At 39.7% G+C, this 137,620-nt stretch overlaps 2 protein-coding genes and 1 long non-coding RNA gene across 6 annotated transcripts; 2 read left to right on the top strand and 1 right to left on the bottom strand.

Annotated features, from left to right (window-relative positions):
• Positions 1-22,966: 22,966 nt before the first annotated feature.
• SCAF4 (SR-related CTD associated factor 4) lies at positions 22,967-79,574 on the top strand. 3 transcript variants are annotated; one of them, XM_068546964.1, is made up of 20 exons: positions 22,967-23,435; positions 44,065-44,148; positions 45,055-45,099; positions 46,627-46,788; positions 47,954-48,089; positions 48,417-48,556; positions 49,194-49,364; positions 53,742-53,956; positions 54,311-54,419; positions 56,227-56,391; positions 56,922-57,007; positions 57,682-57,872; positions 58,806-58,906; positions 59,358-59,471; positions 60,325-60,481; positions 62,062-62,219; positions 63,579-63,744; positions 63,834-63,920; positions 64,079-64,270; positions 78,102-79,574. In XM_068546964.1, the coding sequence occupies exons 1-20, from the start codon at positions 23,406-23,408 to the stop codon at positions 79,025-79,027; spliced, it is 3,435 nt and encodes a 1,144-aa protein (XP_068403065.1). In that variant the 5' UTR covers positions 22,967-23,405; the 3' UTR covers positions 79,028-79,574. The 3 variants fall into 3 exon arrangements, with proteins under 3 accessions (XP_068403065.1, XP_068403066.1, XP_068403064.1); XM_068546965.1 differs by having other exon boundaries at positions 49,188-49,364; positions 64,145-64,270; positions 78,102-79,573; XM_068546963.1 differs by having other exon boundaries at positions 49,188-49,364; positions 78,102-79,573.
• Positions 79,575-81,834: 2,260 nt separating this feature from the next.
• On the bottom strand, positions 81,835-89,287 carry SOD1 (superoxide dismutase 1). The gene is made up of 5 exons (XM_068546966.1): positions 89,131-89,287; positions 85,898-85,991; positions 84,097-84,166; positions 83,153-83,270; positions 81,835-82,045 (listed from the first exon to the last, which is right to left on the bottom strand). Exons 1-5 carry the CDS (start codon positions 89,200-89,202, stop codon positions 81,938-81,940), a joined length of 462 nt encoding a protein of 153 aa, XP_068403067.1. The 5' UTR covers positions 89,203-89,287; the 3' UTR covers positions 81,835-81,937.
• A 191-nt stretch (positions 89,288-89,478) lies between these two features.
• On the top strand, positions 89,479-98,453 carry LOC137766047 (uncharacterized). 2 transcript variants are annotated; one of them, XR_011074264.1, is made up of 3 exons: positions 89,479-89,567; positions 91,528-91,616; positions 98,136-98,453. It is a non-coding gene; the product is annotated as an uncharacterized lncRNA (long non-coding RNA). The 2 variants fall into 2 exon arrangements; XR_011074265.1 differs by having other exon boundaries at positions 91,524-91,616.
• The last annotated feature ends 39,167 nt before the right edge of the window (positions 98,454-137,620 follow it).

Here is a 137,620-nt window from a genome sequence, read left to right as displayed (position 1 = left end):
GTTTTCAGAGCCTGGAAAAGACAGGAAGCTTATCTAATCATTTTATAGATTCCATACTTGGATACACCCTCACTTCCACATATATGTGTAGATGGTATATATATATATGGTGTATACATATGGTAGAAATACACACACACACACACATATATATATACACCTCACTTCAGACAAAAATACAAAATTCCACATCCAGCAGTGTATTAAAGGAATCATAAAAAAGGGTCATTCTAGGAATGTAAAGATGTTTCAGTATTAAGAATCTCTCAAAGAGGGACTTCCCTGGTGGTGCAGTGGTTAAGAATCTGCCTGCCAATACAGGGGACACGGGTTCGATCCCTGGTCCAGGAAGATCCCACATGCCACGGAGCAACTAAGCCCATGTGCCACGACTACTGAGCCCACGTGCCACAACTACTGAAGCCCGCGCACCTAGAGTCCGTGCTCTGCAACAAGAGAAGCCACTGCAATGAGAAGCCCGCGCACCACAACAAAGAGTAGCCCCCGCTCGCTGCAACTAGAGAAAGGCTGCGTGCAGCAACAAAGATGTAATGCAGCCAAAAATAATAAATAAATAAATTTATTTAAAAAAAAGGAATCTATCAAAGAGATGAAAGTAGAAAAACCATATATATTAACAGATGTTTTAGAGGCATTTGCTAAAATTCACCACCCATTTGAGATAGCAAACCAGGAGAAGAAATGTCTTAAACCTGATAAAGTGTATTAGTAACCTAAGCAAGTTCCATTTTATGGGTCAAATATCATAAATCCTTCCCATAAAAGTCAGAGATAAGACAAGATTCCTATTCAACATTGTTCTGCAGGTACTAAATACATCAAGACCAGGCAAAGCGAATACTATTCATTGACAAGTCTTTTCTTTGGGTCAATGGAACCAATCGTCTATAACTGTTTAAATTTTACAGTTTATAAAGAGTTCCATATGCACTATCTCCTGCAACCTTCACAGTGTCCAGGAGAGATGAGGACAAGGATTGTCATCCCAGCTTTGAGGATGAGGAACCTGAGGGACATGGCATTTTTAGATTTCCCTAAAGACACAGGGCCGGTAAGCAGTGATGGAGGAATAGACCCCAGGTTTTCTTATTCTTAATCATGTTCTTCCTCGATGCCAGGGAGCCTCAGTTAAAACACAATACACCTCGTTGCTACCAATGACTGACACTGGCTAGGCCACTGTCTCTCTGAACAAGTTGGGGCCCCAGGAGCAAACTGGGGTGAAGAAGGGGGGACACTGCACGGTGACTAAGATGGAAAGAAGAGAGAGGGTGCTGAGGACAAACGTTCTTGGTGCCACGGCATATAACCCTAGACGCTGTTTGACAGATGATGCTGGCCAACGCTCAAGGGTGCACCAGGCACTCTCCCAGGCACCTGTCTATGTCAATCATTTAATCGTCAGAGCTCTCATGAGGTTGGCACTATTAATATTACTCCCATTTCACAGATAACCAAGCTGAGCAACGCACCCCAGCTTATGGATTTAGCAAGGGTATTACCAGGATTTGAACCCAGGCAGCCTGGCTCCAGGGTCTTTGCTCAAAATCACCACAGTATAGTGTCTTTAAGGCAGTACCCTGGTTCCAGGGGTGAGACCAGAAACCAACCTGCCATGTGTGTGTTTTAGATATAAAAAAAAAATCATCAAAGCATCAATTTGCTCACTCCAGTTTTCTGATATTGCTGAAGCCAGGAGGAGGGAAAATGTTCTAACATACACACAATCTGCTTAGAAACATCTGTTTTTATTAAGTATCAGTTTTGCTGCCTCCTAAAATTAGACTTAGCCCAGAGAAAGGAAACAGTGTTCCCCTCAGCTTGCTCCCTTCACACTATAGACCTGTGCACTGAATCTTACTCAATAAGAACAATAAAACAAAATCAGAAAAAAAATATGATTGCCCTGTTAGGACCCTAGATAGGGACTATAAAGTGTTATTTTAAAGAATTACAAAACAAAAAGAAAGAAACAAACAAAGGAAAAGAGGGTGGGGATATGGGGGGAACAAAAGAAAAAAACAGAATTACCCACATAATTATAATTCATCGCTCAAAACTTCTGCACCTTTCCGCAGGGAAAGGCAATCCCTGTTGAGGCATAGCCAACTAGGGAAGAATGCTGTTGCCTTAAAAAACAAAAACAGAAACTTTTTTTTTAATGAAAAAAAACCTTTTTTAAAATTAAAGTATAATTGATTTACAATGTTGTGTTAGTTTCTGGTGTACAGCAAAGTGATTCAGTTATACATACATATATATATATATATATATATATATATATATATATATATATATACACACGCACACACACATACACACACATATATTCTTTTTCAGATTCTTTTCCTTTATAGGTTATTACAAGATACTGAATATAGTTCCCAACTCAAAACTTCTTTTGTCTGCAGCTATAGTCATTTCTTATGTCAAAGGTCCTTGACGCCTTTCCCATACCCCCAACCTGTCTCTAGACCTTGTTGAATTTCCCAGAGAGAGCCTGTTAACCCTAGGCTTTAGTCTAGTTTTTCCCTTAGCACGTATGTTTATAAGCATAGTTAGATAATCTCAACTCTATGTTCACATGGACCTGCTGGATAATATCCAAACAGAATTACTTTACTTTGTACAACCTGTTCCTTCATCCTGGAAGAGCTTTCCCAACCCAGGGATATCCTGTGCTTCCTTTAAGACCTAGTTCACCTCTTCCAGGAAGTCCTCCCTAATGACACCATCACATGGGCTCCAGTAAAACCCATACAATACACCCACAACGGTAGTTCCCTTAGCACTTCCCACGTTATATTTTTTTTTAACTTGTCGGACTCTCACCTGAAATTGCAATCTCCATGAGGGCAGGGACACTGTTCAGATCTATGTCTATTCAGATCTGTGTCTCCACTGCCTTTGGATTAAGAAATAAATTAGTATTTCAAGTTTATCGATTTGTCCTGAAAATTGAAGATCAATGCTTTCAAAGATATTAAATATATATTATAATATTTTTAATAAATAGGCTTTAAAGTTTTAAATTTTCATAAGTAGTCAATTCTAGGTAGAAGCAATTTAGAAACAATTTATAATTTTTCTAATAAGGATATTATAAATAATGTTTATAAGGACGTAATGAAACAAGGGTCCTTTGTCATTAGCAATATATTTGTACACTTCCTTAGGAATTTTGTATAAAAAGCCCATAAACTATCTCAATAAATCAGAATGCAGACAAGGACTGGGACAGCTACTGTCCTTTAGGTGATAATATTTCTTTACCAAAGTAATAATTAGAGAAAAATATCCAAGGAAATAGGATAAAAAGAAAAATCTTTGCATTTATACTTTGCGTAGGGGGAGGGGGAAAAAAAGAGGGAGTTATGAATGATTTTGATAAATAGATGGAAGGAAGATCAGGTATTAAATCTTACCCAGGCTGGGATGGCAATAATGTCACTTTGTGAGAGAAGTCAATGAAAATGTCGTAGATAATAAGTACAGAATCTGTCAACCTGAATAGTAACATACATTAAAGATTTATGAAGCGATGTCCTTGCATTATAGAATGATAGGAGTTATGTCTAGAGGAGACAGATTCTTAGAGTGGCAGGTATTACAGGAGAATACTGGGATAATTTTAAGAAGCTTTAAAGACAAATTGCCAAAAATGATCCGTGAAAAACAATTCCACTGAAAGAACCAGATGTGAGATAACTCTCACGCAGCCACTAATAGATCATTTTAAAACGTAAAACATCAGGACCTTAAAAATGCACAACAGTATAACCCCACTCCAGGCACATAAACTGGATCTGTTTATGCAGGAAACATATGTCGTGGGCCCTAAACTATTTTCCCAAGGGAGAAGTCATAATGAATTTGATCTGATCCATCCCAATTCTTCTCCTTGAATCTCTTATAAGCACAGATGTAGAAGACGAATACCTGAGATTAAAAGGGTGACAGGCAATCTCGAAAGAGTGGAAAGCTAGCTGTTATAACACGGGATCAAACTTGGGAACTGCTCTGTTTCAGGAAGTGTATGTGAGGTAGGGGGTGGGGACAGCACAAGACCTAGGCCCCCATACCACTTTGATCTGATCTCAGGGGGAGGTGAATCACTCCTTTGATCTAAAGGATCATAAGACACGTTTTGAGGAGGAAAATGAGCCTCCTTAAATACAGAAGAGCCAAATCCACAACTTCTTGGCAGGCATTGGGTAGGCAATGACAATCTGCACTTGATGTAATAATAACTGTCCCTTATTTGTGATATAGGTAAGGTGGGCGAACCGTTTTATATTCATAATCCAATAGAAACAAGAAGGAAATATTTACCTTTTTTGATCTAAAAAGTGTGAGATTTCCTCTCTCTTAAAGACCTTAAAACCCAAGTATTTCTCTAAAAAAGATGTATCTAAATAGAGGAGTCAGCAAACGTTTTGTGTAAAGGGTCAGATAATAAATGTTTTAAGCTTTTCGGGCCATAGCTTCTCTGCTATAACTACATGACTGCCACTGATGAAAGCAGCCATAGGCGATATGCAAATGAATGGGCATAGCTGTGTTCCAATAAAACTTTATTTCTAAAAATAAGCAGTGGGCCAGATTTGGCCCATAGTATGCCTACCCCAATCTAAAACACTGTTCAAAAAGTAACAAATAACGGGCTTTTACATAAAACATTCTTTCATGTATAGTAGGCAAAGACAAACCAGATCAAAATGACACTAGTATTTGAGGAGAGATACTTGAAGGTGACAATTAATGGTGGTGATGATGGCAAGTAACAGGGAAGAAAAAAAGCATGTTTATTTATTACTTAACAAATGCTTACACAGTGCTTACTAAGTTCCAGGCTCTAGTCCAAATGCTTTATAAATATTAGCTCATTTAGTTCCCAAAACAACCCTATCGTAAACCATTATTATCCCCATCTTACAGATAAGGAAACTAAGACATGAAGAGGCTGTCACTTGCCCATCATCAAAAAGCTAGTAATGATGGGAAGACAAGAGAGTCAAATTAGGAGAGACTCTCATAGAAATATTATCGGAAGACTAAATTAAAATTCTCCCTCCACAACTAACTAGCTAGATCATGTAACTAGCTGGTATGCACTCCTCTCTAAGTACCTCAGAAAGCTGTGATCATAATGCTGCCCTCCCTTTTGACTGCACAGAGTCCCTGCATCTCTCAAACGTGATTATGCATTCGAAAGGGGTTCATTACTTCTGTTTGCTTCCACAACATGTTAGTTAATATCAATACTCAGTTGTGAAGCACTGGGAGATAAACACCAATAGATCTGTTACTTTTTCGGATATGAAAATCAACAACCGAAATAGGAAATGTAGCATTTATACTAGAACCAAAATTCATGAATGATCAGTGTGACCATCTCAGCCTTGCAGAATTCAAACATAAAACTTGCCTCTTGGACTTCCCTGGTGGTGCAGTGGTTAAGAATCCGCCTGCCAGTGCAGGGGACACGGGTTCAAGCCCTGGTCCGGGAAGATCCCACATGCCGTGGAGCAACTAAGCCCGTGTGCCACAACTATTGAGCCTGCGCTCTAGAGCCCACGAGCCACAACTACTGAAGCCCGTGTGCCTAGAGCCAGTGCTCTGCAACGAGAGAAAACACTGCAATGAGAAGCCCACGCACCGCAGCGAAGAGTAGCAGCCCCTGCTCGCTGCAACTAGAGAAAGCCCACGCGCAGCAAGGAAGACCCAACGCAGCCAAAAATAAAATAAAATTTAAAAAAATTTTAAAAAAAGAAATATAAATGCTTCTATATATGAAAAATAAATTAGAATTTAGCTGACAACTTCTAATAAAAAATTTTTTAAATAAAAACATAAATAAAACCTGCCTCGTCACTGCCCTGGGCTCTAAAATGATTTTTCACATATATGAATTAATTTGACGCTAACAACAATTGTTTTACATACTAGAAATCTAAGATTCAGAGAATCAAGTTCACCTGCCTAAGATCGTATTAAAAACCAATTCCCTGGACTCTGCCCAAGGCTTCATAATAGTAAAGTAGCTCAATGTGAGGGACATGGTACAGTGAGGCATAAGTAGGTTTATTATTTTACTTGTATAAGTATTTTCTAAATGCTTAATAGTGCCCATTTATTTGTATTACTTGGAATTGAGTTGTCAACATAAAATTTTTGGTAATTAAAGTGTATTTCTTTCATTATAAAACTATACATTTCAATCTTTCTTTTTTGTAATAAATTTATTTATTTATTTATTTATTTTTGGCTGCGTTGGGTCTTTGTTGCATAGAGCAGACTTTCTCTAGTTGTGGCGAGCGGGTGGTACACGGGTTTCTCATTGTGGTGGCTTCTCTTTGTCACGGAGCACGGGCTCTAGGCATGAGGGCTTCAGTAGTTGTGGCACGCAGGCTCAGTAGTTGTGGCCCACGGGCCTAGCTGCTCCCCAGCATGTGGGATCTTCCTGGACCAGGGATCAAACCTGTGTCCCCTGCATTGGCAGGCAGATTCTTAACCTCTGTGCCACCAGGGAAGTCCCTCAATCATTCTTTAATCAATATTTATTTCCTTTCATGTCAATATTCACACATGTTATATTGCCATCTTAGTCCAGATTCTAGCCACTCCCATCTTGCAGGACAGTAGTGATTATTATAAAGGAATACCAGTTCTGGAGGATGCTATTAGGAGCTATAAATGCACAAGATTTTATATTGAATCAATTAGGATACTGTCAATCACGAATAACAGAATTCCCAGCATAAACTGGCTTCAACAATAAGGAAATGTATTGGATTTCATAATTCTAAGTCCAGAAGTAGAGCAGGCTTCAGGGTTGGTTTAATCCAGCAGATCCAGTTCAGTTTTTCTAGGATTCTGTTGGTTCTGCTCACCATCCTGTGGCAGCTTCATTCTCAGGCTGGTATCAAGATGGTTGCAGGCATCACATACAGAAGATGGTATTGTCTTCCTTTCTGTCAGTCTCTGGAACATGAGAAACTTTTCCCCAGAATCCCCCAGAACACGTCATCTTGCATCTCATTGGACTAAATGTGTCAGATGCCTATTCTTGAACCAACCTTTGAGGTCAGAGGAACACCCTGTGCTAAGTGGCTAATATCCGCATTTCTGAACAAATCACTAGCAAGCGGGATTACATTATTACACTTGTCTTGGATAAAGCATGCACTACCTTTGGAGTTGGGATTAATCTTCTAAACTTCACAGTTGTTAGACAACAAAGGGATGAAATGGATCAGGGGAGGCATTTGTCATTGTTTTTGGCTGAGTAGCCTCTGAACCTCCTTCTTATGTTTGGGATAAGAATCTGGATTTATTTCCCCAGATTATAAATTCTGGTGGAAAGCAAACTCTAATTACCTATGATTGAAACTGAAAAACAGATTTGTCAGTCCCCAGGAGCTTTTGTAGCTAGGGTGTGGGCAAATGACCTAGACTTGGTCAACTGGACACCTCTCCTTCCCTCAGCCATCCCCAGAGATGAATCAGTAGCAAGTGACCCAAGGAAGCAGGGTCAGAATAGAATCTGAATGGTCTGCCTGGAAGGGATCTTTCACCATGGTTAATTGACCATGGACTTTCTAGGACCAAAATCATAAGGAGCCCATAAACAGAGGCATGGTCTGAGACACTTCAATAGAGATTCTCAAATGCTAGACCTGAATTAGTTTACAGACCCAGAGCCTCTTGAATGAAGGAAAGGTCAGGAACTCTTGATGAAGAACGCTACAATATGATCACAAATATGTATTGAAAATCCTCATTCTGATCTTCCTCCAAAACAGTTACCATCATTAATCAGAATAAATGTGTACTAGAGAAGGGAAAATACCTAGATCTTCAGAGCATTGTTAGAAATTGGGTCTGTTACTAATGCTAATTCCTATGGAAGCAGAATACCACTGTTTTCTACCAGTCAGAGAGAAGATTTATGGGGAGTAAGGTAATAAATTGAGTTTTGACTTAAGTTTGTCTTCATTAGGCTCAAAGAGCCCCCAAATCTGTATTTATTTCCTCAGCTTACAAAGGTATAGGAACCGATACATACAACAGAGTAATTCTCCACTTTGGCTCTCTAGTCCATGAAATAAGGGTCATTATGACAGGAATGGCCCAGTGCAAAGTGATGGAGCTCTCCCTACATAAAATAGCACATCATAAGCAATATCACATCCCTAGGAGAATTTCAGAGATTAAAAGACCTGGAAGATCCAGAGGTGATGATTGCTACCACATTCCCATTTAACTTTCTAGTTTGGCCAGTGAAGAAAACCAGATTGGTCTTGGAGAGTAACAATAGATTATTATAATCTTAATCAGTTACATCTGCTGTTCCAGCAGGCTTCATTTGACAAAAGCAAAAATACAGAGACCCTGGCACTTGGTATGCATCTATGAATTTGCCAAAAGCGTGTTTTCTCTATCCCAACACACAAAGAACACCAGAAGCAGGTTGTTTGTTTGTTTGTTTGTTTGTTTGTTGTTTTACCTGGCAAGGATGATAGTACACCTTTACTATCTTACTTCAGTATTATGTTACTTCTCTGGTACTGTGCCACAGTTTGGTCTGCAGGAACCTCAATTGTCCAAAGGACATCAAGTTGACAGAATCTAGGGAGCTGAAGTAGCAGACACCCAGGATGACTGGGTTAGACAATTCACATCAAAGCGTGGAAGCTAAGTCTCATAAAACTACACCAGATTTGGGGTAGTGGATTTGAGGAAGAGGTGGGGGAAGGGGTCCAATAATGGAGGACATGTAGGGATCTCTCCCCAAGAGTACGTTGTTGTACCCTGCAAGCCCTATCACTGGGAATCGGGTGCCATGTGTGTGGACTTTAGATTGTATAATACATTGGGTGTGCCATCTGACTCCATGGGTGACTCAACCCTCAGTTTGGAGAGGAAGAAGGTCCAGAGCTGGTCCAGGCTGTAGTATCAGCAACTCTGCCATTTAGCACTTGTGATCCAGCTAAACCAATGAGGCCTGACATGTTTCTGGCCATTTGGGATACAATAGAGTCTGTGGCAGGCTCTGATAGGAGAACCAAACAGATGACCCTATGGTTCTAGCAAATAACAAACAAACCTCTCAGCAAATAACAAACCTTTAGAGAACCAGCTCTTGGGTTGCTATGCTACCAGGCAGCATGACATAGTGATTGGGAGCTCGGGCTGGCTTTAGGCTGCCTGAGGTTGAATCTCATCTCTACCACTTACTAATTGTGAGACTGTGGACCACGGCTTATCCTTCCTTTGTCTTGGTTCCCTACCCATAGAGCTGGCTTAACAGTAGAGACTTGATGGGAGGATTAAATGTGCTCACGCATGAGAAGTGCCTGGCATGGCGTCTGGCACATGTGAATGCTCCATAAATATTAGTTATCATATCCCATACGTTGAACAAGCATGAATTGTGCCACAAACAAAACCTTAGTTCTGTGTTTCCCCTCACCCCTTCAACCTCTCCTCAGTGAAATTAGTCTTCTCATGAGCCTAGATGAAACTCTAGGAGGCCCTAGAGCTTTTCTACTCATTTCTAGGTAATAAATGAGTCACATTAAGTCACAGTTTCAATTTACTGGTTAGAAGGTCAGAAAACTCAACTTGACAGCATTAAATCCTCACCCTTCCTTGACTTTTTGGCTGGAAGCTTCTGCTCCTCCTCTCCCCCTGCTCATGTCCTCCCCAACTTGCCAGTTGTTCGTTTGGTGCCACCAGGGTGAAGCAGGAGTGGGGAAGGAGGAGAGAAGGGGTCTAGACCAGCTCTCGTTTGGCTGGTGGCTTCATGTTGAGTCTCAGGGCTGACAGATGGTTAGTGCCGGATATCTCTCATGGGTGTTTTGGTGGGTTCTTTAGAGGTTTTTTCTGGATCCTTTTCTTCCCCTCTTCCTTTGACCATGAAGGATGTACCTCTTCTGTGTGGTCTCTTGCAATTCCTTATTTAATCTCTGGGCATGCAATACCTGGTCAACTCTAGCATCTTTCTGTCAAGGTCTCCAGGTAGCCTATCCAATAAGACCCAAAATGAACCACGTCACTGCTTTCCGTCTCCCACTCAATCCTGAGTGGTCCTCAGGAAACAGAGTCACTTCCCCTACCCACCTTGGATCCAGGCATCACAACCCTGGTTCTGCCACCAGGAAAGATCTTACCCTCTAGATTCCTTAGGAGTCAGACCCCCAGACCATGGGCTACGTTAGTTGCCTTAGACGTGGTTTATACCTGTCTCTCACCCTCCATAGAACACATTTCAAAACTCTCCCAGTGACCCCTGAAGTCTTCCTCATGAAGCATGAGATTAGAAGTCAGCAAACTTTGCTTGAAGAGAGCTGGGTAGTATATTTTAGGCTTTGTGGGCTCCAGATCTGTGTCATAACTACTCAGTTCTGTGTTGTAGCTTGAAACACAATATATGGACAATATAGACAATACGTAACCCAGTCAGCATGGTTGTGTCTCAGTAAAACTTTATTTATTTATTTATTGTAACATATTCTTGTTTAAAAAAACTCCAAGTGTTTTTATTTTTTAAATTATTTATCTATTTTTTGGCTGCGTTGGGTCTTCATTGCTGCACGCAGGCTTTCTCTAGTTGTGGAGAATGGGGGCTACTCTTCGTTGCCGTGCACGGGCTTCTCAGAGCTCACGGCGCAGGTTCAGTAGTTGTGGCGAACGGGCTTATTTGCTCCTCAGCACGTGGGATCTTCCCGGACCAGGACTCGAACCCGTGTCCCCTGCATTGGCAGGCGGATTCTTAACCACTGCGCCACCAGGGAAGTCCCAAAACTTCATTTATGAAAAGGTGATGACCAAACCAAAAGTTTGCTGAATGGGAGTGTCGTATTCCTCCACCCCTCATCTCACTTCCCAATTATGTGGGTTGGAAGCTGGAGAAAGACAGCCACTTTCTCATTACCAGTCTCCTTACACCAATTCCTCTCTCTTTGTAACCTGACCACTTTTATCATCTCAAAGTGGGGAAGGATGTTTAAGAGTTTAAGAAACACTTTCTCAGACATTTCCCTTGAAAATGTTCACACATGGACTTGCCTCACCATCACTTTTGTAACTGATAACAAATTGTCCACTTATGTGGCACCTTAATTGAAAATGAGGCAGGAAATGTTTTAAATGCGTTAGCCTGGAGATGGCTGCAGACTCCAGCTGGTGCATCCAGTAGAGAACTGAAGGCTGTGCCTTGAAAGTCACAGAGTGAACTGAGTTCCTTTCTCAAAAAAGGCATAGCTGTCGTCCTCCATTCTATCATATGCTGTCTTGCTTTCTTAAAGAATGTGGCACACACCCTCAGTTTCCTTGTTAACTGGGGTGTGACATTACAGCAGCCTTGTTGTGACTTGCTGTAAAACGGATGTCACTGGGGGTTACGGAGGTGACTAGAACCAGTTTCCTTTAAAAAGAATGGCCCTGACAGCTTTGCCTTGATGAGTTCTTGTGTCTGCTTTCTACAGATTTTTCTGTCTCCTTCCTCACTGTCAGCCTGTCAGCAGCCACTTCACATTGCTGTCAGTTTGCCTATCCCTAGCAGCCTCCTTCCCTGTTTTGCTACCTTTAATGTGCTTGGACTTAAAAATCAAAGACTCAAGGTGTTAGAATTGTTGGATAATTGTAGTAGGAGTGAGGGCTGAGTGATTGTCCAGTTGGTGGCATATATGATCTTAATATGTGGACAATAAGACATCTATTTTGGCTGCTTACAGACTTGTTTTTATTTGTCTGTTTACATGGAACATTTATTGTGGCTGCTTACAGATATTATTCATTCACTCATCCCTCATTTATTTATCTTTTGCTTGAACGCAAGTGCTCAGCCATGCTGCTAATATTTTGCCCCCAGAAATGACCTTTGTTTTGGATGGGGTTAGAATCGCTTTTTTAATCGTCTGATTGATTTATGTACTCACAAATGAACAGAATTTTATATAAATGCATACATGTGATCTATGTATTTTTCAGACACATTTTTTTTTTTTTTTGCTTTCACCCTCTCCTGCCTTCATCCACATATCCACATTAGGGCTCCTTTCCCAACTGTGAGGTAGCATGTGCCAACAACTGGGTTTATATCCTTCCATATTTTCTGCATGCATGTACAGTCACACAACACACACTCACACATGGAGCGTCTTTTGTTTAGATGGCAGTCAATCTTTGCTGTCCACTCAACAGCCATACTTTAGGGCCCTTCCTCCCACTTGTTCTTTGTTAACAGAATTTATTTGTACGGATAGTAAGCAAAGATCTCTTGGTATGAAGAAAGTCACCCATATTCTAGCTCTAATAAATGAATCTGGATGGGTTTTAAATAGGGAATCTCATTCTTCTTTTCATTTGTTTAGGGATGAGCATATAGCTCAGTTCTGGTAAATAAGAGGTAAGGAGAACTGTGTAAAAAAGTTCCTTTTTTTTATATAAGGAAATGTACTATGCCTGCTGGATTTCACAATGGGGCCACTTGAGATTCATGGCCATCAGTATTACCTGAGAATCAGATATCTCAATCAAAATACCAATAGAATTTGTTTTTTCTCCAAAATTGACAAGCTTTAGCTAAAATATATAAGGAAATGCAAAAGAACTAGCATATCCAGGATAATCTTGAAGAACAACAAAATTGGAAGACTTACTGATTTCAAAACTTTAACCGTAAACTATAGTAATCAATACAGTGTGTTATTAGTGACCGAAGGAATAGAATAATAAGTTAGGTCATAAATACACCCACACATATGCAGCCATTTTTTCACAAAAATGCCAATGCAATTCATTGGGGGGGCGGGGGAGAAGGCTTTTCAATAAATGGGGATGGAACAACTTCTTAAAAAATGAAACTTGAATCCTATCTCACACATACACAAAAATTAATTTGAGGTGAACCATAGGCCTAATACGAGCTTTAAAACTATAAAGCTTCTAGAAGAAAACAAGGCAGATATCTTCATGACCTCGGGACAGGCAAAGATTTCTTAGCCAGAATACAAAAAGGATTTAAATATAAAAGAAAAAATTAATACATTTTACTACATAATAATCAAAAGCTTCTGGAGACTTCAGCTTCTAGTGACGAGGTAGTAACAAGGTTCAGATCTACGCTTCTGCTGTAAAAAAATATTTGAAAACTGGAAAATTTATAGGAAACAACAATTTTCAGAAAATGGACAGAAGACAAATTACTGACAGGGGAACAAATATAAGAATTATCAAAGACTTCTCATGAGAAACTATGCAAAGAAGAAAACAATGAGATAACACACATACAATGCTGGGGGGAAATCCTGTAAATGTAGTATTCCATACCCACTAAAAATATCAAAAATAAAAATGAAATATAGGCTTTTTCAGGTAAACAAAAGCAGAGAGATTTTCAGTGATAGTAGACATGCACTAAAAGAAATACTAAAGGAACTTTTTCAGGAAGAAAGAAATCAATACCAGATGGAAACTTGGATCTATATAAATGAATGAAGAGCACTGGAAATGTTAAATATGTGGGAAAGTATAAAAAGGATTATCTTGTTTTTTAAATGTCCTTAAAAGAAAAAAGACTGGGAATTCCCTTGTGGTCCAGTGGTTAGGACTCAGCACTTTAACAGCCGTGGCCCGGGTTTGATCCTTGGTCAGGGAACTAAGATCCCGCAGACCATGCAGCACGGCCAGAAAAAAAGAAAAAGAAAAAAAAAGAAAAGAAAAGAAAAGAAAAATGACTGTCTAAAGCAAAAACAATACTAATGTGTTGTGGACATATGTAGGAATAAAATATAGGACAACTGAGCACAAGGGTTGGAGAGAACACAGATAGGTTAAAAGTAAAACCGTGAAAAATATATATCATGAAAATACTGATCATAAGAAAGCTAGGGAGGGCTTCCCTGGTGGCGCAGTGGTTGAGAATCCGCCTGCCAATGCAGGGGACACGGGTTAGAGCCCTGGTCCGGGAAGATCCCACATGCCGCGGAGCAACTAGGCCCATGCGCTACAACTACTGAGCCTGCGCTCTAGAGCCCGCGCACCACAACTACTGAGCCCGTGCACCACAACTACTGAAGCCCGCACACCTAGAGCCCATGCTCTGTAACAAGAGAAGCCACTGCAATGAGAAGCCCGCGCACTGCAATGAAGAGCAGCCCCCGCTCACCACAACTAGAGAAAGCCCGCACACAGCAATGAAGACCCAACACAGCCAAAAATAAATAAAATAAAATAAATTAATTAAAAAAAAAGAAATTGCATGGTATTAAAAAAATTTTTTTAAAAGAAAGCTAGAGTGGCTATATCAATATCAGACAAAATAGATTTCAGTCTCAATAAATTTAAAAGGACTGAAATTACACAAAGTATGACCTCTGACCACAATGAAATTAAATTATAAACCAATACCAGAAAGATATTTGAAAAATTCCCAAATATTTTGTATTGTATTCCCAAATGTATTATATGTAAATAATACATTTCTAAATAACTCATGGATAAAAGAAGAAATCACAAGGGAAATTACAAATACTTTAAACAGAAATGGAAACACAACACATCAAAAAAATTTTTTTTTCAACACATCAAAATTTTGAGAGGGAAATTTCCTATTTCTTTTCCGGCCACGCTGTGCGGCATGGAGGATCTTAGTTCCGGGACCAGGGATCAAACCCATGCCCCCTTCAGTGGAAGCACAGTGTCTTAACCACTGGACCACCAGGGAATTCCCTAGAGGGAAACTGAAAGTTTTAAATGCTTATACTACAAAAAAAAAAAATGTCTCAAATCAGTGATCTAAGCTCCCACTTTAAGAAGCTAGAAGAGCAAATTAAATACAAAGCTAGCAGAATAAAGAAAATAATAAAGATAAGAGTGAAAATCAATGAACCAGAAAGTACACAAACAATAGAGCTAATCAGTAAAACCAAAGAAGCTCTTTCTTCAAAAAGATCAACAAGATAAGTAAACCTCAAACTACACTGAACAAGAAAATTCTAAAAAGAACATTCAAATGACCAACATCAGGATTGAAAGAGGCAATATCACCACAGACATAAAAAGGATAAGAGAATATTATGAAAAACTTTATGCCAATAGATCACCAACCTTTAAATAGACACATTTCTCAAAAAATACAAATTATCAAAACTGGCTCAAAAAAATAGAGCACCCAAAGAGCCCTATATCAATTTTTAAAATTGAATCATTAATATAAAACCTTCCCATAAAGAAGACTTTAGGCCCAGATGGTTTCACTGGTGAATTCTAACAAAATCTTCAGGAAGAAATAATAGCAATTCTATACAAACTCTTTCAGAAAATAGAGAAGGAAGGAACTACTTCTCAACGCATTTGATGAGAACAGACTATTCGGACACCAAAACCATTACAAGAAAAAGAAACTACAAACCAATATCACTCATAAACATAGAAGTTAATATTCTTGACAGAATATTTGCAGACTGAATCCAGCAATGTATAAAAAAGGGTAATACCCCGTGACCAGTGTTACGTGTTCAGGAATGCCAGGTTGGTTTAACATTCAAAAACCAATCAATGTAATTCACCATTAAAACAGAATAAAATAGAAAAACCATACGAGCCTCTCAGTAGACATGGAAACAGCATCTGACAAAATATAACACCCACTCATGATTTAAAAGATTTTTTAAAAACTCTCAAGAAACTAATAGAAAGGAACTTCCTCAACCTGTTACAGGGCATCTATGAAAAACCTACAGCTAACAATGTAATGGTGAAAGAATGTTTACCCCTGAGATAAGACACAGGATAAAGATGTCCACCTTTCCCTTCTTTCATTTAAAATTGCCTAGAGGGGTGGGATAGGGAGGGTGGGAGGAAGGTTCAAGAGGGAGGGGATATGGGGATATATGTGTACATATAGCTGTTTCACTTTTTTGTACAGCAGAAACTAACACAACATTGTAAAGCAATTATACTCCAATAAAGATGAAAAATAAAATAAAATAAAATTGTACTGGAGGACTAAGTGCAAACAAGAAAAATAAATAAAAGACATACAGAGTGGCTAGAAAAACATAAAACTGTCTTCCTGCAAGACATGATCATGTATAAATGGCCAATATGCATATGAAAAAATGCTCAACATCAGGGCCAGGTATTAGACTCTGGGGAAGTAGTCCATGAGGAAGGAATCTATCTGTTTGTGCACAGGCTTTCTCTAGTTACGGCGAGCGGGGGCTACGCTTCGTTGCGGTGCACAGGCTTCTCATTGTGGTGGCTTCTCTTGTTGCAGAACACGGGCTCTAGGCGCGCAGGCTTCAGTAGTTGTGGCACACGGGCTCAGTGGTTGTAGCTTGCAGGCTCAGTAGTTGTGGCACGCAGGCTCTACAGAGCAGGCTCAGTAGTTGTGGCGCACAGGCTTAGTTGCTCCGAGGCATGTGGGATCCTTCCAGACCAGGGATTGAACCCGTGTCCCCTGCATTGGCAGGCGGATTCTTAACCACTGCGCCACCAGAGTAGTCCTGGAATGTATCTGTTTTTGCTTACTGCAATATCCTAAATACCCAGTGCAGTGTCCATAGTAGGTGTTTGCCTTTATTCTGTGAATGAATGAATAAAAGGGCAAATGTTAGATTCGGGTAGTTTAGTACTGAGAGGTGACATTTCCCTTCAGTCAAGACAATTTTAATATTTCAATTTTGGAAAAAGAATCTTAGATCCCTATTCTTAAGTAAGACAGAATATGGCTAAGAGAAACTGTTTTCCTTTAGCAGTTACTTTTGATGGTTAATTTTCTGTGTCATCTGGCCTGGGCCACCAAATACCGAGATAAGTTATTTCTGGGTGTGTCTGTGAGGGTGTTTTGGATGAGATTAGCGTCTGAACTGATGGAACCACAAAAATAGAATGCCCTCTCCAATGCAGGTGGGCATCAGCCAATCCACTGAGGGTCTGAATAGAAGAGGTGGAAAATGGAGGAATTAGCTCTTTTTTTTCCGGCCTCACTGCAAGAGCTGGGACATCGCATCTTCTCCTGCCCTTGCGCTGGTTTTCAGGCCGTGGCCTAGGACTGCCCACCAGTTTCCTTTCCTTTTTTTAAAAAAAAATAGTATTTTGTGTTTTTAAGGGCCTTAAGTTTTGTGTTTTTTTTTTTTTTTTTTACAAATTTATTTATTTTTGGCTGTGTTGGGTCTTCGTTGTTGCACGTGGGCTTCCTCTAGTTGCGGCGAGCAGGGGCTACTCTTCATTGCGGTGCACGGGCTTCTCATTGTGGTGGCTTCTCTTGTTGCGGAGCACGGGCTCTAGGCAGGCGGGCTTCAGAAGTTGTGGCACGCAGGCTCAGTAGTTGTGGCACACAGGCTTAGTTGCTCCACGGCATGGGGGATCTTCCCGGACCAGGGTTTGAACCCGTGTCCCCTGCATTGGCAGGCGGATTCTTAACCACTGCGCCACCAGGGAAGTTCCCCACCAGCTTTCTTGATACTCTAGCTTGCAGATGGCAGATTTTATGTATATATGTATCTCCATATACAGTCATCCCTTGGTGTCTGAGGGGGATTAGTTCCAGGACCTGTTGTGGATACCAATACCTAGGGATGCTCAAGTCCCATAGTCTGCCCTCTGTATTCACCGGTTCTGCATCCACGGATTCTACCAACTGTGGATCATGTTTTAAGTTTGCTATCCACATTTCGTTGAATTTGTGAATGCAGAACCTGAGGATATGTAGGGCTAACTATATATTTACTGAAAAAGATCTGCATATAAGGGGACCCACATAGTTCAAACCTGTATTTTTCAAGGATCAACTCTATATAAAATATATATGGAGAAAAATATATATATATTAATGGTATATATATGAGAATATATACATATATATATTTATTCTAATGGTCTGTTTCTCTGGAGAACACTAACTAATACATTACTCATATGCTCATATGTTTACTATCATAACTAAGATTGTCTATCCAAAACACTTTAGGGTTGCTACACACTTATCTGTATGATTTCTTTTTGTAAGGAGATTACTCTTTATGATTACAAAGGTAATACATGCCTTCTGTACAGAGTCTAGAAAGTGCTGAAAAATTAAGAAGAAAGTGAAAATTCCCTAAAATCCCATCACCCCAACTGACATTGAGCCCTTCCTTCTTCCACTTCCTGTTTTCCTCATAGTTTGTTCCACTATTTTGGCAATAACAACATAAAGGGCATGGAGATAGAGATTGACACAAAAAGGAATCAGGTGGGTCCCTTGGGGACAGAGGGGGACGGACGTCCATGTGGAATTTTCTAGTGGGTAGTTGGAAATGCGGTTGTAAACCAGGAGAGATTTCAGATCTCTAAGTGGGGAGGGACAGGGGTCACAGAGGTGTCAGGTGAAATATCAGGAAGGGGAGGAAGCTGGCCAGAGAAGGAAAGCAGACCAAGAAGAAAGGAAGAATCTTGTACAGTATCATTTGTTTATACTTGCTCCAGAAAGTATATGGGGTAACGCATTAGAAAGAATCTGTTTTCTCTTGAATTCTTATCTATGAATGTTCTTCTGGGCTCTTCAGGAGTGAGATGCTTTCTTTCTGTATTCTCCACACCTGCAGACTGTAGCCAGCATGCCTTTCAAGAGAATGAGTTGACATGTGAAGGGCACAGAATTAACCAGAATACTACTTTCTGAATGCCATCTTTTCTTTCCTCTGAATATTGATTTCATCTACTCTTTTTGAAAACAAGTTTGTTTGGAATGGCTTTTCAGAACTATTTCCACACCCACATTATGAATACAAGAATCTGTTTAAATCTATGTTCTTTGAGAGAAGGCAAGTTTGCAAGTGGATAAAATGTCTTGCTGATTCTTGTCACATGCATTTATGATCCTCCAGCCATCTTTTTAATAGGCTGCATTCCTACCGCTTCAAGGTGTGCTCACAAAGGACAGATCTCATGAGTTTTTGTTATTAGCCCCTAATTTCCTATTGTACGATTTGACTTGTGTGCCTGGAGAGACAGAGATGGAAGCCCAGCAGTAGTTCTGCAAGTGGTTGCCAGACGTCCCAAAGCAGATAGAGGTGCTGCCTCTATCTTCTGAAAAGAAAAATGGTAGAAAATGCTGCCAAGGCACCCAAAGCCTTGTCGATAACACATATTCCCCAAACAACTTGTTTAAAAGACCTCCCAAACACTATAACATATAAACCAAACAACTCTAAATAGAAAAGAACCCCCTAAATCTAAATTATCTACCTCAAACACAACATCTAAAATATTAGATGTCAAATCTTGTTCCTTGTACGTTCAAATCTCAGTAGAATGGTGCACAGGAAATGTTCTCCTTCTGGCCATCATTCCCTCAGTTCAGCAGCCATTACAGAGCTCAGTAGCTATCATGCATTGAGTCCCAAATGCAAAATGTCTGAAGCTGAACTCACCACCTTCCCCCCAGCTCAAGACTTCAAACTTCCTTAGGCTAATCCATTTCCCTGACTCACAGGAGGAAACAAGATTGCAGATATGAGCTGGGGGAGAAGGAATTCCATTACGCTTTGTGGGCCCATTTTTAAGATCTGCCACTGTTCACAGAAAGAGGGAGGGGAAGGGCAAGGGCGCAGCAGACTTTTTCGGATAATAACAAGACAAGGTAAGATGTGCTATAGCCGGGTCATGGAAGCATATGGTGGGAGACGTTGAGTCTCACTAGGAGGAGAGTGGGGAAGCTTTTCAGCACAGTGCCTGACACAAAGTAGGTGCCTGAAAAGTGATTAATGATTGAAAGGAGGTAATGTCTGAATATCAACCTGATGCTAAATGGGCCTGCCTACATGGAGGAGAAGGGAGAGGTTTTACATGAGAGCAAAAAGGCAAGCTGTGTCAATTCCCAGACGTGTCCAGGAAATGACAAAACTTGGGTTGTGCCCTGGCAGTAGGCTGGCAACATGGTATGGGGGTCTTGGACAGGATTTGGTAGACAATGGAGATCCAGAAAAGCCAAGGGGTAGATCTACTAAAAACTATATTTTCTTTTTTATTGGCCACACCACATAGCACTCGGGATCAAACCCGTGCCCCCTACAGTGGAAGCGCGGAGTCTTAACCACTGGACCGCCAGGGAAGTCCCCAAGAACTATATTTTCTAATGCAATGTTGGTGGTCCTATGTATGACTACTCCGAGAGAAGCAAAATGGGCTTAAAAAAATATAATCGTAGTTCAGCTGAGAGATAAAAAGGAAGTGAAATGAAGTAGATGATAGATGGGCCCCCAAAGAATACTTTTTGTTCCTTCAACAAATAATTAAGAGCACACATCTCACATCCTAAAAGAAACAAGTACACTCTTCCTTCATCCTGCAGCTTTTCCCTGGGGCCCTCACAAACTTGCCTTCACAGTCAAGGCTGTAAAATATCTCCTGCTGCCTTCCCTTCTTTTTTTTTCTTAATATTTATTTACTTATTTGGTTGCACTGGGTCCTTTTTTTTTTTTGGCTGCGTTGGTTCTTTGTTGCCGCATGCAGGCTTTCTCTAGTTGCAGAGAGCGGGGGCTACTCTTTGTTGCGGTGGGTGTGCTTCTCATTGCGGTGGCTTCTCTTGTTGCAGAGCACAGGCTCTAGGCATGCAGACTTCAGTAGTTGTGGCTCGCAGGCTCAGTAGTTGTGCCGCACAGGCTTAGTTGCTCCGTGGCATGTGGGATCTTCCCAGACTAGGGATCAGACCCGTGTCCCCTGCATTGGCAGGCGGGTTCTTAACCACTGCACCACCAGCGAAGTCCCTGCACTGGGTCTTAATTGTGGCAAGGGGGCTCCTCAGTTGCGGCTCCAGGGCTCCTTAGTTGTGGCATGAGAACTCTTAGTTGTGGCATGCATGTGGGATCTAGTTCCCAGACCAGGGATCGAATCTGGGCTCCCTGCATTGGGAGTGCGGAGTCTTATCCACTGTGCCACCAAGGAAGTCCCTGCATTCCCTTCTTGAGGGCACATCAGTTTGGCTTCGGCCCTCTCCACTCCTGCCAACGTTCCTCCTGAGGTCCCAGTTGCTAGCAGGTACTTTCTAACCTTTACCTTGCTGACTTCTACCTTCAGCACCGGACCAGGCTGACCAATTCTCTCATGCTCTTTCTCCGCCTCTTCTCACTCTAGCTTCTTACCCCTCACATAGTTGAGTTTCCAGTCTCGTGTCCCTTGTCAGTTTCAGCTCCTCCCAGCATGCTTTGCACTACTGACTCCCAGATCTCCATCTCCTCTCAGCCATCTCTCCTGACTCCACATGTGTTTACCCAACTGCCTCTTAGACACCTTCACTTATTTGCGCCAGGGGCAGCTCAAACTCCACAGGCCCCAGAAGGAGATCATCTGGCCTTGGGCATGTTAGTTAACTGAATTGGGTCTCACTTCCTCAACTATAAAACAGGGGCATTACCGATAGCCGTGTCATACAGAAGCCCGTTAAGATTAAACGAAATAACACAGAATAGCATGTCAGATAGACCCTGGCACATGGTAAACGATCTACATGTGTTAAACCATTACTGTGCCTTCACTCAAACCCATTCCTTCCTACCCATATATTCCCTAACTTGTAAACCCACCACCCATGTCCTTCATCAGGCCAATACCTAGAGCATCCTCCTTGATACTTCCCTCTTCCTTAACCTCATAGTTGTTCTGTCCCAACCCATCCATTCCCCTTCTTAAGTATCTGACCTTGTCTCTCCTCTACTCCATTGCCTTAAGCTCTCAGCATCTCCTGGGCTGAGGGCTAGGGCTATTCTTTCCCTGACCCCACTCTTGCTACTCTACACATTAGTCGTGAAAGAGCATATTGCATGACACCACTCCCCTCTTAAAAGCTTTCAATGGCTTGCCACTGCCTTGGGGACAAAATCCAAACTCCTTGGAAGGACACAGAGGCTCTTCAGGACCTGGTCTCAGTCCTCCTCCTTACTCCCTGAGCTCCAGCTAGGCCTCCTTGGGTAATGCCACAGTACTCGTCAAGCTCAGTCAGGCCACAGTGCCTTCTCCAACCTCTCTTGCTGCTTCTTCCAGACATAGATCGGGTGCCACTTCCTCTAAAAAGCTTTCCTGGACTTCCAGTCAGATGAATATCTTTGTCCTTTGTTCCACAGAGTCTCTGCCCTAACACTTACCATGCTTTAGTTATTACCCACTCATTTGCCTGTCCTCTCCCACTAAATCGAGCTGCCTGCGGGGAAAGAAAATTATCTTTTAATTTCCATATTCCCAGAACCCAGCACAGTGCCCCGCAGGCAGTAGGTTGCAAGGGAAGTTAATCAGAACAGTCTTTCCACCTAAAAGGAAACAACGTGGTTTGGGGAATCGATATTAGTGTTTAGCGAATCCACTCCTCTCGCGGCACAAGGCTGCACAGGGGTTCCTTTAGGCCTGCGTGGATATCCAGTGCCTGCATGTCCTTCTCGGGGCTTCAGCTCAGGCAGATTTAACCCTCACGATTAGGGCAGACACAGGACTGCATCGGCAGAGCCTGCACGGGAGCCTGCAAATACACGCCCAGGGGGCTGAGGTCAAATCCTGAGCCCTTTGTTCCAGGCAGCGGAGGGCAAGTGGCTCCGAGCCCGCCAGCCCTGACGGGTGCAGGGCCTGCCTGGGCAGAATGGCACACAAAAACGCACCGGGGAGCGCCGTGTCGGGCAGGGGCGCGCGTGTGCACTGGCCCTCTCCGTGCCAGACTCCTGGCCCTGGGATCCCGCGCTCTCCGGCGCCCCTCTCAGGGTCCCAATCTCTGGGCTAGGCAGACTTCTCAGCCCGCGGCCGCAGCGGGCGGGAAAGCGGTCGGTGGCCCAGCGTCACGCGCTAGCGGCTGGGCGGGCGGCGCGCGCGCACGCGCGGGGCGGGGCGGGGCCAGCGTGGGCGGGGCGGGGCGGGGCGGGGCTGGGCTGGAGCCGGGCACAGGAAGAGCTGGGAGGCCCGAGCCGTCCCAGGGTGCCCTGCGCGGCGTGGACTCGGGCAGCTGCCGCCATCCCGCTGGCGAGGGGGAGAGAGAGGCCCGCCCGCTTGCCGGTCGGGCCAGTGTGGGCCAGTGCGTGAGGGCGCGGGGGGCCGTGTCAGCGAGACGCAGAGCGCAGCCGCCACCACCAAACGGACATGTTGGAGCCCAGGGCCGCCGCCGCCTCTTTTTCCTCATTCTCCGAACGGGACTGAGACGGGGCCCGCCACCCCGCCGCCTCTGCCTCTGCCTCTGCCTCGGCCGCCCGCCCCGCCGCCTCGGCCGCAGCCTCTTCCTGCCCGGCCTGCAGCTCCGCAGCTCATCGTCTCCTCCGGCCGCTCAGGCCCGGCCGGTTCCCCGGCCCCGCTCCGCCGCGGCGCGAGGTCTATGTGACCGGCGGGCCCGGAGCAGCCGCCGCCGCAGCGCGAACATGGACGCCGTCAACGCCTTCAACCAAGAGGTGAGGGGTGCTTGGAACAGGAGGGTGCCGGGCCTGCCGGGGAGTCGGGGCGTCGCTTCTCCTGCCGCCGGAGGTTTAAAGCTTAGGTCGGGGTGGGGACGCTTCCTGCCCCGGTTCCGGGGCGGCGGGGCCTGCGCGGAGCGGCCTGTGGCCCGGGGAGGTCGCGGCGGCCGCGGGAGCCGACCCCACACCCCTCCCCCACCTCCCACTCCCGGGCGGCGACCTCGGGCTGCCCCTCTCGCCCCCTTCCGGCCTCCTCCAGCCCGCGTCGGCGCCGGTGCCTCTAACTTCGCTCCCTTTCAGGTCCGGGCGCTCTCGCTCTCTGCTCCCAGCCTCGTTATTGGCTTCGCGGTACCGGGAGCCCGCAAGGGGCTAAGAAAGAAGCGCGGGCGGGCGTAGGGGGCGGGGGGAGCCGGAGCATCTGCTGGTCGCAGGGCTGACGGAGCGGCGGCCTCGGCTCTCCTGTTGCTTGGGCCGCGGCGCGACAGCGGCTGGACTCTGATCCCGGGTCGGGGAGGAGTTGGAGAGGGTGTTCATCCCCCTCCCCCGGGATTCCTACACTTGGGAAATGGGCTTAATAAACGGGGCTCCTTATCCTACCGAGTCGTGAACCCAACTCTCTTATGGGCTCTGTGGCCCCAACGTGACACCTAAAAAGTTGAATGGGAGAGAAGAGTATTCGCTCCGCCTTAGACCGCTAGAATGCCGGCTTTGGCCTCCAGTCCCCAACCCTCGCACCCTTCTCGCGGTAGTTAATCCTCGGCTCCCTTCTTTGGGAACATTTACATGTGAAAACCTCCCAAAACCGGGAACAAAGCTGCCTGCCGCCCTAAAGCTCTCTGGTTGTATCTCCAAACATTCCAGGTGCTGTTTTTGAAGCGTAGAGCCCGCACATTTCTATTTTTCAGAATCGATTTGAGGGGAGAGGTCTTGACCATTGATGATTTAAAATGTAGTTACAGAATGGAAACAATTGTCATGTGTTGAGTCGGATTATCTTCCTTTTCCAAATACTGAAGATAAACCCAGCACTGAAGAAGTCAGATGTAGTAGTGTAGTGCTAGAAGTCTTGGGATAGCGTTAAAAACTTGCTGCATCTCACAGTGAGATTTTTGTAGTTTCACTTGTGACAGAATTAGGGTGCAGTAACTTTCACTTTGCAGTGCTATAATATCATAGCCTCCACTAACACTGCAGTTAGCACCGTTTATTGCTTTATCAATTATCCTAGAAATGATTTGTCTTCAACTGATGGATACATAACATGTCTTAACTGCAGAAGTTGGGCAGTGTCTTGTAAAGTTCAGTATTGATTATTTTCAAAATGACGAAATAGTATTTTCTGATTTTTGATGGCTAGAGAATTTGTGATAGTGCCCCAAAGATTTCAGGGTTGGAAGTTGACTTTGTTTCCTTAAGGCAAAATGCACTGGAATGTTGGCTTCATGAGGGCAGGGAGTTTCTGTTCTTTGCTTCCTCCCCCCCAGCATAGCACATGGTTGGCAAATACTTGTTGAATGAATGAGAATTTATTTTTTAGAAGATAAGTACATTTCTTTTTCAAGATAAAAACTTTCTGAATGGTTTTAACGAACAAAGAGGAGGGGTTTTAGCGTATTCTTAAGATCAGAAGAATTTAATTCTGATTGAGACATTATGGAAGTTCACATTAAGCACATTATTAAGCAGTGCCTTACGTTAATTTTGGGAAAATGTCATCAGTAGTTTTTACTTTGAAAACCAAAATTAGGAATGATACTGACTCCTTGAAAAAGGAAAATGGTATTTTAACCTTTTAAAATGTACAAAGTGAGAATTTTCTTATCATTGATCATTTTCCTCTTTAAATAATTTCTATTTCCATTCCTAGTCTTTATCACTGCAAATTGCATTATGTTAGGTGTATGTTACCAATTCCAACTCTCTTCTGCCAGACTTTCTTCCCAAAACACTTTTTTCTGGAGAAAATAGTCTGACTTTAAAATCCATCTCCTTGTGCCTGCCTGATTGTAGTGCTTCTCAGTTAATTCCCCCCATTCATAAAATGTTATTGATTCGTTCAAATCTGTAACTTCAAATCTCCCAAATCTTCATTTTACAAACTTTTGAGAACCTGCTTAGCTGTAAAGCTGTGTCCTTAATACGATGGCACTACTACTGAGGATCTCTGTCCCATAGGAGCCTAAACTAATAGAGGACACAAAACTTAGGCAAGTAGCTTTAATATGGGATAGAATGGCTTCCTTAGGGGCCCTAGTAGAGTACTGTGGGATGGCCGTGGGGGTTTAGACTTGGGCGGAGAAGAAAGTGTCAGTCTCAGGATTTCCGAAGGTGTAGGAAAAGTAATTCAGAGGCTACAGTGGTGAGAAATAAGGAACAGTAGTTTGACTCCTGAGACTACTGGAAAGTAAGAATCATTAAGGTATCAATAATTTGGGGTCTGACAAGTTTCACATCTCTAATGTGTTTGAATTCCTTTTTTTTTTTTTCCAGGCCGTGGATAAATTGAAGGTTTTAAGTAGTGGAGTGATAATCAAAATACTGCTTGATTTGTAGTATATATTGTAGAAGGCAGAGGTTTGGAGAAATTTGGTGAGTTGGAGACTGAGGTAGGAGAAGCAAGTAGAATCTGAACTTGGCATATCTGTAGAGGGAGTAGAGAGGAGGGGAAGGATGTGGACCAGAAGAATCCATGGACTTGACATCTGGTAGGTTTAGAAGCACCTTTTGCCCACACATTCTGAGTGCTGGGATAGGGGGGATGCTGTTAACACGACAGGCAGTCATCAAAAGTATATTTAGTGGAGGGGAAAATATGCTCGATTTTGAACAGTTTGAGTGGAACAGTCATGTAGAAATTTTGGGCAGGCAGTTGCTCATGTAAGACTCAAACTTGGAAGCAAGAGTTAGAAGGAGACATCAGGGAGTCACTCTCAGATGTGCCCTAGAGAAAATTGAGAGGGGGAGACAAAGGAATTAATATTTAATAAGGATCTATATAGCATGTCCGTCACTTTATATATACATATCTAAGTTAATACTCCTACAACCTTGCGTAGACATCCATTTATAGGTGAGGAAACTGATTTTCAAAGAAGTTGAATAATTCTCAAGGGCATACTACTAGTTAATGGTAGAGCTGAGATTTGAATACAGATGGTCCCCTCTTAATTGCTGCCTGAAGATAATATTTCATATAATACCAGGGGAGTGGTCACAGGTTAAGACTTAAGTAAGAAAAAGGCCACAAAATTTTTTGAGGGTAACGGAATCTGTAGTTTAAAGTTGAATGGTGATGGGAGAGATAGGGAAATAAGAGGTAGCAAATGTAAAGTAGTTGGGGGTTTTTGTTTGTTTTTGTTGTTGTTGTTTTAGAATTTTGGTTGTGAGGTATTCCCAGGGAAAAGTTGCTTCAAGGATGAAGGGAAGGAAGAATAATTAACAGTGTAGTAGACACTGGTGCTAGCCCTTTGGTGTGTTTATATAGTGTATATATAAAGTCTTAACCTAAGTAAGTGGTGTTCAAGCCCTGGTCTCTATTAGATGGGCATAGAAGTTAAAGCATGTTGAGGGAGGGGATGTGCAAAAAAAAAAGCATAGTTTAAAGCAGCTAGAGGGATTAGTTAACTTAGAGCAAAATTGTGGATGAGAGGAAGGGGACAGATCTGAGGCACAGGTAAAAGAGGTCAGTATATCTGTGATAAGAGAGGAAGGAAGATAAAAAAGACAAGGTTATTAAAGACATTTTGACAGGACTTTTATGGCAAGACACCGTGTTAAGTGTTGTAAAAGATGGAAAGATGAGTAAAAAAAATCAGTGATACTTAATTGTGTTCTACTATGTTTATATACACTCCTTAATACGAAGGGTTTGGTAGTTCATAAGTTTGTTGAATGGATAAAGGTTATAGATAGGATTTTTTAAATCCGTAGATTGCATTTTTAGCCTTTAATCAGTCTTCTCTAAATCCAAAAGAATAGCTCTTCCCTCTCCCTCACTTTTTTTCTTTTTTGGCAGCATCTGTGATTTTAAGATGTTTAAAGTACAAAAAAAGTGCAGAGAATATAACAAGCATCGAGAGTTGTTATTACTTTATGTGTTTTTAATTTTAAAATAAAGTATTATAAAGTCCTTCTTTCCTCCCATCCCCTCTATCCCCCCCCCGCGTCAGAAGCAATCAATAAATGAATTTAGTATAATATCAATCTCTGTGGTCCTTAAACAATATAATAGTCTGTATTTTGATATACATGAGTAGTATACTGAACATATTCTGCAGTGTTTTTTTGCTTAAACATTATTAATACTGTATATTAAGATTTAGTTCTTTCTAACTGCTGTGTAGTATGCTGTTATTTGAATAGACCGTATTTTATTTATCTGGTTCCCCAGTTGATGAACATTTGTTTCTCATTTGTTACTGACAAACACTGCAATGAACTTTCTGAAACATGTCTGTTTGTGGAAGAGTTTCTCTAGGACAGCTGTTCTCAAACTTTGGAGTTTGGCTCCTTTAAACTCTTAAAAGTTGAGGACCACAGAGAGCTTTTGTATCTGTGGGTTATATCTTGATATTTACCATATCAGAAATTTAAGCCAAGAAACACATTTATTAAAAATAATGTACCTATTACATGTTAACATAAATAACATTTCTAGTGAAAAATAACATTTCCAAAACAAAAAAAATTAGTGAGAAGAGTGACATGGTTTTATATTTTTGCAAATCTCATTTAAACTTACATTTAATAAAACTTGAATTCTTGTATCTACTTTTTCATTCAGTCTCTTCCATCAGGTAGCCTCTGGAAAACTGCTGTATACTTGTGAGAAAATGAATGAAAAGGGCAAGAAATGTCTTAGTATTGATATGAAAACAGTTTTTACCTCACAGACCACTGAAAGGAACTCAGACACCCTCTTCCCCACACCGCCGCCCCCAACCCCCAGGATCCTGGAATTACTTTGTGAGAACTACCGTATCGAGGTGGTATGCATATAATGCTACTTTGAAGTGCAGGAAGAAAATATGAGTGTTTTTATATTTGTGTTTATCTTTAAAATCAGACAAATTAAACTTCATGAGTAATTTTAATACATGAACTGACATTGCTGCTCTTATTCGCTTGGGCTGTCAGTCTTGAATCATGTTACTCTAAAGGAAGAATTGAGTTCCACATCTCATTGGGGAGCTTGCCACTCTTCCTATTCCTACTGGAAATTGTTCTGTATGAACTATTGTATATTTTACCTATTGATTACTAGGCATGATTGTCTTCTAGAATTTAGGTCATATGATGAGTATGGTATGTTAAGCATTTTTTTTAACCTGTAATGTCAGTCTGGTTGCTTTTTGATCATTCCTTTCTTCTTTGAGAGGTCTATCTAAAGAAGTGGACAAAGATTTGAAACACGGTTCTTACTGTGTGGAAGAGATGTAGAGGACCAGGGCAACAGAAGTAAAATTGGAGGTTTCTCTTGACTCATTTGACAATGTCATGCGGTTAATCACAGGAGTTGGGATATTAAAAGTTATAGTTTTGTTCCTCTGCTCTTTCTTGACTCAGAGAATTGCTTATCTCTGACAACAGTAGAGGTCTGGCTTTATGGTGAGTGGAATAAAGCTGGCTCTTCAGAGCTTTCTGTAGCAGTATTTATCACTGATGTTCTTGTTGAAAATATTCCTCTCCCTAGTCTCTCATTTTGTTTAGTATTTTGTTTCAGAAAAATGTGTGGACATACGATAAGGAACTGATTCAGAGAAAAATTGGAGTAATGGAAAAGTTGGCTTGTAAATCTTGTGAAACAGAATTCAGGAGATAAAAGTACCTAATAAAAAGTTGACAAAATGGTAGTTGGTTTTTGTATGTGTATGTTTTGTTTGTTTTGTGTTTTGTTTTGTTTTTGGCTGCGTTGGGTGTTTGTTGCTGTGCACGGGCTTCTCTTGTTGTGGAACACGGGCTCTAGGCGCGCGGGCTTCAGTAGTTGTGGCGCACGGGCTTAGGTGCTCTGTGGCATGTGGGATCTTCCTGCACCAGGGCTCGAACCCGTGTCCCCTGCATTAGCAGGTGGAATCTTAACCACTGTGCCACCAGGGAAGTCCCTGTTTGTGTATGTTTTTGTGGGAGTGTTTTTTTGTTTCCCAGGTACAAATCGTAGGTTGCTCTCCTCTGACATGGATCCCAAGTGAATATAATTCGCTTAATCATTACAGGAAACTTTTTTTTTTGAGGCATAGTCGATTAACAATATTGTGTTAGTTTCAGGTGTGCAGCATAATTCCGGTTTTTTTGCAGATTATATTCCATTACATGTTATTATATTATTACAAGATATTGGGTATCTCTGTGCTATACAGTAAATCCTTGTTGCTTATCTATTTTATATATAGTAATTTGTATCTGTTAATCCCATATGCCCCCCCCCCCCTTTGGTAACCATAAGCTTGTTTTCTGTGTCTGGGAGTCTGTTTCTGTTTTGTACATAGATTCATTGTATTTTTTTTTTAATTAATTAATTTATTTTTGGCTGTGTTGGGTCTTCGTTTCTGTGCGAGGGCTTTCTCTAGTTGTGGCAAGCGGGGGCCACTCTTCATCGCGGTGCGCGGCCCTCTCTTGTTGCGGAGCACAGGCTCCAGACGCACAGGCTCAGTAGTTGTGGCTCACGGGCCTAGTTGCTCCGCGGCATGTGGGATCTTCCCAGACCAGGGCTTGAACCCGTGTCCCCTGCATTAGCAGGCAGATTCTCAACCACTGTGCCACCAGGGAAGCCCCCCATTTTATTATTTTTTAGATTCCATATATAAGTGATATCATATGGTACTTGTCTTTCTCTGACTTATTTCACTAGACATTCTCTAGGTTCATCCACGTTGCTGCAAATGGTAATATGTCAGTTTTTATGGCTGAGTAATATTCAGTTGTGTATATATACCACATTTTCTTTATCCATGCACCTGTTGATGGGCACTTAAGTTGCTTCCGCGTCTTGGCTGTTGTAGATAGTGCTGGTGTCGAACGCTGGGGTGCATGTATCTTTTCGAATTAGAATTTTTGTTTTTTCTGGATATACACCCCGGAATAGAATTGCTGAATTATGTGGTAGTTCTAATTTAGTTTTTTAGGGAACTTCCGAACTGTTTTCCATAGTGGCTGCACCAATTTACATTCCCACCAACAGTGTAGGAGGATTCCCTTTTCCCCATACCCTCTCCAGCATTCATTATTTGTAGACTTTGATGATGGCCATTCCGACCCATGTGAGGTGATACCTCATTGTCATTTTGATTTGCATTTCTCTAGTAATTAGCGATGTTGAGCATCTTTTCGTGTGCCTGTTAGCCATCTGTGTGTCTTTGGAAAAATGTCTATTTAAGTCTTCTGCCCATTTTTGGTTTGGGTTTGGTTTTGGTTTTTTTGATATTGAGTTGTATGACAGGTAACTTTTCTATAGCTGTCTGTCTGCATTTAAAACTCATTTCAGATACACCTTGATAACATGATAGGAAAAAAGTTGTTACATAAATGATGAACTTTTAGTGTTATTGATAACATTTGTTGAGATAATATGCGGAATCTTTTTTTTTTTTTTTTTAGCACACTTCAGAGCAACAGCATGCAAATTTAATAAGCCTAAAACAAGGTATGCTATGTTATCAGGTAGTATATAGGATAAGCAGCTTAGATATTAACAGTTGAAATTTTGGTAGAGTTGGTAATAGTTAAATTTGTATTAGGCCTTACCAAGATCTGTTGAGAGCTTAATCTTGAAGAGACATGTCTACATTTCTGTGTTAATAGTAAGTGTAATTAAAATGTACTGTCATGATTTTTTTTTGAGAACGAGAAGATTGCTCAAACAGTATTGTAATTTATTATGCTGCAATCACCTTGATCCTTTTCAATATTTGCATGGTTTGTCGATTACTTTTTATTGTGTTGTAGTTAGAGTTCTTTATTGGTGCTTGTGAATTCATGGATAAATACATAGAAACTTTGATAATACTGACGAAGCATTGTACAGGTTAGTAGTGAATTCAACAAGAAATCCAGTGAAACTCTGGAGTTAAGAATTAGAAGCCAAGCCACTATGGAGAACAGTATGGAGGTTCCTTAAAAAACTAAAAATAGAACTATACGACCCAGCAACCCCACTACTGGGCATATACCCTGAGAAAACCATAATTCAAAAAGAGTCATGTACCACAGTGTTCATTGCAGCTCTGTTTACAATATCCAGGACATGGAAGCAACCTAAGTGTCCATCGACAGATGAATGGATAAAGAAGATGTGGCACATATATACAATGGAATATTACTCAGCCATAAAAAAAAATGAAACTGAGTTATTTGTAGTGAGGTGGATGGACCTAGAGTCTGTCATATAGAGTGAAGTAAGTCAGAAAGAAAAAAATAAATACCGTATGCTAACACATATATATGGAGTCTAAAAAAAAAAAAAGGTTATGAAGAACCTAGGGGCAGGACAGGAATAAAGATACAGACGTAGAGAATGGGCTTGAGGACACAGGGAGGGGGAAGGGTAAGCTGGGACGAAGTGAGAGAGTGGCAAGGACATATACACACTACCAATGTAAAATAGATAGCTAGTGGGAAGCAGCCGCATAGCACAGGAAGATCAGCTCAGTGCTTTGTGACCACCTAGAGGGGTGGGATAGGGAGGGTGGGAGGGAGACGCAAGAAGGTGGAGATATGGGGATATATGTATATGTATAGCTGATTCACTTTGTTATAAAGCAGAAACTAACACACCATTGTAAAGCAATTATACTCCAATAAAGATGTTTTAAAAAAAAAAAGAATTAGAAGCGAAGTTTTGGATTGGGGGGCGGTTGGGAGATAGCAGGGCTCAGTGAAAAGTGGAGGGCCATCCAAGTACCCCTTGAAAGTTATAATTGGTGTTTGGATAATTTGTGATTTTTGGTGTAAATCCATGTGGGTCACTTGGAAGAGATCGTAGAGCGGTAGTGTACCTAGCATATTTGACATCCAGAGCAGAACTTTCTTTTTCTTTCTTCTTTTTTTTTTTTCTTTTAACACAATCCTCTTCTACAACAAAACTGTTCTCAGAAATAATCATGAAATTGGCCAGGAAAGAAATTTGAACTTCATGCCGGTTACAAATAAATATTACAACAGAGAGAAGTAATTGATTAATATTTTTAAATTTCATTAATACTTTTTTGATAAAAGTAGAAAATTTTATCTACATCCTGCTCTGTCACAGTAATGAATAATAATATTCCAGTTTCTTTTTAAGCCTTAACTTCTGCATATTTGTCAATGATTGTCAGTTGATTTTCACAATATTTGAGTTCAGTAGACAGTTATAGTCAGATTTAGCAATGTTATCTTCACCTGTAAGTGACTGAAAAAACACTTCTCATTAATTCTAATTACTAAAGGTTGTATGTGAAGCAGCACATATACAGTAGTTGGGACGTCTTAAACATAAGGTTTCCTTTAGCAGAAATTTAGAAAAAGCTCACTTCACAGTAAATTCTAGAAATCACAGTACTGTCCATGTCTTTTTTTGGCATCGATTCTAGTGACTTACAAGTGTCCTCTCAGTCAAAAAAATTTCACTAAAATATTTTCACCCAGAGTTTCAATGTAAGTCTCTATTAAGATTGGTGAAATCTTTGAAGTTATGTGTAATGGCATTCTCCGTAATTTTTGTTCATGGATCACCAAGCTTTGTGTTTCTTTGTTCAAGACTAATTCTGGCTGTTTTTAAGTATTTACACCAGAAAAAAAGATATATCAGGAAAGAAGAATTGCAAACAGCTATCATACTTTAAACGTACCATTTAAACATAACGAATACATATACATAGGAACTGCAGAATTGGAGATGTAAACTGACCCTGAGGAGAGTGCAGGCTGTCCTGAACCTCTTTGTAGTCATTCTCCAAATGAACAGGTGTAGCGAATCTGCATGTTCTATGCACTGATCATATAACTGGAAGGTTTCCTAATGAAATTCCACGTAGAATAGATTGCTTATTAAAGGATACATAATAAAAATGTACAGATTTGATGCTTATGTATTAAAAACTTATCAGTTACCACAGCAATAGTTTAAAACAAGAATCTCAGTCAACAAAATGTTTTAGGGGAAGGAATATTTTATCCCTGATATTATTTAGAATTGCTAGTATTTGGTGATAAATAAAACAATTCTCAGACAGTTTTATTATTTTATTTAGATATAGACAATTCACCCACTTTTTGCCTTCCCCTGGGTGGACTTTTCCCACTGCCCCTCTCTAGGTGTGTTATTACTCTGGAGAGCAATAGTTGACTAACCCTATAGTCTGTAAATCTTTTTCTGCAATATCCCCTAAATATCTTTATGCACTTTACCATGAGTATGCCACTTTATTCCTCCTTTTGTCAGAGCTTAGTTTTAGCTGATGTAGAATTATAATACCCTGCTTAAAGGAAACCTATAATAAGGAAATTTATGGTAATATTGCTTTTAAGCTTTTAGGAAACAAAATACTCTTTTAAACTTTAATGGTCATATATTATCTAGTTTACTGTAATTAAGAGTTGCTGGATGATATATCACTTTAGAAAGGACAGCCACATTTGGGATTCAGAGATACGTTCAAATCTTTGTAAAGGCCTTAACCATTTCTGAGTAAATATAAGAGCATATTTTATAAAGTTAGGGGTTTTTTAAATATATGAAATAATCCAAAATGGGCAAATCCATAGAGATAGAAAGTAGATTATTGGTGTTGGTATGGGGGAGGAATGGGGAGTGACTGCTAATGGGTATGGAATTTCTTTGGGGTGTAATGAAATATTCTGAAATTAAATAGCGTTGATGGTTGTATAGCTCTGAATATAGCAAAAACTACTGAACTGTACACTTTAAAGGGGTAAGTTTTATGGTATATTAATTATATCTCAAAGCTGTTTAAAGAAAAACACCAAAAAGTCAGGTTTTAACACCATTTTCATTGTTTTGTTGCTTGATCTGATTTTCCATCAGGTTGAAAACAATATCTCTTAGCTACTGAGTGGCTCTGGAAGTTATTTTGTTGATCCTGAATCCTAAGTTTGTTCAAAGGATATCTTTAGTTTTTACATGCTATTTTAAGAAGTAATCCAGTGGAGCCAGTTCAAGGGAAGGACAGGAAATGAATCCTGCATTTGCTCATTAAATACCAACCAGATGCCAGCATACCGGTTAGGTGTTTTATATATGCCTTTACCTTCCTTCCATTTTAGAGGTAAGGAAACTGGAGGGGTGGTGTGATTTGACAGAGTGCTGTAAGAGGCTGCCTGAGCCCAGTCCACAGCCCCACATGGCTACTCTGAAGTTTTCTGAGCAGCTGATCTTTGTCTACTGTATTGTTTATGAAGGGAGAGGGCTCCCTAAACAACTTTTGTATATTTGAAGCAAGGTAGCAAGGCACTGTAATGTATATTTGTGGAAGGATTCGCCAAAGTTTAAGAATGATGAAGTTTGGGAGTTTTTAAGTCATCCACAGTAATGCAATAGATACAATCAATGTTTAAAACTTAAGATATGCTTTTAGATGTTTATGTTTCATTTACTAATTTATACTCACAATTAAAATTTTAAATTAGGGATTTTATAAATGTTAACATTTTCAGTTTTAATCCCATGCTTTTGTATAGATCTAGTCATTACAACTTTGTGGGGAGAAAAATAGGTATAGATAAAATATATAATATATGAGATAATTTTTTTTCTTCTAATCAGATGATTTTATATCCTGGAACAAATTTTTATTTCTTTGATTGACGTCTGGAAGGAACTATTTAATTCATAAAAATGTTTTATGGGGGCTTCCCTGATGGCGCAGTGGTTGAGAATCTGCCTGCTAATGCAGGGGACACGGGTTCGAACCCTGGTCTGGGAAGATCCCACATGCCATGGAGCAACTAGGCCCGTGAGCCACAACTACTGAGCCTGCGCGTCTGGAGCCTGTGCTCCGCAACAAAAGAGGCCGCGATAGTGAAGAGGCCCGCGCACCGCGATGGAGAGTGGCCCCTGCTTGCCACAACTAGAGAAAGCCCTCGCACAGAAACGAAGACCCAACACAGCCAAAAATAAAAATATAAATAAATAAAAGATTACTATTAAAAAAAATGTTTTATGGCCAACTTTGGTTGGACACAAAGTTTAGTGAGGCATAGTAAAAGTGATTTTGAAACCTGGCATCTGTGCTAGTAGAGTAATGGCATGGATAAAATATTTGGCATTTCCTAAAATCACATCCTGACCTATTTCTCGAACAAGTGAAAAGGAAGGAGTTGAGGATTGATTGCAGTTCAGTGAATCAAAATGGAGGTAAGGAATAAAAAATGACGTGTTGTAGTAAGTGGAGCTGAAGGAGTTAAAAGCCCTGATTCGGGGGAGGCAGCCTTGGTTCTAAAGTAAAAAGTTTGAGTGAAGGGTAGACCCTTGGAAATTGTAAGGGAGTTAGTCTTAGATGAAGAATAAATTAGGGCATACTTTGTGAAGCAAGGTAGCAAGTGAGTTTTCAGAAATTAACTACTTAGAAAACTAGTCCTGCCAGCAGCAAATGGTAATAGAATTAGGGGCTGGTGATATAATTAAAAAGTGATGAAGTTTAAACTCCTGTTTGCTATATTACTATATTCTATTTTTGTAAAGCACGTAGAAATGTAAGTAGTTAACTTGAAAGTGGTTTCATATTTAATATTAACAGTATATATTTGAACTTTGTGTATTCTGTAAAGCATTTCTCTAAATTCTGGAACCAGTAGAAAAGTTTTATGTGTTTGTGGGAAAGTGTAGTAAGGTAAAGAAATGTAGACCGAAGTATGAAAAAATTTTTAAACTCTTTAAACTTGAGAATATTATTTGCAGCTTTGTTGTTTGTGAAAATATCTGGTTTGGAAGCTTTAGAAGTCTGAAAAGTGAATTTTATGGAGAAATAAATAGAACTATTTTGTAGTGTTTAAGTCTAAAGACCCCGCTCTGTAGGAGCAGGAGAACAGTACAGTTTCTTTTTCTCATCTCTGTTTTAAAGAGCCATGTAAATTTGCTCTGTTGTTAGGTATATTTTGTATTAATGCCAGACCTGTCTTGTCTCCAGACATTCCTCTAAGCAAGTGGAAAATTGGTTAATTATTTGCGTTTCAAAGGATTTGACTCTCTGGAAAGTAAATACAGTTTACATGGGAGTAAATCATATATCAGTAATTAAAGGGGATGCTTTCTTTAATGCACAGATGTCAAAAATATATTTAAGAAATTTTTCAGATTTGGGTTTTATATGCACAAAGGCTTCAGTTATAAAGATTTAAAATGGCAAATTTTATTTTTATTTTTAAAATTTTGTTTTAGCAATTTTGAAAAGTTGTATTAAAGGTTTACAAGGCATTGATTTAAACATAACTGTTAACTTCAAAGACACGATTTACTCCACAGACAAGTTGTACCTGATAATGATGATTCTGTATATTTATTTACAGTCAAGTTGGAGAAATGCATTTTTGTGTCTCAGACACAAAGTTTTTCATTGTTAATCCATGAATTTTAATTTTTTCATTTTAAAATTAATGCAAATTTTGGGACTTCCCTGGTGGTCCAGTGGTAAAGAATCCGCCTTCCAATGCAGGGGACGCGAGTTCGACCCCCGGTCGGGGAACTAGTATCCCACATGCTGTGGGGCAACTCAGCCTGCGCACCACAACGAAAATCCGAAGTGCTGCAACTAAGACCCGAAGCAGCCAAAAAAAATAAAGAAAATAAATAAATTAAATAAATATTTTTTAAAAAAGAATGAGAAATCACAACAAAATAAAAAAAACTTTAAAAATAAAGTTTATAAAAACAAAAAAATAAAATTAATGTGAATTAGGTAAATTTAAGCTAGAAAATAAGAAAGTATTCTACCAAATACCATTAACATTTTAGAGTATTTCAGTATTTTTTTCCCTTCCACTTGTGTTTGGAAACTTTATATATGGTTACCAGATCTTTTTAATAACATGAATTATTTTCTAATTTTAAAAGTCATCTTGGGAAATTTGGGAACATCTGATTATTGTAGATTTCTAAAAGTGGATGGAATTGTTGGTTTAAAAGATATAGACTTTTTTAGTTCTTTGCTTCATGCTAATCTACACTCATGCCAGTTAGATAATTGAAGAACTGTATCTCATTGTCTTAATTTATACCTTTTTGACTATTGATAAGACTGAACATTTTTTTTTCTATATTTATTAATTAGTTTGGGGTTCTCTTTGTTAATTGAGTTACTCTGTGCAGTTTTCAGTTTTATTTTATCTCTTACTGTTTGTATGTGCTATTGATTAACTCATATGCAATATTCTGCTTTCAGGTAGAGTGGCATAATGATACTTGTCTAGCATGTGCTTGGCTTGCAGCTCCCCTTTCCCTGCGTGCCCCATCTCTCTCTCTCCCTCTCCCTCTCCCTCTCCCTCTCCCTCTCCCTCTCCCTCTCCCTCTCCCTCTCTCTCTCTCTCTCTCTCTCTCTCTCTCTCTCTCTCTCTCTCACACACACACACACACACACACACACACCTGTTCCCCCCCATCACATTAAATGCCCAGTATTAAGAAAGTATTAGCTTTGGTAAAGGCATAAAATGAAATGCCAGATAAGAAGGGACTGTAAACTATCCCTTACCTAATTGTTCTAGCAGTAAGTATTTTACGGAGCTATCTTCAGGCTATAATTAGATGGACAAAAAAGCATCTCTGCGGAGATGATGATTTTAAAAGATTTTTCCACTAAGTTTTCTTCTGTTAAATTTAATGTGTACTTTTATAAAATATATTTTACAAGCAAACATTTAAGTTATGTTGGCTTTAACTCTTGATTTGGTTGAAGCCAGTGTATCAGATTTGATGAGTCAAATGAACGAAAGATGAGAGAAGACTGTAGACTTGAACACTTTGATATCTTCATCTGTCAGAAGGGAGATTTGAGTACCAGCCTGTTACTGTGAGTGTATGTATTTCTTTTTGGAAGCATTCAGATTTTTTTCTTAAATTGAACTTTGTAATTAATTAATAACAGGAGCTTAAGCCAGAATTTGTCATCTTGGAGGTCATAATAGCAAAGGAAGGAATACTAGATATAATCAGTATAATTCATTATAAAAGAAAGTTAAGGAAAGCAAATACTTAAAAGTTTAAGGGAGGGGGGATGGTAAGAGTAAGTATCCCATTGAAAGAGATTCTATCTAGAGATATCTAGTCACTAGGAGCCAGAACAGATTCTCACAGGCCAAATTAAACATTTTTCTTTTGTAAAGTTTGTTTGTCTAGTGATGACTCTAAACCAAATATTTCAGAAAGATATTTGTCATGATTTCATCATGAATAAATTTTAAAAATACATAGATAGGATGAGAGTATTGTTAAGTGAATTTTAGCTGACTGGCAGGGCCCAAGGAATATCAGATAAGGTCATCCTACAAGTAGGTCCTGTTCTTTTTAGTTTTTAAAAAACCATGGTGTTTGAGGAATGCCATATAAAGTAGGTTCATGAAATTTACAAACTGATTGGAATAGCTGCTACAATGAAAACAGAAAATCATTTCCAGACTACGGAAGTAGATTGAAAGGACTGTCAGAAACCAACATAAAGTCAACATGAAGATCTAGTTTTGATAAAGATTCCAGTGAAAACAGTCTGAGGGTTTCAGTTGATTATAAATATGAGTTAATAATGAATTAAGCACTATTTTTAAAAAATAATAAATGATCTTCCCTACCCCATGATGTCCATGTTCTGAATCCTAGAACCTGTGAATATGTTTCCTTACCTGGCAGAAGAGACTTTGCAGATGTGATTAAGGGTTTGAGTTGAGATAATTATCCTGCATTATCTGGATGAACCCAGTGTAACCCCAAGGGTCCTTCCTTGAGAGAGGCAGGAAAGTCAGGCAGAGAAAGTGCTCTGACAGTGGAAGCAGAGGTTAGGGAAGAGAGAAGATGCTATGCTGCCAGCTTTGAAGATGGAAGAAGCAGCTATGAGCCAAAGGAATTTAGGCACCCTTTGGCTAGAAAAGGCAAGAAATAGATTTTGACCTAGAGCGCCCAGAACGAAGGCAGCCCTGCCAACACCTTGGTTTCAGACTAGTGAGATTCTTTTTTTTAAACAAGGTACAGTTTTATTTATTTTTAAATTTATTTATTTATTTATTTATTTTTGGCTGTGTTGGGTCTTTGTTGCTCCGCGCAGGCTTTCTCTAGTTGCGGCGAGCGGGGGCTACTCTTCCTTGCGGTGCACGGGCTTCTCATTGCGGTGGTTTCTCTTGTGGCGGAGCACTGGCTCTAGGCGTGCAGGCTTCAGTAGTTTTGGCACACAGGCTTAGTTGCTCCACGGCATGTGGGATCTTCCCGGACCAAGGCTCGAACCCATGTCCCCTGCATTGGCAGGCCAGATGCTTAAACACCACGCCACCAGGGAAGTCTGGAGATTCTGACTTCTGGAAGTGTTGTTTTAAGCTAATGTGTTACTGCAGGAATAGGAAACTAATACAAAAGACAATCCACTAGATTCTACAGGAATATATCTGGGCCCTGTTTATTTTGGTTTATCATACTTAAAAGGAATTAGCCAGGATAGTCGGATCTAGAAATCACATCATTTGGCTAATAGTTGAAGAAGATAAGAGAAAGGGAAACATGCTTGGTTATATTTATTTTATCACATGAGAAAGATCACTGTTGTTCTGTGCTCCAGAGGCAAAACTGGAACAGGAGAGGGAGGGAAGGTTATCAGAAGGGAGATTTGCGGTCAGTACAAAGAAGACTGCTGTAACCATTGGGGCAGGTTAGTTATGAGTTATTAAGCCTGTGGACTAATATGGGACCTGCCAGGTGTATTGTGAAAGCAGTTCTGAATTTGGTATGAGTACTGGATTACGTACTAAGGTGCTATACAGCTTTAAAACTCTTTGATACTACTGTATTTTCAGTATAGAGAAAATTTCTCTAAATTCAGTTAGCACTTGAATAGTAGATGTAATACAAAAAAGGTATTATGGTAAGCCATAACAAAAAATTAAACTCGAGGTGTGTGTCAAGATTCCCAGGGCGTTATATACCTCTCTTTACTGAGCCATTTATATGTCAGGTACTAGGCTAAGAGATTTATATACATTATCTCATTTAATCCTAACAGTCTTATGAGGTGAAATGAGTACTACTAATCCTTTTTTTCAGATTTCAGAAATCCTTGAAATTTAGAAAAGGTTAACTAAACTTGTCAAAGTTTATACTGTTAATAAATAGCAGAGTATCATGTTACTTTGACTAACCCCCAAACACTATGAATTCTACAGGTGTCATGGGCCAAATATGCTCCTTCCTTATCTTCTTTTGAAACTGTTCTTTATTGATATAAGGGATCATTGTGCGTGATTCTTCATAATTTTTAGAATACTTTGTAAATCAGGCACCCAACAGAACAGTGTTCATATTTAGTATTTTCTAATAGTTATTTAGCTGGTGACAGCAAAAAGACAAACTCATATCTGTTGCTGACAAGTATTTTTTTCTTACTAAGGCTTTCTAAGGAGGTTTTGTACCTTTTGGGTCCTGCTGCTATTATTTTATATAAGAGAATTGCATGGTTTTCTCTGGCTGCTTTGACACATTTGTTTTCTTTGACAGATTACATTAATTCTGAATGCAGATCTGTAATAACAGGGAGAACACTGCACCTAGTGATGTTTATTGAGCACTTGCCCTGTTGCAGATGATATACTAGTCGTTCCATACACAAAAACTAATTTATAGCATTTGACCTTGCCAAATACCTTTAATTTCTGTTTTTCCTGGTGTTCCTTTGTGCAACCCCCTTCTCTGTACCACACTGAAATACTTGGTATACCCTAGTTAATTATATCATCTTTGTTCTCGTCTTACTCATCCTCATGGCTTTGATTCTGTGACCTTTCAATTTCTAGCAGGACCTCTTCTTTGTTCAAGATGCATTTTCCAGTCTGCTGAAATCTCTACCTGAATATTCAGTAGGCATGCCAAATTAAATTCAGTATGTCTCATCATTATCCCTGAATCAATACAATATACGTATAGACAGGCACAGATGCCTACTTGATATTTTGTCTGTATTCCCCATTATAGTTAATGGTCTCTGCATGTATTTAGTCAATAAGCAGCATTGTATAAGGAGATGACTGTGCTATTAAGGATTGTAAGCTTTAAAATCAACAAATTCTAGGCCAGACCCATTCCCTGGGCATCATCTCAAAATAAGTGTAACAGTCTATGTTAATTGTTAATATAATTAAATAAGATAACGTACCACCAAAGGTAATTCCTCCTTATACATAAGCACTCAGTGTTGGTTCCCTCCTCTTTTCCTGAGTTGTGCCTTCTTTAGTGGAATAAACACCCTTCCTCTGTCTCTTAGATGGTAGCACTTGAATGCTCTCTTGCTGTTCTGTTGCCTGTAGCCTGTATTTTAATTTTTTTAAGTAAATTATGATTTAAGTATAGACTGGAGCGTTTCATCAGAAGATAACAGTGGTCTGTCTTCTGTGCTCAGTTGTCTGTTTTGTTTTGTTTAATATGGGGAGTTCCCTACTGCGGAAATAATCAAGAAGTGCTATTTGGGACATTAAATGAATATTAGCTCTGGCTTAGGCTTCATTGAAATATGATTCTCTAAGCTTTTAATGGCCAGAGAAGTAGTTCTCACTGTTGCTTATTCTTTTTTTTTTTTGGCTGTGTTGGGTCTTTGTTGCTGCACGTGGGCTTTTTCTTGTTGCGGCGAGCGGGGGCTACTCTTCGTTGTGGTGCTCGGGCTTCTCACTGCGGTGGTTTCTCTTGTTGTGGAGCACAGGCTCTAGGCGCATGGGCTTCAGTAGTTGTGGCACGTGGGCTCAGTAGTTGTGGCTCGCAGGCTCAGTAGTTGTGGTGCATGGGCTTATTAGCTGCTCTGCGGCATGTGGGATCTTCCCAGACCAGGGATTGAACCCATGTCCCCTGCACTGTCAGGCGGATTCTTAACCACTGTGCCACCAGGGAAGTCCCACTGTTGCTTATTCTTAAGACCCATGTGTAAACTTTTTTGTATCCCCTTTCTCTGCTTTAAGGTCCAGAGAAGGAAATAGAACCACGGTAATAAACAACTGTCTTAATAACTTTTATAACTTAGAAATGGGCAGAACATGCCCTTTTATAAAATGTGTGCTGTATATTTCATGCAGTGTTGATATTTTTCAGTTTGTGTTGAAGTTGAAATATTTTAAATCATTTTGTATTTTCTCATTGGTTTTTATAGTTTCAAAGATTACCATCTCCTTTCTAATTGTTTTTCAATTAGTGAGCCTTTATTCTCAAGGAGAATTTTAATTATGTTGGTAAATAAAATGATAAAGAATGACCTTATTTACTTAATCCCTTTTTAAAAAATGAATTTCTCTGTTAATATCTTTGTGTTTTTCCCATTTTCTGTATCTTAGTATTATTTATGGAAAAATTCTACCTTTCTCTGCTTAGGCAGAGTATGTATCTGGTTCTTATATTGATTATATCTTTCATTGCATACTTTTTCTAAAAATTACTGTTACCGTTGTCTGTAGTCCATTGTGTCTGTAGTTTTGAAAAGCTGTGAAAATTCTGTTGCCAGGGAATTTAAGGTATGTTGCCAGGTAGGGCTATTTATTCTGGGAAAGGAGACTTTTGTTCTTTAGGGTAGCCTCTTAGTAGTGGTCTAGTAAAGATGGTCTATGTCTTAGGGGTTCCATATTTGAAATACCAACATTAATTAGAAAGAAATGGAAACATGGTTCATATAAGGTTGATAATGCTCAGGAAGCCCTGAAACTTATTTCAAGATGTATTTTTAGAAGAGTATGTGTGTGTCTATGATTAAAACAAAACAAAAACAAGAATTTAAGAAACTAGATATAAGCTTAATGTCTTTTATCTTTGTAACCCTCTATGGGCTGTCATTATATCTTGGTTGGATTTAAACTTTAGGGGGAAGGAGTATGCATGTGTGGTTAAGTCTCCTGTGAGCACCTGATTGTTGGATTTACTGTAGTGAGATTTGTTAAATATGGTGTCATTTTTATTCCTGACTAAATCAAGAAATTGTGAATTCAAGCTTTATAATGGCATGTTAAATTTCTTGCCTGATGTAATACATGTGTTTCTCCAAATGAACGTTAGAATTATTTGAAGTTCTCCAAAATCTCAATGAGGTTTGGAATGAAATATTAAATATTGAGTCACAGTATTGCTGTTTTCAGTACAGGAACATGGTGTGTTTGTTTCCATTCAAATCATTTTTGAGTTCTCCAATAAAGTTTTGTAATTTTTTCTGTTACAGATTTTATAAATATTTGACCTTTTTCCCCCTTTTTTGCTACTTTTAATATGATTTTTTCCCATTGTATTTTCGAAGTGGTGATGCCAGTATGTAGGAAAGCTCTTGTTTTTCTTTGCTAGACGAATTATTAAACTTAGTTCCAAAAATTTATTATTCTTTTAGTTAATATATTACAAATATATTTGTAGAACTGAAGGATTAACCTCTAATTTTACTTGTAATTAAACCATTTTTTTCCCCTTTTTCTGTTTTTTAAGCTCTTTTCACTTATGGATATGAAACCTCCCATCTCTCGAGCCAAGATGATTCTCATCACGAAAGCTGCTATTAAAGCTATTAAGGTAAGAGTAAAAGAAATATATTTAATTTGGAAAATGTTTTTGAAATTTGGAAAATGTTATTGTTAAATGTGAGAATTCATCTTGTGAATTAGTTCAGGCCTGAATCGAAGAACACTAACCAGGTTTTGCTGAAAGTACATAATAATACAGTATGGTGCATCTACATTGTAACGTATTATTTCAAAACCTGATTTGTTGCTAGTATTTCCCCTATATATTTTTTAGCTTTACTGAGGTATAATGGACAAATTCAGTAATATCATGTAACAGAACACGATTTGATACACATGTACATTGTGAAATGATTACCTCAATTAAGCCAATTGACATGTCCATCACCTCACATAATTGCCTTTTTTGTGTGTGGTGCTAAAAAAAGTTGAACTCATTGAAGTAGAGAGTAGAATGGCAGAGGGTTTTTTGTTTTTTTGTTTTGTTTTGTTTTCATTTAATTCTTATCATAAATCAGTGGAGTATTAGCTTCATTTTTATTTAAAAACCTTGGACTTCATGAAATTAAATGTCTTACCCAGTCACACCTTAAATAAGTGAGTCTCTTTAAAAACTGCATTATTTAGTTCCAGTTGCACTGTTCTTATCCCTCTCATAAAGTTCCTTGATAAACTACTTTATGAAGATTTACTGATTAAAAATCTAAGAAAAGGACCTTGTGTTTGGGGGAATTTTTGTAGTTTTCTGTTTTAGTTTGTAGTTTCTTTATGATTTGTTAAGATTTTTTCAGTTGTTGACTACGGGTTGACTATGGATTATTTCCCATGTTTTTTTCAGTATTATCTTGGGAATTAATTCAAATTGTGCAAATTTCAAGATTTTTAAGTATTTTCTAATTACAGGAAATGTATAAGTATGTAAACTGCATAATGATTTTCTTTTCATTCTTTTCAGCTTTATAAGCATGTAGTTCAAATAGTAGAGAAGTTCATCAAAAAGGTAATTATCCGTGTATTTATTACCTCATTTTAGTTGTGATCAGTATTTGTAATTTACTTTGTAAATTGTAATTTGGATAATTGCTTCTAAAGCCACTCTACAGAAAAGTTGTCACTAGAAGTTCTTTTTAATCACTAGAGTTTTTTTTGTTTTTTCCTAACAAAACAAAAATTTATAGCAGTACTATTGATTGAGCACTTACTATGAGGTAGGATTCAACAACAGTTTCTTCTCTACTGAACAGGACTCTTCCTTGAGCCTGATGTGCCTCCTCTCCCCTTTGCCCTGTCTACTCTCTTGACATTTAACTCATCTTGGAGTACTTCAAATGAAATCACTTCGTAAAGTTTTTCCAACTTGCCCCTGCTCCCATCATAATTAAACAGTTTTTCAGTTCTACAGTTATATGGTGTGATTAGCACACGTCTTTCTCAGTAAAAGACTGAGAACAGAGGCTTACTTAGACATCCTTGTCTTCTCCCCCAACCTGGAGCTGTGCCATGTAGTACACACTAATAAATGTGTGTGGAAGTGTCTCTGGTCCATGGCCATTTAATACTGGCTGAGAGATAGGAGTTAGAGCTCCAACAGACCAAAAAGTATAGTCAATAGAGGTTTTTATAGTAGCAAATCAAAGTACCAGTAAATAAAACGGAAAAAAAATTAAAATTAACCTATATGCCAGCACCCCAGCTATGATGAATATTTACTCATGTTTTAGTATGTACATGTACATTTATAAAAGGAAAATGGAGACATAGGCTGATGGATAACCTGCTTTTCCCACGGAATTTATTATAAACATCTACAAAGTGTTCTAACATATGATTGTTTTTCACGATTTACTGAGCCAATTCCCTATTACTGGACATTTCACTTCAGTGGCTAGCCTTGTGGAAAAAATTCAGAGGCATCTTAATTGTTTTCCTTAGGATAAATTTCTAGAAATAGACTTGATGGATCAAATAAGGGCTTTACTTTTATTGCTAAATCATCTTTCATAAAGGTTGTACCACCAGAAATGTGTGCAGGTGTCTGTCTATTCATTTTACCTTGTCAATTTGAAAGGCGAAAAATGACCTCTCCTTTTAGTTTTTGTTTCTCTGGTACTGTACTTTAATAGAGTTGAAATTGATATGTTGTTAAAATGATCTCCTTGATAATTTTAAAAGGTAAAAATTATTTTTTTGAGCAGGATGAATTACAGCAGAGATTTATCCATAATAAGTGGATTTGTATGGAGGTGGCTTAGGGATTGGTAAAGTAATGTTGATTTTGGGAAGTTGTGCGTGGGGAGACAGAGGGATCAGAGAAAAGTAAAATATTGGGGGTCTGAAGTATCAAGAGAATGGCAGTTCTGTACAGACCTGTGGGAAATTTGACAAGCTAGCCAGTGAGAACTAAACATTCAAGTAGTTTCTAAGTAGAAGTAATTCTTGGATACATAGTTTCATAAAAGTGAGATTAATGGGTGTCAAATTGTGATTTGCTTTTCCTGTATTGAATTTACATCTTTAATCTTTGTAGTGTAAACCAGAATACAAGGTTCCGGGATTATATGTAATCGACTCAATTGTGAGACAGTCTCGTCATCAGTTTGGAACTGATAAAGATGTTTTTGGGCCAAGATTCTCTAAAAACATAACTGCCACATTCCAATATTTGTATCTTTGTCCATCTGAAGATAAGGTATAGTTTATAATTTTTAAATTAAGTTTGTATTCTTGTTTTGTTTTTGTTTCTACTTAAATCTATTTAAATGTATATTAGATATTTAAAGCCTACTGTATTACTAGAAAGATAATCATAAACGTGAAACAAAACCCAGTTTTTTCTATAGTAGTCATATCTATTTTCTTAGGAAGTCCTTCAGGAATGTTGTATTGTTGAAATATAAAAGGAACACAATCTTGCTTTAAGAAGACATTGTTGGAAAGATTTCTTGTGGTTGAATGGTAAAGAAATTCTGCAAGTAGAGGAGAGCAATGCTTATCTCAGATTGTTGCTTATTCCAAAAGGAAGGGACCAATAATTGATGGCTTTCCCCAGCATATAGAGCTGCTAGAGCGTAAATGGTATTCATTAGCAATCAGACTACAGTATTTAATTCCTCACATTTATAGCTGGTTTTACTATGTACTATAAAAAGATAGAAAAACATTATAGACAGAAAACTACATTCCAGTAGGTGGGAGAAATGCACTGGTAAACTCAGAATAATGAAGACTGGAGACTACAGTAAACGGCATATAAATTTGAGTGTTAATGGATTCTGTATTTATATTCTTGAAGGAATGCTCTTGTGGGGAAAATACACAAGAGAAAAGAAGATCATTCCTTGAGTAGGAAATAAGCGTTACAACCATGAATAACACGTTTTCTCTGGATCTCCTTCATATTTACTAGTCCACAAAACAATTTATCTAACAATTACAGGCCAATAATTGTCTTAAATATTTTAACTGTTGTAGTCATCCTGGAAAATTCTTCACTTCTCTAAGATAACTGGTTGTTTTTTTTGTTTCTTTGTAATCATAAGTAAAATATAATGGAAACTTCAGATACATTTTTAAGTATTATAATGCATTTCTTTTGATTCTCTAGGTTATATTTCTTTTCTCTTTCTTTCCCCCCTCTGTTTCTTACTCTAGATTGCACTACTGAAGAAAGGTCAGTTAGTGTAATTTAACCAGGTTGTAATTCTGATGATAGATTTTTTTTCTGTTTATGAAACAGATATAGCATGGAAATATTAGCCTGGGGTGTTTTTTTTTTCCTCCTCTTTTTGTAAGAGGTATAATAAATTATTTATGCGAATATTTATCGTATATTCATGTTTTCTCACACATAACAGAGTAAAATAGTTCGTGTGCTGAACCTTTGGCAAAAAAATGGAGTATTCAAAATTGAAATTATTCAACCGCTTTTGGACATGGCAGCAGGAACCAGTAATGCCGCCCCAGTAACAGAAAATGTTACTAATAATGAAGGTATGGCAGGTGTATCTGTGAGCTTAGAAAATGGTATAATTTTTTGTGCATGAAGTGTTGGGAGTCTATTTATAGTGATGGAAGTTTTCTATAAGAAAGAAACTTGAGTTTACATCTTGGAAGGTATAGTTTTCTTCCCATAATTCTTATTTCTAATAAAAGTATTCAGTGCTTGTTACAGTATAGGCTGTATTACCATAATCTGTATTTTTTTACTGTATGTTAAACTAAATGGAGTATTATTTTAGTAAAGAAGCTTAATGGAGATTAAAAGGAATATTTATGAGTTAAAGTTTACTGAGGGCTTAATGATCTTTTCTTTATTAGGTTCACCTCCACCTCCTGTTAAAGTTTCTTCTGAACCCTCACAAGCCACTACAAACTCCATACCAACTGTACCACAGTTGCCCAGCTCTGATGCTTTTGCTGCTGTGGCCCAACTGTTTCAGACAACTCAAGGTCAACAGGTAAACTGCCTATCCAAAGATTAAATTGTTTGCAGTTAGGTACTGTTGTCAGTTCTTATTTTTCATTCCTAGTTAATGAGCACATTGTGGGGAGGAAATATTTCTACTTTTCAACTAGAAAGGCCTTTACTAGGAAGGGAAGGGATACTACATAGGGATAATAGAGGAAATGTGGGAAAGGTGAAAAACAAGGGAACAGCACACTGAGAAATAGCAGTACCCCTTTGGAGAGAACTGCGGAACTGCTGAGCGGTGGTATTGTTGCTCACAGTTCTAGCATTTCCAGTTGATTTTAAAATTATTTGGATTGGTGGAGATGATTTTTTTTACACTTTTTTAGAAAACATATTTACCTTGTTCACAATTCAGTGTATTTTCTCTTTTCTCTGACCATCATTTTCTACTGTTGGGGTATCAGCATACATTTTTAAACTTAAGTGACACATCTTATATCCCTGATACATTCATTCACAATAAACTTAACCGTTATTAAAAGGTTGGTTCCTTTTTCCAGTTTACTCTGTGCCTATGCTATTTTGAGTCACCATTAAGGTTTTTTTTTTAGTAAATTAACTTTTGATACTGTGATTATACTTTATTATGTGGTTTATCAGTCTTCCCATTCTTTAAGCTTCAGCAGATCCTTCAGACTTTTCAACAGCCTCCAAAACCACAGTCTCCCGCCATTGACAATGCTGTGATGGCTCAGGTTCAGGCTATCACAGCTCAGTTAAAGACAGCTCCTACACAACCACCTGAACAAAAAGCTGCTTTCCCCCAACCTGAACAAAAAACTGCATTTGACAAGGTATGCTTCTCTCACATAACCCACCCCATTGTTTACATCACTCAACTTGGAATGTGGAAGTTACCCCTTCTCTAGCTTCTCTGGCTTGTTCATTTTGTTGTTTTGTGATTTGAGGGATTTTCCCCCTCGACATCAAAACATTGATTATTATTCCTGGTTAAAAATCTAATATATACTCATTGCACAATTTTCAATATAAAGGAAAAGTAAACAGTGTAAAGGAAAGTAAACAGGGGAACATTCACCATTAACCCCCATACGTGAAGGTAACTACTGTAACACTTTGCTGTATATCTTTTCAGAATTGATTTCCTGGATATATGCTTTTCTTTTTTGGTCATTATATATGTGTGTGCATATATAAAAATATGTGTGTGTTTTTAGTATATATATACACATATATATACATACACACTGTTTCTAACTTGCTTGTTTTGATCTTAATCCTCTTGTCTCTTTGTTGTTGTTAAGGTAAATAGATGTAAATCTACACATTTACTGGGTGCTTATTAGGAGTATTCCATTACATGGACACATCACAATTTAACCATTCCCCTATTGATAGACATTTAAGTTGCTTTCTGTTTTCTGCTGTTAAAAACATTAGTTACCGTATGTATACTATGAGGGTTTGGTTTGGTTGAGTGTCTTCCCAACTTCTCTGTTGGGCCTTCGTTATGTTTAAGGAGCTGCCACTAAGGATATAGGTGTGCTGAATATGCACAGCTTAGAGCTTCCTGTTGAAATGTTAGCCCAGACAACTCCACTCTTGTCTGTTTATGTCATGTCTATTTACTGGATTTATGACTATATACAATTTCATCTCATTTTACAAGTTGCAGTGCAAAAACCACAAAAGTTTGAAAATCCTAGAATGAAGTATCTTTTAGTTTAATCATCTCTAAAATTTTTGATTCTTTCTAACATTCTAAGATACAATAACTTTATTGCTGGTAGTCCAAATTAAGAATCCATATGGTAATTACTGTTTGTTATTCTATCTTAGTGATTTATGAATGACTACTTATTAAAAGAAGGTTGGATAAAATTTTTGAGTACAAAAGAAATACATGCTTTTAGGGGAAAAAATGCAAATAATACAGAAAGTTCTAAAGTAAAAAGGGAAATCAGTTCCACTCTGCTTTGAACAGATTTGTGTATGTTCCCATCCATATGTGAACATAAATTGTTATGTATTGTGGTTTTGTTTTTTAGTCTTCTGTGTTGTGTTGTGATTAGGAAAACTCTCTGAACTTGTATTAAAAATTCTCTTTCTTCTAGTAGTTTTATATTTTTGCTTTTCATGTTTGTCTCAATCTATCGAGAACCTATTTTAGAATATGGTTCAAGATAGTTAAATCTTTATGTTTTGGAAATAGCCAATTCTCACAATTTTTGTCATACGTTTAATTCCCATTTGTTTCTGTGTCTGTCACTGGACACTGTTCTGTCCCACTAATATCTTTGTTTATTTCTGCAACATAACAGTTTAAACACTTGGAACTTGTGTTTCATTTCTAGATGTGTTCTCTGCCCTTACTCTTTTTCAGGCATTCTTTGGCTATTCTTGGGCATATGTGTTAGGCTTCTCCAGAGAAGCAGAACCAGTTATACACACAGACACACAAAGGGGAGAAAGGGAGGGATTTTCTTTAAGGAATTGGCTCACACAGTTGTTGAGGCTGGCAAATTTGAAATTTGTAGGTCAGAGTGGCAGGCTGGAAATTCAGGTAAGAGTTAATGCTGCAGTCATGAGTCTGAATTCTGCAAGGCAAGGTTTTCATGTTGCTGTCTTGAGAATGCCTTCTTTGGGAAACCTAAACCTAAGTCCTTGCTCTTAAGGCCTTTGATTGGTTGAGGCACACCCACATTATGGAGTGTATTTCTTTATTTATAGTCTACTAATTTAAATGTTAATCACTTTTTTTTCCCTTGCTGCACCATGCAGCTTATGGGACCTTAGTACCCAACCAGGGATTGAACCCGGGCCCTGAGAACACAGAGTCCTAACCACTGGACTGCCAGGGAATTCCCAGTGTTTTCTTTGTTTTGTTTTGTTTGTTTGTTTTTGGCCACGCGCATGTGGCTTGCGGGGATCCCCGACCAGGGATTGAACCTGGGCCCATGGCAGTGAAAGTGCAGGGTCCCAACCATTGGACCGCCAGGGAATTCCCTGTTAATCACATTTTTAAAATACCTTCACAACAACATCTATATTAATCTTTGACCAAACAACTGGGTACCATAACCTGGCCAAGTTGACACATATAATTGATCATCACAGGATACTTTACCAGATGAACTTTAGCATAAATTTTTATGAATTTATAGGTTAATTTAAGAAGTACTGATAATTTCTTATACAGAATCTCAATGTATTAGATTTTTAATATGTCTTATACACTTGTGTCATTTATTCTTAGATGTTTACTCATTTTTCATGTTTAGTGTTTCATAACACTTTTGTTTAGTTAATGATGCCATACAGGAAAACTACTGATTTTTATTTTCTGTTGTAAATTATCATGGTATTAGAAGCTTAGTTTTCTAGTTGTTCTCTTAGATTTTCTAGGCTACTAAATTTGACTTTTCCCATTCAACATCTAGGCCTGTTTCTTCTTCTTTTCTTACTGTTCTGGTGGCTAGGACTTCCAAAAAAGAAATGTTGAGTAATAGCAGTGCTACTGACATGCTTATTTTGTTGTTAATTTGAATTGCAACTAATTCCTCTAGTGTTTTATCTTAAGTGGGTTGGCCAATGTTTGTTAGTTACATTAAGTTTAGAAAAAGGAATTCTGTGCTTTTCCTTTGACTATAAAGGTCTATTTTAAGCTAGTCAAACAGCTGACTGGGAACAGTTTTTCTGTTTTGGCTGCTTCATAGATCTTCAGTTTCCTAAAAAGCAACAGAAATCTCTTTTTAGATAGTAGAGATCTCAGTTTAATTTTTTAATTGCTTCAAATCTTCTCCCAAAGCAATAGGTATAAATCGTAAAACTTTAAGGAACATGTCTATATGCGATAAACTGCAAAGATCATAGACTTTGTGGTTTTTTTTGTAGGCAGTTTAGACCCAAGTTTTAATTTTGGCTCCTGTCATTGACTCTGTCTTGATGTTGAGTTACAGTATTCACTGTGTACCACTGTAAAAGAGCTATGGTAGTACCTATATTTTTTTATTGCCATGAGGGTTAAGTAAGCTAATGTGCGTAAAGCAGCAAGGTGCCTGGGCCATGTTAGATCGCTCGGTTATAGTAAGAACTTCTAGTAACGTGGCCTAGAATTATGAATAAAGAAACAGAAGTGTTGTCCAAGAAGGGGACTTCCTTTCCTAATTTAGAAGTCTGTTGTCCAATAAAGTAGAACCAGAATTTCCAGGCAGAACTATCACAGAACAACACAAATTTAGGAATTTGAGGTTGGAAATCCATGAGCAGGAAGGGCACAGCCTGAGAGAAATGACTGCCTTGTTGGATGCCAGAGACTGAGGGCTTTGAGGTAGAAAAGACCATTGTCCACAGCCTAATTGTACAGTATTAACTGTACAGTCTTGGTTATGTTTCTTAATTACCTGAGCCTTAGTCTCCTTGTCTGTAAGAAGAAGAAACTATATCTACCTTGCATGCTTCTTTTGATGATGAAATATTGTGTATAATCTACCGAAACACAGTAGTGGTTGTGTTACTTTCATTCCTTCTTTTCTAATAAATGTAACCATATTTTAAATGGCTCTTCTTTCTCGACATGTGATCCTGTGAAGTGCACTGATTGGTTTTTTTGATTTTTTTTGTGTTTGTTTTTTTTTAATGAAAGTTTCTGGTAATCTAAGGTGAGCTGTGAAGTTTTAAGAAAGAAGCAAGTGCACAGGTAGACTTTGCAGCCCTATCTGTGCCATTCTCTTTTTTCTTTTTCATATTCTCGATCAAGCAGCATATGGACATTTTTCTATAGGCATTTATAATGATTGGATAAGATGGTCTTTCTTTTTGTACATTTTACAAAGCCGACTGAAAACGTGTACCCATTTTCACGTGTGCAAAGTTCCAAAAGTTTTTAGTCTAGGAAAATAAATGTTTGAGTAAAATCTTTCTCTCGCTAAATTAGTTATAAAATCATATAGAAAATAGTCAAAAAGAAAACACTGTACTTAGAATTGGGGAAGAAAAACAGAATTTTTTAAAGTGTCTTTTCAAAATGGCATTTGTGTAAAAACTGTCTATGAACTAGGGTCCTAAGAGGCATGTGGGAAGGTGAAATTGTACATGACAGCATTGGGGGATTATAGATGGTGGTGAATATCTGTTTTTATAAAGTTTTTTGTTCAGTGAATCACAGTCTGAATTTTAAAATGGAATATTGACATACATACCTATTCCAGAAGCTACTTGATAGATTTGATTACGATGATGAGCCGGAAGCTGTGGAAGAAGCAAAGAAAGAAGATGCTGCCGCCGCCGCCGCCGCCGCCGCCGCCGCCGCCACCGCCACCGCCGCCGCCACCACAGCACCTGCTGCTGCTGTTGCGCCCTCTGCACCCGCTGCTGCTGTACCTTCTGTTGCTGCGACCGCTGCTTCTCCTCCACAGGCACCCTTGTGAGTTGCTTTCGTTGGATTCCTCAGCAGATAGAGATTTGATAGTCATTATAAGGCATAATGCAAGTAACACTTAATAACGAAATCATTTTTCATATAGTCGTTTAAAATTCTTTTTTTAAGTTGTGGTATTTGGGGTTTTCTTCTGAATGGAGAGGAGATCCTGTCAGATTTACAATAAAAAATAACTTTTGGGAAAAATGCTGTATTTAAGTTTATATAGGCAAATATATGATTCAGTAAAATGTTGATTATTAATAACTCCTGAACAGCATTCTTTAAGTTTCTGTAGTATAAATGTGGCTAAGATTCATGTGTTTTCGAATGGGTAAAAAGACTACTCATCTTTTTTAGTGGATTTCCTGGAGATGGCATGCAGCAACCAGCCTATACCCAGCACCAAAACATGGATCAGTTTCAACCTCGAATGATGGCAATACAGCAGGATCCAGTGCACCATCAGGTAGAGGCATTTTTCTTATAGCTGAGTTTTAATAACTGAAGATCTATTCATTAGAGCATATGGGTTGCACTTCCCAGACCACTGTGACTTAGCTGTGTGCATGGCTAAATAGTACTATAGCTGCAGTAAAAGCTGTTGAGCACGTAACTGATTTGAGTTGCTTTTTGCTTTAATTAAAACAAAGATGCTAAACATTACATGCTAATAATTTAATAGGCATTTTTGTTTAAATAGTTTAGAGAGAGATTGTGGTTCTATTTCAGGGAACTGGCCTGTTTAGTTATACAGCTCTTTCCCTTGTGAGAAACTTTTTTTTTTTTTTTTTTCCTTTTTTCTTTTTTAATGTTGTGTGATTCAGTGCTTTAGAGGGCTTTCAGCTCTTCAACATTCAGGAATATAGTTTGAAATCTGCAGTAAAAGGAGCACAGTATACTGGAGAATTGAAGGAAGTTAATAAAGGTTTGTTCGTTGGGTTTATTTTAGTAAATCCTCTAATTCAGAGTTTTCTAAACTTGACCATGCATCTAAATTATGGGGATAAGGAGGAAAAAATACAAATCCTGGGCTTCTGGTGCTACAGTCAATCTAGAGAATATTTATTTATTTATTTTTAGTTGTGTGGCGATTCTGTTGTACAACCAGCCTTTGGGAAATACTACTTTATAGACTTACTTTAGAAAGTGTTCTAAGAAATCTCTTTAGAATATATTCATTTTCTTGTCTGTATCATGTTCAGTCCATTCTATTTACAGGCATACATTGTTTTATTGTTCTTCACAGATCCTGCATTTTTTACAAATTGAAGGTTTGTGGCAACCATGTGTTGTCAGATGATTGTTAGCATTTTTTAGCAATAAAGTGTTTTTTAATTAAAGTATATGTGTTGGTTTTTTTAGACATAATGCTATTGCACACTTAATAAACTACAGTATAGTGTAAACATAACTTTTATATGCTCTGGAAAACCAAAAAATTCATGTGACTTGCTTTATTGCGATATTCGCTTTATTACAGTGGCCTGGAATCGAATCTGAGATGTGCCTGTATTTGGTCATATGAAATTGATATTGTGATTTTAATGACTTGCTAATGATTGAAGTTTGAAAAATATTTTGTAAGCCTGTTTAAAATACAAAGAAAACCTATGAACTTATTTCCTAATGTTTAACAATTACTGAAAGTTAATAATTTAGAAAGATATTTTGTGATACTATAATGACATTACAATTATACTTTTAATTCTGTTAGCGTTGGAATGTCACATGTAGAAAATTGTTACACTGTGGCATAATACTCTCATTATTATGATATTTGAAACCCTAAATATCGAACCCTAAGTATTATGTATTACTGGTTCTCAAACCCTAGGCATGTTGGTTGAAACTCCCCATGGAGTAAAATGTTTAAAATAAACCTGAAAGTCAGTGCTTCTAGCCACTTTTCCTCCCCCCAAAGCTTAATTGCCTTTAAAGTTGAAGAGAGTTTGCGATAGAGAGTACCTCTGAGTTTAAGTTCAGTCCGTCACATTGCTTCCTCATATAAATGAAGTTACGTTTTTAAATTATAAAACCAGATCATGTAGTCATAATTTTAAAATTAGTTGTAGGATTTTTAACCTGTACTCTTGGATATATAACAATTCTTTGGATAAAGATTGTACCAATAGGAATTGTCAGTCATTGGTTGCGTGTCAGTTTTTCCTTGATCAAAATTTATTGAAGATATTTTAGTTTTATATAAAGTAACTAAGGTTTTTTTTTTTTAATTACTTAAAGTCTGCTCATACAATTTTTTTAAAAAACAAAAGGTTCCACTTCCTCCTAATGGACAGATGCCAGGATTTGGCCTTCTTCCTACACCTCCATTTCCTCCCATGGCTCAGTCCGTGATTCCTCCAACTCCACCCGTGCAGCAGCCTTTCCAAACTTCCTTTCAGGCACAAAGTGAACCACTTACACAAAAGGCACATCAGGTAAAACTTCATTCTCAGATTGTTGATTATCTTTATGGTTCCCTTGATTTATAAGTGGATTGCTGCCTGTTGGCTTGTTATCTTCCATTTTGAATATGAAGAAAGACTATTACTTTGGGCACAAATTTTCCCTCTCTGTGACCTAAGTTTTTCATTTGGAAAGTGGACATAATACTACAAATTTCCATACAGTTTGTGAGGATTGAGATAAAGTATAGAATGTTTAAACAGTGCCCAATTCACTGCTTTAGGTGATGGTTGGTAAACACAGTATGTAACTTTTACAAAATAATTTCCAGAAGTAGATCAGTATTTCTTCTAATCTTGTAAACCATATTAAAAAAACTTTTCCCACTCGTGGCCAGTCATTATTAAACTAGTAATTTGGTCTGAAGTAACCAAAAGAGAACTTTCAGGGCAAGAGATTTGTAATTTAGCATTTTTTTAGACTTTTGTCCCGTTTTTTTCTATTTATAATTTCCACTTTCTCTTTTAATGATGGGTTTTATGTTATGTTTTTCTTTTTAAAGGAAATGGAAGTAGAACAACCTTGTATTCAAGAGGTTAAGCGGCACATGTCCGATAACAGAAAGTCAAGATCTAGATCAGCATCCAGGTAGTTTATAGAAAATGTTAACCCAAATCTGTATGTCTTAGGAGACAGAATTTAAAATCAAGTTGGATTGTTTTCAGATGCCCAGGACTAATAACACTTGGTATGTTTGTATGCATGTGTGGATTGGGGGTAGGAGAAGTATTAATTTTAAAAAACTAAGTCATCTTAACCCACATTTTTTCCCTTTGAGTTGCTTTAGTGCCTACTTAACAGATATACATGGAATCATAAGATTTATGTATTCAGAGTTCCTTTACCAATTTATCAGCCCAAAAAAGTGGAAAGAGAATAAGTAATACTGTAATCAGATTACATGTTTTAATTCCTACAGAAAAGACTTTACTGAGAAGATAGAGACTAGTAGTCAGTATATCTTGGTGATGACATTAGCTTCTTCACTATAAAGATGTCATTTAATATAGTACCAGAGGTATCAAAGATGAGAGGTACTTTTATAAGTTAGCATCCTTATTTATCTCATTTATAATATATATGTGCTTTCTAACTTTGAGCATCTTAAAAATCTTTAAAATGAATTCCCTGCTGTCAAATTCTTATGTACCCAAACATTAAATTACCTAGTTGTATTTTTTCTTTTTCAGATTAACACATGGCTTACGTTTTCTTTTTTATCCCTTGTGTTAATCCATTCTCCCTTGTTCTGAAAATATTAGGTCACCAAAAAGGAGACGATCTCGATCTGGTTCTAGAACTCGAAGGTCTCGTCATCGACGTTCTCGATCTCGGTCCAGAGATAGACGCCGACATTCTCCTAGATCTCGATCCCAAGAAAGAAGGGATCGGGAAAAAGAAAGAGAGCGCCGACAAAAAGGCCTTCCTCAAATCAAACCAGAAACTGCTAGTGGTAAGTGAACATTTATATTCAAATTTCCTGCATTTTTTTTCATGTCATGAGTTTAAAATGTTTTATAACCGTTAGCAAAATACCACTTTATCAGGTCTTACTCGTTTGTGCTTTGGCATATACCCTTGGATTTGCTTTTGTACATTAAGCCAGGTGTAAAGCAGCAATGAGGAGTGAACCAAACTAACGATGAGGAAGTGTGTCTTGAATCGAATGTATGAAATAGAGTCATTAACTAGTTCTCCTACACATGGTGGAAAGGTGGGGGTTTTTTTCCCCCTAGAATAACTAGTGCCGTCTTTTATAAAGATTTATGATTTACAGAATGAATTAGCTTACGTTATCTCCTGAATTTCATGATGTGTTTAGAATATGTTTAATAAGATGTGCTAGACATATTCTTGATATAACTCTGTAGCTATTAATGAAATCTTAATTTATAGTATAACTAGGGCACGTATAAAACTTCTGACTCTGCAAGGCTTATTACCGAGGACAACATGAAACAAAAATCATACACACTCGACAGTTGGAAAGGAACAGCTACATGCTGTGAACAAAAGCACTGAATTGGTTGGTGATCAAGATAGTTGGGATCAAGTCTTAGCTCTTGTGTTCACTTGCCAAGGGCGATCTTGGGCAAAATACTGCTTCTCTGGCTCTAGTTTACATAGATGAAATCTTCAGATGTGTCTTCAAAAAGACCAGTTTTTTTACCAACTCATAGGTGTACCTTTCACTATCCTGGTTCCATTTCTGGAAGTACTACCACAATTTTGTAGAATTTTTTAAATGTATATGGGGTTTTCTACTTAAACTTGTGGTATCATAATGTAACTCATGCATATCTTCTTTAATGATTTTTTTCATGTAAAGTACAGTGCTATTCATTTTCGAATGTGTATATTTTTATGATTATAATTTTATTTTAAGTTTGTAGTACTACACTCTGGGTGGGACAGCTGGACAAAAGGACTACTCAGCAGGATGTTGCCAGTCTCTTAGAAGAGTTTGGTCCAATTGAATCAATTAATGTGAGTATTTATTAAATTACTTAATGACAGTAGATAGATGTGATTAAATGTTATTTTATGAAATTAAGGACTTGAAACCTAAGTTAAAATTTGCCCAGGTTTGTAGAAGATGTGGCTAGCGTTCAGGTGTTCTGAGTTCATGTTTAGCATTTAACTACTATTTCTTGGATCACCAAGTTTAATCTAAAACCTTTTTCTAAAAAGGTTTTCTAAAAAAGTCTTTATATAACAAAGCTTGGGGAACTGTAGATTTGTCGATAATTGGAAGTTGAGACCAAACTGGAACCACCAATTTAACAAATTCATTTAATCTCCAGTTATAGAACTCTGGCTCTGGAGGGTGCAGGGGGTTTGAGTTGGGCTTGTTGGAACTGATTACTTAGTATTATATCTTGTTGCTTTTTTATTTTGTTGTTACTATATTTTATAATATTAAAATCTTTTGGAGCAGATGATTCCTCCCAGAGGTTGTGCCTATATTGTTATGGTTCATAGGCAAGATGCTTACCGTGCCCTGCAGAAACTGAGCCGAGGAAACTATAAAGTGAACCAGAAATCCATAAAGGTACTGTTTTATAGTTTATAATTCATTTCTTTTAAAACTTAATATATAATATTATGTGACTTTTTTTAAAAAACTGTAATTTTGGACACTGGGGCATTACAAATGCATCTTTTTTTAAAAGAGGTTATCTCCTAAGAGTTAAAATTTTAAATGTTAGGTGCATGGTAGAATTTTTGTCTTTTTTTTTTAAAGGTAGGTGAGTTCATCAAGGTATTTACTTGACGCTTTAAATGTAATGTCATTTTGTAAAATATTTTGTCATACAGAAAATTTTGTATTTTTCACATTTTAATTTTAAAGTTTGCCATCTCATCTTAGAACTATGAAAAATACTCACTGAGATAGAGGAAAAGATATAGGTACATGGGTATTCTTACTCTGAGGGGCCAGAGTCAGTGTTTCCTTAATGTTATAATACCATGTTCTACCCTTGGATTGCACCGCAAAAGGATTTTGTCTGATGTTGAGTAATTCCGAGGTACCCAAGACTTTTAAAAGTGCTCCCCACTTTCTTATGCTGAGTTGTACAGGGAACTTCAGCCTGTCCCTGATAAACTTTTTCCTATTCTCTTAAGTTTTATGCTGCCTGGGTTTGGTGGGTGGTGGATGGTTGGAAGAGTAAGGAAGTGATTGCCAGTCAGATTTCCATCCTAGGAGAAACAAAGTGAGATGGTAGGGTAACCAGTTTCCTAGCACCGAATAAAGTTTTGAGTGAGATCCAGGGATAGCCAGGCCAGATTGCTCCCTTGCTGACCAAGTCTGAGCGATTAGAATCGTGGAGAACAGTTAACTCTCAGTTTATGACATTCTTCTCCCTTCCTTTCTTTTTATATTTTAACAAATGGTGAAATAGATTGCCTGGGCCTTAAACAAAGGAATAAAGGCAGATTATAAGCAGTATTGGGATGTAGAACTTGGTGTTACTTATATTCCGTGGGACAAAGTCAAGCCTGAAGAACTGGAGAGTTTTTGTGAAGGAGGAATGTTGGACAGTGATACACTTAATCCAGGTAAAGCAGTATTTAATTTTTTTAAAAAAATTCGTCTGTTTCCTTGGTAGTGCTGTGACAAATGTTTATTCTTTGCCTTAGGATCTGATTTTTGAGATTTTTCAAATACCCACCATGTGGGTGCCAGTCTCTCCATTATAATAAACTGAGGAAACAACAGTGAATAAGACAAATGTGGTCCTTGCCCTTACGCAACTTGGCATTTAGTGGGAGAGATGCAGACACAAATAATTACTGATTGTGGGCTTAATTATTAATTATAGTATTAAGTGGATCTTAGGTAGAATTTTTCACTGTAAAAACCTAACAGATCAAATGAGTCTCAAACTGAACATTGTTAGTAAAATCCACTGCTTCATAGTAATTTCTTTGAAAATGTTTAAATGTCCAGAGAAGCCATCAAAAGTAAATGTGTAAGACAAGGAGGTGCAGTTATTTGTAGGCTGAATATTAAAAATGCCAGGTTGATAGTGGAATTGTATTGGGAAAAATGGCAGCTTGTGGGGGCATGACCTGAAGACTGATAGATAGCAGGACGAGAGGAGCACAGGGTGGCATGGCAAAGTACAGTAAATACTTAAAGCATTAAAGAACTTCAATCAGGAGGGATGATATGAGAAGCCAGAAGGCAGCGAAACAGTGCTGGACTTTCCCCATACACCACCTCCTCCCTCCTTGGTGCGTAATGCCTTCGCTTAAGGATCGGGCTAGGCTTCTGTTCAGGCAGACAGGTATTGAGGACCTACTATGTGCCAGGCATTCTGGGAGACTTTGGTCCAGGGTAAAAAGAATCCTGCTTCTCCCTCCCAGGGTCTTTAATCCAAACAATACACTTTGTGGTTAAGAACAGAGACTTTAGAGCCAAATATGCCTGGGTTGAATCCCATCTCTGCCACTACTAGGCATGTGACTTTGGGCAAATTGTCTTTTGTTTTCATCTCTTGAGAAATGGGAATAATAATAGTAGGACCTACTTATAGATGGTACTTATAGATGGTTATGAGAATTAAATAAATATATATATAGCTTAGAACTGTGCCTGGCACGTAAGTAAGCATTCTTTTTGCATGTTTGCTATTGTTAATTTAAATAATTAATGTTTATGAGATTAGCATAGGCATTTCTTTAATAATAAGAATGCTCTCTGGTTTTTTGGGGGTTTTTGTTTTTTTAATTTATTTTTGGCTGTGTTGGGTCTTCGTTGCTGAGCGCGGGCTTTTCTCTAGTTCTGGCGAGCAGGGGCTGCTCTTCGTTGTGGTGCACGGGCTTCTCATTGCAGTGGCTTCTCTTGTTGTAGAGCACGGGCTGTAGGCACTCGGGCTTCAGTAGTTGTGGCTCACGGGCTCTAGAGCGCACGCTCAGTAGTTGTGGCGTACGGGCTTAGTTGCTCCGTGGCACGTGGGATCTTCCCAGACCAGGGCTCAAACCCGTGTCCCCTGCATTGGCAGGTGGATTCCTAACCACTGCGCCACCAGAGAAGTCCTGCTTTCTGATTTTAATATCAGCGTTTTAAAAATCATTTCTGTGTTTAAAGTTATAAGCTGAAATGTAAGCTTTTGTTAAATTTCTTTAACTCATAGATTGGAAGGGAATTCCCAAAAAGCATGAAAATGAAGTTGCTCAAAATGGAGGGGCAGAAACCTCACACACAGAACCAGTATCACCCATACCTAAGCCTTTACCTGTGCCTGTCCCTCCTATTCCTGTTCCTGCACCTATAACAGTACCACCTCCACAGGTAAGACTATTTGGGGCATTGTTTAAACTTTTAAGTGTCTGAAAGATACCTTTCTAAATCTTACTATAGATGTATGTCTAGATTCATAGTCAAAGACATGAGTGCATAGATGTACATATTAATTTTTTGTGTGTTGGTATGTCAGACCTATTATTTATAAATGCTTTTAAAAACCAGAGTAAATTTCATATTGCCTTGTATCTGTCGAGATTATTCAGTGTCTTACCTCATAACCTTTTTGACTTGAGATGTGATTTTCCTGTTACATGTTAAGAGCTAAGTAAGTAACGTTTTGGTAAAAATTATAAATACTTGACCCATACTTTTATGTATGATCCACTAGATTTTTCTTTTCTTTCAATACCTTCTTTCCTCAATTTCTCACATTAAAACTGAATCAGATAAATCTGAGCTATCACAAAACTGGGTTGCCTAGCTTCTTTATTTTTCTTAGTGTTAGGAGAAAATTACATGCTTTGATACATACTTAGCTGTGATGTTTTATAAATGGAGTTCCCAAATTGGCACTCTTTAGCTGACCTTTTGGATATGCCCTTCCAGTGCAGGTTCTAAATAAGATTCAACGAATGTCAGCACTCATTTAAAGAAACCTGACTAATCTCTTAAGATTGATTTTTTTTTTTTTAACAATAGCTAACATATGTTGGGTATTTATTAAAGTGCCAGGCACTAGCACTTAATATTTATTGACTCTTTAATCCCCATAATTATGTGAGGTTGGCACTTTTCCATTTTACAGATGAGTAAACTGAGGTCTAGGGAGTGTAATGTAAGTAGCTTGCTCAGGGTCACAAAACGACTTGAAAGGGGGGCCAGGCACTTTGACCCTAAGGACCTGTGATCTTAATCACTGTGCAGATTACCAGGTAGCTTTTTTTAAAGTTGTATTTCTCAAACTTATGGACCTAACCATGAGACATTTTTTAATATATTAATATTCTAGCAGAACACCAATATAGGTGCTGGTGAATTACAGTGTGAATTTGCTGTCATAAAGTAGAGAGTAAATATGTGATTTTTGGGAATTCCTTGGTGGTCCAGTGGTTAAGACTCTGTGCTTCCACTGTAGGGGGCACAGGTTTGATCCCTGGTCGGGGAACTAAGATCCCGCATGCCGCGCGGTGCGGCCAAATAGAAAAAGGGGAAACTATGTGGTTTCTATTGTTTAGGGGTAGGTGCAGATTACCACCTGTTATCTAATAAGTGTATTCACATAATAAGCACAATTTAGAGATTTCTTTTTTCTTTTTTCAACAAGGTATTTTCTTTGTCCCTACACACTATGTGGGTGGGAGGGTGGCTAGGTATGTGGCTTCATTTTCCGTTCTTTCTCTCTAGGTCCCACCACATCAGCCGGGACCTCCTGTGGTTGGTGCTCTCCAGCCACCCACCTTCACGCCTCCTTTGGGAATTCCCCCTCCAGGCTTTGGTCCTGGTGTTCCTCCTCCTCCACCTCCTCCACCATTTTTGCGCCCAGGATTCAACCCAATGCATTTACCACCAGGTACACTAAGTTATTTGAGAAGACATTCTTTTTTTAGAGCCTGAAATAAAGTGACACAACTTCAGTTGACATTATTTTTCTTATTCTAGGTTTTCTTCCTCCTGGACCCCCACCTCCTATAACTCCACCAGTATCCATTCCTCCTCCTCACACTCCACCAATAAACATCCCAAACTGTAAGCATGTTTTTCCTTTGTGTTCACTTGTCCTCTTGGAATTGAGAGTAGGAGGGAGAATGGACCAGTAATAGGACCTATATAGTATGGCAAAAGAATGTTGACCGGGAGATAATTATTTATTCAGCTTCACATGTTGATGTAATTATATTCCTTAGCTACTATCGCTGGTATAAATGAAGACACTACAAAAGACTTATCTATTGGAAATCCCATTCCAACAGTGGTGTCTGGGGCTAGAGGAAACGCCGAGTCTGGTGACAGTGTGAAAATGTATGGTTCTGCTGTGCCACCTGCTGCACCCACGAATCTGCCCACCCCTCCTGTAACCCAGCCTGTTTCACTTCTTGGTAAGTTAAGTTTTTTATCATTAGTTTTCTTTCCCCTGCCCAAGTTAGGCTTTTTATATAAACAATGCTAATTTTGGTAAAATGTTCTCTGAGGCTATTTTTCTTTGAGGAAGATCTTTCTCTTAAATATGTGTGCTTTAGTCTTTACCAAGAATATGCTCAAGAGACAGCCTCAAAAATGAAATCATGTTTGTTTGTCTGTCTTGAATAAAAGTTTGGATTTGCACATCTTAATTTGGTATAGCAAAGTGATTAAACTAATCTCTATAAAAAGGAGTTGGTACATAGTCCATGATTAACAAAACCCCAAACATCGCAGCTTTATAAGAGAGAGCATTTCTTTAACAATGTGGGGTTTTTTCCTGTCTGGATTAAGTTTTATACATTTAAAATCCCTGGACTTTGGTAGCATTCTCTGTGGGCTAGCAAAGAAATTATCTTTGATACATTGCAATAAAATGGCTTTGTTACCTGAGTGACAGTTGCACAGCCTGAGGCAATGCTTTTTCCACTGACCCCTCACTTTTCTCCTGCAAGAGTTCATCTGTTGTATTCTTTACCCACAACTCTACTTCTGTGATCCATGGAAGTGTGGTTTAGATTGTTTACATCTTTAAGAGGCCTTACCCTTGCTTGCTTGAATTATAAGTGAATATGTCATATACTTGTTATAGTGACCATCCTATAACAATTAATAAATTGTTGTATTTGAAGTGGTATTGCCAAATATAATTAACACTTGATTCTCCTAATGGGTAGTTAATTCATCTTTAGTGTTAGAATATTCTAGTCCTGTGAGCCCATTGTATTTTTCAGAGGTATGTGTGTGCAAATGTTCGCTTTCATAATCTTAGTTTTTTTAAGGAAAGAGCATATTGGTTACTTCTGGGATGTAGGACTGTGGGACATTGGTTTGTGATGTAGGACTTTTACTTTTCACCTACAGCTTTCAGTACTGTTGGAAATTTTCACTTTGTTGCATGTACTACATTTATAATAAAAATCAATTTGTTTTTAAATGGCATGCTGTCTTCTGCCCTCTCCAAGACTGAGTTTAGGCTGATAATAAACTTGATTTTTATTTCTTCTAGTACACAGACTGGGTAATGGTAAAAGAAGATTTAGGGTTAAAATTTGTCACAAGTAATGTAGCAGTAGTCCTCATAATGATGGAAAATGATATGTTTAATAGGGAAGTTGCTTAAGAGGTCTATGCCCTAATGGAAGTCATAGTAGAAGGAACAGTGGGAACAGTGAACTAGTAGCCAGGAAACCTTAATAATATCTTTGGATCTCAGTTTTGTTATGCTTCTCCCCCCCCCCCCATATTTGTAATAAGATGGTTACACAAGAATCACAGAATCTAAGTTGGGTAGAATTTTCTGATCAACCTCTTTCCTCTACCCCACACGCATGCCCCTGATTGTGAATTCTCTTTGAAATGAAGTTTCCTACTCTGGTATCCATGGGTATTAGGCCATCTGAGACTGTTTACAGAATTTCATGCATTTGTGGTTTTTTTCTGGTCTTAGTAAATTCACTGAATGAATGAAAAGATTTCATCTCCAAGACTTTAATAACCGCTACTTAACGAACAACCTTTAAGAATAAATAACCCAGGGAGTTCCCTGGTGGCCTAGTGGTTAGGATTCTGGGCTTTCACTGCTGTGACCCGGGTTCAGTCCCTGGTCAGGAAACAGATCCCGCAAGCCACACGGCGCAGCCCAAAAAAAAAAAAGAATAAATTACCTGCCTTTTATTTAACATTTAGGTTTTGGAAACTCTGTCCTTTATTTCTTATCACTACTGAAATGTATAATTTAAACTCTCAGCCAACATGTGAAACAAAATAAAACACAAATCAAAAGTTGGTGAGCATGAAAAATAAACTTAGTAAGCTAGTCACTGCTAGAAAAATAATTAAATTTCTTAGCATTTATCATTATCTAACATACCTGTTTGGATGTCCATCTCCTCCCACCCCCAAGAATGGAAGCTCCATGAGAGAGGAACATTATTATGTAAGCGGATGGATGGATGGTTTTCAGTGTAGGATTGTTTATACTTCACCTCTGATGATGATCTTTGTAACTTTTAAAGCAAATATAGAAATTGAAGGCTGTTCCAGATCTGGAAAGGTTAAAATATGACATAACATAAAAATGAAAACTGTTTTGTTAAAATAGGCACTTTTAACTAAACTGCAGTAGTTTAGTTGAATCCTGAGAAAGAGAGCCTTCCATTTTCCTTCAATAAGAAATCTTGAAAAGAATATCCCATGAATTTGACCTTTTATAGAAATGAGACTTTTTAGTGTATATGCAAATAAAGGAGGATTTAACCAAAAGGCTAATCACAATTCCATCATTTTGATAAAGGAATATAGTAATTACATGCAATATTGTAGCACTAAAGGATCAGTAAATAGGTTGAATATTGTTGATGTTAACCAAGTAACAGAGTACTAGAACTAAGATGCTTTCAAGTTTTCTCTTGGTGCTCTAATGTTTTCTCTTATGATAATAAAAAGCAGTGTTATACTATACAGAAAACTTTAAGACTAGAAGGTGATACTAAACTTGTTTCTTCAACTGTGGGAAAAGGAATGAAATGTCACACCGGGGTGTTGTGATCATTCAGTTGGGCTAACATATATAAACAACTGACATGGGGCCTGCCACAGAGTAGGCATTCAGTGAATGGTGGGTGCTTATTACAGGTAAGGAATGTCATAGATGATATTTAGCATACCTAGAGAACAGTACTGGAAATTCTAAAATTATATTACTTACTTGTGATTTATTTTAAACTGTTCTAATTGTCAGCAGAGGAAGCAGCCTTTTTAGGGAAGTATGTATCTTGGCATGGTTGCCTCAGATATTTCATGATATATTAGACCAAGAGATAAGTTCACATGTATTAAAGTTCCATCAGTTGGCTTACTGAGAAAATGTGTGTTAGTCATAGTGGCATTTCATTTAAATAGCACAATATGGTATCTGTATTCTTCCTATTAATGATACTCAAATTGTTTTCTTACAGTGGAAGCTAAATGTATCCTTGAGACTTAACTGAGTTCTTGGATCCTAATTTCTGAAATGTGGCAATAATATTTTTAAAGTAGAGGGGCCAAAAAAACATTTCAACAAACAGATCTTCCAAAATTCTGTTGTAGGCCCTGGTTATGAAGGAGGTGGTGGGGTGCTTTAAGGATGGCTTGGTGTTAAGAATTTTCTGAATGATCAGACTTAAGTGTGGATGTTAGTTTGGGAGTGCTGACTACCTGTTTCTGGAATTGGGCTGAAGTAGCCCTTGCTACCAGATTTGTAGAGAACTACCTCCATCTTTTAGAGATTTTGATTATTTTAGTAACTGATAATCTGAAAACATAAAACTATTCGATGCACATTAATAACTCATTATCACTTGATTTTAAAGGAATCTGTTCTTAGTACCTCACACTTCAAAATAGCTAGAGCAGTGGTCATTTCATAAAAGCTAAAGGAAACAGTTTACAGTTGTTGACCATTTAGGAGAGAAGGAATATTAAAGGTGATAGCAATTCAGTACATTCTCTTTACTGTATAAGTGTATGTGTTTACTTTTCCAAACTTTTGTATAACATGTATCTCTAATACAATGTACAGCATATTTTTATTTAAAATTTCATTGTAAATGTGAAATTTGGGTTACTTTGGTGTTCCAAACAATAAAAAAATACACAAAAAAATGTTTGTTTGTGTTACATATCTCTGTTGTGGTACCAACATATCCATAATATCTTTTCAAGGAAAAATTAAGCTAAATCGGATTCATTCCTATTGTGGAAAATTAAAGTCTCTTCTCTTGCCAGATACACTTACTCCTTAATTATTATTATACAGAGATTCTCTCCAGTTTTGTCACACTGCTATAGATGATGGTAAAATTTATAAGTAAGAATTGGGTATGTGTAAGATTGCTTCTTATTGATAATATTTGTTACCAAATATTTAAAGCAAAAGTCACAGATTGGTAGCCTACAGGCTGACTTGCTAGGCAGTAGTATGATGTATACTTCGTGCTTGATTTTCACACATCCTTGCCTGGCCTTGATAGGCATTTGATGTTCCAAAATTTGGACACTTCAAGAATTATGTAGACAGAATTGGTTTGTGAATTAAACAGGCGTGTTTGCTTTTATGTAGTAGCTATCTATGATCCTTAAGACTGCCTTGAAGATGAATAATTTTACTATCAAGTTCTGTAATTCCATTTGACTCTTGAACAGCGCGGTGATGAGGGCCACCAACTCCCATGCAGTCAAAACTCCATGCATAACTTTATAGTTGGCCCTCCATATCCGAGGTCCCACATTTGCAGATTCAACCAACTACGGATCGTGTAGTATATATTTACTGGAAAAAAAAATCTGTGTATAAGTGGGTCCATACAGTTCAAACCTGTGTTATTCAAGGGTCAACTGTACTTTAAAATTGATATTTGACTTGTGATTTCACTTATTAGCTTTTAGATTTTTCTGCCTAGAATTTTGATACTTTTATAATTAGTAATTTTTAACACTATAAATTAGAACATTAGAGCACCAAACTACTAGTGTGAATAACATTCAAAGGAAACCTGAAGAAAATTCTCAAAAGTTTTTTTTAATGATAACACCTAATTTTTTAAACACTTTTTGCATTTTAATATTCTTCCTTATTGTAGACTTTGTTATAATATTATTTATATTAAATTATAACCCAGAGGGGTCTACCAGATGTTTGTTTATCCTATAAAAGTGTTCTTTGAAAACTTTAAAATATTTGAATTGGTACTCTAAATATTGCATTATATTATTCCACTATGTTTCCCAAATACTCATCACAGTGCCTTCAACTTTGTATATAACATTATTCAATGAATGTTTTAATAGTGATCGATCCACAGCAGATATTTACCTTGGATATCAATTTATGCATGAATACACACCATATTTTCTCAGAAGGCGAAGCACTTCAAACAAAACATGGAGAAGGTCTTGCACGAAAACTTGAAAGCTGCTTATCACATTGTCTTCATCTCTCTCTGCACTTCCTAGGCTGCAGAACTCCAGCCTAAAGAGTCTCTTAAGTTTAAATCTCTGACATCTCTTTGGGCCTGAGGAAGGTGGGAGGGGCAGAAACTCTGGGCTCTAGATTGCTTTTGGTAGACAAAGATAATGCTGTGAAGAATTTCAGGTAAGATTTTTTCCAGCTAACATTGAAAATAAAATTTCCTATGGATGATCTCATTCAGTGATGGATTACCAGTATATCCCAAGCTTCTTGACTCTAATAGTACAGCTCTTAACTCTAAGTCACAGCTGTTATACTTTGCCAGTTACAATAAAATAGCAATTCATATGCAAACAAATTCTTAAAAAAACGACTATAAATGAGCTATAGGGAAATTGACCAAACCTTATTGTACGTTATTTTGCAGAAAATCCAAGGCGTCATTTTAAAGAGACAGTGGTCTCTGATTCTTCATTTGAAATTATGGTTTTCATGTATTAGATTTTATCAAAACATCATGTACCCCATGCTAAAAATAGATACACATCTTAGTCTGCCTGCACTATATGTTATTGAAAACTCAAATTTCTTTTAGCAATCTCTTGCTACCATTCTAAGAACGATTTATTTTTGGTATAGTAATGTATAATGCAATCTAAAATGTGCTCTCTCTCATTCTTTGAAAACTAGCTCCGCATTTTTCCGTTCTCCCCTTCTCCCAGCAGTGCCTCCTATAAGAAACACCTGGGAGTCTTTTCAAAATAATTAGGGCCTAAATGTTGTTAACTGGTGAATCTAGGTGAAGGAAATACATGTATGGGTTGTACTGTTATTTAAATTTTCTGAAGGTTTGTAGTTTAAAAAAAAAAACACTTTTAATGATTAAACAAATACATATATATATATATGCCTTGGGGCTCTCAGGGCATTGGTGGGAGAGATGAGATAAGAGTGGCTGGTATATCTTTTTCCTTGTATGAACAAATTTTGAGTTAGGTCCATGCACAATGCCACAGTGACCTTCATTCGTTTGGAATCAAGAAAAGGTGGAACTGCGACTAGGAGCGGAAAAGGAGGTTGTGAAAGAACGTTGCAGCTTTTCTCAAAATTTCAGATATTCATAGGTTTACAATGGAAAGAGACTCACCGCCCTGGGGGAGAGACCTGGACCTTGTAGCCAATGCTTTTGCCCCCTGAGAGGTATCTTGTTGATGAGTTTAGTCATCCCTTACGCCACCACCATTCATTCATTCATACGTTCAACATGTGTTTACTCCAGTACCTACTGTGTGCCAGGCACCCTTCTGGGTACTAGAGATCCCTGAATGACAAGACAAGGCCTGTCTTCCTGGAGCTTACATTCTAGGGGGGACTTAGATAGTAATAATTTCACATGAAGCTATTCCTATGACGAGAGTAAAGCAGAGAACGGGATTGGAGGAATGTCGTGTGAGATGTACTCTTAAATAGGATGGCCAAGGAAGGCTTCTAAGGAGGTAATACAGAGAAATAATAGAGGAAAGAGCCATATAGACACAGGGAAAACATCTCGTTTAGAGAGGAGAAGAGAAGGGGAGCTTGGGCTGAGAACAAACTTGGCTTGTTGGAGGGACTACAGTGGGCTGTTAGGGTTGAGCAGTGTGATCACAAGGAAGAGCCTCAGGTGATGAGTTCAGAGCTGGTCGTCAGGGGCCAGTCAGAGTGTACAACAACAAGTACAGATTTAAACACTAAATCTGGTTTCCATTTTTCAAAGGATTAAGGATGGCTGTTCTGTAGAAAGCAAACTATAGGAGTTGGTAAGGGTGGATGCCATTGGAGTAGATGAGATTAGAGTGCTAACAGCTTGCACTAGGATGGCACAGCAGAGGTAACAAGCATTTGGAGCCTGAACTTATTTTGAAGATACAGCCTTCAGAATGGCCTTATTATATATGTGAGAGAACGGAGTCAAGAACGACTATGGTTTTGACCTGAGCAATTTAGTTGAGTGTAATTGCCATTCCTCAGATGGGCAAATCTCAAAGAGGAGTGGGTTTAGGATGAGGATGTCAAGTTAAATGTTGGATGTTTTAACTTTGACATTCAGGTGCAGGTGACAGCTAAACAACTGGTAAATAAAGTCTAAAGATGTAAATTCTGGTGTAATCAGTAAATATAAATAATATTTACAGCCACCAGAGTCTGTGAGATTACCTAGGGAGGGAATGTAGTGAGAGGGATGAGCCCAGGAAAACGTCAGCATTTAGCAGTTGAAAATATGATACAGAGGACTAAGACATGATGGGAACTCTTCCAAGGAGTTTGTATATATATCAATCAGTTAAGCCTTACAGTTCTTTGAAGTCAACACAGTTATCCCCATTTTGTAGATGGGGAATCAGAGGCATAAAGAAATGAAGTGACCTGCCCAAGGTCACAGCTCCATGTGGCAGCACCTAGAATTCAAGGTACCCTTATTCCAACACCTGTGCTTTTTAACCACTGTCCTCTACCGTTCCATCCAGCAAAGGATACTGAGAAGGTGCAGCTAGAGGGCTAGGAAACAAAAGTAGAGGAAGGTATTCTGGAAGCCCAGTAAAGAAAGTTCCTAGGAAGGAGGGAGAGATCAACTATCAGATGCCATTTTTGGGCCAAAGAAGAGTGCTGAGACTTGCTAACGGGATTTATCAAAATGAAGGCTTCTGGATGACCTTGAGAAATGTGGTTTTATTGGAGTGACGGGTTCAAAAGCGTATGTAAGTATATATAGATAGGGTCAGGAGAGAATGAGAGATACAAGAAATGGATACAATGATTTTGGACATCTCTGAGGAGATGTGCTATATAGGGGAACAGTAAAACGGGGGTGAGCTGAAGGGAGATATAAGGTGAGGGCAGTTCTTCCGTGTTTATTTCTAAAAACTCTAGCATGTTCATTATTGGAAAACCCAGTAGAGGGGAAATTTTTGTTGCAAGAAAGAGGAGATATTTGCTAGGTTGATACTCTTACGTAGGTGAGGGTATGGATTCAGAGTTTGAACGTGGGGCACAGATGTTCACAGAGTACTACGGATACAGGTGCAGGTAAATCAGTAGATTTGGTGGTAGGTAGGTGGATTAACAAAGCTTTTCTAAATGCCTCTTTTTTAAAAATATACCAACTAGGATAAATAAAACGTGGTATTTCCATTTAACAATACTTGATAATGAAAAGAAATGAAGTACTTACACATGCTACAATACGGATGGGCCTTGCAAAGATATGCTAAGTGAAAGAAGCCAGTCACAAAGGGTCACATATTGTATGATTCCACATTTATGAAATGTCCAGAATAGGCAAGTCCATAGAGACAGAAAATAAAATGTATGGTTACCTGGGGGTTGGGGTGGAGTTGGGGGGAAACAGGAAATGATGGTTAATGGATACAGGGTTTCTTTTGAGGTGATGAAAATGTTCTAAAATTTATTTCGATGGTTGCCCAACTCTAAATATATTTAAAAAACATTGAATTACACCCTTTATGTGGGTGAATTGTAGGCTATGTGAATTTTACCTCCCAGAAGCTATATAAAACCAGCTAAGAATAGATAGGATTAAGGAGAAACAGGAACATGTGAAATAGATATCTAGAAACATAAGAATGTGAATTGAGTAGGGAAATTAGAATTGCTGGCCAGGATTAAGGGAGCACTTGTGGTTGTAGTTATAAATAAAATGAGACCAGTCAGCATGTTGGAGGTGGTGCCCAGCCATATTCAGGTGCAGGTTAGGTAGAAGAGTTGCATTTAAAACCAGTGTTGAGGTTTTTCCAGGCAACGTGGTAAGGGAGAACCATGGACTCCGAGACAGGTAAGGAGGAAAGTAAAGACGTGAAGGGCACTGGGGACGTGATCCTAGTGGGACTGAAGGTTGTTCTGGGAAAGAGGGTCAGAGAGTGGGGTACTTGAAAATGAGAATTCAGAAGTGATAAAGTTACTTGTAATGAAAGGTCCAGGACTTCTAGAGGCGTTGGCTGTGGTAGAATGGAAGACAAGATGATGGGCGGAGAAGAGGTAGAAGAACCGCCTTTTCTACTGATTTGCCTTTTCAGGTGTTCTCTCTGCCCTTCCTCGTGCTCTCCCTTTCGTTTCTCACATAGCAAATCCTTGCTTTTGCTTTTTTTTTTTTTTTTGAAAGATCCAACTTAAATTTACATCCTCCATGAAAGTGTTCAACTAACATTCTCCTGACATGTCATGGTCCACACTGGTCTCCAGTCATGATATCAGCCTTCCCTTCCTTCACCACCCCTTTAATCTTTTAACATACCTGTTCTTTATTTCCCATAATTACCAACGTCTTTGCTATAGAAAGCACTGGCACCTCCCCTTTAATCTTGATTTTTACTTTTTAATTGTGAAAGTGGATTTTTTTGATTCATCATAGGAAATAGCCTTGGTTATTTAAACTGCAGTGTATTTCTTACACTTCTTGAATTTAAATAGAGACATTTGGGGCTGTCACTTTTTTCGTCTGCCTTAAAATCTTGCTGTATAGGAAATGTGGAGTCTTCTATCTATAGTGTGAGTTTCCCCAGGTCTGAACTCTTCCCTTTTTTGTTTCATCCATGTTCTGGATAAGTTAACACCATGGCTCTTCCGAGCTCTGTACATTTAATCAATCACTTCAGCACATTTCCACCAGGTGTAACCTAGGCCCCTCCCAACTCTCAGTATTAACATGTGAAATTTGTTGTCTGTCTCCAAAAATTGCTTCTCTTTCCAAATTCCTGCATTGAGTTGATGCCTTCAACCACCCACTCATTCGAAGCAGAGAGCTATGTTCCTCCATCTCTTACATTCTGCCGGTCCTGCCTACTAAAGGGCTGAAACCTGTTCTTCGTCTCTCGCACCTCGTTCAGTTGTCTCTCACCTCTCTTCCCTAGATTTTTGGAATAAGAGCCTAACTACTCTTCAGTGTCCTCTGCCTCCTTGCTTTCCTGTATACTATTTGCTGGAGGGGTCTTTCAGAAATGCACATGAGGATCATCCCTGCTAAAAATTCCTCCATGGTTTTCCCACCGCTCTAGATCAAAGTCCAGGTTCCTTTTCATGGCATATAAGACCTGGATTGCCCTGGCCTAACTGTTCAGCCTCACAAACCTCATTTTTTTCTTTTGTAATTGGTAGCAATCTGTATTCATACAGATTCTTTCTAGCTGCTTCAATAATAAACCTCAGCTTTTCTCTCCTTGATTTTCATCAAAAGACATTCTGTTGCAATTCTCAGAACAACACACTTTACTGCTTCACTTTGCTAATAATAATAGGCCTTTCCAGAAGCCGCTGTTCTCTTTAACCAGTAATGTCCTTCCTTACATTGGCCTTGAATGTTCTCCCTTTCCTTTGGGACCCAATTCAGACATTCGCCGGGACTCCTGCTCAGATTCACACACACTGACTTTGTCAGTTCCACCTTTGTCACCATAATAGTGTGTGCCACCTCCTATAGCAGTTGACATTTGTCTGTTTCTACTAGGTTATGTCCTGTTTGAAGGAAAAGATTATTATTTTTTTTAATCTTTATATCCCCAGCACGTTAAATGTGTTAATAATGTAAAGCTTAGATGTTCAACATATGTATGAGTAAATGAATTTTTTTAAGTTTGTAACTCTAGAAGACTTGTCAGGTATTTCACGTCATACTTCCAAATAAAATGAATAATTGCTTTGAATGGCCTTTAGACTTGGGTAACTCACTGTGTATTCCATTGGTATATGCATCATGACAGCTTTCCTAATAAAAATAAAAATGAAATTCAGCTCTTATGCCTACCAAGGGCTTATGCCACCTGATATATTTAATTAAATATAACTGTTATTATAAAAGCAGTACTTTTTTGTTCACTGCAAAACAACAGATGAGAAAAAAATACCTAATTCTACCACTTCTGTGGTCTGAAGGCCAACATTTGGAGCCGTGGGAATTCTGTTGGGGGAATCTGTAAACTTTGTTGGTCCGTAAAGGGTTAAAAGGAAATGAGCTTATTTACAAAAGAGGGAAAGAATTTGAGTGAATAATATTTTAAGTAAATCCCAAATATAAATATCCACATATATGGAATAGATGGATTAGGCTATGTTTTTCTCTTTATAAAAAATGTGCTTTGTAGGAGTTTTAAATATATGGGTACTGTAAAAGTTAACCCTGTTAAATCAACCTGTATGTACCCTCAAATGCATGTTATAAAAAAACTTAGAGATGTGCTGATAGAGATCGGTTTATATTTTATAAAGAATCATTGCCCATTTGCTCTCTTCTGTACAAGATTGTGGTTGGCCTTGCTTCCTTTGGCAGCTGTCAGATTGGTAGCTGAGGAAGCCATCATTATGGGGAAATCAGGAATAGGACCTTCCCATTGTCCTGCAAAGGTCTGTTTCCTCTTAAAGGTTCATCTGAACTTAATTCTTTTGTTACAATAAGATGCTTTGAACCCCTCCCCCATTTTTCTAGTGTTATTTAAAAACTTGCTTTTGGCCCCTTGAGAATATAGTTAGGCACTGGAATGTGCCACAGCAAGTCTTTAACAGTAAACATTTACCGTTTTCATCCTTGAGTAAAGCTGGTGGGAAAGTAAAGTTTGATTTGTTGAAGTGCTTCTCTATATGATGACTCTATTGAAGGAGGCTGTACATGGGTGCGCACATTTTATGTTGCTTGTTTTGAGTTAAAGTCCACAAATGTTGTGGCTCTAAGATTTCTTTAAAAAGTGGGAGCAAGGACATATCTTAGGTGCCTTGTTGTCCCCTGTATGGTATGTACTCAATATATGTTCACTACATGATATGAAGAATGTTAGTTTGCCATGAATTTTATATCGGTCTGAGATAATAGTATAAGCTCTGTAATACGTTCATTGTCTGGGATTTCCTAAGGAGAGTGTAAAGAGTCTGTGGGGTCTTTGCCTTGTTCATCCAATTCATCATTTCTGGCTTTTCACTATGGTAATTAGCATTTCTCAACTTTAGGCCTGACATATGGAAGCATAATTTTTTCCCAGTTACCAAAGTGCTTGACTCTAAACAGTGGTGGATATTGGGGGACCAGGAGAGGCCAGTAAGATCTCAATGATCAGAAAAGAAAACTGTTGTGTTTTTGCAAAGTGAAATATTTAGTGTTAGGATACTTATCATCTGTCAAAATAGATGTGTAGAATAATAATTTCAGCACTTAACTGTGTGCCAAGCTCTGAGCTCATGCTTATGTACTTTATCCCATTTAATCTCAACAAGAGGCAGATATTATTTTCCCCATTTCTGAGGCATGTGTCCAAGGTTGCTCCTCTGTGAGATCCTTTTCACTGAATGTATTTCTCTTGAAGCATTTAAAAGAAAGTACTCTCTTTAAGTACCAAAGCGGTGAGTCTTCATGTTAAGAGTTATAAACTGATACACATACATTTTCCCGTCTACTCTATTTAGTGCCTAAGTCTGACAGAATAGTATTGGACCATATGTCCTGAGGAACAAAAACTGAAGTAGAAATTCTTGTCTATCATATTAGTATTAATTGTTTATGCAGAAAATCTAGGAGCAAATAGGACTTGTTAAATGTTTGCTGAAGTGAGTGGAAGTGATTGAAACTGTAAACATAAAATAATATGATGCTGGGGACAAAAAGATGAAGAAGTATTGGGTTTGCTCTCTGGTGGGTTTTCTGTCAGTGTCACGCAAGCATTTTTCTCACCATTGCCAGTTGATGGTCATAACCCACAACTTGCTCAAAGGCATTTCTGCAGTACATGGGTAAATGGCACATTCTGACAATATCTGGAACATTTTCCTTTATTAGAATAACTCTTGTTGGTCATAGTATTTGCCTTGTGATGTTTATATTTGCAGAGAAATAAATTGAGAGAGACCATGATACCTGTTACTTAAGTTGTGAACCACACAGATCCTCCTTTTCCATGTTATTATAAATGATGGGTTGAATTTGCTTGACTCTTAAAGCATAAGCAAACCCTCCTGGAAATGGGAAATAAAATAAGTCATTGTCACTTTCAGCAGCAGCACTAACTTTATCAGTTTTGCCACCTTTGGGAAAGTGAATAGAAGGTGACTGGCTGAGCACTCAGCATTGTTCAGCAGTCATTTCGGCATAGCAGTTTACACGTTATGCCGTGCTTTGAAGAGGGACTTGTAAAAATAAACTCTACGTTTGTGTATGGATCTTTATAAACATTAAAGTAATGCTTACTGCATAATAACCGCACAAAGCATTTTAATGACACAGAATCAAAGAAACCTCCCTCTTCACTGGATATTCTGGGTCATTGATCCCATTTTTTCCTAGTAAAAAGTCAAATTAAGACTTAGAGTAAGAAGTTTTCTTCTAAGAGTACACCTGAAATAACCTTCAGTTGGGTCAAATAGTTCAGTTCTTTATCTCATTAGTTCAGTTCTTTTATCTCAGCGCACATGTGTTTCTCAAGTATCTTGAGTGGTAAACAGCTATTAGTCAAGGCTATACAAGGAGATTCTGACATACTCTTTCCAAAATTTGCTATATAACAATTTCTTTTTGCAGCTTATTTTGACCTGTACCTATATTAGGTAGATGTGTATACATAGTATGTATCTCCAGGACTGCTTGCCCTGGGTTGTTACTGGGCCCTCACATTTTTCTGCTAGGTAGACAGGCAAACAGTATGAGATTTGAAGGTTTGGGGTTGAATTTCATTTTGCTTCAAGCTCCACAGGAAATAATTGAAAACAGAATATGCTGTCTTCTATGTTATTTTATTTACACTTTAATTTTTATTGCCTTGCAGGTACTCAAGGAGTTGCACCTGGCCCTGTAATTGGGCTCCAAGCCCCATCCACTGGTCTTCTTGGTGCCCGACCCGGCCTGATCCCACTCCAGCGCCCGCCAGGAATGCCTCCACCTCACCTGCCACGCTTTCCTCTGATGCCGCCTCGTCCCATGCCTCCGCATATGATGCATAGAGGTCCGCCACCAGGCCCCGGGGGCTTTGGGATGCCGCCGCCTCATGGAATGAAAGGTCCCTTTCCTCCCCATGGCCCCTTTGTCCGGCCCGGTGGAGTGCCAGGGCTCGGGGGCCCAGGGCCAGGCCCAGGGGGTCCCGAGGACAGAGACGGAAGGCAGCCGCCGCCGCAGCAGCCGCCACCGGCACCGCAGCCACAGCAACAGCCGCCGACGCAGCCATCGCAGCCGCAGCCGCCGACGCAGCCACAGCCGTTTAGAAACGATAACAGGCAGCAGTTCACTTCAGGTAGAGACCAAGAAAGGTTTGGAAGAAGATCTTTTGGAAATAGGGTGGAAAATGACCGGGAACGGTATGGGAACCGTAATGATGATAGAGAGAATAGTAATCGTGAAAGGAGAGAGTGGGGAAGAAGGAGCCCTGACCGGGACAGGCACAGAGACTTGGAAGAGAGGAATAGACGCTCTAGTGGGCATCGGGACAGAGAGAGAGATTCTAGAGATAGAGAGTCTCGTAGAGAGAAGGAGGAAAACCGAGGCAAGGAGAAGCCTGAGGTGACAGACAGGGCAGGCGGTAACAAAACCGCTGAACCTCCCATTAGTCAAGTGGGAAATGTAGACACTGTTTCAGAACTTGATAAGGGGGAGTGTGAGTCTGCAGTTGTAAAACCTTCCGAAGAGTTACCTGCCGAGGCTACCTCATCCGTTGAACCTGAAAAGGATTCTGGCTCAGCAGCCGAGGCTCCTCGTTAGAGACTGGAATTTGTCCACATGTGACAGTGACACTTCCTGGAGTGTAGAGCTTGAAGTGTACAGATGCTGTATTATACTTGCTCCTGCTATATCACAGCCCCGCGGTAGTTGGTGGGGAATTGTAAGCAATTTGATTGCTTCCCTTCTATTTAAAAATAGCCACAAAATAACAAAAAATACTGAAAATATGAATAAATATTACCCTTTTTGCTGTAACTTTTTAAAAGTTTTGACTTTAAAAAGTTTACAAATCGTAATTAGAAGTGCTCTCTATTTTTTTTTTTTTTAATTTAAGACAAGGTAACGGTGAAAGCTCCTCAAAAACAATAGGGATGTTTTTAATAAACTCTATTTTCGTAACAAACTTTAATGTGTGCTATTCTTCCTACACTGCATTAAGGTGGAAAAGGATTGTTCACCATCAAAGTTTGAGCTGTTAATACTGTGTTGGAGTCTAAATTAGACTTGTATATTTGATGGAAATAGACATCTTTATGTAGTTATTCTCAAACACTTCATTTGTAATATTTTTTATTTTTAGCATTTCAATCATAAGGCAAAGGTTAATGGTTTTAATGTTAACTGAAAAGCTTGTTTTGGAATTCAGTCAAGGTCTTTTTTTGCCATTGGCTTTGTGGTAAATGTTGCCCTAAATAATTGTAAAAAAATTTTTTCGCTGGGGGGAAAAACTGGACCCCAGCATTACCCGTTGTACTATAAATTATCTGATTGCCTGGGTATTACTTATTTAGAAGGTTGGGTGTTTTTCTTAACCATCCCATTAAATTCTTCAAAAGGGTGAAAGAAATATCAAGGTTAGTATTTGCAACCTAAAAGCTTTCTGTCTTATCATCTGTTTAAGGACTTAAATGCAACCTATTGTTTCTACAAGCCTTGCCTGTTGCCTTTCTTTACCATTTTTTAAAGTCCCCTGCTGGGCAGAGGTAAACTGAACTTTTTGCCACTTACAAAGTACTTTCTCTCTTTTCCTTAAAATTGTTGGGTTAACTAGGAAAAATAGTTGTAGGTTATCCAAGAGCTATTACATGAAGACATCCAAAGCCAAATCAAACATATACCTGAAATAGTACAGAAAAGCAGTTACATAAAGCTGCTTACCTAGTGCCAAGGAAAAGACGGTTAACATCATAATCCAAGTATTTATGGCCTTGAAGCTTTTTTTCTTCTTAAATCATATTTTTAAACTGTCCTAGTTTCAGTGTGCGGAACAGATTTTTTTTCTTTACCCTCATCCCCAAGCGAAGCTGCTTTACTACTTTGGTTTTGAGTTTTCTGCAGCAAGACCTTTGTTTTGATGGGGGAAAATGTATTTATCTAGGGCAATGTTCTTGAGTCCCTGCCTTTGGAAAGTAAGAGAAAATCCAGTTTCATATATGCAGACTTGAGTTATAAAATTTATCCTCAGTTTTATGCTGGCCCACTGAGAAGTTTAAAAGTCCCAGCTGAAACTGCTTTTGGAAATAAATATACACCTGATTGATTGGTGTTCAGATTTCAAGGACTCGCAGCCCTGTATTCCCAATTGAAAGTACTAAGGTCACCCTATTTGCACATGACAAAACCCCAAAAGTACCAAGTGGTAGTAATTACACTTGAGGCTTTAAAGGACACAAGCAAGTCCTGTATTTGAGTCTTATCCCATTTATGTAACAAAACTGTACATTATGAAATCTGTTAGTGTTTGTTTTTAAATCCCCTACCTGATGGTAGTTGTAACCATTATTGTGAGCATTCTGTTATCACCAATTTCAAACTTTGAAAACAAACACTACAAATTCTTACTCTAAATTAGCTTTTCCTCTCCTAAGTGATCTTCGCTTGATAAAGTCCATCATATAATTTATGACCAACCAAAACTGTTGCTTACCTGGCTTCTCTATCAGAAGTAATATTCCATAATTTTCAATTAATAAACAACTATAACCCACAGTCAAACCTGAGTTAGATTAACACTTCACTTAAAAGCATTCTCTTACAGGTACATATTTCCATTAAGAGAAAGACTTGAATTCACTAACTGCGTGTGTCAGTTCTTGTATTTAAACAAGCAGTCAGAACCCACAATCAAACATTTCTTTGCTTCCACCTTACAGTGGCATAATGATTTCTTTAAGGAGCTTATCTGAAAGCAGATTGTGCCAACCTCTACTTTTATTATAAACTAAAAGTTCATGGTTCTACAAAAATGGAGTATGCGCTATTTGACAGGTAGGTTAAGTCTTCTCAGCTACCTGAGGCTCTAACTAACTTGCCATTCACAATTTCACTGAAAGTTATCAAAGGGCTCTCTTCAACCATAACATCTACTTTTTAAAATAAAGGTACCACTTTAATTTTCCTAAAGCTAACAAAGGATAGCCTATTTGTCTGAGATTAAAGTTCAGCTTAGTCTTAGCTAAATGTACCAGTTGCTAAAATTTTAAACATTTTGATCTCATTTAAAACAAACACTTTCAAAAAAGAGCTCTATGAAATAGTTAATACCTGTCAACATATTACTAAATCTGTTCCATTCAAGCTCTGTGTAGGAGTATCAGAGCTAATTTAGAATTTCAATTTAGATACTTTAATAGGCTCAAAATACAGTGCCACAGAGAATGTTTATTGCAGGCTTGAGTGAGAACTGAAGAAATTCAGACAAATAATATCCATATGTGACTAAGTTTGGCAAAATACAGAGACCATTGAAACAGACACTTTGAGTATGAGTCTTATACAAATCTTCAAGTGATCATAAATCAGTTCTCATTACAGGTACTTAAAGCAATTAAAAGTCACACAAAATACACTTTTAAGGTTACGGTGTTTAATGTTTATCTAGTTAAATTTCTACAACTAGCAAGATAACATATGAGTTACTAGGACTCAAGACCACCTCCTAGGGAATGTTTATTGGGCGATCCCAATTACACCACAGGCCAAACGACTTCCAGCATTTCCTGTCTTTGTACTTTCTTCATTTCCACCTCTGCCCAAGTCATCTGGTTTTTCATGGACCTTTAAAAAATTTTAAGAACACATTAACTTAGGGCTATCAAGCAATTACCATCTCTTCTCAACAATACCCAAAAGACTTTTAAGAACCATTTAATATTAGAAAATAACATGTTAAAATAATTTTACTAGGAGGAAAGTATGCTAATATTTAGTAGTAAAAAGTAGAAACTACTACTCAAAGCTTTTTCTTGATGATGCAAAGAAATAGTTACCCTTAAACACTAGGTAAGCAGTGCCATCTCTAAATGAAATACAAAAAACCCGTACAGTTAGGTTACACGGCTGCCACATGCTGAATCCAACATGAGAAATTCTAGTAATCGCAGTTACAGTAGTCATTCTTTTATTGTATAAATTGCTTTGGGGAAAAAAAAAGTGAATAACAAAAAAGAACATCAAAATCATGCCTAAAATGCCATAAATCATGCCATAAATAAGAGGTAATCCTAAAAATATCTTGACGTATTCAAGCAGCAGTATTTTAAATTTTGCTCATCAAACACTGATACGTGATTTTTCTGCTTCACAACTACAGGTGAAGAAAATTCTAAGAATAAAAGGGTCAACTAAAAGGAGGTGTCTACTGAATGTTAACTGTCCTCTGGGGCAGGCAAAAGGGAGCCTATCCTAGGTGGTGTTCTGTATGAACCAGATGCAGCTCTACGTAACTTGGGGCAACTGCTTCCCACATATTAAGCAAGTGATGATACCTGCAGACATGAATGAATATTAGTATTGAGGTCCATCCGATTTCAGACTTAAGATGCTCTAGTTAACTACAAGGGGGAAACCCAGTAGTGGCAAGGAAGTCTGGCCACTTAAAAACTAGATAAAGACCACTCCTGTTTCTGTAACACAGATCTAATTAATATGATCAAATGTAATCTACTTTATTACCACATCTTAGCAAAACAGTGTTCTTAACTGACCTAGATCATTAATTCATCTTCACTGTAATCATCCAATAAAATAATTGCTTTTCCTAATCTGAACTAAAAGTACAATTTATATGGATCCTTAGAAACCAGGACTAATAATCATGAAATCATGAAAACATACATGACCATGTGTTAGAAGAAATTTTATGCATATTATATGAACACTTACCACCATTGTGCGGCCAATGATGGAATGGTCTCCAGAGAGTGAGATTATACAATCTTCAATACACACTTCGGCCACACCATTTTGGTCAGCCTTCACATTGCCCAGGTCTCCAACATGCCTAACATTGAAAAAGCGTTAGAGGGATTAGGACTGGTTTCTATTTAACTTTCGTTCATGAGCTAAATTAAAAATGGACTGAGTCAGATATATAAGGGTGGGCTAAGAGGTGGATATAGTCTATACCAAATAGAACCCACTTTTCCAGACTGACAAAACCTTGAAAACATGTAAGTTTAAAAACAAGTAACTAGATGTTCTAGACACACAGCTCTTCAAACACAGGCTTCAAATCTATACAGCAATGCTCTGGGAAGAGTGGTGGGATGGGGTGCACCTCTAATCTCAGAGGTAAAGGACCAAAGGGTAAACTCTAAGTTACTGAGTTATGCCTGTTAATTCCTGGCATGGCTCAGAGAGCTATGCCCCTAGGGCCTCTGATATAAAAATAAATTAGTCCTTGTCCTTAAATTTAATATTTTCCTGAAAGGCTCTCAGAAAACAAACATATACAAATGGGAGTCTCACTGAATTTTCAATATCAAATTTTTATCTACAAACCTTCCAGTGTTTCACAATGGTTTATTTTGCTAGTGGTTGACAGTACTGTTATTCATGACATTTCCTGTATTAGTTCCCTTTGACACTTGTATGAGCTCTATATTCAATAAATGCTACAAAACCAAATCGTTTTAAGTGTCCCTTATTTGTCAATTCCTTAGCCCAAGGAGTAAGCCATTCCAGCACTTGGGGGCAAGGGGTTACATGGGGCCAACAAACTCAAGAGCAGAGGTGCAATTATCTTAGCATGCAGTTTGCAAGTCGTATACCCATACTGCCCCCTCAAAGCCGTTGCTATTATTTCAAAAAGAGTTAAGGTCACTCACCTCTCTTCATCCTCTGGCCCACCGTGTTTTTTGCATAGAGGATTAAAGTGAGGACCTGCACTGGTACAGCCTGTTTACAAAACAAAAACAAAAAAAAGTAGCTAAATTATGAATCAAAATTCCAAAATAAGTTCTAAAAAGAAACTGGTCATTGCTAAAAACCTCAAATGGAGAAAGTACTGACCCACACTGTGGCTTCTAGGCTAATAAAAACAGAAAGCAACACGTTAAACAAAATGGGCAGGGAGTAAAGACAAATTCTAACTACTACTGTGTAACACTGGTAAAGTTAAATTAATACCCTTCTCTGGGCTTTGGTTTCTTCACTGCCCTGTAAAATGAGAAGGCCAAGACCTGATCTTCAATGGTCCGGTTCTTCTATTAAAATCCCATGATTATGATCCTACTTCATACGACAACAGCACACCTCAACTACAAAAAACTTATCTCCCCAGCAACATACTACCAGGCAGCTCTCCTGTTTATGGCCTTTACTTTGTGCATGCAGAATATAAAACGGCACCTTAATCCAAGGGCTGCTGCCCGGCACAACTCGGGGGCATTCAGACTGTATTCTGTAAAAATGGCACTCCAGTGCACCAGGGAACAGCATTCACATAGAACACAACCACAACAATGCAGGAGACTCTTTCATGACATGGTTCTTCATTCAACAGCTGATAGAAAGTTTCCCGTTTACAGCTTTTATCCATCCTCTACCCAGGCAGAAGACATGCAGGTTACGGAAAGTAGCACAGTAAGTCGAAGCCACAGAGCAGTCACCTCCCAAAGCAGAAGCAGTAAAACCAAACAAAACGACTTGAGGAATTTTTTTTAGATTAATAATTTATTTTGGCTGTGCCGGGTCTTAGTTGCGGCACGTGGGATCTTTTTTTTTTAGTTGCAGCATGCAGACTTCTTAGTTGTGGCATGGGGGATCTAGTTCCCCAACCAGGGATCCAACCCGGGCCCTCTGCATTGGGAGCATGGAGTCTTACCCACTGGACCACCAGGGAAGTCCCGGGACTTTATAATTATTGAAATGGATCAAATCTGATCATTAAATCACTATTTACAGAAACCAAATTATGGAACATTAAAAACAAGTTCTAAGACGGAGGGGATATTATATACACATATAGCTGATTCACCTCATTGTACAGCAGAAACCACAACACTGTAAAGCAATTATACTCCAATAAAATAAACACACACACACGTTCCAGCAAAATGAATTAAGTTCTCATCATAAAAAGTCTAAACACTAAGTTTACTCAAATACGGCAATTTAACCCATAAGCTTTTGCTGACTTGCTTCTAAACCCAACTTGAGAAAATGAAGCACAATCCAAAGCGCGAACAGTTTACACCCCCTCATCAGTTTGTACCTTGCCCCTCCCCGATAAGGCCCTTAGGCTAGAGGCAAAGAGCTACCTCGCAGGGTTATGCAGATAAATGCACCCTGCTTGCCACACCTGCCCTCAAGCCCCAGCTCACCAACACCTGGGAATAAAGGGGAAGGTCAGAAAGAAGCTGTGTTGTTTTCTATTGTTTTCTTAAAACACACCTGAGACTCTTACATAATCAACCCATGATCACGATACAAAACATCAACTTCTTCTCCTTCCATTCCACAGGGAAGAGTCAAAAGCCATTTTTATCCCTGAGATTGACTTTGGTAGTCATATTAACTTGACTTTTAAAAAAACTGTCGCAAGTTTTTAATGTTTGGGGGTAACTCTACTCAGTTTATCTTACTAGGTGAAATAACTGTCAGTCACTAAACCAGCACAACACCCACCTTGTGTATTATCTCCAAATTGATGGACATGGAATCCATGATAGCCTTCAGTCAATCCTGTAATGGATCCCGATACCACGACCGTCCCATCTTCCTTTATTCAAAGAAAAGTGCAAGAAGTTTGAGACAGCAAATACTTCTGAACAAAGAAAACAGTTGAATTATCTTTACCACTCACAGGAAAGTGAAAAGAACATGGACTCAGGAGTCAAAAAATCTGTGTCCAAATCCCAGGTCTGCCACTTTCTAGCAGTGGACCTCCAGCAAGCTGCTAAACTACTCTATTCATACGTAATATGAATAAGTTCTTGTTTATTATGTAAATACTTCAAATAGGTCGTACTTGCGCATAGTGAGTGTATGTGTACAAATCAAACTTTTGAACCCAAATGTTAGCACATCATACACTTTTTAGCACCCTACTTTCTTCATGCACTCTTCTATGTTAGCAATCATATAAATTTGCCTTAAAAAGAAAAAAAAATATCCAACTTGCTACCCTAGGATCCCTGTTCCCCACTCTCCACCAGAGGGGTGTTTATCAGTTTCCAGCACGGATATTTTTGATTTACAGCCAGAAGATATCTTGCCTCACTGCCCCTGGGGGACTGACCCTAGTCCAACCAGAAGTACTGCTTTCTCAAGTCTTTTCAGGCATTGAAACCTAGATAACCTTTCCACTACTGAGACCAAAAAGAAAGGACAACAAAACACTAAAGCAGGTGAAAAAAAACACACTGCAATTCAGGCAATGGTGATAGATAATGGTACCGCATGCTACATATTGAAATCAAAGAAGTTATTTCTACAGCTACAAAGAGATCTTAGGAAGTAAAATGAAATAGACACAGCATCCACACCATAGAGCAATACATGACGGTGTCTTTGTTTTTTAAAAAGCCAAGGCCAACAGTTACAAGAGGTGTTAGCCTTGAAGATCGGACTTTCCACTGGCTAGATACCACTGCTCAAAGGAAGTAGCCTGGCAACCACTGCCTCTTGTGTTTCTTTTTGAGAATAGATACACTATGATTCTTCTACGCACAACCTTTAACTTTGGAAAACCCCAAATGTGAAAGTTATTCCCCAAAACACGCCACGTTATCAAGAGCACAGACAGACAAATATGGCAGGTTCTTCCAAGCCTCCACTTAATTGGTAATGCATAGAGCACAAGAAGTTCAACAGTAAGCTGCCTGGGTACAGCCCTGCAGGGACCAGGCTATTGTCAAAAGAGTAAAACAGGTCAGGGAAGCAGGAGGAATGTAAATTGGTCCAGCACAGAGTTGCCCTGGACTAATGAAGGCTCAGTATGGGCAGATCTCCAGATTTTTCAAGAGAAGCTAAGAATCTGGACTTACAGGTGAAAATGTCCAATTTTTGAAAACTGGAAACTAATCCAAAATTTTAAACACTCAATAGGCCAAGAAATACAGTTTACTGTCAACTTAATACACCTGCATATCCAAGGGTCTTTATCAGGTACAAAGGGCACCACCAAAATGAAGTTTGGAACTTAAAAGAGGGAGCCATAGAAGCTGCTCAGGGAAGGTGGAAAAACCAGTTTAACTTCTGAATGCAACACCAGGAGCCGTTTTCTCAGTGGCCACAGGGAAAGAATCCCTCAGAGGCTTCTTAGGTTCTCTAGTGGAGAGGAAAGAGGATGGACAAAACAAAGTCTCGCAAATGAAAACAGCAAAATTCAGTCAAATGTCTAGCTTTTCCAGAAAATCTGGAAACCACCTAAAGGAAGAAATTAAGCTCAAATATAAACTCTCTCTCGTTTAAATCTCACAGATGGGACACTTACCTAGATTACTGTGCATGCCCTCTCACATTTCCATAAACCACTTTAACGACTAAATCTCATTCATATCTTAAATACTCCCTCATGATTAACAAGCCAACATAAACAATTTTCCACCCACTGGTAACCTCACTAAGATTTGGGGGGACAGTCTTATCACAAGCACCTTCCTCACAACACCTGTGTTTTGCAGTATTATCAGTGAGTACGTCTGTACACTTTATTTTACAAGATTTGTTCAGAGGTTTATCCGCTACCATCTCAGTTAACAGGCCCACCGGTAGAGAAATTTCAAAGTCACTTTACAGGGAATTTGTTTAAACGAATGCTCCATGAACAGAAGTGACAATTCCATGCAATGGAAATACTCTAGGTCTCCTAACATTGGACTTCCAAACCTCATCCACTACCCTCTACCAACAGGAATTCTCAATCCTCTGTACACTGTTAAGAAGCTTTAAAAAGAGCAACACTCAGACTGCACCCCATCAGGTTTTGATGTAATTGATCCGGAGTTGAGCCCTGGTATCTGTATTTTAAAAAGCTCCCCAAATGAGTCTGCTGTGCACCCAGAGTTAAAAGTCGCTCCTCTGGAAAACCCCCAACAAGGGAGGCTGTTAGATGATCTCTGGCTTTTGGAGCTCTGACCAGGGCCGTCCTCTCTGCCCTTAAAGGATGACCCTGACCTAGAGCAGGGGTCAGCAAACTTTTCTGTAAAGGATCACTATCGCCTACTCTTGTTTTCACGACCTTTTCAACACAAACATATAAAAGCATAAATATATAAAAGCTACTCAGCTCGAGGGCTGTACAAACACCGCCTCGGGACAGATTAGGCCCGCGGGCCGCAGTCTGCAGACCCCCTGAACTAGAGAGCTCAAGCTGGAAAGTCCCAAAGGGATACGGATGCTACGAGACCCAGACGGCCCAGCCGCATCCGCCGCCCCCGGGTCTCAAGGACCGGCCAGGCCTCAGACTGCGCAACTCAGCATCCGCGGTATCTCAGGACCCAAAAACTGAGCCCGCAAGAAGGGCCACAGCGTCCTCAAGCACCTCAGGTCTCCGCCCGGGCCTACGGACGCCGAGGAGGCGCCGGGGCAACCGGCTTTCCTCCCACGCTTTCTCTCCTCCCTCCGAAACTCGCGGTGGTCGGCACCCACTGGGCCGCCGGGTGTTCCCTCCCTGCACTCCCGCCCAGGCCTCGCCACGCACCACCGCTGCCGGGCTCGCCCGGTGACTCAGCACTCCGCGGTCGCGCGCGGCTGGCGGCTCGGAGGGCGCCGCACGGCCGAGGACCCGGGGTACGCCGAGCCGCCGACCCACGCGCCGGGGGCGTGGCGAGGGCGGCCCGAGGCCCCGCCGGCCGCTCCGGGGCACAGGTGTGCGGGCACGGCCTCGCCGCCGGTCTCCCCCCGGCGGGCCTTGCCTTTTGCTCGAAGTGGATGGTACCCTGCACCGGGCCGTCGCCCTTCAGCACGCACACGGCCTTCGTCACCATGACTCGCGGGGACGCGCTCCGGTCCACTGCGAAGGCCACACAAGAAGCGCGAAACGCAAGCCGAAGACGCAGCGCCGCGCCGAGCCGCGGCACCTTTATATGCCGAGCCGCCGCGCCCCGCCCACCCTGGCCCGGAACCAATCGCCGCCCGCGCTCTCAGCCCGCTCCCCACGGGATGCGAGTGGCCGGGAACCACCGGGGGCGGGGCCAAAGGGCCGCTTGTGGCGCCTTGCTTTTCGCGCCGCCGGTTCCCTCCGCCCGGCGCCCGTAAAACGCCCAGAAACCTGGAACGGTGGAGAAAAACAGCTCTTCTCCTCCAAAGGGTGTAGTCCGTGGATTGCAGTACACAAAATAAGGAAAATGAGGTATATGCGGCACGCCTTGAAGATCTGAAGTCCCTTTGTCTGGAAATGTAGTTAGTTATAACTGACTTTGGTCATAATGTTGTCGCATTTGTTTTTTTAGAAGTTGGGACTGTCGAGCTGGGTGCTTTTGATAGCTTTTACTTTTTAATTGTCTTGTGTTTTGGGTTTCGGAGGGTATGTAAAGTCGACGCATCTCAGTCCCTGGTCCCACCTTTTCTTCCCTACAATTTTCGTAGTCCTGAACGTATAGAGTTACTTGGTTATCAGAATTGTGTATTCTTTTCGAATATTTCTTGTTTGGCAAGGCCACAAACGTGAAAATACCAAAGAATGTCAACTGATTGATTTCTCCATACCTCTGTGTTTTGTCTGACTGCTGCCCCAAATGTCAAGGAAAAGGGTAGAAGGGGTGAATAATTTATGATACCTCCGTACCTCAGAGTATTTCTTATCCTTCAAGGAAAAGACTTCAAAAACATGAAATGAGCAAACAGTACAAACTACTTCTGTGGGTTTTTATTTAAAAGTATAAACATATTTACTTGTGCGCTCAGAAATCTAGAAAGATGTACAAGAGACCATGGGTGGGTACCTTTGGGGAGTGCGAATTAAACTTTTACTAATGTTCTCTCAAAACATTTTTTTACGATGGATGTGCATTTGTCTGCCACAGTTTGGCTTAGAATGAGAATTCCCCTCCCCCCACCAACACACACACATACTTTTGTTGGCAGAACAGTTTGATAAACCAGGGGGCTGGAGGGGAGCATCAAGAGAAGGGTTTTCATCTTCCCTCCCTACGTGGCTGCCTGAATAACAAGGATGAGTGAACTGTTTTCAGAGGTGAGGTTAATTTAACCTGGAAGCATGCTTTGGACTTACCCAGAAAACTCGTTAAACTGCAGGTTGCTACGTTTCTGACTCAGCGAATGTGGGGTGGAAACCTGGAATTTACATTCCTACCTTATGCCCAGGTAGCGCTGATGCTGGCACTTTGAGAAGCTCTGACTTGCAGGTGTTTTTCATGCCCAGTGAAGTATGCAAGTTGAGGGCAAGAGCTGGACCTACTTGACTCAAAAGAGGAGATAGAGAAAGCATCCCAAAAAGAAACGTGGAGTCAAGGAGACCCAGACAGGGGCCAATAAGGGACACACCTAAGGGAGAAGAGCTCTGGCTGCTGGGGATTTCTGTTTTTGTTTTGTGGGATTGAAATCCTCCCCATCTCCCCGTGAACTCCAACGCAATCTGCATTTCCCTCTAATGCTCGGTAGGGAGGATTTAGTTCTAAGGATGACGAAACACTGACACCTAGTTCAAGGCCAGAGTGAAACAAGGCAGAAGCTGATTCAGCCACGTCTTGGCTGTCCGTTACTTATTTACTTAATTACACCCTTGGACTCAAAGGCATCCTCTGTCAGAGATACACAATCCACATTTTTTTATCATCCTCTTGAAAGTATACATATTTGTAATTTTGCTTGTTGTACTTACTAGCATTTCCCAGATAGCTGACTTGTGCCAGGCAGTTGCATAAATGTGCAAATCCCAGCCACAGGGTCTTTGCCCAAGGCCAAAGTTTCTCTTTGGCCTCAAAGTTCCAGGAAGTTGGAATCAGATTTCAGTTCACTCGCCAACAAAGCAGCCCATGTACAGAGTGGCCCTGGGATCCTGAGTCCCTCCTCTTTTGAGATATGTAGACAAAGCCTGGGTCAGTGCCAGGGCTTGTGTCATGCAGGATTAGAGGACCCCTGGGGTTTATTCCTACTCCCGCCCTCACACCTGGGCAAGGGAGTCCCACACTTTAGAGGGCCCTGTCCTGTTCCTCCTCAGGCCACATTTCCCCTGAGGGAGTGTGGAGCCAAGAAAGTGCTTCCACCCAGAATCTTACCCCTCCTTCTAGAACAAGGTTAAGGAATATAAATACGTGATCTTGAACAGTATTTGTTTGCTCCTAAGACAGCCTGTGCAGATGACTAAGCAGCTTACCGTGTGTCATTCTGGCATTCCTGGGGATGAAAATCAGTGTTTGGGGACGTCTGTGGTTAAGAGGTAAGCAAGAAGGTAGACCAGAAATTCGGTCTGGCGTTTCCATCCTTTTCCTCTTCCTCTCCTTCCTTTCTTAGGACTCACTCTTCCCCTTTCTCCTTTATCTCATCTCTCTCTTTCCCCAAATCATTTTTTTCTTGTGTAATCCCAAGGTGATTCCCCCTTTACACCTTCCTCATGCTCAGTAAATAAGTAGTTTTTTAATTTCCTTCACATCACACATCACAAAGGGATTATCACCAAGACCTTTGCTGATGAAAAATATGTTTTTATATGAATTGTAGGAAAATGTCAGAACTAGGGAGAACACGAAGCAAAGTACAAAGAGAGAAGCTTTTAAAAATATTTATTTATGTATTTATTTTTTATTTTTATTTTTGGCTGCGTTGGGTCTTGTTGCTGCGCGCGGGCTTTCTCTAGTTGCAGTGAGCGGGGGCTACTCTTCGTTGCTGTGCGCGGCTTCTCACTGCGGTGGCTTCCTTGTTGCGGAGCACAGACTCCAGGCGCGCAGGCTCAGTAGTTGTGGCGCACGGGCTTAGGTGCTTTGCGGCATGTGGGATCTTCCCAGACCAGGGATGGAACCCGTGTCCCCTGCATTGGCAGGCGGATTCTTAACCACTGCGCCATCAGGGAAGTCCCAAGAGAGGCTTTTTTAAATGCTAAGAAATAAATGCGCTAATAACTAGGAAGCAGGGACTTCCCTGGTGGTCCAGTGGTTAAGACTCCACGCTTCCAATGCAGGGAGTGCGGGTTTAATGCCTGGTAAGGGAACTAAGATCCTACATGCTGCGCAGTGCAGCCAAAAAATAAAAACAAAACAACTAGGAAGCAAATTAAAAACAGTTAAAGGCAGTATTAGCTAGTCCTACCTGCATATATTTAATGTTAGTAAATTCCAAAAACTGGAAGCTATTACCAGTAAACAGTGTGAGAAGATTATATCCCAGAATCACAAAGTATCTGAGGCATTTTTTGAAGTTGGAGAGGGAAAAGTATAAAAATTAGTTTATATTGTTAGTAAACAGGAGTGAACAGTCTGAGATTAGAAATTTGTAAACTATAATTGAGAGTTAGCTGTATATTTAATAATCTTGGCTATAACCTGTCATACGCTCTCTGTTTAGCAGTTGCAGCCTGGGCTCAGGCCCACTCTGGCCCACTGTATCATCTTGGGTAATTCTCTCTAGAACTCAACTGTAAATCAAAGGCACCTGGGTTAGGTACAGTGCTTGTCCACACTGGCTGCACCTCAGAACCACCTGGGAGATTTTTGAAAACAGTGTGCTTGGGCCCAATTATATTCACATCTTCAAATTGCATATATTTAAACAGTAAATGCATATTACATTGCTGTAAGATACATAAGAAACCAACAATGGTTTTCACTGGAAATGGGCTGCTTACCTTGGCACTTTCCATCCCATGAAGAAAATAAACTTGCATTTGATTAAACAAGCATAACCAGGTTTCTGTAACATGAGGTCGAAACAATTTCTAACTGACGAGATGAGAAGCCACAAAAGGAGTTTTAGCAGGAAGCAGCTTGATTGTGTTCATGGGTAAGGTCAGGGTGCGTCTGGGCGCCTGAGGAACCTCGAAGTGCTGAGCTGGAAGTGTCCTTTTGGACACAGGTGTGAACCTCAGGGTCACCCCTAAGTGTAGGCTCTGTATCAAACTCAACACACATGCTCATCAGATTTGTAAGGAAAATGCAGTTACTCATTCGCTTTAGGGGATATAATTGTCTTCATGATTCTCTACCACTCTGGGTAGGAAACTGGTGAGACTTAGGCATCAATGACATTTTCTCAAGTTCGTCTGGTTTAAACAGTCTCTTTAGAGCAGTGATTCTCAAACGTTAATATACCTTAGAATCAGCTGGAAGGCTTGTTAAAACTCAAGTTGCTGGTCCCCAACCCCAGAAGTTTTTTCTTTAAAAAGAAAAAAAGCACTTTATTAATATATAGTTTATGTACTATAAAAAATTCACCCAGGGCTTCCCTGGTGGCGCAGTGGTTGAGAATCTGCCTGCCAATGCAGGGGACACGGGTTCGAGCCCTGGTCTGGGAGGATCCCACATGCCGCGGAGCAACTGGGCCCGTGAGCCACAATTACTGAGCCTGCGCGTCTGGAGCCTGTGCTCCGCAACAAGAGAGGCCGCGACAGTGAGAGGCCCGCGCACCGCGATGAAGAGTGGCCCCGCTTGCCACAACTAGAGAAAGCCCTCGCACAGAAACCCAACACAGCCAAAAATAAATAAATAAATTTAAAACAAACAAACAAAAAACCACTGTTTAAAAAAGAAAAAATTCACCTATTGTAAGTATACACTTCAGCGATATTTTTAGTAAATTTATGTAATTGGCAACCATTACCAAAATGCAGTTTTAGAACATTTCCATCAGCATAGGAGATTTCCTCATCTGGTTTTTGCTTAAGCCATTCTCCCACTCCAAGCCCTAGTCAACCACTGATCTGCTTTTTTCTCTATAAGTTTGCTTTATCTGGACATTTCTTATAAATGGAATCATACAGTATGTAGTGTATGATTTTGCATCTGGCTTCTTAGCATAATGTTTTAGAGCTTAATCTATGTTGTAACATATTTTGGTAGTTTGTTCCGTATGTCTAAAAGAGTATTCCATTGCCGAATATACCATAAATTGTTTTTCCGGTCACAGGTTGGTGGACATTTGTGTTGTTGAATTGTGTCCCCTCCAAAATTCATATGTTGAAGTCCTAACCACCTCGAAATGTGACCTTGTTTGGAAACAGGATTTTGGAAATGAAATTAGTTAATATGAGATCATACTGGAGTAGGGTAGACCCCTTATGCAATATGATTAGTATCCTTATAAAAAGGAAATTTGGACACAGCTAGGCAGACAAGGAGAACACTATGTGAAGATGAAGGCAGAGATCAGGGTGATGCTTCTACAAGCCAAGGAAAGCCAAACATTGCCAGCAAACCCCAAGAAGCTGGGGGAGAGGCATGGGACAGATTCTCTCTCACAGTCTCAGAGGGAACCAACCTTGCTGACACCTTGATCTCAGACTTCTAGTCTCCAGAACTGAGACAATTCAATTTCTGTTATTTAAGCCACTTTGTTACAGAAGCTCTAGCAGACTAATGCAAGATTATTTCCAGGTTTTGAATATTATGAGTAATGCTGCCAAGAACATTGGTATACACATCTGTGTGGACATACAGTTTCATTTCTCTTTAGTTTGCTTTTTAACTTTTCAATTTTTTTAAAACCTGCCAAACGATATTTCAGTGGTTACATTATTTTATATTCCCATCAGCAATAGAAAGGTTCCACTTTCTCCACATCCTTGCCAACACTTGCTATTGTTTATCTTTTTTATTATAGCCATTCCAGTGAGTATGTAGTGGTATTTTATTGTACTTTTATTTTGCATTTCCCTAACGACTAATGATGTTGAGCATCTCTTCATGTGCTTATTAGCTATTTATATATCTTCTTTGATGAAATGTCTATGCAAGTCTATTCCCATTTTTGGCCTTATCTAACACTGGCTGGAACCTCCAGTGCAATGTTGACCAGAAGTGGTGAGAGTTGAGATATTTGGGTTGTTCTCAATAGTTAGGGGAAGCATTCAGTCTCTTACCATTAAGTGTGATATTTGCTGTAGGTTTTTCATAGATGCCCTTTATCCAGGTTGAGGAAATTCCCATCTATTCCTAGTTTGTTTACATGAAGGATGTTAGCTGTTGTCAAATGATGTTTCTGCATCTATTAAGATGATCATGTGTTTTTTGTCCTTTGTTCTATTTATCTAGTGTATTACATTGATAGAGTTTCAGGTGTTTAATCAACCATGCATTCCTGTAATAAATCCCATTTGAACGGAGAATATAATCCTTTGTATGTGTTGTGAATTTGATTTGTTAATATCTGTAATGTTATTTTCTTGTGATGTCTTTATTTGATATCAGGATAATACTGGTGTCATTGAATGAGTTGAGAAGCCATCCATACTCAGGCTTTTCTTTGTGGGAAGATTGTTCATAACTAATTCAGTTTCTTACTAGAATTCATTTTAGATTTTCTATTTCTTCTTGATTCAGTTTTGGTAATGCATGTCTTCTAAAGAATTTGTCCACTTCATCTAAATTGTTTAATTTGTTGATATAGAGTTGGTCATAATATTTTCTTATAAATTTTAAATTTCTATAGGGTTGGTAGTAGTATCCCTGCCTTCATTACTGATTTTGGCTGTTTCTTTGTTACTCTTATTTTCTTGCACAATCTAACTAAACAGTCGTCAGTTCTGTTAACGTTTTTCAAAGAACCAACTTTTGTTTCTGTTTTTGTTTTTTGGCCACACCTTACGGCTTGTGGGATCTTAGTTCCCCAACGAGGGATCAAACTCAGGTGGAGTCCTAACCACTGGACCTCCAGGGAATTCCCCTCAAAGAACCAACTTTTGGTTTCATTGATTTTCTTTATTGTTCTTCTGTTTTCTATTTCACTGATTTCCAATATAATCTTTATTATGTCTTTCCTTCTGCTTGCCTTGGGTTTATTTTGCTTTTCTTTTGTCTAGTTTCTTAAGGTGGAAGCATTGTTTATTGATTTGAAATCTTTCTTCTTTTCTAGTATGGGTATTTAAAACTATAAATTTCCCTCTAAGCATTGCATTAGCTATACCCATAACATGATATGTCACATTTTCATTTTAATATAATTTGAAATATTCTCTAATTGCTCTCATGATTTCTTTTTTCACTCATGCATTAAAGTGTAGTGCTTAACTTCCAAATATTAGGATATCCCAAATTTCCTTCTGTTGTGTTTTTTGTTGTTGTTGTTTTGGTTTTTTTTGGCCATGCCACACGGCATGTGGGATCTTAGTTCCCTGACCAGGGATCTAACCCACACCCCCTGCAGTGCAAGCACTGGAAGGGCAGAGTCTTAAGCACTGGACCACCAGGGAAGTCCCATGTTGTTGATTTCTAATTTAATTCCACAGTGAATTAAAAGAATAGACTCTGTATGATTTCACTCCTTTTAAATATATTGAGATTTATTTTATGGCCTAGCGCTTGATCTATTCTGGAGAATGTTCCACCTGCTCTTGAAATGAATGTGATTATGCAGTTGTTTGGTGAAATATTCTACATATACCATTAGGTTGTGTAGGTTGATAGTGTTTTTTAAGTCCTCCGTACCTTTGCTGCTTTTCTGTCTGGTTTTTCTATAACTAATTGAGAGTAGGATATTGAAGTCTCCAACTACTATTATTGTATTGTCTACATTTCCTTTTTTTAATGACTGAAGTATAGTTGACTTACAATGTTGTGTTTCTGGTGCATAGCAAAGTGATTCAGATTCTCTTCCATTATAGTTTATTACAAGATATTAAATACAGTTCTCTGTGCTGTACAGTAGGACCTCGTTGTTTACCTATTTTATATATAGTAGTTTGTATGTGCTAATCCCAAAGTCCTAACTTATCCCTGCGCCCCTCAACCCTGGCCCTTTCCCCTTTGGTAAAACCATAAGTTTGTTTTCTATGACTGTGACTCTGTTTCTGTTTTATAAATAAGTTCATTTGTATCATTTTTTAGATTCCACATATAAGTGATTCATATGATATTTGTCTTTCTCTGTCTGACTTCACTTAGTATGATAATCTCTAGGTCCATGCATGTTGCTGCAAATGGCATTATTTCAGTTTTTTATGGCTGAGTAGTATTCCATTATGTATATATACATACCACATCTTCTTTACCATTCATCTGTCAATGGGCATTTAGGTTGCTTCCATGTCTTGGCTGTTGTAAATAGTACTGCTATGTACATTGGGGTGCATGTATCTTTCTCGAATTAGAGTTTTCTCTGGATATATGCCCAGGAGTGGGATTGCTGGACCATATGGTAACTCTATTTTTAGGTTTTTAAGGAACTTCCATGCCAGTTCTCCATAGTGGCTGTATCAATTTACATTCCCACCAACAGTGTAGGAGGCTTCCATTTTCTCCACACCCTCTCCACATTTATTATTTGTGTCTACATTTCCATTTAATTCTCTCCATTTTGTTTCATGTTTTTGAGGTTCTGGTAGTAGATGCATATATATTTATAATTGTTACACATTCCTGATATAGTGACTCTTATCATTTTGGAACATCTCTGTCTCTAGTAATATTTCTTTGTCTTAACATCTATTTTAGCTGATATCCATATAGCTACTCCAACTCTCTTATGGTTGCTGTTTTCATGGCATATCTTTTTCCTTCTTTTTACTTTCAACCTATATATGTCTCTGAATCTAAGGTGTTCTCTTGCAGACAACACATAGTTGACTCTTGCCCTTTTTGTCCAATATGAATATCCCTGCTCTTTGATTGGATTGTAGACCATTCAGATTTAATGTAATGAATAATATGTTTGGATTTACTTTTGCCGTTTTGCTGTTTGTTTCCTATATGTCTCTTCTTTGTTTCTCTGTTCCTCTTTCACTGCTTTCCTTTGTGTTAAAAATTTTTTTTAGAATATCGTTTAGAGAGCCTCCCATCAAGCCTCTTAGATAGCCTCAACCACCAGAGGGCAGACAGCAGAAGCAAGAAAAACTACAATCCTGCAGCCTGTGGACCAAAAACCACAGTTACAGAAAGATAGACAAGATGAAAAGGCAGAGGGCTATGTACCAGATGAAGGAACAAGAAAAAACCCCAGAAAAACAACTAAATGAAGTGGAGATAGGCAACCTTCCAAAAAAAGAATTCAGAATAATGATAGTGAAGATGATCCAGGACCTCGGAATAAGAATGGAGGCAAAGATTGAGAAGATGCAAGAAATGATTAACAAAGACCTAGAAGAATTAAAGAACAAACAAACAGAGATGACCAATACAATAACTGAAATGAAAACTACACTAGAAGGAATCAATAGCAGAATAACTGAGGCAGAAGAACAGATAAGTGACCTGGAAGACAGAATGGTGGAATTCACTGCTGCGGAACAGAATAAAGAAAAAAGAATGAAAAGAAATGAAGACAGCCTAAGAGACCTCTGGGACAACATTAAACGCAACAACATTCGCATTATAGGGGTCCCAGAAGGAGAAGAGAGAGAGAAAGGACCAGAGAAAATATTTGAAGAGATTATAGTCGAAAACTTCCCTAACATGGGAAAGGAAATAGCCACCCAAGTCCAGGAAGCGCAGAGAGTCCCATACAGGATAAACCCAAGGAGAAACACGCCGAGACACATAGTAATCAAAGTGGCAAAAATTAAAGACAAAGAAAAATTATTGAAAGCAGCAAGGGAAAAATGACAAATAACATACAAGGGAACTCCCATAAGGTTAACAGCTGATTTCTCAGCAGAAACTCTGCAAGCCAGAAGGGAGTGGCATGATATACTTAAAGTGATGAAAGGGAAGAACCTACAACCAAGATTACTCTACCCGGCAAGGATCTCATTTAGATTTGATGGAGAAATCAAAAGCTTTACAGACAAGCAAAAGCTACGAGAATTCAGCACCACCAAACCAGCTCTACAACAAATGCTAAAGGAACTTCTCTAAGTGGGAAACACAAGAGGAGAAAAGGACCTACAAAAACAAACCCAAAACAATTAAGAAAATGGTCATAGGAACATATATATCGATAATTACCTTAAACGTGAATGGATTAAATGCCCCAACCAAAAGACATAGACTGGCTGAATGGATACAAAAACAAGACCCATATATATGCTGTCTACAAGAGACCCGCTTTAGACCTAGGGACACATACAGACTGAAAGTGAGGGGATGGAAAAAGATATTCCATGCAAATGGAAATCAAAAGAAAGCTGGAGTAGCTATACTCATATCAGATAAAATAGACTTTAAAATAAAGAATGTTACAAGAGACAAGGAAGGACACTACATAATGATCAAGGGATCAATCCAAGAAGAAGATATAACAATTATAAATATATATGCACCCAACATAGGAGCACCTCAATACATAAGGCAACTGCTAACAGCTATAAAAGAGGAAATCGACAGTAACACAATAATAGTGGGGGACTTTAACACCTCACTTACACCAATGGACAGATCATCCAAAATGAAAATGAATAAGGAAACAGAAGCTTTAAATGACACAATAGACCAGTTAGATTTAATTGATATATATAGGACATTCCATCCAAAAACAGCAGATTACACATTCTTCTCAAGTGCGCACGGAACATTCTCCAGGATAGATCACATCTTGGGTCACAAATCAAGCCTCAGTAAATTTAAGAAAATTGAAATCATATCAAGCATCTTTTCGGACCACAACGCTATGAGATTAGAAATGAATTACAGGGAAAACAACGTAAAACAGACAAACACATGGAGGCTAAACAATACGTTACTAAATAACCAAGAGATCACTGAAGAAATCAGAGAGGAAATCAAAAAATACCTAGAGACAAATGACAATGAAAACACGACGACCCAAAACCTATGGCATGCAGCAAAAGCAGTTCTAAGAGGGAAGTTTATAGCTATACAAGCCTACCTAAAGAAACAAGAAAAATCTCAGGTAAACAATCTAACCTTACACCTAAAGAAACTAGAGAAAGAAGAACAAACAAAACCCAAAGTTAGCAGAAGGAAAGAAATCATAAAGATCAGAGCAGAAATAAATGAAATAGAAACAAAGAAAACAATAGCAAAGATCAATAATACTAAAAGTTGGTTCTTTGAGAAGATAAACAAAATTGATAAGCCATTAGCCAGACTCATCAAGAAAAAGAGGGAGAGGACTCAAATCAATAAAATCAGAAATGAAAAAGGAGAAGTTACAACAGACACCGCAGAAATACAAAGCATCCTAAGAGACTACTACAAGCAACTTTATGCCAATAAAATGGACAACCTGGAAGAAATGGACAAATTTTTAGAAAGGTATAACCTTCCAAGACTGAACCAGGAGGAAACAGAAAATATGAACAGACCAATCACAAGTAATGAAATTGAAACTGTGATTCAAAATCTTCCAACAAACAAAAGTCCAGGACCAGATGGCTTCACAGGTGAATTCTATCAAACATTTAGAGAAGAGCTAACACCTATCCTTCTCAAACTCTTCCAAAAAATTGCAGAGGAAGGAACACTCCCAAACTCATTCTATGAGGCCACCATCACCCTGATACCAAAACCAGACAAAGACACTACAAAAAAAGAAAATTACAGACCAATATCACTGATGAATATAGATGCAAAAATCCTCAACAAAATACTAGCAAACAGAATCCAACAACACATTAAAAGGATCATACACCACGATCAAGTGGGATTTATCCCAGGGATGCAAGGATTCTTCAATATACGCAAATCAATCAATGTGATACACCATATTAACAAATTGAAGAAGAAAAACCATATGATCATCTCAATAGATGCAGAAAAAGCTTTTGACAAAATTCAACACCCATTTCTGATAAAAACTCTCCAGAAAGTGGGCATAGAGGGAACCTACCTCAACATAATAAAGGCCATATATGACAAACCCACAGCAAACATCATTCTCAATGGTGAAAAACTGAAAGCATTTCCTCTAAGATCAGGAACGAGACAAGGATGTCCACTCTCACCACTATTACTCAACATAGTTCTGGAAGTCCTAGCCACGGCAATCAGAGAAGAAAAAGAAATAAAAGGAATACAAATTGGAAAAGAAGAAGTAAAACTGTCACTGTTTGCGGATGACATGATACTATACATAGAGAATCCTAAAACTGCCACCAGAAAACTGCTAGAGCTAATGAATGAATATGGTAAAGTTGCAGAATACAAAATGAATGCACAGAAATCTCTTGCATTCCTATACACTAATGATGAAAAATCTGAAAGAGAAATTATGGAAACACTCCCATTTACCATTGCAACAAAAAGAATAAAATACCTAGGAATAAACCTACCTAGGGAGACAAAAGACCTGTATGCAGAAAACTATAAGACACTGATGAAAGAAATTAAAGATGATACCAGCAGATGGAGAGATATACCATGTTCTTGGATTGGAAGAATCAACATTGTGAAAATGAGTATACTACCCAAAGCAATATACAGATTCAATGCAATCCCTATCAAATTACCAATGGCATTTTTTATGGAGCTAGAACAAATCATCTTAAAATTTGTATGGAGTCACAAAAGACCCCGAATAGCCAAAGCAGTCTTGAGGGAAAAAAATGGAGCTGGAGGAATCAGACTCCCTGACTTCAGACTATACTACAAAGCTATAGTAATCAAGACAATATGGTACTGGCACAAAAACAGAAACATAGATCAGTGGAACAAGATAGAAAGCCCAGAGATTAACCCACGCACCTATGGTCAACTAATCTATGACAAAGGAGGCAAAGATATACAATGGAGAAAAGACAGTCTCTTCAATAAGTGGTGCTGGGAAAACTGGACAGCTACATGTAAAAGAATGAAATTAGAATACTCCCTAACACCATACACAAAAATAAACTCAAAATGGATTAGAGACCTAAATATAAGACTGGACACTATAAAGCTCTTAGAGGAAAACATAGGAAGAACACTCTTTGACATAAATCACAGCAAGATCTTTTTTGATCCACCTCCTAGAGTAATGGAAATAAAAACAAAAATAAACAAATGGGACCTAATGAAACTTCAAAGCTTTTGCACAGCAAAGGAAACCATAAACAAGACGAAAAGACAACCCTCGGAATGGGAGAAAATATTTGCAAACGAATCAACGGACAAAGGATTAATCTCCAAAATATATAAACAGCTCATTCAGCTCAATATTAAAGAAACAAACACCCCAATCCAAAAATGGGCAGAAGACCTAAATAGACATTTCTCCAAAGAAGACATACAGACGGCCACGAAGCACATGAAAAGGTGCTCAACATCGCTAATTATTAGAGAAATGCAAATCAAAACTACAATGAGGTATCACCTCACTCCTGTTAGAATGGGCATCATCAGAAAATCTACAAACAACAAATGCTGGAGAGGGTGTGGAGAAAAGGGAACCCTCTTGCACTGTTGGTGGGAATGTAAATTGATACAGCCACTATGGAGAACAATATGGAGGTTCCTTAAAAAACTAAAAATAGAATTACCCTATGACCCAGCAATCCCACTACTGAGCATATACCCAGAGAAAACCGTAATTCAAAAAGACACATGCACCCGAATGTTCATTGCAGCACTATTTACAATAGCCAGGTCATGGAAGCAACCTAAATGCCCATCGACAGACGAATGGATAAAGAAGTAGTGGTACATATATACAATGGAATATTACTCAGCCATAAAAAGGAACGAAATTGAGTCATTTGTTGAGAAGTGGATGGATCTAGAGACTGTCATACAGAGTGAAGTAAGTCAGAAAGAGAAAAACAAATATCGTATATTAATGCATGTATGTGGAACCTAGAAAAATGGTACAGATGAGCCGGTTTGCAGGGCAGAAGTTGAGACACAGATGTAGAGAATGTACATATGGACACCAAGGGGGGAAAAGTGCGGTGGGGTGGGGATGGTGGTGTGCTGAATTGGGCGATTGGGATTGACATGTATACACTGATGTGTATAAAATTGATGCCTAATAAGAACCTGCAGTATAAAAAAACAAAACAACTAATACTAAACTTTCATTGGGTTATTTGTATGGAAATATGTTAATATAAATGTTTCAGACATTACATGAAATTTCTAAAAATCTTATATTTGTATTTGTATGGAAATATGTATGGAAATATGTTAATATAAATGTTTCAGACATTACATGAAATTTCTAAAAATCTTATATGTTCTGGTATAATGTTATAAGTAATAATCCTAGTTATTACTTTAAAAAGTATATCTCAGAAATAACTAATTTTCTTGTCAACTGCATTATTATGAACTTTCATCAAATCTTTAACTGTGGTCATTTTTAAGTCTTTTCTCATTTACAGACAGTTCTGCGTGTACTCTGATGCTTCTGCAAATATGTTCCTATTAAAGGGTTTCATCTTCAAGAAATTCATGGAAAAGACTCTGACAAGTACAGGTTTCTGGTAACTGACTGTACTGCTGAACTGAATGAATAAGCATTTTCAGAACTCTAATGAAAAACTGATGAACTCAAAAAAGTGCTAACAAAAGATCAAGATGAAAAAAAATATTTAATTACATGGGACTGAGTGAACTGATGAGGATGAGTATAATTTTTGTGACTTTCTGTCTGAATTAAAAAAAAAAATCCCACAAGGACTCAGAGGCAAAGAATATACAAATCAATTTTCACTGCAAAGTAAAGGAGCTGTTACAGTGGAGGATTACTGGTCTGAATGTCAATATTATGACATAGTATGAGTGTGTTTCGGGTTTGGTAATTGCAATCATTGTTGCTTTTGTTGTGGTCATCCATGTACAATGCTTCGTGTCAGTCTATTTATCTCTTGTAAAAATAAAATACACTCTGTGTGTGTGAAAAAAAAAATATCATTTAAATTCCTCTGTTAATTTTCTTACTATTTTAAAATTTATTTTATTAGTGGTTGCTCTATAGATTGCAACATCTTAACTTACCAAAATCCAGTTGTGATTAATGCTAATTTAATTCTGGTAAAATATAGAAACTTGGCTCCAGTATACCTCCATTCTCTTCCTTCACCTTTATATTATTACAGTTATATGTATTACATTTATATGTAGTATAAACCCAACAACAGAGTGTTATGATCATTGCTTTACACAATCTTATGTCTTTTAAAGAAATCAGGAGAAGAAATAAGGAAAATATATTTATAGAGTCTTTTATATTAACCCGCATATTTACCATTTCCAGTGCTTTTCATTTCTTCCCGTGCGTTCACATTGCAATCTGATGTCACTTCCCTTCAGTCTGAAGGACTTTCTGTAATATTTCTTGAAAGGCAAGGCTGTCATCACTTCCATTAACAATGCCTCTGGATGTGAGCATCACCCGCTACACCCGATCCATTGAGGCCCCTTTAATCACAGCACCGTAACTGCCAGTCCTCACGGCCTGGCCAGCCCTGGCAGGACCTCCACACCCACTGGGCTGGAGGAGGTGGAAGCAGTACTAGGCAAGCATGCCTCGGATATCCACTATTATCCAAAGTTCAGCAGTTTTCAGGCATAAACACTTCTCAGATTGTCGTACGTCTTTGGTCAATTTCCAGAGCACTTAAATGTTGTTCTTGTCAATTTTTTTAGCTTTACAGTTGCTTTCTGGGGAGAGGATTTGCTAACCATTTCACTTGACCATAGCCAGAAGTCTGCTTCCTCCCCACGTTTCTGATTCATTAGACCTGAGGTGTACCTGGAGAATTTGAATTTTAATGAGTTCTCAGGTAGTACTAACGCTGCTGGCCCAAGGACCACACTTTGAAACCCACTGCTTTAGGTTAAATCAATCTCTTTTAGATGTGAAAACAACTTTCTCAGATATGAATTCATTATGAGCACACATAAAATTTTATTTTAAACTTGCTGCAGGGGAACAAGGCATCCAATAAAACCAGTTCGGATATTTCCTTTTGGTAGAAACTTTTGGTAGAAGTAAAGGTTACTAGATAATTTTGTTAACATTAGCTTCAAGACAGGCCTGTCGGGTGAAACACTATCTGTTCAGCACCAGCCTGATGGTCAGCAATTCGGGTGATTCATAACAAGACAGTGCCAGTAAATCTAACAGCCCACGGGAGCTCTTAATCTCATCAAAGTCTACAAGAAAATTGCTCGGTTATTTTATCATGAATGCTAGACACTTTCCACAGGAGGTTGTTGATTTTACCAAGCCCCTCTGTTCTTCTCCAGACTGCCCTCCTCAGATAGTGGAAGTGGACAGTTTTCTCTCTCATGTGTAAATGCCGAGTTTCCTCCCTTTCCTGCTGTTGCACCCCAGGATGGACTCTGGGCATCTAGTTGGCAGAAGTCAGGCAGCAATAGAGGAGGGCACTGCCTATCTGTGTGTTGTCATCAGGATCCCCGTTGGTTTCTGCTGCACAGCAGCTGTTCCATTCTGCTTCTGGACTGGTGATAGCTGTGGCGTGACTCGTCCTACCACTATCATCTGTGGTTCCGACCACGGCCATCTTGTCACCAAATCCCCACTTCTTTTGCATTGCCCCCAGTCTTCTGCTGGTCCCCAGTCAACTCGGCCTTTTCATATCCCAACAAGGGGGCCCACAGGAACGTCAGGGGCTCTAGGTGCTAGGCACAGGCCACATTTTACTGCTCCAACTTTTCTATCCTGACAGCTGCCTCTACACCCACTGCCCTGCCCTGGCGCCATGTTGAAGTGTGTCCACACGGACCCTCTCCTAAAACTTTGTTCCTCCTCCACCCACTGTTGTATGAATGCCACTGGCATTCCTAAAGTTCTCAAGATCTTCCATTTCATCTGGGTGTTTCTACCTCAGCACTCACAGGGAGAGAGGAAGTGAGGACCCAAGTGGGTCACACCACTTGCTTCCTCTACAGCTCTCTCCTTTTCCCTCCCTTCCCATAATGTCGAAGGAAAAGTGTTTTACTTTCTCCACCTCAGAGGATCTCAAACTTTTGCTGCATCAGAACCCCTTGGAGGGCTTATTAAAGCACAGATGACTCAACCCCATCCCCAGACTTTCTGATTCAGCAGGTCTGAGATGGGGCCTGAGAATGTGCACTTCTAACACGTTCCCAGGAGATGCTGCTGGTGCTAACCACACTTTAAGAACCGCTGGTCTACCTTCCACCCTGATTCCTTGCTACCCCTGATCTCAAGTAAAATCCTATCATCTTTTCGCAAAACTTGATACTTGATTTGTTAATGGATGCTAAAGGGACTTAGGAAATCCTTTCCTCTCAACAAAAGATTTTCAAACTATTATCTTCTAAGGTGGGGATGACTGTAATTTATTGTCCAGACAGGGATACCTTTGATGCTTAAACGGATTAATAATAATAATAATGCCAGGACCACAAGAGTAGTCGCAACTGCCGTAGGCAGACCAGGATGCCTGTTTACCCCATGCTACAGCCTCAAGAAAATCATCTTTGGAACTCGAAGCAATTACTTCCTTGTTCTAGGAGTAAACAAGCTCTCCTTTCCTGGGACAAAGAGATTGGTGGCTCAAACTTGGAGATGGAAGACTGCCAGGGAATGTGATTTAAGAGGGAAACAAAACACAGTGGTTTAGTATTTTCAAAACATTATCCCCATTACAGTAAGTCCTCTACGTACGAACCAAGTTGCGAACTTTCAAAGAGGCGAACATGCGTTCCATCAACGTCAGGTGTGAGTAAAATTGCAGCCCTCCGTCTCCTATTGCTGAGGATCCTTCAGCTCTACCATCCCCACCTCCTCGCCCTCCTCCAGTCAGTAACTCTTCTTGCCTGTTCACTCGATGCCAGCCCCTGGATGCCAGCTGTTGTACTGTACTACTGTACTTTTCAAGGTACTGCACTGTAAGGTTAAAAATGTTTTCTTTGTGTGTGTGTGTGTGTTTTTAATGTATTATTTCTGTGAAAAGTATTATAAACCTATTACAGTACAGTACTATATAGCCAATTGTGTTAGTTGGGTACCTAGGCTAACAACCTAGATTTGTTGGACTTACGAACAAACTGGACTTAGAAACGTGCTCTCAGAAGAGAACTCGTTCGTATGTAGGGGACTTCCTGTATATACATTTGGAGTTAACCGCCTAGAGCACCAAAGCGCCTGACTAGCCTGTAGGCACAAAATAAAGGCAGTTTGCGTTTCCTCCTGGCACAAGCCTCCCCAGCTCTATTGGAAATTAGCCCTTTTCTTCATCCCCTGGTGTCCTTAGTTATTTCTGGGCATGCCCAAAGTAGCAGCTCACAAGTGCCCACAAACCAGAATGTCAGCTGCAGCCCCCATATGGCCTTGTCCTTCCTCTTCTGCTCTGGCTTCTTGTTCCCATCCGTAGTCCACAGAGCCACCTGGAGAAGTGTCACTCCTGCAGCTTCCCATCATGGGGACCCCGTTCTACGCCAAGGGTGCTCCTCCAGATGCTCCCTCGTCTCTGGTACCAGAGCATGGCTGGGTTTTATGCAGAGCCTCTCCCCCAACTCCTTGCCACACTTTGTTTCCTGGCCCCCAAGTTGGATTTTTTTTTTTTGTCCACGCCACGCAGCATGTGGGATCTTAGTTCCTCAATCAGGGATTGAATCCGCACCCCCTGCAGTGGAAGCATGGAGTCTTAACCACTGGACTGCCAGGGAAGTCCCAAGTTGGATGTAATTTGAAGGCAACACAAATAGGATTTGCTGATGGTTGGGTGCAAGAGGAGAGGAGTCCAGGCTGATTCCAGGGTTTTGACTCAATGAATGAGGTTGTTATTAATTAGGATGGTTGGGAAGATTGTAGATGGAGCAGGTTTTCTTTGGAAAAGATCAGTAGATTCATTTTGGACACAGTTTGTGATGTCTTTTCAACATCTAAGATAAGAAAGGTTAATAATGGACCTTCCCTTTCAACTTCTATGCCATTACCGTAGACAGAGTTGAAGTGAACTATAAAGATTATTTTCCAATTCCAGCAGGCACTGTTGAGTGCCTGCCCAACTGCCCTGTTCCCTTTCTTCCACACTGGCAGAACCCTGATTTTGTTCCAGTGTCTAACCTCACCTGTGTGACTGGAGAAAATGCTCGTTGTCTAAACCAGCCAGGGTCACCCCATTCTGCATGTCAGTGAGGAGTAGAAGGGTAAGCCTGACACCCACTCAATTCAGGTCAGTGAGACATTGGGGGCAGTCATTTGGAGGCTTCTGGGAAATGTTCTCTTTCTTTAAAAAAGATTTACAAAAAGAATTGGTCTGGCTTTTTCTCCTGGATGTCCTAGGGCAACCATCCTGCAAACATGATGTGAGTAAAAACAAGTTGAGGATGGTCAAGCCGAAAGATAGCATTTTCCAGCCCATTAGTTAACTAACTGGAACCATCCTCTCTCTGGATCTCTTCTGCAAGATAACGCACCCCTTGATTGGTTAAGCCATTTTGAGAAGGGTTTTCTTCACTTGCCTGTTAAAGCATCCTAACTGGTACACAAAGTAAAGAGAGAAAATCATCCTGAGGAGGAAACCACAGAAAGTTCAGGGCAGTAGATTAAGGTGCCCGTTTTTCACTGGCAAGGTCAGGCCAGTACCAGCAGCAGGGCAATTTCCAGTGCAAACAACTGACTGAATTATGAACTTGAACTAGAAACTGCTTATATTGTCATAGGTCTCTACTTTTTCTTTGCCAGAGAGGGCCGGTGTTTTACACTGTAGGGGTATCTGTGCCCAAGGCCTTATCACCTCCTGTCGACTCCTCCCTCCTCCCTCCTACACAAGACTGTCCTTAGCACCGAGTCAAGTCCATGAATTGCTTTCACACTTCCTATTCCACTTTGTGCTCACAAGCACCTGTTAGGAGGCCAGGCATTATCCCCATTTTACAAACTGAGAATTAAGACATTGGGGAGGTGATCACAGCCTAGAAATGGCAAAACCCCAACTCGAACCAGGGTGGATTCCAGGCCGGTAGTCTTTGACCCACACCATGAAATTTGTTTTAAAGTCTAAAATGACATCATTGTTCTTACTTGGTTATTCTAATTTTACATGTTAAGCATGATTAAAGTAACTAAACATTGTAAGACTCCCATGTGTCTTGATTCAAACAAAACACACACTAAATACCTAAGGTCTCTAGGGTATGTTTGGTGTACTGTTACTCAAAATAACAATAATTTTCTTTCATATGCCACTTGATCAAGACTATTTTTGCCCTTACCAGTTTTCTTACAAACGTGCTTTGAGTTAACCTTTTAAAGCCTTATATAACAGGGTTCAGAATCACATTAATTCTAGAAGTGACCTTTTTATTACTCTTGACAATGAACAGTTATTTAAATTTATAGCAATCCTGTTACATATGCAATTCGTTGTGTGTGAACCAGCATGGTATGTTTTTCTTCTCATAAAGCTCTTCATTTGCATTGGAATAAAAACTCTGCATTGGTTCGAAGTGAGAAATTTAGTCCAATTTTACCAGGAAGGCAAGTCAAACCAGTTCAGCTGGGTGGAAAAGTTGTTCAGTTTGGTTTTGTTGAGAGCCAGTTATTTTACCAGGAAAATGAGTTTTTTGGGGAATAGCAGAGGAATTACAATCAGGATGGTAAACTATGGCGAACCATAGGCAAGTCCTAAAAAAGTGGTTCTTAATAAATTGGTTTGAGAGTGAGTGTGGAATGTCCCTACTGTTTATTTTTGCTTTTAAGATGAGAAGTGTTCCAGAAATGTTAATGTGCTGAATTTTTCAAAGAGCAAATCATTTTTTAAATGTTCCAGGAAAGTTTGATTTTGACAAAATGTGTACAAGGTGAAAGGTAGTTTATCCTCTAATTATTCGTGTACACATTTCATAGTGAAAACACCCTTATTAACCAGGACACCTGGGGTAGAGTATTGATTCTTTTCTCTGGCGTTCTTGTATCTCAGTTTCTTCTACAAAACGAGGGGTTGACAAGATGTATGAGTTTCCTGTTACTGCTATAACACCTTACCACAGACTTAGTGTTTTAAAACAACACAGATTTATTCTCTTGCGTTTCTGGAGGTCAGAAGTCAGATGGGGGTCTCACTGGGCTAAAACCATGGTATTAGCAGATCCGTGTTCCCTTCTGGAGTCTCTTGGGGTGAATCCATTTCTTTGCCTTTTCCAGTATCTAGAGGCTGCCTGCATTCCTTGGCTTATGGCCACTCCCTCCATCTTCAAGGCCAGAGTCAGCAATGGCCAGTTGAGTCTTTCTCACATTACATCACTCTGACGCCGACTTTTCTGCCTCCTTCTCCCACTTGTAAGGATCCTTGTGGTTACATTGAGCTCACCCTTGTGATTACATTGATCCAGCTCAGCCAGAATTATCTCTTTATTTTTTTATTTTATTTTTTAAAATAAATAAATAAATTTATTTATTTATTTATTTTTGTCTGTGTTGGGTCTTCATTGCTGCACGCAGTCTTTCTCTAGTTGTGGTGAGCAGGGGCTACTCTTTGTTGCGGTGCACGGGCTTCTCATTGCAATGGCTTCTCTTGTTGCGGAGCAAAGGCTCTAGGCATGCGGGCTTCAGTAGTTGTGGCTCGCGGGCTCTAGAGCGCAGGCTCTGTAATTGTGGCGCACGGGGTAAATTGCTCCGCGGCATGTGGGATCTTCCTGGACCAGGGCTTGAACCCATGTCCCCTGCATTGGCAGGCACATTCTCAACCACTGCGCCACCAGGGAAGTCCCACCTCTTTATTTTAAGGTCAGCTGATTAGCAACCTAAATTCCATCTGTGACCTTAATTCCTCTTTGCCATATAACCTAATATATTCACAGGTTCTGGAGATTAGGATGTGGACGTCTTTGGGAGCCATTATTCTGCCTACCACACTACGCAATCTCTTAGATCTTTCCAATTCAAAATTTTATGAAAAAAATCAATATAATTGTCCTCCATTACTGTAACTTTAAAGTGCAATAAGTAAAACCCAAACAACTAGGTTATAGGGAAAGAAGTAGAATGATATTTTATTAATTGTTTAAATTTTATTTTTATAAAAGGAACTATATTCACATAGTTCAAAATCCAAAGCATAATAAGGAATAGATTGAGGGTCTCACACCCATCCCTAGTCATGTGTATGTATCAGTATTTATTGAGCCAACCCCTACTGTATTACTTTCCTAGGGCTGCCATAACAAATTATAACTCACTGGATAGGTTAAAATAACAGAAGTGTATTCTCCTGCAGTTCTGGAGGACAGATGTCCAAAATCAGGGTGTCAACAGAGTTCTGATCCCTCCAGAGGCTCTAAGGAAGAAGTCTTCCTTGCCTCCTCCAGCTTCTGGAAGCTCCAGGCATTCCTTGGCTTGTGGCTATATCACTCCAACCTCTGCCTCCATGGGCACATGGCCTTCTTCCCTGTGTGTATGTGTGTGTGTCCTCTCCTCTTCTTATAAGGACACCAGTCATTGTTTTAGGGTCCACCCTAATCCAGTATGACCTCATCTTAACTTAATTATATCTAGAAAGATCCTATTGCCAAATAAGGTCACATTCACAGGTGCTAATTGTTAGGACTTGAACTTATCTTTGGATGGACACGTGGAAGTTTTCATTTATTTGCTATTAGAACAGAGGCTGCATGTTTTCTTATGGACTTGTATGGGTATTCTTATGGATTTGTGAAATGCCTCTGAAATACAAATTCCTGAAAGCGTAAATGCTGAGCCATAGGTTTGTTTTTGCCAAATTGTGCTTCAAAAAGGTTGCAGTTATTTCCATCCCCACCCTCAGTGTTTGTTTCCCTACAGCCTCATCAAACTTCCATAATACCAGTCTCTTTATCTGCCAGTCTGAGAGGTGAAAAATAAGATCTCATTTTAAATGTCCATTTATTTGATTATTCATGCAAATGAGCACACTTCCTTGTGTTTATTGACTTTCTAAGTCTGTGAATTGCTAGTTGTTTCCTATTCCCTCTTGAGCAGCTGATCTATTTTTTATTTAATCCATTTCAGGCATTTTTGGTCACCATCTTTTCTTCTTTCTCTTAAATGGAACTTGATCTTTTACGTAAATCTAAGACAAGAGATTGTGTGGAAGTCCATACCTACAGTGAAGGGGTATTTGCTTCTCAGGGCTAACTTTCTATGATACAGCTCTGATGTGAGTAGGGAAAGTACCTAATAAGAGTATGGTATCTGTGGTGGGTGTAATTTCTGGCGAGAGAGAGGGAGAGAGAGAGGACAGTTATATCAGAAATGAGGTATGTTTGAAAGTATGTCAGTGGGTGGGAGTTTATACAAATCTGTGAGAAGGTGAAATCCCTTTTTCTCTTTTTTTTAAATGAGAAAGCTTCAGCTGGGTTATCAGACTGGTGGTAAACATCCAACAGACTGCACATTCATCCTGACTTTCTCTTCCCAGCATAGAGTCATTTAGTTTGTAATTAAGAAAAGTGAGGAAGGTAACTCCACTTCTGGGTACACACCCAAAAGAACTGAAAGCAGGACATGATCAGGTATCTGTACACCCATGTTCATAGTAGCATAATTCACAATAGCAAAGATGTGGGCACAACCCAAATGTCCATGGACAGATCAATAGATAAACAAAATGTGGTCTATCAATACAATGGAATATTATTCAGCCTAAAAAGGAAAGAAATTCTGACACAGGCTACAACATGTGAACCTTGAGGACATTACGCTATGCTTTTGAGTGAGACACAAAAGGACAAATACGGCTTGATTTCACTTATATGAAGTATCTTGATAGTCAAACTCGTAGACTCGGAAAGTAGAGTGGTAGTTACCAGGGACTGGAGGGAGGAGGGAATGAGAAGTTGTTTAATGTGGGTACACAGTCTCAGTTTTGTGAGATGGAAAGAGTTCTGGAGATGGATGGTGGTGGTGGATACACAATAATGTGAATGTACTTAATGCCACTGAACTGTACACTTAAAAATGGCTGAGATGGTAGATTTTATGTTACGTGTATTTTACCACAATTTAAAAATTTTCAATTTAAATTTAAAAATGTAAAATTTGTGTTGTATATATTTTACTGCAATTAAAAATAAATGGAAGGAGGGAAGGAAGGAACAGTGAAGAGTGAAGAGCGGTTGTTTTTAACGTCATTTCACAGCAGGTAATTTCCAACACAAGAGGCAACCCCAGGACAGCGGGCCCTGTAACTGAATTCTACTCTCAGTCCTTTACAGCCAGGCCCCATCTCCAACCCACTGGCTGCAAGAAGTCTTCTAGAAATCAGAAATGGCTCCTTGTCTAGAACTGGCAGCGTACAGCACTGCTTAAAGATGAAAAATTGGTAATTCACTGGGATTCCTGTGTTGCAAGGTCAGTTTTTGTTGAAGGAAAGTAGAGTATAACATCCTTCAGGGATCCTTTGTTCATGCAGAGGCATCAGTGGTGGCTACAAATCCCTTGCATTGTAGGTGACTAAGGAAGAAAAGATTTGCACTACCCCCCCGCCAACGTGAAGCTGTTTAGTATGCAGTTAAGAATAGTGGGGTGGGGCTTCCCTGGTGGCGCAGTGGTTAAGAATCCGCCTGCCGATGCAGGGGACACGGGTTCAAGCTCTGGTCCGGGAAGATCCCACATGCCGCGGAGCAACTAAGCCCGTGCACCACAACTACTGAGCCTGCGCTCTAGAGCCCACGAGCCACAACTACTGAGCCCGTCTGCCACAACTACTGAAGCCCGCGCGCCTAGAGCCCGTGCTCCGCAACAAGAGAAGCCACGGCAGTGAGAAGTCTACACACCGCAAGGAAGAGTAGCCCCCGCTCGCTGCAACTAGAGAAAGTCCGTGCACAGCAACAAAGACCCAACGCAGCCATAAATAAATTTATAAAAAAAAAGAAAAACAATAGTGGGGTGGGGGGAGGTTTTTTGCCCTGGTTCTCACACCAGGCACTCATCCAGCCACCCCTTCCCAGCTCTTCACCTGCAAGAAGGTGATGTATCCCAACCAAATGTCTGGATCAGTGTCTGGCATCCATAAGCATTTGAAAATGAGTAACTTCCATCCCTACCCCAAACAGCTGGTTGGATATGTGAACCCAAGGCCTTTCTTGGGGATTGGGGACTTGTCTCACCCCTGCCGCCACCCCTCCTCTGCCCAGCATGCCAGAGCCCTCGGGTCCAAGGATCTAGAATAGGCCTGAGGAGAAAGGAGAGCTGGCTAGGAGGTCCCCCTGCAGGCCCGAAGCCTAAACTTCCCCTACCAGCTCTGGGGGAAGGAGCGGTTGACTTACCTGTGATCCCTTCTGGGCCATTTGAATTTACCATGCTCGGGTACTGTGTAATCTTTTCCAGAAATATTTTATTATATATTTTTTAAATGCTTAACTATTAAAAATACTACTAAGATAAATTTTATAAGATGTAAGATTCACCTCTGGTTGAGACCATTAAAAACAAGACAACAGGCCCCAAATGGAGTCGCTTACGTTAAGCCCCATGTCACCAAACCAAGACAACTTAATTATAGTTTCTGCTCTCCTAGAAATGGAATCTTGAACCGGTCAATCAGGAATCACCTGATTCCTAGAATCTCCTGACTCCTAGCACTAGTTAGGTAATCTGCCTGACAGACTCGAAAGGAAAGTAAGCTGCTATAACCACCTGGCTTTTTTGCCTAGTGTAACGTCCTTGTTTCTGCTCCCCTCTGCCTATAAAAGTCTTTCACTTTGTACAGCTCCTCAGAGCCCCTTTCCATTTCCTAGATTGGATGCTGCCCGACTCAAATTAATTTTCGCTCAAACTCTTAAAACATTTAATATACCTCAGTTTATTTTTTGACAAGACTGAGATAAAGTTTTCAGTTCTCAGAAAGTGTTTCCCTTCAGAATGAAAAATAACTGAAAGCCATCTCAGAGCGGTGCATTTCTTCAACTTTGACCTTGCCTGTCCTCTCATCATTAAGCCTCCAGTGCCAGCATAGCACTGGGCACAGAGTAAACCCTCAATAAATATTTGATGAATAAATCAATTGGTGTCAAAACAAAATGTGGGATGCTTATGACCCCCAATTCTGCATTTTCCTAAAGAAAGGATATTTGGGTCATGGTATGGTAATGTAATTAAATATATACTTGGTCCTCGTCCATTTCTGACACAGAGCTCCTAAAATCCTTGCAATTTCCTAAGTGACTAGAAGGATGAAGGTTCTTTTTTATGTTGATGAGATGACTTTCGGATCCCCCTAAGGGTGGGAGTTGGTCGCCAGAAGAACTGACCACATGATTAGAGGCTGAACCTTTTGGTCCCACCCCCTCCCCCTCAGGGAGGGGAGAGGGGCTGGAGGTTGAGTCAGTCACCGATGGCCAATGACTTAATCAATGATGCCTATGAAATGAAGTTTCCAGAAAACCCCCAAAAGATAGGGTTTGGAGAGCTTCTGAGCTGGTGAACACTTGGAGATGGGGGTAGAATGGTATGCCTGGAGAGGGCATGGAAACTCCACACCCCTTCCCCATACCTTGCCTTACGAATCTCTTCCATCTGGCTGTTCATACCCTTTTATAATACACCAGTAATCGAGTGAATTAAATGCTTCTCTGAGTTCTGTGAGCTGCTCTAGTAAATTAATCAAACCCAAGGAGGGGGGTTGTTGGAACCTCCAATCGACACTGTAGCTGGTCGGTCAGAAGCACAGGTGATGAACTGGCCTTATGACTGGTTTCTGAAGCTGGGGGAGGGGGTAGGCGTGTGAGACTGAGCCCTTAACCTCTGGGATATGATGCCATCTCTGAGTAGGCAGTGTCAGAATAGAGTTGAATTGCCACCAACACCCTCCCCTCACACAATGGAATGGAACTGGTGCTAGAAACATTTTACATAGAAACCAGCCGGGTATATAATATTTGTTCATTAATTGAGGTGATAGATGAGGACCTCTGATTTTAGGCTTGGCTAAGATTCCCAGATGCTTAAAACTGGAGAAAGAAGGAAAGTAACTGGAGTTGTGGAAGCCCAAGATGCTGGGAAATCCCCTTTAGGGCGTCCAGAATGGCCCATGTGACGGGAAGTCATATTTTGACTGAGTCACATTCACACTGAAGACACAGAGAAAGAGTCAGCCATGAAATTGATGGTTGAACAGATCAGGTGTCTGGGATGAATCCACAGACCTCCAGATTTGGAAAACTGTAACAGACCCCCATCTGGGAATGTCAGCTGAAGCCCCAGACAAAGAATATAATTGAGGGAGTTCCCTGATGGCCTAGTGGTTAGGATGCCAGGCTTTCACTGCCGTGGCCTGGGTTCAGTCCCTGATCAGGGAACTGAGATCCTGTAAGCCACAAGGTGTGGCCAAAAAAAAAAAGGAAAAAAGAAAGAAAACATCTGTCTGTGGCCCCGGCATCCTATCCAAGGAAGGCTGGAGGAGAATGGAAATCCTGAGAAGGCCACTGCATGGGCTGGAGGACCCTCGGGAGAAAACAAGCTCTGTCCTCCTCCTTCAGGATAGCCCAGTGTGTAGGGAAAGCCTGTGAGGTGAACCAAAAAGCTTTTTCTCCTCCCTCCCAGCCCCCCTCGCCACCCCACCCCGAATCCCCTGCTCCCTCAGGTCTGAATTTGTCTTCCTTTCCTCTCCCCTCCCCCATCCCTAAATAGTAAGGCTCGGCGGCCTCCTCTCAATTGACCTTTGTCTGATTTGGAGGTGGAAGATTTTTGCAAGTGTCAACAACAGGCCCACAGTGAATAAAGATGTGAACTTACCCCTTTTGTACAAATTGCAAGGCAATCTTCTTTGTAACATTACCTCAACTGGGAAATGTAATTCGATAGAAGAAAGAGGTTTGTTAATCTTTCAGATTCCCTTTTTTTTTTTCTTTTTAAAATTATTTGTTGCCCAAACTGAAAATTGGCACCACCTATGGGTTCTGGATGCAATCAAATCAGAAATGATACTGAGGCCAGCTGGGCCTGACGCAAGAGCCTAGTGGGGTCAAACTGATGTTTTTCTTCCGTATTTGATGAGTAGAGAAAAACACTGGATGTGAATTCTCAATAACCAGAGTCTACTGTACTTTTCCTGCAGACTGGCTGTTGCTGTCCGTTTCCAAGTCCTGCTCTTTAGCCACGTGGGGTTCTTCTTCGTGCCAGTTACGTGGGCGCAGAGGCTGGACTCTTCCTCCAAGGTCATGAGCAGGTACCCTCACTTGTATGACTGTATCACAAGGAAAGGGCATTGTGTAATAAAGAATTTACCCTTGCCCAAAGAGAGCTCTGCTCTGTGCCCTCAGCTCCCCAGAGGTGATCTCTAAGCCGTTAGGCTCTCCTGCCTGATAAGAGTGCCTTTGTGTTACGGAACCAAATGTAGGTCCACTTGCCCACGGGCAGTAAAGCCAATCTACTGACACCAGGTTGTGGTGAAGGAAAGTGCAGCGTTTACTGTAAGGCACCAGACAAAGAGTTCAGTGCAGCTAATGCTCAAAACACTTGCACTCGGGGGTGTGTTTTTTTTAAAATAAATTTATTTATTTATTTGTTTTTATTTTTGGCTGTGTTGGGTCTTTGTTCTGTGCGCAGGCTTTCTCTAGTTGCAGCGAGTGGTGCGCAGGCTTCTCATTGTCGTGGCTTCTCTTGTTGAAGAGCACGGGCTCTAGAGCGCAGGCTCAGTAGTTGTGGCACACGGGCTTAGTTGCTCCGCGGCATGTGGGAATCTTCCGGGGCCAGGGATCGAACCCATGTCCCCGGCATTGGCAGGCAGATTCCCACCCACTGCACAACCAGGGAAGCCCAGGGAGGTGTTTTTAAAGGCAAAGTGAGGGAGGGGAGTCCCAGGGTGTGTGATCAGCTCATGCACTGTTCTCTGATTGGTTGATGGTGAGTGGTGGTAACATTATCCTTAGGCGCCAGTAGGTCTAGGGGCTATGTGCTCATGGTCATCATGTAGTTCACTTTTTCCATTTGGTGGTGGTTTTAGCATCTGTAAAACAACTCAGGAAATGTGCATCAGATACTGTTATCTAGGCGCTTCAGAGAGGAGCTAAAGCAGAGGGCATGGGGGGAGGGGTCTGTCCCCGGAAGGCCCCATAGCGTCCTGATCAGTTACATTTGTTTACCCGGACGCTGAGTAGGAACCTCTCCCGGCTCCACCCTATTTGTCTCTTCTCTTGGCTGGTTTTCATCTGTATCTTTTTGCTGTAATAAAGCGTAACTGTGAGTATAATAGCTTTCAGCAAGTTCTGAGGGTCCTTCTAGTGAGTCACTGAACTTGGAGGTGGTTGTGGGGACCTTGGGCTGGCCTCTGGTGTCAGAAGTGAGAGTAGTCTTGGGGACAGTTCCCTAACTTTGCAGGCACGGACTAGGACGCTATGCTCATGGTCTGTGGACTGGACTCTCCTCTCACTGGCTGGGTGAGCTGCTTCGTCTCTCCGAACCCCTTTGCCTCAGCACTCAGCAGGGAGGGTTATCTGTACCCTCTGGAGGAGGTTGCTGTGGAGGTTGAGATGGGAGTGAGAGGGAGGGCTGTGCAAGTTGTCCAGCTCCAGGTAAATGCGCCCACTTGGTGCCAGTGGACTGAGTGCCCTCTCACGTTTGGGCACGTTTGACGATGATGATGATAGTAGTGAGGATCCCATTCCTACAATCTGACCGACCTCATCTGTCTAGACAGGGAGGAGAGAGGGGCTGGGGCCAAAGAATAAGCACCTGGAGCCCGAGTGGAAGCCATTTCTCTAAAATAAGGTCTTAGGAGCCACTTATTTGGTGGAAGGATGCAACCTCTCTGCACACAATGAGACAAACCTAAGTGACAATGCACCTGTCATTCATCAGAAGAGCAGAAACTCAATATCTTGACAAACCACTCTGTGGCGAGGCTGGAAGTGGGCACTACAAAATGGTCCAACCTCTGCTGAGGGGAATTGAGCAATAGCTTAGAAAATTACAGAGTATTTACCCTTTGACCTAGAAATAGCACTTCTGGGTACTACCCTAGATTACCTCTAACAATACAAAAAAAATTGTGATGGTTATTTATTACAGCATAATTTGTAATCAGAATATTCAAAACAACCTAAATGTCCACATGTAAGAAATTGTTTGAATAAATTATAGCATGTCCACACAATGAAGTAGCGCATTGCTATAAAAACCAACAAGGAAGAACTCTATGAACTGATACAGAGTGATATCCAGATATATGGTTACATGCAAAAAACAAACAAACAAAAAACAAAGTTCACCAAAATGATTATAGATGTAATAACATCTTGAGTAAAAAAGAATCTGTGAATCAGAATGATATCGAAGAACAAATAAACAGGAAGAGTGAAGAAAGCTCTTCTTTCATTATAAGGGAAAGTAAAATGCCAACTAAAATGCCATAATAAATGTAGAGGGACTAATACAAGTAGAAAATCAAGTCACCATTTTTCACCCATCATAGCAAATCATCGCTATAATCATTGATTCAGGCTCGAATCATAATGGATGCTAAAACTACTGGGTTACATTTTGTTGGGGAAAAGGATACTTATAACATGCACACGATCTTAAAGCTGTCCCCCCAGATTGCTTATCAGTTACATACTTACCTGAGAACACCACCTTAGTTAAGAGATTTAAATCAACATCTCCAATAACAGGACAAACTGGTGACATGCCTCCTGATGGATACACTGAAAAGACCACAACATCACAGATATTGTGTTCCTGCCAAAAATGCACAAGCTGAACAAAATCATGAGGAGACGATTATATAGACCCAAGCTGAGGACATTCTACAAAATAAGGGCCTGTACTCTCCAAAAATGTCAATGTCATGAAAGGTAAAGAAAGACCTGGGAAATGTTTCAGATTTTAAAAGACTCAAGACTACATCCAAATTTAAAACTTTTGTGTACCAAAGGATACTATCAACTGAGTGAAAAGGCAACCTATGGAATGGGAGAAAATATTTGCAATTTATCTATCTTATATGGGATTAATATACAGAATATATGAAGAACTCCTGCAACTCAACAACAACATCTAAAAACAATGCACTTAAAAAATGAGCAAAGGACTTGAAGAGACGTTTCTCCAAAGACGTTATAAAAATGGCCAATGAGCACGTGAAAAGATGCCTGACATCACTAATCATTAGGGAAATCTGAATCGAAACCACAGCACACAGCACAGGAGGTGAATCTCAAAACCATTATGCTGAGTGAAAGAAGCCAGACACAGAAGTTTACATCCTGAGATGACTCCATTCAGAGGAAATTCTGGAAAAGGCAAAGCCATAGGGACAGAAAGCAGATCAGAAGTACTTTGTGGTCCAGAGGGGGGCGGTGATGAGAGCAACGAGGCAGGAGGGAACTTCTAGGGGTGATGAAAGAGTTCTAAAACGAATATAGCAGTCGCAGGACTGTGTATTTACAAAATTCATGGACCTCTCGACTAAAAATGGGAGGTATATGTATATCGGTAAAGCTATAAAATAATAATAATGAGGAGGAAGAGAAGGTCTTGAAAAAACCACATCTCAGACTGAATTCTGCCACATGTACTCATGAGCAAGCCGACCCAGCAACCCTTAGACGCCTCTTCTGGAGCTCCATGTAGTCCGGGCTGTAGGGCCTCAGCCTCCAAACCCTCCCTCTCCGAAAGGTTCACTCAGGGCGGATGCAGTGATACAGTTCCGGTGTCAGGTCTCAGGACGCAGGAACAGACGCCTCCAGTGAGCACCTGCACATGTGGGTGGTTCAGAATCCTAAACCCCGGGTGCCGTTCAGAGAAGTTCAGGCCACAGGACTGGCTGGATTCTTATCCCCTGCTCAAACCTGGGGGGCCTGCACAGTAAGCCCAGCTAATCCCCACATCTGAGCGCCATGACTACACGATGAAAACTAATTTCTACCGTGCATTAGCTAATTAGCAGAGACTCTGGTGTTGATCAGAGATAGAAGTAGCTGAGGGGCTTCCCTGGTGGTGCAGTGGTTAAGAATCCACCTGCCAATGTAGGGGACACGGGTTCAAACCCTGGTCCGGGAAGATCCCACATGCCGTGGAGCAACTAAGCCCGTGCGCCACAACTACTGAGCCTGCGCTCTGGAGCCCGCGAGCCACAACTACTGAGCCTGCGTGCTGCAACTACTGAAGCCCGCTCGCCTAGGGCCCGTGCTCTGTAACAAGAGAAGCCACTGCAATGAGAAGCTCACGCACCGCAGTGAAGAGTAGCCCCTGCTCGCCACAACTAGAGAAAGCCCACGCGCAGCAACGAAGACCCAATGCAGCCAAAAATAAATAATAAATAAAATAAATAAATTTTTAAAAAAGTAGCTGAAGTGTTTGTAACAGCTGACTCTGGACGGTGGGCTTTTTAATTGCTTTTAACTTTGTATTTTGGAAAAAAGTCAAACCCACAAAAAAGTTGCAATAATAGGACAGTGAACTTCTTTATACCTTTCATCCAGATTCACCAGTTGTTAGATTTTTGTCTCATTTGCTCATGAACCCTCTCTCTCTTTCTCCCTCCATATATGTATATATTTATGTATATACATGTGTATAGAAATATATGTATATATTTGTGTATAGATATATGTATATATGTGTATATATGCACCCGATATTTGTACCTATTTATCTATCTAATATATAAAGAGACTTATTTCTGCTGAACCATTAAGTCTAACATGTCCCCTTCGCCCCTAAATAATACAGGGTATATCTCCTAAGAACAAAGACATTCTCTTACATAATCTCAGGAAAATCGTCAAATTCAAGAAATTAATGTTAATACAATATTATTGTGTAATATATTTTCCATGTTTGGATTTTACCAGTTGTCCCAATAATATCCTTTATAAACCTTTGTTTTCAAGCTGGGCTTCAGTCACGGGTTAAGCAAGACATTTCATTGTCAACTTCTTTAATCTCCTATAATCTGGAACAGTTCCTCAGTCTTTCTTTGTCATGACATGGACATTTTTGAAGAGAAGAGGTACATAATTGTGTACAGGGTCCCTCGATTTGGGTTTATCTGATTATTTACTTGAGTTTATTCTGGTTACACATTTTGCGTCTGGAGTGACGTGATCTCAGTGTGTCCTACTACTAATATTTTTAAACGTTGGACACTTGCGGTGGTCATTTACATTATGATGTCTGGGATAGTTCCCCGCTATAAAGGTATTTTTCCCTCTGTACAATTAATAACTCAGCTGTAGGGAGATACTGGGAGCCTAGGTGAATCTCCTGCTCCCAAACTAACTCACCCAAAAGAATCAGTTAATAAACTTGGACCTTTCAAAGAAAATGAGTCTCCCCTGAACTCAGCAAGATCCTAAAGTTACAGCCATTCGTGCTATACCTATTTTCAGGGTAAGTAAGATAGCTTCACACTCATGAGGTTTTTTTTTGTTTTTGTTTTTGGCTACGGGGCATGTGGGATCTTAGTTCCCCAACCAGGGATCGAACCCACACCCCCTGCAATGCAAGCCCTGGAAGAGAGGAGTCTTAGCCACTGGATTGCCAGGGAAGTCCCTCACTTCTTAACTGGTGTCCTCAAGGGGTCCTTGGATAGAATTCAGGGGGTCTTAAACTCAGCTGGGAGAGAAATTAGGTCATTATTTTCACCAACCTCCGACTGAAATTGAGCATCCTCTTCAATTATGAATGAGACAACAAACCAAAGCAGTACCAGTGGCCATGTAACCCATGGAGACTCCAGACATTTCATATCACATTGCATCTGATGCAGAATATTATTTATACTCATCACTCCCTTGAAATCAGAGCAGTTAATTAGATTCATCACTAGAGCTAGTTATTTAACGCATTAACAAAAGAGCAAATATATTACATATCACAAATTTGAAGTACATTTTGGAAGTAGAGTTTCAACAATGTTTCCTTTGCAATCCTATGTATTTTATTTTATGCACCTGTCTTAGTCTGTTTGGGCTGCTATAACAAAATACCAGTAGTATCTGCTTGAATTCTGAGTAATCTTTGCTGTGCTTTGATTGTCCGCCTTCATAGTCTGATCGGCGCCTAGCTGGCTTGGCCTTTTGTTTTTTAAAATTTTGGCCGCACCGCATGGCTTGCGGGATTTCAATTCCCCGACCAGGGACTGAACCCGGGCCACGGCAGTGAAAGCGCCAAATCCTAACCACTAGACCACCAGAGAACTCCCTGGCTTGACCTTTCCTGTCTGTCTTTCCTACTGCCTTTCCTGTCTGTCTTTCCTACTGAATGAGAAGCGCCATAGGATCAATCTTCATTCCAGCAGCACCTAACCCAGTGCTGGAACACTGCACACGGTTAAGAAATGTTCGTGGAGTTGAATAGATGCTCCCGTTTTGGAGCAAGAACACTCAGGCTCAAGTGAGAGGAAATAACACTTGGCAGCCCCAGGGTTAGAACCCAAGGCTTCTGGTCCCTGGTCTGATGCACTCTTGAGCACCAAGGGCCTGGCCAGTTTGCTTTCATGACCCTGAATTTCTCTCAAACAACTGTTAGTTATGTTGTCTTCCTGGATTGAGTGAACAGTCTTTCTGAAACAGGCTTAATGCAAAGATAAGTATATCAGTAAGAATTATACCCATCAATTTCTGTTTGGATGTGAGTTTTCAAATGTTAAATGATTCCTAAAACCTCTGAATTTCTTCTTCCCAGGAGCCCCACAGACCCCTTTTAACTTTTGTATATGAAGTTTTTCAAATATTCAGAAAAGTACAGAGAATGACTGAATGAACCCATCCCTTAGATTCAACAATGATCATTTTGCCCCTTTTTTGCTTCCTATTTTGTTCTATATAATTTCCTGAAGCATTTTAAAGTAAATTACAAACATCATAGCGTCTCAACCCTAAATAAAGAGGACAGCGCCTTTCAGAACCATAATTCCTTTGTCACACATCAGAAAATTAATTCCCTAATACCATTTTGCACACAACACATGTTCGAATTTTCCCAGTTGTCCTTAAAAAGCCACTTTGTTACAGTCGGTTTGTTTGAGTTCATGTAGGACAATTCCCTGCTTTTCCTGCGTTAAATGCCGGTGTCTTATTGAGAAAGCCAAATCAGTTTTCCTGCAAAATGTCCCACATTTTAGATTTGGTTGGTTGCTCCCTCATGGGGTCATTTAACCTGGCTCCTTTACTTCCTGTCACCTGGAAATTAGACCTAAAATCCTGCTCAGACTTAACAAAAATGTTAAACAAAATATTAACAAAAATATTAAATATTGAAGTAAGAATACGTCAGTGCAGTGTCTTGTGCTTTGTATTTCAACACACCAGGATGCTCAAAATATCCGGTTGTGCCATTACTAATGATGCTAAGATTTGGTGAGTTCTGGTGATGAGAGCCAGATCCCTCATGGAAGAATTGTGTTTCCCTCTTTCAACCAGCAAGTATCCTCTGGCATGACACTTGACACTCTGTCCCCCATCAGTCTTTCACCCAAAGGTTTTCTCATCTATTGATTAATGTTGCCTGAATCAATTATTTTATCAGAGTTTGCAAAGTGGTGATTTTATACTATGATTTTTCCACATTAATTAGCTGGTATTGAAACAGAACAGGACCCTATGGTCCTTGCCCCACCCCATGTCCTCAGCCTGCCTTTTGTCTGTGAAAAAACTTTAGCCAAAGAATAAGTTTAATCAGAGAAGTGAGAAAATGCAGAAACAAAGGAAAACAGTCCAACAGGACTAAATAATAATAATTTAGTCATTAAGCATAGTCAAGGACCATTAGTTCCTTCTCAAGGGCTACAGATGATATTCTGAGCAGTATCCTGTGAGCTGTCTTATAGATACTGAAACCCCCGCCAGGCGGGAGAAGTTAACTACATGATGACCAGACTGTAGCCATGACGTAAGCTGCCACAATTCCAAGAATTGGCCTCAGGGAAATGGGAACAAACCGACCCTGGAACTGAAGATTAACTGTACTTAAAACAATCAAGATGACGCTGGTCAGACCACCGATGACCAATTTCAAGATGACCGTCAGAGCTGACTGTGCTGTTTCTGCATGGAGCCCTCTCCCTCCGTCTGTGAAAGCTCTTGCCCCCTGAGTGTCATTTGTGGGGGGAGTTGGCCTTTGGACAGGAGTCCGCCCCACCCCCATTGCTGACATCCAAAATAAAGCAAACTTTCCTTTCCACCAGCTTTGCCTCTTTATTGGCTTTTGAGCAGCGAGCAGCTGGACCCCACTTTCGGTTACAGTATCCTTCTGTAAAACAGAGCCCTTTCTCATCATTCAGGCCTATTTGGTCACCCTGAAATATAGTTCCTAAAGTGAAGGCAAAATAATTATTCAGTTATTTCCCTTCAATAATCATTTTTCAGAGTAAGGAGTTGGAGCAATAGCTACCTCCAGTGGTGACAAACGCATTCTTCTTGGGGAGGAACTTTCTCTTTTGGTTGAATATCATAATGAGTTCATGGTTTGGGGGAGCAGATTTTTTTAGGTCTCATTCTAGGGTTGCAAATAAAAATAGGATTATAGTCAGACCTCTATAGCCTCAGGTTCTGCATCTGTGGATTCAAATAACCATAGACCAAAAATATTCCAAAAAAAAAGAAAATTACAAAAATTACAAAAATCAAAACTTGAATTTGCTGTGTGGCAGCAACTAGCATTTACATTGTACTTACAACTATTTACATAGTGTTTACATTGTATTAAGTATTATAAGTAATCTAAAGACGATTTAAAGTATACGGAAGGGTGTGGGTAGGTTATATGCAAATACTACGCCATTTTGTATAAGGGATTTGAGCATCCTTGGATTTTAGTATCTGCTGAGGGTCCTGAAACCAATCTCCTGCAGGTACAAAGGGACAGCTGTATTTTTGTTTTGTTTTTTACCTTGTTAACTCATAATTTTCTGTTTTATCCATGTTGCGATGTGAAACAGTTTTATTACTTTTAACGGGTGAGCGCTACACTTTAAACTTTCGTCTACTACACTTCAATTATAAATCCCCTTGGGTTGGGCACCAAGGTTACTGCCAGTACTTTGTGTGAGGGTTAATTATTTTTTTTAATATTTATATATATATTTTAAATTTATTTATTTTATTTATTTTTGGCTGCGTTGGGTCCTTGTTGCTGCGTGTGGGCTTTCTCTAGTTGTGGCGAGCGGGGGCTACTCTTCGTTGCGGTGTGTGGGCTTCTCATTGCGGTGGCTTCTCTTGTTGCAGAACACGGGCTCTAGGGGCACGGGCTTCAGTAGTTGTGGCACATGGGCTCAGTAGTTGTGGCTCGCGGGCTCTAGAGCGCAGGCTCAGTAGTTGTGGCGCACGGGCTTAGTTGCTCCGCGGCATGTGGGATCTTCCCGGACCAGGGCTCGAACCCGTGTCCCCTGCATTGGCAGACGGATTCTTAACCATTGCGCCACCAGGGAAGCCCAGAGGGTTAATTTTATCTGTCAATCTGACTGGGCCAGAAGGTGCCCAGACATTTAGTCAAACATAATTCTGGGTTTGTCTGTGGGTGTTTTGGATGAGATTAACATTCGAATTGGTAAACTGAGTAAAGGAGATCGCCCTCCCTAGTGTGGGTGGGCATCATCCAGTCAGTTGAAGACCTGAATAGAACAAAACGGCTGCATAAGGGGGAACTTCCCCCTGAGTGCTTGAGCTGGGACGTCGGTCTTCTCCTGCCCTCACCTGCAACATACAACACCGGCTCTCCTGGGTCTTAGGCTTTTGTCCCCATGCTGAGCCACAGCCACCCTCTGCCTCCACAGGAGACCCCTAATACCAGCACGTAGGTCTGGCCCAGGCTCTTAGGAGACCACTGCTTTTTCCCCTGGGTCCTGGTGCACACGAGACCTTGTGTGCACCCTCCAAGAGTGGAGTCTCTGTTTCCCCCAGTCCTGCGGAATTCCTGCAGTCAAGCCCAGCTGGCTTTCAAAGCCAAATGCTCTGGGGGCTCCTCCTCCCGATGCCAGACCCCAGGCTGGGAAGGCTGACATGGGGATAAGGACTTTCACTCCTGTGGGAAAACCTCTGCAGTGTAATTATTTTCCAGTTTGTGGGTCACCCACCTGGCGGGTATGGGATTTGATTTTATCTTGATTGTGCCCCGCCTACTGTATCACTGTGGCTTCTTCTTTGTCTTTGGATATAGGATATCTTTTCTGGTAGGTTCCAGTGATTTTTTGGTCCATGGTTGTTCAGCAGTTAGTCTTGATTTTGATGTTTTCGTGGGGGGGGCTCCTGCCCTTCTGCTCCACCATCTTGTCTCCCGGGTCTTAGGCTAGACCTTCCTCATCCACTCTCCTGGGTCCCCAGCTTGCTCAGTGCAGACCTTGAGACTTGTCAGCCTCCATAATCACGTGAGCCAGTTCCTTACAGTAAACACACATATACGTCTCACTGGTTCTGCTTCTCTGGAAGACTCTAATTCACTTTGCTACCAGGATGTACCTTCTGATACATATTCCTCTGTGCCGCTGTACAAAATGAACTTGATATGTGACGGGGCACCCGCACACTTAACTCCTCAGTGTTCTGAGGCACTCGCCTCCAGACTGAATGAACTTGGTTATACACCCGCAGCTGTGCACAGGAGTCTCTGAGTCCCCACATCCTCACTGACACTTAATTTTCAGTTTTTAAATTTACAGCATCTCTTTTCTGCCCTGCAGCCTTAGTGGCTTCCTACCTCACTCAGCAGTACATCCACAGGAACCCACGTGTCCCACCCACACCTTCCCACCGCCAGCTCTCTGCCCCTCCACCCCTTACACTCTGGCTGTTCCTGAGTTACATCCTTTCCTAATAAACCAATCATCTACTAAGACTACAGATGTTTATAATTTCCAGATTCAGATCTTGGACTGAAACATATTTTTGTAATTGTACTTAGTTTTCAATATCTGGAAATGTATCCAGGCGCTGAGACAACCAAAGAATAAAAGTGCAAGAAGTACAGCAATTATAAACCACAGAAATGGATATCATGCATGATTAGTTTCGTTTTGCCACCATATAACTGATTTTTAAAATAAAACCTTGGGGACTTCCCTGGTGGTCCAATGGTTAATACTCTGTTCTCCCAACGCATGGGGCACGGCTTAGATCCCTGGTTGGGGAACTAAGATTCCTCATGCCGCCTGGCGGGGCAATAAATTAAAATGAAATGAAACGAAATGAAACGAAATGAAATGAAATGAAAAAATAAAAGTCTCTGTATTACTTATGTACTGCTGCTGTCGACTGAAAAAAAAAAACAACACAAGCTCAAAGTTGAGAATTATGTTTTATTTGGCAGTCTTTCTCAGGACTTCAAGCCCGGGAGGCAGCTTCTTGGATAGCTCTGAGGGACTGGTCCGAAGAGGTGAGGGAGGAGCCAGGATATACAGGGGTTTCTGCAACAAAGACCAGGTAGTGGGAACATCAAAAGATTACTGTTAATTAAAGAAAACCAGACATCTCAAGTTAAAGCACTGAGCACTTTTCTATGTACGGGAAAATGCAAGAGTCTGTGCTCATTGGAATCATTCCTTAGATATGCACCTCAGCTCTCTAGGACCAGTATCCTGTGCTTTCCCATCCCGAGTCCCCTCGGGGGTGCGCCGCTGGGGGGAGCTACAGTGGCTGAGGGCTTGGCGGCGGGCAGCACGTTTGTCTCCAACCTGAATCCTCTCGGCTCACTGCTGGGGCTGCTGTAGTGGCTTGACAGCTGCGGCATCCTTTGTTGGCAGGCCACATTTTTTCATTCCCAGTGCTAACAAGTCACCTCATATGTCATGGCTTAAAACAGCAACAGTCGTTTATTAGCTCTCATGATTTCTGTGGCTCAAGATTTCCAGAGTGGCTTGGTGAGGCAGTTCTGGCTTAAGGTCCCTCTTAGGCCGGGCCTCGACCGGAGCTACAGGGTGTGCTTGCATGGTGGCTCCCTCACTCGGCTGCAAGGTGGGACAGCCTCAGGACCTCTGCACGTGGGCCTCTACCCAGGGCTGCTCGAGTGTCCTCACAACATGGCGGCTGGCTTCCCTCAGAGCCAGTGATCCAGGAGAGCAAAGCAGAGCAGCAGTATATTTTATGATCTAGCCTTGGAAGCCACATACCACCATGTTCACAGTATTCTGCTGATCACATAGGTTGGCCCAGGGTAGGAGGGGACTACACAAGGGTGTGGACAGCAGGAGGCAAGGATCATAGGGTCCATCCTAGAAGCTGGCTACCACAGTTTCATATTAGTATAAAAACGTTACCAGAGTTAAATTAGACCTCTGATGATAACTCCAGAACTACTAAAAGAAAAAAGAAAACTTAGCTTCATACAAAGAGGTTTGAGAAGAAAAATAACAGGACATTTATCAGAATTTTCCAATCTCTTTTGGTATGCACAGAACTACACTTGAAATTTTCTTTAGACTCAAATGAGAGAAGATAAGAAGAATGAAGCTGCGTCTTCCCAGTGAATCCATGTATCGTCTGTGTATTTTATGTCTCATGTGAGATGTACATACCAGAAAAACTAGATGGCTACTAGGAATCATGGCCAAACTCTTTTGCCAGTGTTATGAAAATAAATAAACATTAAGGATATTATTTTTCAGTATAAGCATAATTACTTTTTCATCTCTATAAACATTGTTTATATGCTAAAAGTAGATTCCATTTGTGATTTTTCAGTAGTATATGAAGTGATGGGGCTTCTGTTCACCAGGAGGTCAACTGTTTCATTTTCTTTATTCTTTGGAAGCATTTGAATTTAGACTGATGGTTGCAAGAGTCCAGTCTGCAGTTTTTAATACAGACTTTCCATGGGCCTACCTATGCTGGCATTTTTGTGTCAGGATTGGAGAGGTCTCTTTCACATTTCTACCCAAACTGAAATTATTGATGACTCCTTTGGGGACAGTTATAAAGAGGGCTTATAATGCAAAATCAGGCCACTTTAATAGTGCACCGTAGTCTCAGGAAATTTGTTCAGTAAATCTGACAGCAGCCCAGACCATCACTCTTAATGTAAAGTCACATCCAACGTACATTTACATATAACTCACATGAAATCAATTATATATGCATATTGGGGACAGGGGCAAGGAGAGAAAGAGAGACAGAGACAGCGAGAATATGAATTTACATCATGAAGATTTTTGCCTGCTATTCCCATCAATAAGTTTATGGCCTAGAGTAGGAGGAAGATTGGAGATTTGAATCAAATATTCCCTCACAAGATCTCAGTTTCTAGGTAACTCTCATGGTGTGAGGATCTCACCTTGTGAATATGATTCTACTATTTTAAGTATATATTTCTTTTTTCTATAATAAGGCCCTGAATACCCAAGCAATTACTTTAACTGATGCTCAGTTGAAAACAAAGACACAGAAACAGCAATTTGCTCATCTCTGGGATCAGGGCAAAGGACTGCCCTGGACAGCCAATATATCCCTCATTAACATACTGTGTAAAGATGGTCCCTAATTGAGAACTTAAGATGCATGAGAGTAATCTTGGCAATACTAAATTCCAGCCTTTAATATAGCCCTTAAAACTAAGTTCCTGAGAAAGCAGACTGCTGTTTTTATCCTGCAAAATGGCTGTATCAGCCATAGTTCTCCAGAGACATAGAACCAATAGGATGTGTGTATATATGATGTATGTAGGTATTTGTGTGTATGTGTGTCTGTGTGTGTGTGCGTGTGTGTGTGTGATATACATAAGACAGACTGATTTTAAGAAATTGGCTTATTTGGGGGGTTATTTTTAAACATTTATTTAACTTTTTCTGTTTATTATTTTTTAATTGAAGTATAGTTGATTTACAATATCATGTTAGTTTCAGGTGTATAGCACAGTTGATTCATATATATATATTTTTTTCAGATTCTTTTCCCTTATAGGTTATTACAAAATACTGAGTACAGTTCCCTGTGCTATACAGTTATACACTAGGTCCTTGTTGGTTATCGATTTTTTTAAATATTTATTTATTTATTTGGCTGCGCCGGGTCTTAGTTGCAGCACGTGGGATCTTCTCTGTGGCATGCGGGATCTTTTTGTAGTTGCGGCATGGGGATCTTTAGTTGCAGAATGCAGGATCTAGTTCCCTAACCAGGGATCAAACCCGGGCCCCCTGCATTGGGAGAACGGAGTCTTAACCACTGGACCACCAGGGAAGTCCCGGTTATCTATTTTATGTATAGTAATGTGTATGTTAATCCCAACCTCCTAATTTATCCCTCCCTCTGTCCCTCTATCCCCTTCGGTAATCATAAGTTTGTTTTCAGTGTCTGTAAGTCTCTTTCTCTTTTGAAATAAGTCCATTTTTTTTTTTTTTAGATTTCACATATAAGTGATATCGTATGATATTTGTCTTTCTCTGTCTGGCTTACTTCATTTAGTACGATACTCTCTAGGTCCATCCATGTTGCTCCAAATGGCATTATTTCATTCTTTTTTATGGCAGAGTAATATTCCATTGTGTATATATACCACATCTTCTTTATCCATTCATCTGTCAATGGATATTTACGTTGCTTCCATGTCTTGGCTATTGTAAATAGTGCCACAATGAACACTGGACTGCATGTATCTTTTTGAATTATGGTTTTCTCCAGACATATGAACAGAAGTGGGATTGCAGGATCATATGGTAACTCTCGTTTGTTTGTTTTTTTTAACATCTTTATTGGAGTATAATTGCTTTACAATGTTGTGTTACTTTCTGCTGTATAACAAAGTGAATCAGCTCTATCGATACATGTATCCCCATATCCCCTCCCTCTTGCATCTCCCTCCCTCCCACCCTCCCTATCCCACCCCTCTAGGTGGTCACAAAGCACCGAGCTGATCTCCCTGTGCAGCAGCTTCCCACTAGCTATCTATTTTACATATGGTAGTGTATATATGTCCATGCCACTCTCTCACTTTGTCCCAGCTTACCCTTCCCCCTCCCCGTGTCCTCAAGTCCATTCTCTACGTCTGCATCTTTATTCCTGTCCCGCCCCTAGGTTCATCAGAACCTGTTTTTTTTTTTTTTTTTAGATTCCATATATATGTGTTAGCATACAGAATTTGTTTTTCTCTTTCTGTCTTACTTCACTGTGTATAACAGACTCTAGGTCCATGCACCTCACTACAAATAACTCAATTTCGTTTCTTTTTATACTAAGTAATATTCCACTGTATATATGTGCCACATCTTCCTTATCCATTCATCTGTCGATGGACACTTAGATTGCGTCCATGTCCTGGCTATTGTAAATAGAGCTGCAGTGAACATTGTGGTACATGACTCTTTTTGAATTATGGTTTTCTCAGGTATATGCCCAGTAGTGGGATTGCTGGGTCGTATGGTAGTTCTATTTTTAGTTTTTTAAGGAGCCTCCATACTGTCCTCCATAGTGGCTGTATCAATTTACATTCCCACCAACAGTGCAAGAGGGTTCCCTTTTCTCCACACCCTCTCCAGCATTTATTGTTTGTAGATTTTTTTTTAATGCTAAAAGACATTTTATTTTATTTTATTTTTTTAACATCTTTATTGGAGTATAATTGCTTTACAGTGGGTGTGTTAGTTTCTGCTTTTTAACAAAGTGAATCAGTTATACATATACATATGTCCCCATAACTCTTCCCTCTTGCAACTCCCTCCCTCCCACCCTCCCTATCCCATGCCTCTAGTTGGTCACAAAGCACAGAGCGGATCTCCCTATGCTATGCAGCTGCTTCCCTGTAGATTTTTTGATGATGGCCATTCTGACCGGTGTGAGGTAATACCTCATTGTAGTTTTGATTTGCATTTCTCTAATGATTAGTGATGTTGAGCATCCTTTCATGTGTTTGTTGGCAATCTGTATGTCTTCTTTGGAGAAATGTCTTTTTACGTCTTCTGCCCATTTTTGGATTGGGTTGTGTGTTTTTTTGATATTGAGGTGCATGAGCTGCTTGCATATTTTGGAGATTAATCCTTTGTCAGTTGCTTCATTTGCAAATATTTTCTCCCATTCTGAAGGTTGTCTTTTCATCTTGTTTATGGTTTCCTTTGCTGTGCAAAAGCTTTTAAGTTTCATTAGATCCCATTTGGTTATTTTTGTCTTTATTTCCCTTACTCTAGGAGGTGGGTCAAAACGGATCTTCCTGTGATTTACGTCATAGAGTGTTCTGCCTATGTTTTCCTCTAAGACTTTTATAGTGTCTGGCCTTACATTTAGGTCTTTAATCCATTTTGAGTTTATTTTTGTGTATGGTGTTAGGAAGTGTTCTAATTTTATTCTTTTACATGTAGCTGTCCAGTTTTCCCAGCACCACTTATTGAAGAGGCTGTCCTTTCTCCATTGTATATTCTTGCCTTCTTTATCAAAGATAACGTGACCATGTGTGCGTGGGTTTATCTCTGGGCTTTCTATCCTGTTCCATTGATCTATATTTCTGTTTTTGTGCCAGTACCATACTGTCTTGATTACTGTAGCTTTGTAGTATAGTCTGAAGTCAGGGAGCCTGATTCCTCCAGCTCTGTTTTTCTTTCTCAAGATTGCTTTGGCTATTCGGGGTCTTTTGTGTTTCCATACAAGTTGTGAAAGTTTTTGTTCTAGTTCTGTGAAAAGTGCCATTGGTAGTTTGATAGGGATTGCACTGAATCTGTAGATTGCTTTGGGTAGTATAATCATTTTCACAATGTTGATTCTTCCAATCCAAGAACATAGTATATCTCTCCATCTGTTTGTATCATCTTTAATTTCTTTCACCAGTGTCTTATAGTTTTCTGCATACAGGTCTTTTGTCTCCCTAGGTAGGTTTATTCCTAGGTATTTTATTCTTTTCGTTGCAATGGTAAATGGGAGTGTTTCCTTAATTTCTCTTTCAGATTTTTCATCATTAGCGTATGGGAATGCAAGAGATTTCTGTGCATTAATTTTGTATCCTGCTACTTTACCAAATTCACTGATTAGCTCTAGTAGTTTTCTGGTAGCATCTTTAGGATTCTCTATGTATAGTGTCATGTCATCTGCAAACAGTGACAGCTTTACTTCTTTTCCAATTTGGATTCCTTTTATTTCTTTTTCTTCTCTGATATTTGTGGCTCAAACTTCCAAAACTATGTTGAATAATAGTGGTGAGAGTGGGCCACCTTGTCTTGTTCCTGATCTTAGAGGAAATGGTTTCAGTTTTTCACCATTAAGAATGATGTTGGCTGTGGGTTTGTCATATATGGCCTTTATTATGTTGAGGTAGGTTCCCTCTATGCCTACTTTCTGGAGAGTTTTTATCATAAATGGGTGTTGAATTTCATCACAAGCTTTTTCTGCATCTATTGAGATTATCATATGGTTTTTATCCTTCAGTTTGTTAATATGGTATATCACATTGCTTGATTTGCAAATATTGAAGAATCCTTGCATTCCTGGGATAAACCCCACTTGATCATGGTGTATGAGCCTTTTAATGTGCTGTTGGATTCTGTTCTCTAGTATTTTGTTAAGGATTTTTGCATCTGTGTTCATCAGTGATATTGGCCTGTAGTTTTCTTTTTTTGTGACATCTTTGTCTGGTTTTGGTATCAGGGTGATGGTGGCCTCGTAGAATGAGTTTGGGAGTGTTCCTCCCTCTGCTATATTTTGGAAGATTTTGAGAAGGATAGGTGTTAGCTCTTCTCTAAATGTCTGATAGAATTTGCCTGTGAAGCCATCTGGTCCTGGGCTTTTGTTTGTTGGAAGATTTTTAATCATTAAAGATTTTTAATTTTTAATCACTGATTTTTCAGTTTCAGTGCTTGTGATCGGTCTGTTTATATTTTCTATTTCTTCCTTGTTCAGTCTCGGAAGGTTGTGCTTTTCTAAGAATCTGTCCATTTCTTCCAGGTTGTCCATTTTATTGGCATATAGTTGCTTGTAGTAATCTCTCATGATCCTTTGTATTTCTGCAGTGTCAGTTGTTACTTCTCCTTTTTCATTTCTATTTCTGTTGATTTGAGTCTTCTCCCTTTTTTTCTTGATGAGTCTGGCTAATGGTTTATCAATTTTGTTTATCTTCTCAAAGAACCAGCTTTTAGTTTTATTGATCTTTGCTATTGTTTCCTTCATTTCTTTTTCATTTATTTCTGATCTGAGCTTTATGATTTCTTTCCTTCCGGTAACTTTGGGGGGTTTTTTGTTCTTCTTTCTCTAATTGCTTCAGATGTAAGGTTAGGTTGTTTATTTGAGATTTGTCTTGGCTCTTGAGGTAGGATTGTACTGCTATAAACTTCCCTCTTAGAACTGCTTTTGCTGCATCCCATAGGTTTTGGGTCGTAGTGTTTTCATTGTCATTTGTATCTAGGTATTTTTTGATTTCCTCTTTGATTTCTTCAGTGATCTCTAGGTTATTTAGTAGTGTATTGTTTAGCCTCCATGTGTTTGTATTTTTTACAGTTTGTTTCCTGTAATTGATATCTAGTCTCATAGCGTTATGGTTGGAAAAGATACTTGATACGATTTCAATTTTCTTAAATTTCCCAAGGCTTGATTTGTGACCCAAGATATGATCTATCCTGGAGAATGTTCCATGAGCACTTGAGAAGAAACTGCATTCTGTTGTTTTTGATGGAATGTCCTATACATATCAAGTCCATCTTATCTAATGTGTCATTTAAAGCTTGTGTTTCCTTATATATTTTCATTTTGGATGGTCTGTCCATTGGTGAGAGTGGAGTGTTAAAGTCCCCTACTATGATTGTGTTACTGTCAATTTCCCCTTTTATGGCTGTTAGTATTTGCCTTATGTGTTGAGGTGCTCCTGTGTTGGGTGCATAAATATTTACAATTTTTATATCTTCTTCTTGCACTGATCCCTTGATCATTATGTAGTGTCCTTCTTTGTGTCTTGTAACTGTCTTTATTTTAGAGTCTATTTTGTCTGACATGAGAATTGCTACTCCAGCTTTCTTTTGATTTCCATTTGCATGGAATATCTTTTTCCATCCCATCACTTTCAGTCTGTATGTGTCCCTAGCTCTGAAGTGGGTCTCTTGTAGACAGCATATATATGGGTGTTGTTTTTGTATCCATTCAGCCAATCTGTGTCTTTTAGTTGGAGCATTTAATCCATTTACATTTAAGGTAATTATCGATATGTATGTTCCTATTACCATTTTCTTAATCGTTTTGGGTTTGTTTTTGTGGGTCTTTTCCTTCTGTTGTGTTTTCTGCCTAGAGAAGTTCGTTTAGCATTTGTTGTAAAGCTGGTTTGGTGGTGCTGAATTCTCTTAGCATTTGCTTGTCTGTAAATGTTTTAACTTCTCCATCGAATCTGAATGAGATTCTTGCTGGGCAGAGTAATCTTGGTTGTAGGTTATTCCCTTTCATCACTTTAAATATGTCCTTCCACTCCCTTCTGGCTTGCAGAGTTTCTGCTGAAAGATCAGCTGTTACCTTATGGCGATTCTCTTGTATGTTATTTGTTGCTTTTCCCTTGCTGCTTTTAATATTTTTTCTTTGTATTTAATTTTTGATAGTTTGATTAATATATGTCTTGGCATGTTTCTCCTTGGATTAATCCTGTATGGGACCCTCTGTACTTCCTGGACTTGATTGACTATTTCCTTTCCCATTTTAGGGAAGTTTTCAACTATAATCTCTTCAAATATTTTCTCAGACCCTTTCTTTTTCTCTTCTTCTTCTGGGACCCCTATAATTCGAATGTTGGTATGTTTAATGATCCAGAGACTCTGAGACTGTCCTCAGTTTTTTTCATTCTTTTTTCTTTATTGTGCTCTGCAGCAGTTATTTCCACTATTTTATCTTCCAGGTCACTTAACCATTCTTCTGCCTCAGTTATTCTGCTATTGATTCCTTCTAGAGAATTTTTAATTTCATTTATTGTGTTGTTCATCATTGTTCGTTTGCTCTTTAGTTCTTCTAGGTCCTTGTTAAACGTTTGTTGCATTGTCTCCATTCTATTTCCAAGATTTTGGATCATCTTTACTACCATTACTCTGAATTCTTTTTCAGGTAGACTGCCTATTTCCTCTTCATTTGTTTGGTCTGTTGGGTTTTTACCTTGCTCCTTCATCTGCTGTATATTTCTCTGTCTTCTCATTTTGTTTAACTTACTGTGTTTGGGATCCTCTTTTTGCAGGCTGCAGGTTCATAGTTCCAGTTGTTTTTTGTGTCTGCCCCCAGTGGGTGAGGTTGGTTCAGTGGCTTGTTTAGGGTTTGTGATGGAGGGGACTGGTGCCTGTGTTCTGGTGGGTGGGGCTGGATCTTGTCTTTCTGGTGAGCAGGGCCGCGTCCGGTGGTGTGTTTTCAGGTGTCTGTGAACTTAGTATGATTTTAGGCAGCCTCTCTGCTAATGGGTGGTGTTTTGTTCCTGTCTTGCTAGTTGATTGGCATGAGGCGTCCAGCACTGTAGCTTGCTGGCTGTTGGGTGGAGCTGGGTCTTAGCATTGAGACGGAGATCTCTGGGAGAGCTCTTGCTGATTGATACTACATGGGGCTGGGATGTCTCTGGTGGTCCAATGTCCTGAGCTCGGTTCTCCCACCT

This window comes from Eschrichtius robustus, chromosome 6, assembly GCF_028021215.1.
Source record: "Eschrichtius robustus isolate mEscRob2 chromosome 6, mEscRob2.pri, whole genome shotgun sequence".
Lineage (NCBI taxonomy): Eukaryota > Metazoa > Chordata > Mammalia > Artiodactyla > Eschrichtiidae > Eschrichtius > Eschrichtius robustus.
This window is presented reverse-complemented; position numbering and strand designations above follow the sequence as displayed.

Excerpts from the sequence above, each read along its gene's own strand:
- SOD1 (XM_068546966.1), bottom strand. The coding sequence starts at position 89,202 with ATGGTGACGAAGGCCGTGTGCGTGCTGAAGGGCGACGGCCCGGTGCAG. Across the intron at positions 84,167-85,897 it reads ATTTGGAGATAATACACAAG|GCTGTACCAGTGCAGGTCCT; the intron begins GTGGGTGTTGTG and ends TTTTGTAAACAG. Across the intron at positions 82,046-83,152 it reads TCATTGGCCGCACAATGGTG|GTCCATGAAAAACCAGATGA; the intron begins GTAAGTGTTCAT and ends AATTTTTTAAAG.
- SCAF4 (XM_068546963.1), top strand. The coding sequence starts at position 23,406 with ATGGACGCCGTCAACGCCTTCAACCAAGAG. Across the intron at positions 46,789-47,953 it reads TTTGTCCATCTGAAGATAAG|AGTAAAATAGTTCGTGTGCT; the intron begins GTATAGTTTATA and ends CACACATAACAG. Across the intron at positions 63,921-64,078 it reads ACCAATAAACATCCCAAACT|CTACTATCGCTGGTATAAAT; the intron begins GTAAGCATGTTT and ends TATATTCCTTAG.